Source organism: Amblyomma mixtum, chromosome 7 (assembly GCF_055824585.1).
Source record: "Amblyomma mixtum isolate Tamu chromosome 7, ASM5582458v1, whole genome shotgun sequence".
NCBI classification, from domain to species: domain Eukaryota; kingdom Metazoa; phylum Arthropoda; class Arachnida; order Ixodida; family Ixodidae; genus Amblyomma; species Amblyomma mixtum.
Genome location: NC_143018.1, coordinates 21474509 through 21618687, shown reverse-complemented (window position 1 = coordinate 21618687; position 144179 = coordinate 21474509). Strand labels below are relative to the sequence as shown.

The following is a 144179-nucleotide window of genomic DNA, read 5'->3' as shown; positions in this document are numbered from 1 at the left end:
GTGCTGGGCTGCAGCTACGTGAACTTCGAAGAGCTCTGCACGATTCTGGCGGATATCGAAGCCGTGATAAACTCTCGGCCCCTCACTGCGATCTCCTCTGACGCGGGAGAACCGGAGCCACTGACGCCGGCACACTTTCTTGTCGGAAAGCGCTTGACCGCTTTACCAACCTGCGGTGCACATCCCACGGCTGCCAGCTCCAGCGTACTCAATCGTCGTTGGAGGCACAGACAACGCCTGACTAAAAACCTGTGGAACCGGTGGCGAACCGAATACTTGTGTTTACTGAGGTCCCACTATCATTCTACTCCGACAGCCTCAAGTGACCTGCACGTTAACGATTTGGTGCTGCTGCATGACGATTTCCACCCTCGACAAACATGGAAAACTGGCCGCATCACGGAGCTGTTTCCTGGGCGAGACGGAAGAACGCGATCCTGTGCAATACGCTTGCCAGGTGGCACCACAGTAAGGCGCCCGATCCAACTCCTGCACCCGTTAGAGGCACAAAATGAATGAGTTAGAACTCATTCGGCGGGGAGGATGTTAAAGATTCTGCATCGATAAGGCGCTTCCAAGACATCTGCACGGCACGACGGTGGGGGGCCGCCCACTGCGTCCGAGGGAACGGACATCGGCTCGCTCCAAGGTCACTTGGGAAGCTCCCCCGATTCCCCCGAAGGAAAGCGGAGTGCGTGGGTGTGGCATGTGACAGTGATTTGTGCGTCAGGGCCGACGTGCAGAGGGGACGACTGCTTTGTCGGTGCCGGCGAAAGACAGACACTCAGCGACCCCGGAGAAGCGAGCCTCTCGTTTTTGACGCTCTCCGGCCAGTGTTCTTTCTGTGGTGTAGTTTGCAAAATAAATCCTCGTTCGTTGTTGTTAAAGCATTTCAGTCTCCCGAAAGTCATTGAAAAACGAACACAGGCTGATAACCGGCGTAGCTCCAGCGGGTCAGCAAGCTCTGCCCCCGAGAGGAGGGGCCGGTGGAGGAGCGGCGACCTTTCAATTTATGCGAAGCATACTACTTTAGCTACCACTTCAGCCCTTCACCGTGGTTATGCGCCTCCAAATCACGTGATACATGACGTCACACCACGTGACACGATGACGTCACGACAGTGGAGAAACGGGGGCCCACCTCGCGCCGTCGCTGTGGTTGTGCGCCTCCAAATCACGTGATACATGACGTCACACCACGTGACACGATGACGTCACGACAGTGGAGAAACGGGGGCCCACCTCGCGCCGTCGCTGTGGTTGTGCGCCTCCAAATTACGCGACACGATGATGCTTCGCATTCTCCAGGTTTAACCAAGTTAAGCCTCAGCCATTTTTCAATTTCAATTTCAGTTTATTTTCCATGTACACATGGCGAGGGCCGAGGGAAAAAAGCCAGAAATTGTGGCTTGACGTGCCCCTCGGCCCCTACATTGCAAGGCAGCAGGTAACATATAAATGTTTTACACAAGTAGCATCTCAAAATGCAAACAAAAGTAATCAAAAATGGCTTTGGGTATTATTAGAAAAATGACAAGGAATGAAGTGTACAACAAAAATGGTAACAAAAAAAGGAAACAAAAATACACGTCATCGAACAACAGGAAATCGGTTACTCAAATCAGGTCAACACTATACGGAAACGAAAGAGATAAAGAAGCAGTGAAGAGATAAGGAAGCAATAAATCTATAAAGTAGCACATACATCGTGTATAACTTGGCGGCATGCACGTGAAAGATCAACTTTTGCAGTTTGAAACGTATTTAAAAGACGGGGCAACGTGCAAAAAGAGACGAGAGGAGAGGGAAAGGCGCGAATACGCTGAAACTCAAATTTTGACTACAGATAACTCAGCCCCTACGAAGCGCACTAAAAAATTCTTGCTGGAGGATGTTCGCGAAGCGGCGCCCTTTAACATCACAGGCATACCACAACTTTAGTAGAACCCCCTTCAGGGCCCCTTTAAGGCTCATGTACAACGCGTGAATGCCAGAGCTGTAAGTGCTACGTTCTGCATTTAGCAAAAGGGTAAGCAAGACAAAGCGATTTCCGTGCTGTTCGCGCAAAAACAAAGCGAGAAAAACTTGACACACCCTTAACAGAACCGAGTAAAAAGAGAGTACTCCAACACACTCCTCTTTCATAAAAGGGAGTGTTCTAGAGGACATCCACCTTTTTACTCCCATATAAGCGTATTCGTTTTTGAAGGGCTGCCACTGTCGCTTGAGTTTTGACTGAGTAAAGTCCGTCCTTTTACGTTTCGAAAATTTTATTTACCACGTGATACTGTTAATATGAACACAGGTTCCTAACTGCGTGTACAGGCGGAAAGCGAGGACCATCAGGTCTGTTTTTCCCGCACTCTTTTATGGGGAAATTAACCCCGCCTTGTGCTCTCAGTTTGAAACAAATGGATAGAAGGCGTGTAATGAATGTAAGACCACTGGGGCGCAATTCTTCTCGTTCGATTCTATTCGATTATTATCCTTCGTCTGTCTGACTGACTGATTCTAATCACAGCGAGGACATGGGGCAGTAACGAAGGGCAAAAAGACCAATAATGAAATTGAATTGGGATGAAATCATTACGGTATACCCCACTTTCCTTGAATAACAAAGCATCCTATTACCCTACCCCACATTCCGTGAATAACTAAGGTCTGTCATTACAGAGACAGTCACGCAGAGAACTATTCGCTCTTGCAATGTGCGCTCAGTGGCGTTTGTTAGTAAATGGCGCATCTTATTTACATAGGGCGTTATACTCCATCCAAATTTTTTTCTGAAATATATTCTCAATACCTGACAAGAACTGCACTCTCATGGTTTTGTGAGCGCTCCAGTGCCGCGGGAGCGCTTCCTGTTCTCACGTCTTTGTAATGCAGGCACTGGAAAAAATCACGAAGTGACCCTTAGCGGCTCTTCTAATTCAGTAGCGTGGCGACTATTTGTGTAAGAGTGCTCCTGAGGTATATTTTTGTAGCAAAACTATGACAAAAACGTCTAAATACGTCAACGAAGCATTCACAACGAAGCAAACGAATGGTTCCGTCCACGCCGATCCTCCTTAAACTGGTTGGCGGCACCGCCGCGGAGTGGCGCCAAGTTCGTGAAAATCGCCAATAGTATGCTTGCAGACCCCGCTGCTTGAGCCATGCATAGACCGCGTTCTTCACCTGCCGTAAGAGTAAAAGGCAGCTGTACGGTTGGGTTCACGCTTGGAGCGAAACATTCGTGTTCACTAGTTCATTATCAAAAGCATTATTTGTTTTTTTTTTTTAAAACAGCTGAAGGCAAAGTTATGGTGCGACTGCTTTGTCATGCTCGTTGCTGCGCCATGGTGTACTGCCATGCATAAAGAGAAAACACTGTCAATAAAGAAACCCCTTTTCGCTCTTTTCGCTGAGCTCACCTCGTGGGAGCACAGGCGGCAATTTGAAAATGCTGGAAATTTTTTTGAGGAAAATATTTGAATGAATACTGGATGAATAAGTAAGCAGCAAACTAGTTCCTGGGAAATGTTTGACTGAATATAAGACGAGGCTTTACGTGCAGGAAATTGGAAGGTTTGAAAAAGCATGAATTTTTGTGCGTGAGCTGAAGGGAGCTGTTTAGATTCTAAACGAAAGTTATATTATAGCGATGCTCGCATTTCTCTTTGTCCAGTCATGGAAGCTTAAAGGGACACAGACAGACCGAGATACTAAAACGGGGCTTTTAGCAGTCGATTCTATAAAGAGGAGAAGCGTTGTCTGGACAGCAGAAAGTGATTCATCGTTTGGGGTTCAGCACAGAACGGGCACGAAGAGGAGACCACCAGAGCAGATATGCGGAGAAATTTAATTGAAGTATGCGATAACGCAGCCTGGTAAAACAAACCTCATGCCCGCGGGATCATCATTCTTTATAGCTCGAGGAGAACTGAATGTGCCGACAGTCGATAGAGAAAGTAAGCAATGCCGCAGCCGATTTTTGCATGAAAGGGACATTGAGGACAGCTCCATCCAGTTTTTGTTTTAGTGAAAATTCATTCTACGCCTATTTACGGATACACTGTTGTTTTTCCAGCAGCATAAGAGGCATTTATTGATGACAAAAATGCACTGAAAATTTTTCCTGCATTTCGATTCAAACTAATGACGTTTGCAATGAAAAGAACTTCGTCATTACAGTTTTGTATTCAATGGCTATGCAGCCACGCTTTGGGACCCGAAAAGAAAAAAGTTTTCTTGACGCACGCAGATTACTTGTGAAATTGGCCGGTGGTGGCGCCAGCTGATTTTTATTTTTTGTCTTTTCTAACTTTAAAGGCTCGTTTTCATTGAAATTAGTGTTAGAATCGTGCCTCCTTTAATGGCCCTTTGTGTTTGTGAGTGCGTGATGGTTGTGTATGCTTGAATTCACCTTTAACCTTTCCTTTTCTTCCTTTTCCCCCTCTCTTTTCATCCTCTTCCTTCGCCCTCATCTGGAGTAGCATGTCAGGTTAAAGCGCAGGCAGACGTCTCCCGTATTCATTAAAATCCCCATATCTCTCTGCATATGCAGCATCTCGGAAGGTGAGGCGATGATAACTATCTTGCGTTAGAGAACTCCGGATCAGTTTGTGTTTAGGCAGAAGTGGATTCATTTCGAGAAAACTTTGTGAATCATGCGTGGATGAATCGACAAACCTTTGCGATACGTCCGTGGAAGTTCAATTTCTAGGGCATTATATACTGTCCTGCCGACGGTTCGCCCATCAGAGGAGCAATTATCTGGAGGTACCCCTCACAAAGTTGAGGCATACTCTGTCAGTTCCGGTTCTTCTCTCCTTCGGTGTTATTTATTAATGTATTCACTTCATTGTTGCAACCGGCAAATTCCCTCGTTAACAGTACTCGAAATGGTTCCAGACACTGTCTCGCTTTACTAAGTTTTTTTTTTCTTCCAAAACCATTCTGCGGCCTTTTCTTCCTTCTTCACTTCTTGACTTTCATTTAAATCTCGTCCATATACGCTTAATACCTTTCTTACTTTGATGTAACTTCATTCATTTCTTTGGCACCCACCATCAAGCCCTACTAACCTGATGAGTATGCGCTATGTCCGAAGAGGCCAACAACCACCACAACACCGACAACGGCGATGACGCAGTTTGCTCTTGTAAATGATGATGATGAAGAAACTTTATTTCCGCCAGAAGAAGACCCGTGCCCCTCCGGGTCCGCATGCAGGCGTCCGGGGAGGGGAAGCGTCGCAGCTGGAAGACTAGCAACGATATAGTCGCGCAGCTTCTGCTGCCAGGCGGGTAGCGTAAAGGCATCAGTGATCTTCATTGTTTTCCGGGAGTTAAATTCCCATCCTCACGGTCGAGAGCTCTGCCGCGCACACTCAAAATTTGGTCACTGAAGAAACCGGTACGCAAACCCTGGAAAGAATATCAGCACCAATATAAGAGAAACAGGGAGAGGCTGAGTTTGTTGGTTGTAGCACCGCATTTCGGAGCCGTTGACGATGAGGAAGACGAACGGGGGCGCTCGTGCCTCGGCGGGCGCGGGGGCCGTGCAGAAGAAGGTGCAGTAGTGGACGAAGATACTACGTCGTAAGAGAGACATTTGAGAATGGCCACTCCAGCGGCGGAGGCGTCGACTCGAACCAGCACACTGGCCAACGCAGCCACCACAACCGCGTCTGCCCGAAAAGTGCGGGTTGACGACAGCGCCACCTTCAAGAACGGAGACGGCCACAGCATCTCCTGCAAGTCCTGGAGGCCCGATGGAGAACCGAGGTGTGCCGTAAGGGCTTTAGCTTGAGTTAGCTTGTTCGGACCGTTAAGAATGAGCACGAGAGCTGGAATTTACAGTACCTCAAAAACCACAGGGATGCGGGAATTTGCATGAGGGCTGGGTTAGACAAGGTTACCAAAAAATTTGTTCGATAATGGTCTTGAAGCCAAACAGTAGAGTGGGCAAGAAAAAAGAAATTGAAATGAAATTGCCCAGCCCGCACCACCAGAGTCACAATGGGCCCGTTTTTGAGGAGTGAAGGATGACGTCTGCGAGAAGATCTTTCAACTCGTTGACTGTCCTTTCAAAAAAGGAGTTGAGATGTGTCGCCGTTAAGGGATGTGGCGGATAAACGACCATGGTACGGCTGATGCGGCTAGAAGTCCGGTGAATTCGCGTGATGACTCGCCTGCTAGGTGACAGGGCTTGATAGAATTTATCAAATAAGTATACAATATATAGCGTGCGGCGCTCTTGTAGGCTTGGAGGACAGGCTTTAACTTATAGATTACTGATGTTTATGCTGCGAGAGAAGCCAGAGAGGATTAATCTAACTGCACGGTTTTGAGTCAACTGAGTGGCAACGATTAGGTTATGTTGGTGGGGGTCCAAGTATGCTAGTTGCTTCACGGGAAGAGGTGCATGACCTAGGTTACGTTGAACTGGTGTGGTTAGCCTCGTTAGTAACCTTTATAATGTGAGAAAAATATTTGATGTCGCTGGAAGTACACCTAAATATTTCAAAAGGAGACAGAAGAGATAGCTGTACCATTCATTAAGTAGCTGTGAGAAGAATCCTGACGTCTGTGAAAAGAAATTTGGGGCGTTTTATTAGTGCAGCGCTGGTGTTATGTCATCGTTGTCAAGTCGTATCCTTCAACAGTGTTTTCTGAGTGCAAAGCTCAAACTACATGCGTCTTCCACGAGCTGAGAGTTTTTAACGTTCAGCCCTCGCGTCAACGCGTGAAACCTATCACAATGAGCCCTCAAAGTGGTCCGACAAATGAATATTTCGTATGCACCGCTTACTGTTCCTCTTTTGTTACACATCCTACGTTGTCCAAGGACCGCTATTCGCTCTGAGATAGCAATCCGAGTTCATTTTTGGAATAGCGATGGTTAAACGCGTGACATTTTGCGTCAAGACTTGTTGTTTTCGATGCGATAAGCCACGGTAGACATTCGATGTTAAAATGCGAATAGGTAGAGCGGAGACAGGAGGGCGATAGAATCGACTCGACTTGCACCCTTGTAGCTTTGTACATTGATTGCGGATCGAGATCAATGGCGCAGCCGACCGAATCAGCTCGTGCATTAACCTTACAGGGCGCTGGTGTTTCTGGCTCACGGTTTCGGGGAGCACTGCCACGGCCCCACCTACGACTTGCTGGCGCGGGAACTGGTGGCCCTCGGGTGCTACGTCTTCGCCCACGACCACGGCAAGTCGGCGGCGTAGTATTCAACCTGATGAATATTTCGCGGTCGACCGAATGAACACCTAGCCGTATGGAAAACGCCCCGATAGGTTCTCCGTTCACGCGTCAGGCTTTTTTTTTTGTGATGCATTGCCCTTACAACTTGGTATACAGAGTTTTAGCATAGAGAATATAACGTATGAGTCAGAAAATATAGAGGGTTTCAGCACAGGGGGGGAGCGCAGGCATAGGCGTATACCGGATGCCTCCAGTGCACTTCCATTTAAGGGGTGGGGTCAGATAGCGGTCAGTTCGGAGCCAAAGTACAGTAATTCGGTACACGTCTGCGCTAGTATGTCGCAGCTATGCTAAAGCACTCATATGACTCCAAACGTACTGACGGGGTGGGGAAGAGGTTCCTTTCTATGCAAGTGCTATCGAAAGCCCCGTAACTGACCTCTAACTTTTAGCAAGAACACGGTGATGACTAGCTAAGCTACATCGCTATTGAGTTCCATACTGTGATCAGAAATCCCTTTCGATCTTGGCGTCAGGAGTTGGAATGTAGTGGCGGGAAAAATTTCAAATCCAATTTTGTCAGCAATAAATGGGTCTTTTGCTTCCGAAAAAAAATAACATGGCCACAATAAAGGATGATGCAATCGATTTTTTTATTATAGGAACAAAAATTAGGTGTGGGAGACCTCTTTGTCCCTTTAACACGAAGCGGGTCAGCTATGTGAAGCTTTGTCTTGTACACTGTCGCGTCTACAGTCAAAGGAACAGCGCTAATGTTATCGCACAGTCGGCCATGGCAAAAGCAAGGGACCCCGCGCGACTGTCAAGTCCGCTGACGTCTACGTGGACGATATCCTGACTCACGTGGACGCCGTCCGGGACAAGTTCGCGGGAAAGCCTGTCTACCTCGTGGGCCACTCCATGGTGAGTCGAGTCTGCACAGCTCAGAAGCTCCCAGACATCTTGCCTTTAGCCGGGCCGAATAAGTAACTGACCACAGTAACTCTGTGCTCAGACGATCTGTACTCAGAAGGTGTTTAAAGCAAGCTCTTTCCTGACGCCTGCTGCTTTCACTACTAGGGCGGTCTGCTCGTCGTCCTGGCGGTTCAACGTCGTCCGATGGATTTCGAGGGCCTGGTTCTAGTGGCGCCTTTCTTGGGACCTGACAAGAAGGACGGCACCTGGTTCAAGGTGGGTCATGCTGTTTAGAGGGAAAGAAGGATAGCAAGGAAGGGAAAGGCGCAGAGGGCACTCAGAATGAGGGTTTCGGCTAGCTACACTGTTATGGTGGAAATGGGAGGGAGAATAAAAAGAAGCGTAGAGAAGGGAAGGAGCTCAAATGCAACATAGTTGAGAGCGTGTGGCACTGTCGTAACTTGTTACATAGGTGAGACGTCCGTAGGATGCGGAGTAGGTCGCTATAAGCTTTTATGGCTGACGATCGCCGGAGCCACTGTTGCCTCACTGTCTTAGAAATTCAAGAGACCGACGTAAGTAAAAAAACACGACCCACTGCCACCCTCCCCTCCCCCAACCCCGCCCTCTATTCCCCCGCTGTTAGAGCCAATCACCAATTAACTGACGCATTTTTGACCTTTTCCATACATACATGCTGTAGATAGGCGTAACACACATATTATTAAATATTGGCGCACTTGCTTTTAATTCTTGGACGATGGAGTGCCGAAGATTGAAACGAGGCTCTTCTACTAACCGCTGTGAAGAAGTGGCTAGGGGTCCGATGCGGAGAAATAGTTTATTTCTGGCCACGCAGACGACATTTTGGTAAATGCAAAATGAGAGTAAATAACTTGAGCTCGGATGTCCTGAGAAGGTAAGAATTTCAGGTCGGATTTAACCCTGCTTGCTCCCATTACTACCCGCCGCGATGTGTTTTATAGATATGGCGTCCGGCTGCTGAGTCGAAGGACATGGGATCGAATCCCTGCCTTGGTGGCCGCGTTTCGATGGATGCGAAATTCAAAGACGCCCGCGTGCTGTGCGATGTGAGTTTAAATGAGCCCAGATGGTCTAGATGGTTGTTGAGCCCTACTCTATACGGCATCTCTGATAGCCGCTTGACGAGACATAACCGAACGTAACAGAACAGCGGGTTCGATCCGGGCCGCAGCGGTCGAATTTCGATGAAGGCGAAATTCTAGAGGCCCATGTATTGTGCGATGTTTTGGTTTGGTTTATAGGGGTTTAACGTCCCGAAGCGACTCAGGCTATGAGGGACGCCGTAGTGAATGGCTCGCGAAATTTCGGAGTTCTTTAACGTGCACTGACATCGTACAGTACGCGGGCCTCTAGAATTTCGCCCCCATCGAAATTCGGCCGCCGCGGCCAGGATCGAACCCGCGTCTTTTCGGGTCAGCAGCCGAGCGCCATAACCACTGAACCACCGCTGCGGGGCTGTGCGATGTCAGTGCGCGTTAAAGAACCCCAGGTGGTCGAAATTTCCGGAGCCCTTCACTACGGCGTCCCTCATAGCCTGAGTCGCTTTGGGACGTTAAACCTCCATAGACCATAAACCACAAACAGCACAGAACACAACAGAACGCAATAGAACAAAACAACTCAACATAACATAACGCAACATAACATGGAATAATACAACATAACGGAGCGTAACATTGCATAACATAACACGCCTCGCCTTTCACGTTTAGTGTGGCTCTAACAAGTCTAGATACACGTATAAATCGTTTTCTTCTATGCTGCCGTCGACTTTGTGGTTCCAGATTGCCCTGGTTCGCGTCATTGGACGCCTGCTGCCTTGCCTTCCCTTGGGCACTGTGGGCTCCTATAAGGCCTGCAGGGACCCCGCGGTCATAGAGCGGATGGACAACGACCCGCTAAACTACAGCGGCAGTCTGCGCGCCGGCTATGCGGCCGCCATGGTACAGGCACTTAAGGTAAGACCCTTGAATTTGTCGATCTCCGGCTTTCAGCAGAAAAAATAAGTACAACATTCATTGTTCGGACGTTTCAGAACTGGAGAAAACCAATAGATTCAGCTGAAGTGACCGTCCTATTAAATCTTATGCGCATACATGTACTGTCTGAGTGTATTTCCGCACACTTCTTGCGTTAACGACAGAAGACTAGTGCAGCTTTGTGGAAGATGAAAAATTACGCACACAGCCGATGCGATGACCTCACGTGATAAAAGTAGAAAGAGCGAAGTATATGAAATAGAAGTTAAAAATTTACAAATTGTCGACTGCATAATCGTAGAAGAGAGACTGTGCGCGTATCCGTGCCGTCGAACGCTCACTCTTTATATTTTTTTTTCGTCTTCCCTTGCTCCTGCATCAACTATCACCTCTCCGCTGCTGGTCAACAGAAGTAACATGTTGAGGCCGTCCCTGGAACGCTCAATTTTTCAGGCACAGCTGGTTGTGGGAACATAGGATGCGTTCGGGTTAAACGAGCACATCCTTGGGAGTTCCAAATATCTTCGGTGGGATATTATTCTTAAGTTTCTATCACTTATGATGCTCATTAGGGAAATTAACTATCAGCCTTCGGTCTCTGCAATGCTTCCAACAATACTGTAGTCATTAACTGACGGAGCATTTGCAGATTATAAAACGTGTACTTCGCGTTGCAACCAAATAGGTTGTGGTAGTAACTGCTTGGTGCCAACCAACAACGAGAGGGAAATAATGGGGCAATATTTGTCTTGCTGTCCGCAGAGCGCCCATGCCGGGGCGGATGCCGTGAAAATTCCTCTTCTGATTCTGCACGGCTCCGGTGACAAGAACTGCGACCCCGATGCGTCTCGAGACTTCTTCGAGAAGGTTTGCAGTGGCGACAAAACGATCAAGGTGTGTGAGCCCCTAACATTCCACGAAGCTGGTCTCCTTAATTGGTTCGTCATTAACCACCTCACTGCCTGCTGCTGCTGTGACGTTTCGGCTGCTCAACTCGAGGTCGCGGGATCGAAACCCGGCCTCTGGGGCCGCATTTAGGTTGGGGCGAAATACAACGATCGCGCACTGTGTGATTTTATTGAACGTTAAAGGAACCCAGGGGGCCCCAATTACTCCGAAGCTCCACTGCAGGTCCTGTCTTAGGCCTTGCGCTCCTTCATTTGAATTTAAATTGTGTTCATTCCTTTGAACGGGGTCAATGTCTAGAGGAAAGTACTCAGTAGGAGGTCTTTTGGACGTAAACCCCACATACCATACCATACCATACCATACCATACCATACCATACCATACCATACCATACCATACCATACCATACCATACCATACCATACCATACCATACCATACCATACCATACCATACCATAACTGGCGAGACTACGCCACGCCATACCATGCCATGCCATACTATATCACACACACACACGCACACACGCGCACACGCGCACACGCACACAAAGGCAGGGTACGGGACGAACACAAGACAGGGTACGGGACGAGCGCTCGTCCCGTACCCTGTCTTGTGTGTGTGTGCTTCGCGCAACTACCATATATGAAGCCTTGAGACAAGTTTTCTGAATTCATTCATTCATTCATTCATTCATTCATTCATTCATTCATTCATTCATTCATTCATTCATTCATTATAGACTTTAGCACAGACAATAGGTAGACTACGTGCTGCCCTGGGTATGTCTTACCTTCCAAAGTGAGATGCTGAAATTCTTCTAAACCGAAATGGCCGTTTTGAGAACTGTGTGAGGCGATCTGTAGGATGAACGGAACTGCGCTGACCTCACCGCGTTGTTAACCTTTAATTGCGTCTACTCCGTAAAACAGATGTACAGTGGGGCTTACCACTGCCTCTTGGACGAGCCGGATGGGGTCGGGCAGCGAGTCCTGGGCGACATCGTGAACTGGTGCTCGGAGAGGCTCCCTGCCCTTCCTTCTCCGTCGGCATCGTCTTCGCAGGAGGCGCCACCGTGCGGCCGCTCTTTCTACCAGCGGAGGAGCGGTGAAGTGCTGGGAGCGATGCCTTCGAGCGCATGACGTGCATTTCTCGTGGAAATTCAAGCGATTCCGTAGACCTTTCCTTCCTTAAAATCTGAGTGCTCGAGCGACCTCCTCTGGCGCTCTTACGCCCACCCGGCTGTTTTGGTGTTCGAGGTGTTAATCAAAAGCACGGTTCTTGGGCACTTGAAACTCTGGAGGCGCGTCGATGGAGGCAACGGCCCCGATCAGCTTGGCAAACTTGCAGTGAAGCTGATTACAAAGCATACACTCGTACGTATATGCAGAAAACAATAAAAAAAATTACCACCGGCAGGGCGTTCCTGCTATATACCTATGTTGATTGCATTTTTTTTTCTTTCTGGATCGTATGGTGACTATCGGGTGACCATGTATAGCCACTTTGCCCACGGCTCTGCCCCCGCGCCACTGCCAGCTTCGTCTTCTTCGTACGCACACCAAGGTCAGTTCCTGGTTACGAAGTTCTCCCTCCTAACATTCCTTGAGGGGCCTTTCGACCGTAATACAACCGCGTTGGATAAGCGTTGCGCAATCAAATTCGCCGTTGCTAGGCTGATCGTTTGTCAAGATTATCTTGCACGCATATGATGCAATATCTATCCTTATACGGCGTCCATGTCTCCGTTCATGCAATAATTGCCAGACATTTCTGCAAGAAAGGTGGGATCTTCTAAATGTTGTGGAGGACTTCTGCAAGGCGGAAGCCCATTTCTAAAGAGGAAAGAGTAGCGAAGCGTTCATGCATTTCCAGATTTTGCCTAGCAACGATGTTCAGAACACTGCAGCGTGCAATAGAGTCGTGTCCAGCGTGCAAATCCAAGCGTGCAATCTAGCATAAGACCGTGCAACTCGCCTCGTGAAAGGAAGTTGCGGGAAAGGCGGTAATCTTATTTAGAATATAATTTTGTTCCCATTTCACTTGGTACTCTTCCAATAGTCGCTACTCTCAGTGAAGCTGTACGGAGAGGATGTCGTCATGCTGGTCAAGGCAGAAACGTGCCCCTAACGTCACTTGATTTCGTTAACGCGCCCCACACCAATGCTGCACGTATAGGAGGGCGCTAGCGTCTATGAATGACGGAGTACGTCGAGTTTGACGCGCCTCACGATCTTTATCGGCGTTTTATCCCGTCTCCGAAAAATGGTTTGGTTTGGTTTATGGGGTTTAGCGTCCCAAAGCGATTAAGGCTATGAGAGACGCCGTAGTGAAGGGCTCCGGAAATTTCGACCACCTGGGGTTCTTTAACGTGCACTGACATCGCACAGTACACGGGCCTCTAGAATTTCTCCTCCAAAAAAATTCAACCGCCGCGGCCGGGATCGAACCCGCGTCTTTCGGGTGAGCAGCCGAGCCCCATAACCACTGAGCCACCGCGGCGGCCGTCTCCGAAAAAAATACCCGTGGCAGGATTGAGTTGTAGCATGGTCGCTGTTTCTCGAACAGACCGGTTTGCGGGGCCTGTGATTGGTCGTTTGCTTTCCCACATTCCGTTGGTTTTGTCACGACTTACGTCACGATCAGATGAAATGAAAACGATACGAAATGCTACAACATACGGCCCCTGAATGCGTTGAACACCATGCACCTAAGGCGATAACAGAACAAAGTGAAATTAACAAGGTGACATGAGCACCCCTACTCGTAAAGTTAACGCGGAATAAGCTAAAGCAGCAGACGGCCTGGTTCGTTTGACTGGACAATTTCCGTAATATCCTGAAGAATAGTCGATGTCTCAACTCAGTCGTCGTCGTTGCGTGCTACGGCGTACATTGGCGCCTGAAAGAAGTCCTGATCACCGTTAGTAGCCTAAGTTATTGCCGCCACATATAAAGAATGAACGAATGAACGGACCGATGGACGGACGGTTGGTCGGATGGATGTATGGACTGATTGATTGATTGTGATGGATGGATGGATGGATGGACGGATGGACGGACGGACGGACGGATGGACGGACGGACGGACGGACGGACGGGACGGGACGGGACGGGACGGACGGACGGACGGACGGACAGTGGGAGCACACCTTTGAGACTGTGTGATGGCGGGCGCCACCAGGGCACCAGAGAAAGAGAGAGAGAGAGAGCACATTTCAAAACCCTTGGCAAAGACGAAGAACATAAAGGGCCCCCGTCGCCCCGACGCCACTGCGCTCACGCCTTTGTGAGCGCGGGTGCATAAGGCCACGCCGACATCGGAGAATCGGCCACGGCCTTGTGGGTACAGTTCATTTACCCCTTGAGGACAACAACAACGGCGGCGGGCAGCGGCGGCGGGTGACGACGACCACAATAACAACGCGTGGTCGAAAAAGAAGAAGTAGCAGCAGACAAAGGTTCTGCACCGAGGCTGCCGCGGTGACTCAGTGGTTATGGCACTCGTCTGCATACCCGGCGAAAGACGCGGGTTCAATCCCGGCCGCGGCGGTCGAATTTCGATGGAGGCTAAATGCTAGAGGCCCGTGTACTGTGCGATGTCAGTGCAGGTTAAAGAACCCCAGGTGGTCGAAATGTCCGGAGCCCTTCATGAACTACGGCGTCCCTCATAGCCTGAGTCGCTTTGGGACGTTAAACCCCCATAAACCAGGAAGGTTCTACACCGTGCAAGCGACGCCCGGGAATGGCCACTCCAGCGATGGAGTCGTCGACCCAAACGCCCAAACTGTGCTCGTTGGCGACAGCGGCTCCTTCAAGCACCGCCTGCAAGGCCTGGAGGACCGATAGAGAACCGAGGTTAGCAGCAAGGGTTTGAAATGAGTTTGTTTTTGGCCGGTGTGTCAGGTGCGAATCACGTTACACAGACGGAGGTGTAAAACTACAGAACGAGAGTTGGCCCGACGCTATACGCGTCACTAGCAACTCAGAACAGCGCCGGTATTATGTTTGTAAAGGCGTGTACATCATTTCTGTTTTCTGAGTGCTGAGCCCATCTACCGTACACGACGCCTGCAGCTTAGCGCAGAGCTGGTGGTTTTCCTTGTTGTCTCCTTTAAAGCTGTGTTTTGTGAGTGTTTTTATCGGCGCCTTCTATGTGCTGGGCACCTCTTGAGCTCAGCCACCGAAACTATTTGCGGTATCCTTAACCGGCTTGGACTTTCAGCCCTGAAAGCATTTTGTCAAATGGATATTTTGGATGCTCCGGGCACCGTTTTTCTTTCGTTACACATATTGCGTCGGTCAATAGGCCTCTTAATGGCTATAAGATAGCGACCTTCGTTAATTCATTTTTGAAATAGCGATGGCTTAATACATTATATTTTGCGTCAAGGTTTGTTGTTTTCTACGCGGTACGCGACGGCAGAGATTCGGTGTGATAATATGAATAGATAAAGGGACAAAAGAAGGACGATGTAATCGGCTCTACTTGCACCCTTCTGTAGCTTTGTACGTTGCGTGCAGTTGGAGGTAAACACAGATTAATGTAAGCGGTAAGGCCGATCGGACCACCTCGTACCTTCACCTTGCAGAGCGGTGGTGTTTATAGCTCACGGTTTCACCGAGCACTGTCCCGGTCCCACCTACGATATGCTGGCAGGGGCGTTCGTTGCCCTCAGGTGTGACGTCTTTGTGCCCGACCTCGGCAAGTTGGTCGAGCTTTGGCGGCAGTATTCTTTGTACTGAATATTTTGTGGACGGGAAATGAACACCCACACGCATCGAAACGGGAGTCGGAAAATGCCCCGGTAGATGCTCCATTCATGAGCCAAGTTTCTTTTTTTCGAACGGCACTGTTTTCACATGTACAGTCGTGATACCCGAAATTTTGAACCACTAGGTGATATCAGCGCATGTTAAGGAATTCCAGGACATGTGAATTATTCCGCAGCCCTCCACTACGGTGTCTTCCAGAACCCATCTGTTGCTTCAGGACGTTAAACCCCGCAATTTATATGTATATTTTTATTTTACTCTTGACGGCAACGCTATGTATGTCGTCTGCACTTATATCCCAGAGCTTGTTTTTTAACGCATGAAAAGCCATTGCAAATCGGGCAAAGCACATTAATATCGTAAAAGGCGCCTTATGGGCTTATAAGTAAAGAGATAAACAAATTTGCAAAGCATCCAATCTATACGTTTTCGTTAAGGGTCTTTACCAGGAGCTCGTGAAAAAAAGAAACATGGCTGATAGTACACCCTCAAGATAGACGGATAATTTGAAGGCCGTCGCCGCTGATACAGTGAATTAATTTGGCACTTTCTTTCGTTATATGTTGTGATATCTCGAAGGTACCATTTGTCGCCAGCTTGGAAATACAAGCGGGAAAAGTTTTCACGAAACGAGACATGTTTACAACTGCCTTCCTCCAACCAGCTGCGGAACTGACCCGTCGACTCGGTACAGTAGGTTTGGGCGAACTGGCGGGAAGCTAAACCGTTGTTTGCGCTGCAGAAATACGATCGTAACAGGCGACGGATAATATCAGGCCGCGATCAACTCGATGAACTTGAGATGAGTGGATCAGAGCTAAAACAATTGTACGGTTCCGAAGCTACAGCTCCTGTCGCATAGATTTTTCAATATCTGGCAATAAGCACGGCTTTGGGTGTCTATAGATGCTCATAAAAGGCCATAGATGGACAGAGATTTTCTCATAGGCGCCCATAGGACTTTTTTTTAATGGGATTGTAGCTGTTTCTAGTCGCTTGTGCCGTTTCCTTCACCACAAGGGTCAATCACCTGTGGTAGGGAGTCCCAGCTCCACATCTATGTAGATTCCGTTGTCCACAACTTCTTGTGGGCGACTCTGGAGGAAGGATGTTCGACTTCAAAGCTGTGAAAGATTTCTATTTTGATGTGATTTCAGGAGTTATTATCATACTTTAACCGGCTACATAAGGAATGAATGAGAAAACAAAATTGAAGGGAACACTTGAGCTCCTTCTTAAGGGTATAGTGCGATAGCGTAGGGGAGTAACTGCCATGTATGCAGAAGGTTACTTTCTGTACTTAACATTCATAGATCCCTCGGAGTCCTCATGCCACTCTGCGCAGTGGTGCATCGGTTAAGCGATGCGCCATGCGATGGCAGGTACTATCAGCGGTGGGCCTTGTGCGGCCCAGGTTGCTCTTCTCGAGCGACCATTCATTAATTTATGCCGCCGCGGTGGCTCAGTGGTTATGGTGCTCGGCTGCTGACCAGAAATTCTGGAGGCCCGTGTACTGTGCGATGTCAGTGTACGCTTAAGAACCCCAGGTGGTCGAGATTTCCGGAGCCCTCCACTACGGCGTCCCTCATAGCCTGAGTGGCTTTGGGATGTTAAACCGCCATAAACCAAACCATAAACCAAACCAATCATTAATTTAACTGCCGCCTGCCACGTTGGGCAGTTTAATCACTATCTGGTGGGCAGGTTGCGATAATGCCGCAGGGTCACGTGACCCAGGGGACCCACCTGCCTCCTAGGCTGCTCTCTCGGCACCACCTGCCAAAGAACTTCCTGGAAAATAAGCACGAATTGCCAAGCACTGTGTCGAGCACGCAACATCACAGCGTAGTCGCAACCTTTCAAGTGCGATTCAACCGAACTTTACCGCACTTTTGCCCCTTTTTAAGCGAGGCTTGTTTGCACTCCTTTTTATATCTTTCTTTCCTTTTTCATTATGCCTGATGGCAAACAGCTCGAATAAAAAAAAAAAGTGCGATTCAGCCTCGAAAGGATAGCGGAAGAAGGATTGAAAAAGCAACGCAACCAAACCTTCATGCATCGTGAAATTTACGCTCGATGAACACAAGCACGAGACGCCCTGGTTTGTTTGTGCAAGAGGCAACTGATGAGTCTAAATCGAGGTCTTCGTTGCGTATAGCGTCAGCTTTCGCTGACGCCTGTAATAAGTCAGCGCTGCGTTTCTACGATGGTAATTGCTTTTCTTTCTTTTTTAGTGGAATTCAGTTGTTCACACAATCATTAGTTTGTTTTAACATAGAATCTGAACAAATTGTGAGCCATTTTTTCGAGAAGCCCTTCGCAGGTTGTTTCCATAAATAGAATGCAAAACCTTAAATTAACATGCCGCGGTGGCTCAGCGGCTCTCGAGTTCAGCTGTGACAGATATGTTTCAGATTCCCATGTCGTCGAAACTAAACCAGAGCGCACCACAATGAAGTCCCTCATATCCCACATGCAGCTTTATGCAGCTGTCTCCTTGGTCGTCATTTTTCATTGACTAATAGAGATGAATAAGAATACAAGTGAAGAGAAAAGAGGTGAAAAAACTGTAGTGCTCGAGACGAGGACACAACGAAGACGACAACACATGCGCTAACTTTCAACTGAATCTTTATTTAATGCACAAACAGTTTTTAAATACTGCGCAAGCATCAAAATATCTTCCCACGAGCCTATCACACCGCAAGTCACTTTTCACATTTTGTACAAGCCATCAAAAAAATCATCTCCTTCTTTGATAAATATACAGACACAGAATATACAGAAAAGAGGTGCTCGTCATGGCATACATGATGGATACCAACAGCCGCGAAAACCAAGGAGCATAGGGGTTGTCTTTTTTTTAATTTGTAGTTTTTCATCAGTGGGAGGGTAATAAAAGGAGCGGAAAGAAACAACCACATTCCGCCGGTGGTATTCGAACCCACGACCTCCGAATTTCGAGAAATTCAGTGAGCACACGACAAATGCGACTTATCAAGATTGCCCGGAGAGCTTTTCCATCCCTTAGACAAGTGCCCAGTACGGAGACCTTCGACAATGGCCTGGTGTGGGCAAGTCTTACGTATACGCATGCAAGGCGGGGCAGTGCGCAATCTTATGCAAGGCTTACGGGTGCCCCAAGAAGCCCAGCGATGTGAATGCACTCTTCTGAATGGACGGCGGTACCACCGCGCGAAAAGTATCGCGCGGCTTCGCAGTTTGCCGCGTGGAATACTAAAGTCCCATCGGTATGCATCCTCTAATCGAAGGCTGCCGTGGTCAACTGCTCGATAAACTCGTTGTATCGCGCTGCTTGTGAAACAGGACAGAAATGTAAAAGGATCGCCTGGTTGCAATGATTGCCACGTGGAATATTTAAGCCACATTTGTGTGCAGCCTTTAATGGCTGCCGTGGGGTATGCCTCGTAAGCTTGTCGTCGTGCTATTGCGCTGCATATGAAAGAGGAAAGAAAGCAGGCAGCGTCGGATCTCGATAAAGGCATGGCCGTTCGTAGTCCACTGCTGGGGTGCTCTCTCCTGTTTATAGCATCGTGTACCTTTGATTGTGATATCGACACCTTGAAATTTTCTGGTATTTCTAATTTATGCAGAATGCTAGATTTCATTTCATTTCATTTCTCTCTTTATTTCCTTTCCTTTCGGAAAGGTAGGAGCCGGGACTAAAAGCTGTAAAAACAGCTTGACAGGGGCCCCGGCCCCCTGCATGGTGGCACTGCAGCGTGTCGGAAACAACATCACCATAACAAAGGAAAAATAAATACAGATACATATTACAGAGGCAATATAGTTCAAGAGCAACAAATAAATACAAATTCAACATTGCAAGGCAAACAACAGTTTGTAACGCTTCAAACACAGAAAAAAAGAAAAAGAAAAAAAAATAGATGAAGTACAATGTGTTGGACATTCTGGACACAGTATGCAACGAATTGAAGATAATGTTAATAAATGTATGTTCACGAGTTCTCGCGTTCTCGCGTTCTTGTGAACGTGGAAGCGCAAATAGATAAGTGAGACAAAAAACAGAAGCTCGTGGTGTCTGTTCTGTCTTACCTGTTTGTGTGCGTTTCCACGTTCCCAAAAATGCAACACCAACTAAAAAACTAGCGCAATAGTCAGGGTTTGTTGTACTCAGCCATGTTGTTTAATGCGAAAGCACTACTTAACGCGGTCCCAGCCTAGAATCTTGAGTGAAGCCTCGGAGTAACTCGGGTAAGCTCGGGTAAGTTCGGAGGAGCGTCATGCAAGTTGCAGCCAATAGGAGGAAACTCGGGTAAGTTCGGAGGAGCGTCGCGAAAGCTGCAGCCAATGGGAGGGTGACCTTTGCCAAACCTAGCATAGCAACAGCCCATGCAGAAATAAAATAAATATTACCGAGACTGGACTTCGAACCCGGGATGACGCGAACAGGTCAGCTTCGCTGGCCGCTGCACGAGAACACTATTCTATTGCCGCAGCCGATTACGCCTCGTGTTCAGCCGCAACCCACTCTATGCATTGCACATTACCGTCGTCGCCAACTTCGATATGCGGCGCGACCATATCAGATCATCCTTACCTCGAACAGAGCTTAACGTGAGTCTAATATTGTCGCCAGACGTTCCGACGACCTAATAAAGAAAGCAAAACCATGAGCCAACCAGGCTAAACTCATTCATTCGTGCGTCTACTCGGTTTAAATACCTTAAAGCCTGTAGCTTGAATATACTGTAACCCGAAGAAACTTCTTTGCCTGCTTGGATTTTTGAAGAAAGGACAGTGAACGGCCGTAAGGCTGCAGGCCACCCACGCACGGTTGCTGGTTGAGCCTAACACGTAAAATGCAGAAAAATGTTACGACAACTGACGTGTTTGACGTTGACAATACACCACGTGGTCTGTGTTCTCGCTATGTCCTCTTCTTTTCCGAAGTGGGGCTTAAAGTTGGAGCTATGCGTCTTCCCAGATGCCGCTCTGTGGCCCTTTCAGAGTCTAAACACTACAAACACGGCGAAAATCTTCTCCTGGCGCCCCGCCACGGTGGCTCAGTGGTTAAGGCGTTCGGCTGCTGACAGGAAAGACTCAAAAGGTGCCCGTGTGCTGTGCGATGTCAGTGCATGTTAAAGATCCCCGGGTGGTCAAAAGTATTCTTGAGACCTCCACTACGGCACCCCTTTCTCTCTTTCTTCTTTCACTCCTACCTTCCTCCCTTCCCTTGCGGCGCGGTTCAGGTGTCCGCCGAGATATGTGAGACAGATACTGCGCCATTTCCTTTCTTCAAAACCAATTTATTTTTTTACCGAAAGACGCAGGTACGATCCCGGCCACGGCAGCTGAACTTCGATGGAGGCGAAATTCTAGAGGCCCGTGTACTGTGCGATATCAGTGCACGTTAAAGAACCCCAGGTGCTCGAAATTTCCGGAGCCCTTCACTACGGCATCCCTCATAGCCTGAGTTGATTCAGTACGTTAAACCCCAATAAACAATCCTCTTCTGGCGCTAGACCTCACGGGAGCACTCGACAATATCGGGGGCCTAACCATATTACAAGAATTATACAACTTCAACTGCGGGGAGAAAATATTTAACGGCGTGAAGGCCTTTTCTCGGATCGCACAGCCAGGGTACGCCGTAGAGAAGGGCTCCGGTAATTTAGACCACCTGGAGCTCTTTACGGTGCACTGAAATCGCACAGTACGCCACGGGCCTCTATCATTACGCCTCTATTGAAATGTAAGCGCGGCGGTAGGCATCGAACCCGCGTCTTTCGGGTCAGCAGCCGAGCACCCGAGCACCATAACCCATAACACCATAGCCGAGCGTCATAACCATAACCACTTAGCCACCGCGGCGGCTACCTTGGGAATTGAGGATTTATGGTGACCAATGGTACCCATGATCAACAATGGCACACCGCAGGGCTCCGTAGTCTCTCCAATGCTATTCAATACATGTAGCAATGCTGCACTTAACAAAATAGCTCTTAATCCTGGTAAATATCAGCGTCACCTTACACGGGGACGACATCACCATATGGGCTACGCAGGAATACTTGGGCACAGAAGGAAGAAGCTGTCCAAGCAACTATAGACCTGGTCGAGAAATCTGCCGAAGAATGCGATCTTCAGTGCTCTCCAGAGAATTCCGAACTCATCAGGCTGTACAAGAATTTCAAGTACTGGCAGAAATTGAACTCTACTGGGAAAACCAGAAAATTTATGAAAAAAAGATAAATCAGAGTTTTAAAGCTGTGGTTAAAAAGCAGTCTGAGTGCGGATTATGCGATCAAGACACCCAAAATCACAATCAACCAAATTTCGAGCATGATTAAAAGGGTAATCTGGCATCGGAAAGGGATGAGGGAGGAAGACACCTTCCACCTAGTGTAACGAGTTGCAATGTATTCTCCGCAATGCAACGTATTGTCAGCAGTAAATGAAGTGTGAGCAAAAGAGCTGGATGCCAACACAAAAAGAGAAGCATATTAGCTCTTGGAGAGAAAATACAAACGAGGTTGATTAACACTTCTAAAGAATAGTCTTCGCGCATTCGAAGCGAAAACCTGCTCTAGCATGGAGACTCGAATGTGTAATTTTAACACAAAATTGGACAGGACGTGAGAAAGAGACACACGCAGGGCAAACGCCTTCGTCCTGTGTAGTTTTTCCGCTGAAAAAAAAAATGCATTCGAATTACCAAGACCAACTAGTCCGTCTTTCTACTTGTATGAAGTGTCTTCCGGCTGAGATCAACTGATTTTGCTCTTCGTGTTTCAATTGTCTGTTTCGTGTCTCCTTTGTTGCTGGTAGTATACACAGCTGACTGTAAGCGTTACTTTAGTGTTGACTGCATCCTTTGTTGTGTAGAGTTCCCTCTATTTTTCTGTTCCTAGTCTTGTTACCGTTATGTCCTCGCAATGTGGAGGTCGCGAGATCCTGTTTATTTATTTATTTATTTATTTATTGTACCCTCAGGGTCCGAAGGCATTACAGAGGGGAGTGGGAATACATAAAATTTTCAGTCTAAACAGCAACAACAAGAGAAAACAAAAATAAACCAGGAATACATGACAAATTGAAAACACAGGAAGGCAATAAGATTAGAATGCAGTAGGGATATATTAAAACAGTGTGTAGACAGTGAAAGGCAATTTTTATACAGTAATAAACGACACATACTCAGAAAGAAACATTAAGGACTTGACGAAATGCATTGTTATCAGAAATACCTGCGATGTCGTGGGGAAGGTGATTCCAGCTGGCACAAGTTCGAGGTATGAATGAGTCATGAAAACATTTGGTGTGACAAGATGGGATTCCAACTTTATGACGGTGATCAACGCGTGCTGATATGTAACATGGTCTTGACAGTAACTTAGGGTTTTAGAAAGCTGTTGTGGTAAATTTTATGAAAAAGACACAATGAGGCTATTGATCTGCGGTGGGAAAGAAGTGGTAGGGACAAACTTGATTTCATGGCGGTTACACTGCTTGTTCGGTGATAATTAGAAAGAATGAAACGGCATGCGCGGTTCTGCACAGCTTCCAAATCTGAAACAAGTGAATCGATGCCAGGGCTCCAGACAGATGCAGCATATTCTAACTTGGACCGTACCAATGTTTTATAAAGTAATAGTTTTATTGAACTAGATGAACGTGAGAAATTTCTGCGAAGGTACCCAAGCATGCGATAAGCGTTATTTATTATGTATTCAACGTGAGTTTTCCAAGACACTGAGGTTAACTAGGCCCAGTTACGGTTCTTAATAGAATTCGATTGCTAGTCTTTTAGCGTTTGTGCTGGTTTCATTCATAAAGAAAACAAGCATTCATTGGGAAAAAATTCGGAGTAATATTTCTTCCTACCACTTTGAAACTCGTGACGTTGAAAATGGCCTTGAGACTTCTGTGGACTTAGTGATCACTGAGAAAAAGCGAATGGCGGTGTAGTCAATAGCCTCATACATCCTTAGACCAGAATAACTTTGGGTGTCATAGCAGTTTACTTCTGAACACGGCGGGCTGTTGTGGTACCTTTATTTCCTTTTCTGATCTTTCTTTTTTTTGCTTACGGAAGTGTTGTGATACCTTTACTTTATTTCGTCTCTGAAAGTTGCCTCATTATCATCAGAACATGGTATTTTTTTCGCAGTGCCCCTTCAAAGTAATCTCCAGTGTGTGCAGACGATGCAGGCATACTTGTGCTTGAAATAACGTATACGTGGCTCAAAAGGCAGAAACACCGTGTACGTCGCGCCCGGTCTGACCGGAGTGCATAACCCGTCTGCGAAGGAGCAGGCAAAGTTGTTACGGCCAGACGGCAAGGGTCAGCAACACGTGGAATGTTCTTCCTGTTTCCTGCAGAAGGATAGAAACGAGCAAAGCAGAAGAATGGCTGCTGTAAAGCGGTATTTTCGGAAGCGGTGCTGTTTCGGACTCGTTTATACGCTCTCACGCTTTCAGCTTGCTGTTACCCTCCTACCGCTACCCGTTAAGAAAAGAGTTGTACAAATAAATAACAAAGAGACAGACGTTGAGGTCAGTGCGCCAGCTTCATAAACACCTACTGCTTCCCTCTTAAACTCACTCTGCATTTATGCTTTGGTTTCGGTTACTTGGGGCGTCCGAAGCAGCCAGAATCTTCTTTCTTTTTACTCTTTGCTAGCTGACGAGAGCCCCAAATACCACGTGACTGCCTAAGAAAGCCCATAATTTCTGGTTAGTGCCTCTAGGCAGTTTGTTCCGCATATTGCTTCTCCTGGCTTTCCGCTTCCTCCAACGTAAAAAGAGAAACGGAAAAGAATCAAAGCGCGCGCTCCCTTTGGTAGAGGGAACCCGGAGCGTCGATTGGCAGAGAGCGAAAAAAGAGGCGGGAGAAAAAAAGACTACTTCCGGTACGTCATGCTGCAACGTCACTACCGGTTGGCGCTTCGCCACCGCCGCCGCTGCCGTCAGGAAACAAAGGAAAAACAAGAATCGAGAGCGGCGCGGCAACAACCTGCCTTCAAAACCGGAACGCGCAGCGACAGACGCGCACTTGGCATCGCTCTGCCGAGAGCGACGCCACAGTAACGACTGCGCGCCCGGCATTTAACTTTGTTTTTTAGTTCATCCGTCAAGTTTGATAGAAGCTTAGTGATTTGATTGTTTCAGTAGACATTTAATTTACCTTTGTGCATTGACTGTGCTACCTAAGTGGACGAAGACGTGTCGGTGACTCTGCGCGGACTTTAGCAGACGACGAAGTACGACTGTTGCAGACGACGCACGAAATAATCAGTGGATGTGTTCGGCTTCCGTGTTCTGGATATATTACCGGTATCTAATCAACGGCGTGCGCACGAAGTGGACGAGAGCGTCCGGCGTTTATTGCCAGAGCTGAGAGGAGACGAAGCAGCTGAAAAAGGGAAGAATCTTCATGTTTTCGCGCATCGGAGGACGCCGCAAGAGTTGGTCCACCATGTCGTCAAACATCGGCGTGCTAGCAGACGACAGTGGCTCGTTCCGGAATAGGGATGGCTACAAGATCGCCTGCACCACTTGGAGTCCTGAAGTACAACCCAGGTTTGTGAATGCTGGATTTCTTTTGCGCAACTAGGCGCATCTTGAGTTTTATTCCCGGTGTCTGCGGACGAGCGTAATGACTATGCAGCAGTATTACATGCCTCATGAAGCATGAAACATACCTTCTGATGCTTCTACTGCACTTCTAAGTTTAAACGCAGACTGTCTTAAATCATATTTAACTCCCGTTCCTGCACTGGTCATCATTCACTGCACACATACTTTGACAGATGTTAAAGATCGAATTCAAAGGGAAGAACTCAACGTAATAATCATAAATTCAGCATCGAAATGCTGCGCACGGCGGAAATTTTGATATGAGACTGTGATTTTGATATACCTGAGGCATCAGTCCCTAACTTATGATTGTTTACGAAGGACGATGGGTATCACAGAGAACCACAACGACAATGAATGGGTAGAAAGGGACCTTATAACATCACACATGGGGTCGTTCCGTGAAATGTATAGGGTTGGTCAATGGTTTCTGTACCACCGGGTCGGGCAGGTACGAAACCCCCGAAGCTCGAAATCTCTGTAGTGGGTAGGAGAAGTGCGACTCTCACCTCTGAGAATCTTGATAGTTATATTGGCGCCTTAAGCGCCAGGATATACAGCCGGAAAGCAGACGCTATTGCCTAGGGACTTCTGAACAACCCTCTATCCACACATCTTAGCGCTATAATTCTGGCAGGATGATTACATCATACCTCAAGTTATAAAGCAACAAATTGTGTTCTTGTGAGGTCAGAGGGACGCCGAACTCCCTGGCACGAACGCTCGAAGTCTGTGGAGGAACGCCAAGAATTCTATTTAGAACCTACAGTGCCTTTCCCTTGTTTCATACATTCGGGTGTTCGCGCCCTCTGAATGGGCCTCTTGCTGATGCCGTTCACCTCTTGTTTGGTTTATGGTTTGGTTTATGGGGTTTAACGTCCCAAAGCGACTAAGGCTATGAGAGACGCCGTAGTGGAGGGCTCCGGAAATTTCGACCACCTGGGGTTCTTTTACGTGCACTGACATCGCACAGTACACGGGCCTCTAGAATTTCTCCTCCAAAGAAATTCTAGCCGCCGCGGCCGGGATCGAACCCGCGTCTTTTGGGTCTGCAGCCGAACGCCATAACCGCTGAGCCACCGCGGCGGCGTTCACCTCTTGTAAAATGTAATTAGCGCGTTAGTGAGAATTGGCTTCTCTACTATTGCCTAAGCGATGACGTTAAAGCGATTTGCTAATAAGGAGCTCATGGGCCAAATTGATTAATAAGTGCGCGTTGCGAAGGATAATTAAGACGCTTGTTGCTAATGGAACATTTAGAATTGCTACAATCGTCTACACACAATTCTAATGCGAATGGGGTCGTGAAATTATTGTAATTATACAGAGTTGGAATTCGAAAGGGCCTTTTAATACCCACGCAGTGTTGAGGAGACCAGAGCGCCAGTTCGAACAAGCCGAAAGTTCGAATTATGCGAGATGGCATTCCACTGTTCACGCCTAGCGCTTTCGAATTTGGTTACTGTCTGCCATTCAGAATGCATGCAAGACCGCCTGCGTAGCTCCGTCTGCTTCGGCGCGTCTCGCCTTGCGTACACGAGGTCAACTGCTACTTAAACCGGAAGACCCGTCCTTGTAGCGCCAATAAGTGGAAGGACGCTCCTTAGATCCTTCTGCAACGGCGATTAAGCGACGCTCAAGGCAATTAAGGCCGTGTCTTTGATGGCCGTGAAACTCTTCCCGCTGTCTTTTGAGCTTTTGCGCGACGTACGCTGGGAGGGTAAAGGGGGAGGGGGGGGGGGGCGGTGGAGGGACCGGACGTTGGCGACGTCGCCACTCTCTGTTGCTTTCATCGTAGGATAAACTGTCACGCGACTGTCATATGCAGAGTTATTTAGACTAATCTAAAGTTGAAGGACGGTCGTGCAGCCTTTCTGCCGGAGCTCGAATAGTTAACTGCGCTTCAAAAGGGCTCCACACTGGCAAAACGCAGGCGTCTATTATTTCAAAATGCAGCGTAGTGACACCCCCATTTTGACCCGTAATGTCTGTATGAAGTAACAAAAGAAGCGAGGGCTGCGATGTTATTTTTTGTGTATCGTTTAAGTGCGCGAGTGTGACTCAAGCGAGGAGCCCTATAGACCTTTTCACTGTTTGCAGCTTTATCAAGCGCGCTTGCGTGTCGGATTGCGCTGCGCATGCTCAGTAAATGGCTGCACGAAATCCGCCAATCAGAACGCGGCTGGCACAGCCCCAGTGGAAATATGGCTGGGCCGAAAAAGGCAAATGTGAAGAGGTCAATTCGTGCTGCATTCGCGACACCGCAGTCTGCAGGGCATATCTTTGCAGTCGCTCCAAATGCTGCCTTATCTTTTGTACGCGCCGCTTTACAGTACGTTATTTAGACTGTCGCGACGAGCGATACAGGGGGGCCTGTGTTAACGTTTCGGTGTAATCCAGAGTTGGATGTAAATTAGCAGGGTCTGCCTTAGTCTCAGCAAGGGGCAAGGCGCTGACCTTGCTGAGGTCATTCCAAGCATCAACTAAGAAACACAATATTGAAGACACAAAACGTGATTAAAAAGAAGAGATTTTATGGTGATATGTACGTCCCAAAGCGACTCAGGCTGTAAAGGACGCCGAAGTGAAGGGCTCCGGAAATTTCGACCACCTGGGGCTCTTTAACGCGCACTGACATCGCACAGCAAACGGGCCTCTAGAATTTCACCTCCATCGAAATTCGATCACCGCGGACGGGATCGAACCCGTGTCTTTCGGATCAGCAGCCGAGCGCCATAACCACTGAGCCACCGCGGCGGCCTTATTAAAAAGAAGAGAAGCAGAAATTAAAGACAAAATACATTTTTGGTGCCTCTGGGAACAAAGCTTGTACAGATGAGCGATCCTAAGCGCCTATCTTTTTTTGAACGCGCTTTAAATTTCGTAGTGGCAGTATGTGATAAGCAGAAACAAGTCTATCTGAGCCGTATTTGTTGGCCTGCACAACGCACATGATCTACACTCATCGGCAAAAAGTTTGCGGTTTGTGTGTTCGTGGGAAATAATCTTTTTGTGCGTGGTAGAACAAGGGATTAGTGAAAAGCGTAAGAGCTTGAATCCGCATACCGTAAACTTTCGCCCATGACTGTACACGTTATCTGGCGCCTATTGCTGTGGAAGTAACAGCTTTTTGCCCGGTATGCAGCAACTTTTTATTTTTTCTTGCTTACTCATACGAGTGTTTGTGCGTTATGCTGACGTCTGAAATATGAGGTCAACTACTTCCAGCTGCTGCTGTTTTGTGCTAGCCAGGAAAATAAAAGAGGAAATGTCTTAAACGCAGACTGAGAGCTAATTGAAGTCGGCCTGCATCAATAGCTTACCGCAGTCTAACGAAAAAGATACTGCTTACACTGAAAGTTCCTTGTTTATAACCTATAAAAGAGCAACAAATTAAATACAGATGTAACCCTCCGCGGTGGCTCAGTGGTTACGGCGCTCAGCTTCTGACCCGAAAGACGCGGGTTCGATCCTGGCTGCGGCGGCCGAATTTCGATGGAGGCGAACTTTTAGAGGCCCGTCTACTGTGCGATGTCAGTGCACGTTAAAGAACCCCAGGTGGTAGAAATTTCCGGAGCCCTCCACTACGGCGTCCCTCGTAGCCTTAGTCGCTTTGGGACGTTGAATCCCCCTAAACCAAACTAAATACAGATGTCACCAACATCGGCAGTTCCAACAACCACGCTGTGGTTACGTCGATGCGGGTTTGTTCGCGAATCTCTGAGGCTAGGCTGCATCGCTATTCATTTCTCAACGGCAATGATAACGGAGTCTCTTTTGGTTTTGGCCTCACGAGTTTGAACTGATCGAATGTCGGGAAAATTTTGAAATCCATTTGTCTCAGCAACGAATGTTTCTTCTTCAGCCGCAGAATCGAATTTCAGTGAAAAAAAAAAAAATGGATGCTGTTGTCCACAGTGACCTTGTATCGTCCTACCTTACTCGATACTTCCACGGGAGGCAACGACCACTATTTTTGTGCACTCGGTAAAACTGTTTATTTTGAACTGGGTGCACTGAGATCACTGGCTTAGCAGCGACGAAAACAAGTCGCTTACGATCATCCCGATTGTCCGGAGGGACAGCGTAGCGGTTGGGAGTCGGGCAAAATAAAAAAAGAAGAAAATCACGAAATGCGGCAACTTTTCCTCCACACCGTCGAGATCACACAGAACCATTACGACCCTCTGTCTCCTCGCTGATGTGCGCCTATTGCGGCACAGCTGGTTTCGAAAAGCAGCTTGCGGCTGCTGCGAAGCTTACCCGTTGCAACGCCCGCCGAGTTCGACCGTAAAACAAGCAAGCGTATCGTACAGGAGCATTTCACGACCTGTGCTCATAGAAGCCTGATGCTTTCCCCACAAAAATGAATACAAATTCCAACAAAGAAATGGTAAATATTGGAATGTTTCTGTCTTTCTGAGTTTGCTGCGTTTGAAACAAAAATGTGTTTTTTTTTTTAACGCGTTCTCATCACTACCCGCATCTCCGCAAAACCTCTCCGTCTGATGTTGTGTGTTGTGTTGCCTGGTTGCACCAACCCTTAGCCTCCGCCCTTTTTTCACCGTTCACAAGCAGCCACCCAACAACAGCTAACGCAAATCCACCCTACTGCAGCTTCCCACACCTTTAACAACCCACCTCGTCCCTCTAAGAAGCCCTACCCACCACCCATACATTCATTTCCACCCGTAAGAAGTCCACGCAGCACTGGAAGGTAAAAGCGAAGGCGAAATATACAATTCAAATACGCAGCGGTCGCGTCACATCGTATGATCGCTGTGCATTGTTTTTCCCGCTTGCTCTGTGTTCGTATTTGTTGTAAACGTTTGCTTCTCTGCTCTTATGTGTACACGTCATGGGTTGGCCTAAAGTTTCCAGGACACGCGATCTTATATTGAGCGGTGTAGCCGAGCAATTACGGCGCCTATGAAGCTACCAAGATCTTCAGGGTTGAGGTTGTGGCTACTCCTCACTCTCCAAAGATTATAAGCTTCGGAATTTGCCGTAAATGCCCCTTGACAAGGCTCATAAGGGGTCTGGGGGTCTGGAGGCTTCTGGCAGTTCCTGCACATATACGCCGAGGGTGCACATAATAAAATAAAAAAATGGCAGTGGCTTAGCTCAGCTATGCCAGGATATACGTAGCAAGCTACCTTGGCGTCTCCGCTGAGCAAGACGTTCTTCTCGTTGCTCAGGCGTCTCCACCGCTCAGTCGGGCCGGCGCGGCTTCTTGCACGGCGGCGGCGGCTGCGAACTCTGACGTCACGCGCCGCGCACCTGCTGCTTCTCTCCGGTTTCGCGCATGCGCACTATCGGACTCCCAGGCTCACGTCGAAATGCTCGACTGGGTAGCGTAGTGTAGCTCTCGCTATAAAATAAAACTCTCACCAGGTGGTTCACTATATCATGCGAGCTTAGTGCTCACCTCGATGCGAGGTGATATTTCTTGCCTTCTCTGCGATCTTCTCAAATGCAGCGGCACCGTATAATCTGCCACTTGCAAATCGCTGGGTTATGTGTTTGCTGAGCGGACATCATACGTCCTCTATGCTGTCGTCTCGCTGCATGCAAGGTTTCCTTCAACAGCGAGGACACGACCGCAGACGAGCATCCCTTCTCGCTCCGACTTTCGACATCTTCTAGCGCGTTTACATTGAATTCCAACCGTTACGACTCTTTCGTCTCCACGCAATTTTCGCTCCTTTAAGCACAGCTCGCCTACAGCAGTAGACTGTGGCCAAGCGTCCCTTGCACGTGTTGGGCAACGACACGGTCATCAGCAGCGCACTTGATAAGGGTCCGAAACGCGAGCCTTTCGTTACCGCTACGCACGCAACTCCCGTGGCTGCGGCGGCGGACCGTGTTTCGTCCGTTGGGGGAACAAGGAAAGAGAAAGACGCGTGCAAGTTCCGCGTGAGAGACTATGAGCACGTGACCGAACGGCCAAGCTGAGATCTCCGAGAGAGATGGAGCGAGTGGGAAAGCAAGAAAGAAAAAGTAAGAGGGAAAGGGCGTTCAGCGGATCCACGCGTGCGGAAAGTGCAACGTTCGTAAAAGCATCGCCACTAACGCTTGCCTCATCGTGTTTCTGGCGGGAGCAAGCTGGCCGGGCCAGCGTATGGGAGGGTACGGCGAGTGGCTTCGGCCCTTGCAAAACTTTCGCAGATGGCTCGATTTTCGCACGAACGAGATCTTGGGGGCGTTCATTACCTTGCAGCAATTATCTATACTTATTTTTCTTGTTCCGTATCACCTTGTCTCTGCGTTGATAGGCACCGAACTGGACGCGAGAGTTGGGGCACACATTCCTCTCCAGCTATCAGTCGTGAGGGCAATGACGATAGCGATCAATAAAAGCTTGGTCGACGATTAAACTACACTTAAGAGCACATTGCGATAACCTTAGAGCCCCTTCCCCCCCGCTCCTCCTAGCAAGTACTCCTCTTTTATAGCTTCATAGATCGACAGGACCGGGGTTCGTTATCCCGGTGCCGCGCAATTCTTCACCAGGTTAAAAAAAAAAAAAAAAGCAGCCGAGTGCCATAACCACTGAGCCACCGCGGCGGTCGACTGGCTCAGTGGTTATGTCACTTGGCTGTTCACCCGAAAGACGTAGGTTCGATCCCGGCTGTGGCGGCCGAATTTCGATAGAGGGGACACTCTAGAGGCCCGTATTCTGTGCGACGTCAGTGCACGTTAAAGAACCCCAGGTGGTCGAAATTTCCGGAGAACTCCACTACGGCATCCCTCATAGCCTGAGTCGCTTTGGGACGTTAAGCACCCATAAACCATAAACTATTTACCAGCGCCGAAACAGTTTACATTCGGAGAGTCTTCGAAGAGGTTGATACACAGAAGGCAGTCTTTCGATGTCATTACTGCTCATCTCCCAAGGCGTTAAATAGAAAGCAGCAGTAAGGCGTGTCGGATTTGCTTCGCTGGTGGTGCGTGCCAGGTCCCAGAAGAGGCCAGGTACAACTCTCGAGGAAGGTAACAAAGGCTGTTGATAGGCTGGTATCATTTAACCGGTACTAAAGCAATTTGTGAACGGAGTGACTTCGTGGTGCATGCAACAAGGAATGAAATGAACAAAAAAAACATGAAAGAATAAGGGAAGAAGAAGAAAAAGTTATGGGCTGACAGGAAGAAAGAAACGAACGAAGAGGGAGAAAGCAAGACGGTCAGGAAGAAACCTAGCTAGGAAGAGAGAAAGAGACGGGAAGAAGGAACGAAAGAAACCTCTAGTTTTCCTGACGAGAGCACCCACGGCCATTCTGAAGGTCATGGGTGGTGCAACTTGCACATCTTGCACCGGCCACACGAAGTTTCGCGCGTGGCACGTTACCAAACTGACACCAAGACAGTGGCTTCGCATAGATGACTTGGGGAACGGCTCGATGCTATCAGGTTCGTGGAGGAACCGGTATCTTGCTGATCACAATAAGTGTTCGGTGTCTTTTCGTCAAGGCCGTATTGAGAAACACATCAATCCGTTACGACAGAAGTAGCGGCTTCCTGCGCTATTCCGGCTCTTGAGCTTCATTATTCCATGGGGTAACCCCGCTTGGTCGACGCTGGGGAGATCTAAGCCTTGTTCGCAAGCGCGAGATAAGATGAAAAATTAAAGCACCCGAGCTTTGCTCTAATCGCTGTGTCCGATCCGAGATAGCGTGAAAGCAACTAAAAATTACACAAGCGTATGGAATGTTTCCGACCACTTATACCGCGCTCTGACGGGACTGCGCTAGTGGCGAGAAATAGACGTGGATAACATAATGCGACCTTTGGAGATCGTTCTCAGATCTGGAGATATGAGAAATTTCTCAGTGCTGCAGTTCGAGTTAAAACAGCTGCTTGAGAATGCCGAGCATGAGCTTCTGGAGCGAAGGACACGAACCCGGTTCTAAAATTTTTTAAATGCACAATCCAAACCACAAGCTCCTTTGAGGCTGCCAGCTGCCCTTCATGCCTTCGGACGTATATTTTCTTGAGGGACTTGTGTTAATGCATCTTTCTAAAACGCTATCACAAATGAAGGAATACGAAGGACCGTCTCCGGGGAGCTGATGGCATAGTTGGTCGTTGCTGTTGTATGTTGCAATGAAAAACATTGATATTCGCGGGCTAATTAGAATAGTACGCCTGAGACGCGTTAAATCCTACTTACCATACCTTACGGTACCATACCGTATTATATCGTACCATACCATACCATACCATACCATACCATACCATACCATACCATACCATACCATACCATACCATACCATACCATACCACACCACACCACACCACACCACACCACACCACACCACACCACACCACACCACACCACACCACACCACACCATACCATACCATACCATACCATACCATACCATACCATACCATACCATACCATACCATACCATACCATACCATACCATACCATACCATACAATCGTGCACCGGATAGGAAAAATTAGCAGACAATTTGGCATGTGCCAAAGGCATCCTAAATCGTGAAGATTTAAGCGCTCCTTGGAGTTTCAGCTATGAACAAAACCTAGGAGGGTATGGAGAAATCAGTCTCTAGCTCCCTGCTTCAAAAAATAATCCCAGTGTTTGGAAATGGTTCAGCCTCCTTCTCAGGGACGACTGAATCGGCCAGCAGCAGCCATTTCTATGCGCGGTCGTCTATGTTGGCGGCTGGTCACGTGACTGAACATGACACTGCTCCGAAGAAGCATTTTTAAGGATTTAATTTCGCTTTCAGTTTTCCTCGTTGTCGAAATCTGTCCTGTGGTCGCGTTTTTCGCAGTGTTTGGTCAGAAACCTCTATTTAAAGTTCTCATTGTCGTTAAAACGGCGAGAAATGGGGCCACAGTTGTCGCTGCACATCCTGATACGTTTGCGACAAGCTTTATGAGCAGCAAAAACTGCGAAGAGGTTGGAACAACCGTGCAAGCAAAGCCTACAACAGTGATTCAAGGCAGAGAAAAGTTCACAACCGAACAGAGAATCACGTGGTCTCCTGCTTTGCCCATTGCGCTTCAAGACCCAAACAATTCTCATAGCAACTAATCTGTCACGCATATATCTTTATGGGAAGTAGCCCATGTCATCTTTACGAACGCCAGATATTATTGTGCTGGCATGATTGATGTAGTGGTTGCCCATGATCCATGACCTGTGTGGCGTGATGTAAAATGTCAGCGATATTTCCAGTACTGCTTTGTGAAACGCATTTCATATTGCGACACACGGCAAGGATTCATGCTTTAGCACAGATTCAGATTAGCAAAAAGACAACTGGCATTCATAAAAACGACTTTTTATGCAGAACACCACGTGGCAGATGAGATACCACGACTACCGCTTACGGCCGAAGCATGATGTGCGGAGTGGGAATTTGAACATTTCTTTCACCTCTTGTGGATCTCTTTTGTTCTTAAAATGCCAGCTGCTAGTTTGAGCTGGTTCCGTTCCCTCGCCTTTTTCGCTTTCGTTTTACTCTCCGTTAGTAAAGCTTAGTGCAACGGAATAGATGTTAGCGTTCCGACTAAAACTCTCCGATACAAACGGGCTTCAGAAGATTGGAAATTTGCAAGTGCTTCAAAAATTCTTGTAAGAATAGATTAATTGATGGAATGCAGGGGAGAGGATTTACATACTGACTCTATAGCTAATGCGGCAGTATGCCCAACCTCCCCACATTCCCGCGAACAGGACTGGCAGCGATTATGGCAACCCTTCCTGATGTCCTACCACTCTGTAGCGGTCGATGTTTGTGGAGTACTAATTTGGCAACATGGAGCTTTTCAGGTCATGTGTTTCTAACCGGTACCGTGGTCGCCGTTATTATCATGAAATCGAAATTTTCAGACATTCCTTCAACGTTTCAAACCCATTTAGCCACAGTGTGGACACTGGGAGACGCAAGATGATTCGTTTTGTTTTGCGCAATTAACACCGTGAAGCAAACTGCAAGAGCGTAGCGCGAATATTTATGGTTTTATACGGCTTTAGTAACGCGTTCTCATATTTTTTCTTGTTATTCAGTGGAAAGGTACGCGACAGCATCGTCTTAATTATAACTTACCTGGCATCAATAGTGAAAACTTATCTGACCGATCTGGCATTACATTCTTAGACATGACTGAAGGCATGACAATAAGGATGCTCAGAAGCAAATGGTTTATTCTTTTTAATCAGATCTCAGTACTTGTTGGAGCAGCTGTTATTTAATTTCGTATCTCTTCTAATAGTTTAAAAATATAAATTAACTGCGCGAGCGAAGGCAAGCGACAGCGGGTAGTATATTTGACGGCGCCGTAATTGCGTCGTCGCACGGGTTAGCACAATATACTCACCTAACCGCTCTGGCAACAGGCGGATCGCTGCATTGTTCTATTTTTCTGGAAACTTCATAAATGCGCCGGAAAGCAGCTTTATTCGAGGCCATTACTATAGGCAGCATTAACGGATGTTACAGGGACTGCCATTTTGTTCTCTATGAAGCACTGCGAAAAGCCGCCGGCGTGCGTAAGGGAATTATCGCCTCCTGCTCCAGCCTGCACTGCTCAAGCTACACGCTGGAATACAAAATGGCGCCTGTGACGTCACGTGCTTGCTCCGCTCATCCGGCGAGTCCGAATGAAGCCAAGCATTCCAGCTGGAAGAGTTTGTGAAATAAGAGGATGTATAAAGGCGGCGTTGCATTAATATAAAACGCGTTCTGTATGTACCCTGATCTCCAGGCAGTTCGGACATTGAGCTGTGTCACGCCATCCGACACTGCAATAAATTAGCGTGGTGACCAGAACTGTAGAACCTCTACCACACGCAAATTGGTGTGTTTTGCATTTTGGCATTTTCTCCACCCCCTAGCAAACGCTCTTTCTTTTGTGATTTGGGTGCACACGAATCTGCATGCTGTATAGTTAAGTCAAGGTTGTGGTCACACGTGTCTTCCTTCTCCATCTTTCGACCCTGCTTACGCAAGACGCCCAGAGTGCACAAGTACTCCATTGACGGATGGTGGATTGCTCCTATGTGCGAGCAGAGTCGGTAGCTTTGCGTGAGTTCATTAAGTGAGCGCCTACCTGCAGCCAGCGTCGGCGCCGTTACATACATCACGAGAGGCTTCTGTCCACTATAGTCGCGGAAGTCCACACGAAGTGCATTTGTGAGTCTAATATCCTAACTGCTGACGTCACGTCGACAGTTCGAAAGTACTATCGTATATCTTTCGAACGGTATACTGCTCGTAGCGATACTTAGCGCCGTGTTAGCTTCGAAGGAATTTGTAAGCATGGCTCTTGTGCTTAAGTGCTACTTTGCGTTTGTATATTGTTAGCGCATCGTAAATGATTAGCTCTGTTCTCTTCTTGCTCGCGACCTTAATTGTGCAAGGAGGTGGATCACATATTTACCGGGTAAGAAAATTGAGCTCTGTTGATGCTGTAATTTATTAGAGGGACGGGTACATGGGTGACAGCTCAAGGTTGTAACACGCGTCAGACGCATACGCTCGCCACTGGTGCCTTCCGCCTCTGGCGCTTAAACGCAGTGCGCTGTCGTTGGCGGCCATCTTGAATGTCTTGCACTTCCGCATGCAGGGTCTAAAAGCGGTCTGCTGTGCTCATCAATACTGGGACACGTGTGAAGCAGCGGCGACAAATGGGAGATGGTTTCGTGATAACAAACAAATGGAGTGGTGTATAGACTTCTCTGCGGTTCGTCATGACGTAGTAAGGAGCCTTGTATTCCAAAAAAAAAAGGAAAGAAAAAGAAACGAGGTGAAAAAGGTGTTTTCACAGGGCTTCTCGGTACATCACGTCACTCCATCAGGGACCTTTGAACTGCTTATCCCGAAGGATGTAGCTGATTAAATAAGCGCCCACGTTTTCGCGGACAATTAGTGCAGCTGGAACAATTGTTCTCGGCAAGGTAATGATACCACGGATGAGAGGAATAACATGCTTATGCTCTTTGGCTGGTGTGAGCCGTGATCGTCTCCCCATATGCGTCATAAAGCCATGTTTCATTCACCATTAAGTCGGTGTCGCCGAAGAGTTACTCGGCTGCCAGTACTTGAAAATATTGCTGTTGGGGGGATACTTAGAGTTTAAATATTTATTTATTTATTTATTTATTTATTTATTTATTTATTTATTTATTTATTTATTTATGTACTTACTGCATACCATGGTTAGGTTCAGGCAGGAAGGGCACATTCATAAAAATCACACGGCAACAAAAATATAACAATAGAGCAATAATAATAGTAATATATTAAAATAGTTGTAAAATATATAGCATAAAAATACATAATAGACCAACATCAAACATAGATGAGGAGCATAGATTAGATTTTTTCGGATAGATAAGGTTCAGTGAATGAATTCCAGTCGGTTATATAATGCGTGGAAAAAAGGAGAACTTGTACAAATAGGTCCGGGCAAATTACGGTGTTAATAAACCTTTGTGATATTGTCGTATACTCCTTGTTGGCATTGGGGAAAGATAGGAAGTGTCAAGTCGGAGTTTATTGTTAAGAAGTAATAAAAGAAAATCTAAACGAAAATTTCTCCTCAGGTGTAGTTCTTCAATACTGTTAGCATGCATCGATTCTGGAGGGGAGTCAGTGGGTAGAAATATTGAATCTCCTGTGTGGTTCAGTATTTGTGTCTAAGGGCTTCTCAGCACGAAGTTGCGGGGTCGAATACCGAGGCGCAGCTCAAATGCCCCAGGTGGTTGGAAAGAATCCAAAGCCGTCCACAATGGCTGAACGTGTCTCTCTTTCGTCTTCATCGTTTCCCCCAGTCCTGGCACGAGTTTGTTCATGAGTAAGAATGCTATTAATCTTTTTTCTTTGCTCACAAAATAGTTGCATGCATACGCCGGAAGATTTCTGAAGCGGTAATCGCAACTCGAACTGCACGTTTCTTGGACGGAAGCCAGAAAAATAGTTAGAAACAAGGAAAGGCGTATTGCTTCCAACTAGAGGTGTGATGAAAAGTCAGCCGTGGAAGTGGCCTTTTGCATTTTATTGGCGGTTTTTTCGTAACTCCATTGCTAAATGAATTGCGAAGGGAACGTGGTGTGGAGTGGTGAGGTTCGGTACCATCGCCAGCACCAGGCGCATACCTGTGAAATAGTCAACGTAACACAAAGTGGCGGCTACATTATGCATAAAGCTATAACTAGGTAGCTATAAATAACCGACTTTCCTAACACAGCACATTTCCCAAGCCTCGGTTCACCGGTCCAAGAGAGTTTTGAGTGCGTAGACGATTTGATTTTAATTTCCTGTTAACGCGGAGGTTTCTGCCGCGCCATATTCGGCGGAAATAAATGTTCTTCCTCCTCCTGCTAACAAATTTAAAATTAGTTTTTGAGGAAAGAAAATGACGTTGTAACTGTCTCACATATCTTGGTGGACACCAGAACCGCGCCGTAAGGGAAGGGATAAAGGTGGGGTTGAAAGAAGAAAGGAAGATGTGCCGTAGTGGAGGTCTACGGAATAATTTCGGCTACCTGGGGACCTTTAACGTGTATGCACTGACATCGCACAGCACATGGGAGCCTTTGCGTTTCAACTCGATCGAAACGCGACCGCCGCGGCCCGGGTTCGAACCCGGGAACTCTGGCTCAGTAGACGAGCGCTCTAACCACTGAGCCACCGCTTTGGGTTTCCTGCTACCAACAATTTGCTTCTGGGGATGGATGTCTGCAGCAGTTGTCGTTGCTGACGCCAGGTTGGGCGTATGATATCTCCTTTTCAAGGGCCAGCCATGTATGATTCTCCATGCCCCGCATAGCGCAGAACATTCCAACCGAGATATTTTAGTCTCCGCTATCAAGAACCGACGAGTTGATTAAGAGGTATTTTGGATAACGGCATGTTATCGTGCGTATGGTGTGTCCAAGGGTCCTTTGTGTAGTCTTTATCTTGGCGCCTTTGTTATGATCACGGACAGTGCGCAGTGAACAATCATTGTTTTAGATGGGCGATCTACTGGAGGACAAAGATGATCACACGTTATTTATTGTGCTGTAGATAGGGACGCGAGAGTTGGATCATGTCTCTGATAGGAATGCCCCCTAGCTTGCACAAGTAACTGTAGTGAGGAGACAGCCACCTGATGATGCAAATTTAATGATCCCCAGCCAATAAAGGCATTGTCTCTAGGGGTCGTATCACTGCCTGTTGACACGCGGCCTCCGAAGTTTCTGTCACTAGGCTCCTAATATTACTGGAGTAAACAGTCACCATTTCAGCATAACACATTTGGGCACGCGTCTTGCACGTACTGCGACGGATAACCTCCTCGTCAGTGAATACACTGATCCTTGCCTCGCGGAACCTTAGGAAATGCCCATTCACGTTGCCCACACAGGTCCGCATTATATTTAATTATATTTCATTATATATTTATTGGTTCCCTTCATGCGCGCAAACATGGCACCTAAAGGTGCATCCTCTTCTGGTGCTAAAAATGAAATAGTACAATGAGCGAACAGTGAAATAGCAACCTGACTCAAGAGGCAAAACATACATTCACTCTTCCTGTGCTGCCATTGACATCCAGCTTCAGTGTATGCAGATGTGAGCTGCGACCTCTATCAAAACATGCCATGCATAACGAGTGGCGTCATATAATCGTGACGTGTTCCACTTACGTATAACGACGTCACGAAGCTCGCAAAGCCTCCCAGCCACTTCAGACAAAATCTAAACGCTGCGCTATCCTGCCGACCTATGTTAATCATCAGCCATTATTATGTTTCCAGGAGTCGACTAACAATGGAAATGACCAGTCCCACTTGGTCACAAAGGTTGAAATAGCAGGGTAACCACGAGAAGGGAGAATTTAATCACAGTAACGTGGCCTGGAATGCAGACGCGTTAGTCACGCTTTGTTTCAAAGTTTGAACGAAGCGCAAAACAACACGGACGGCGTATACCTGACGAAACACGAGCCCACAGTACTGTTCTGTCTGCTCGCCATCCTGTCCCTGTTTTGAGCAACTAACTATAGCCCAAACAAGCGGCCCGTGTTATGTCCCCAGTTTTTTTTTTCTTCCTTCTATTCTGTCATGCACATGTCTACGTGTTGACTTCCTCTCCTCTGTCCGACCCCAGCGGCGGGCTATTCGTGACGGGGCTCTCGTATATAACACCGCCGTCCTCGTATAATAGCGGAGGCATGCAGCACCGTGTATAGCGGTCATTTTCCGCCCAGGAAGAACCGGTCCCGGTGGCGTGATCCAGCGTGAGAGAAAAACAGAATAGAGGAAACAGCACCAAATTAGGAGGAGAGGCCGAACCACCGCCGCCTCTCGTGGCGCGCTCTGGCCCCTTTGCCATTGTGCCAAGAACGGAAGTTTGTGCGGCACCGTCGACCTCGTTCCAGAGCCCGGTCCTAGTGCGCACGTAGTACAACTGCAGCTGCGCTGTCAATTCGCGCAGCTGCTTTTCAGCCGGTGTTTATCCATGGCTCTCTATGAACGCCGGCAGCGTGGTGCGCTCGGGCACGGTGCTGGGTGAGTGGTATCTGTAAATGAACGTCTGCCCCTGAATGAGAGACACCTGTGGGTCCCTGGTGTTTTTTAACTTCGCTTCAGTCTGTAGGTGCCTTTGCGTTGTTTCAACGAGTGTTTCACTTAGCGCCAAATCGTCGAACATACATGACAGACATACATACAATTAGAGGTCATGGGTTCGGATACCACAGGCGGCATATGGTTGTTTTTCTTTCTTCTGCTTTCTAGTCCATTTTCTTTAAGTGACCGAATAGTTACACTATTAATCTCCCATGGGTAAACATCCCTACAATTAAAAAAAGAAATCATGTCCTGTACTGAATAGTTGGCGTGGTCCTTAGATCCACTGTACCAATTTCGGGGTACTGAACACGGAATAAAGTCATCGAAGAATTGTCTGGACCGCAGTAGTGCAAACCTAATAAAATTTCACTCTTAATGTCTCACTTTTAACAGACAGAATATATTCTATTTTGTTCATAAACCTAACTCAACGACCGATTTTCTCGTCTTGAACAATCGCTTTTCCTGTAATATTGCGCGGTGCTTTCTGCTGTGGTTTTAAACGAAAGACAGCACCAATTGATTATTACCGAAAATGTTGCTACAAAAATTTACCGTTAAGCATGAAAAAAAAAACAAAAAGTTTGGCCACATTTCGCCGCGATCGCGTTTCTTATTTCCAACTGGGATGCCTAGAACGCAGCTCAAGAAACACTATTTCAGCAGAAAACACTAACAATTAAAAAGGGCGTGGCCTTTAACTGTGCAACAAGTAATAAAAACACTGGCGTCTGACTTCTCTCCGTCGTTCTTTCACTGTTAACGTATACAGGTTAAGTCGAGAACTAACTATTTCGCTTCTGTCGCTACCGACGCGTCGTCAGGCGGCAGTGAGCTATGAGACTTGAGGCCGATTCCGCGCATTCCTGCAAAACGTCAGACGGAAGCGAAGCGTGGAATACGAAAACACCTCGACGACACTTCATTCGCTTTCACACCGAGTCAACGTGGTTAGCTTGCACTATAGCGAGGAAAGCCAATGTAATGCTTCTAAATAGCCGAGTCTAGCCACTGTATTAACCCCCGGCAGTTCTACCCGAGCCACGAGCTATGTGGGTGAGAGGGTGTCATATCCGTGAGAAGCAGCACGTGTTGGTCTCGTCGCTTCTCGTCTAAACAGCGCTTGCGTGTGACAGCCCCTCAATTTGCTTTTGTTTCGAAACTTGCCCTACGCAGTGGCAACTCGCATCAGGATCCTCGACGAAAACTCTTGCTTGAGCCTCGCTCGCAGACGATGCGTCACGCAGACGATACGCCCCGGACCACTCCCCGGCAAAGGCGCTTCCGGTAGCTCGGATGAAGACACCGTCCTGTTCAGATTCCAAACTTCCGCCGCATGCGGCGGCTCGTGTGTCTCATCACGGCCTCGATTTTTTTTTTTGGCTGTAACTGTACACAGAAGTCCGTTTTTTCCACCGGCCTCTATTGATAGACAGCCCCGGGGAAACCTGGAATCGCTTTCTCTATCATGCAGCAAAAATGCAGGAGCACAAAGTTGCGGCTCTGAACACTTCGTCTTAGAAAATAAACAAAGCTAGGTAGCAGGTGTCAAACTGCCTAAAAACTGTTGATTTTCATTTAGTTCCCTCCTTTTTAGGGTGTGTGTGTAAGTGCTCACTCACTCACTCACTCACTCACTCACTCACTCACTCACTCACTCACTCACTCACTCACTCACTCACTCACTCACTCACTCACTCACTCACTCACTCACTCACTCACTCACTCACTCACTCACTCACTCACTCACTCACTCAATGCATCCACACACGCAGTCACTGACACGCACACTCACACGCACGCTCTCACTCACTCGCACTCACACGCGCACTCACTCACTCACTCACTCACTCAATGCATCCACACACGCAGTCACTGACACGCACACTCACTCACTCACTCACTCACTCACTCACTCACTCACTCACTCACTCACTCACTCACTCACTCACTCACTCACTCACTCACTCACTCACTCACTCACTCACTCACTCACTCACTCACTCACACTCACTCTCACACTCACTCTCACACTCACTCACTCACTCACTCACTCACTCACTCACTCACTCACTCACTCACTCTCACACTCACTCACTCACTCACTCACTCACTCACTCACTCACTCACTCACTCACTCACTCACTCACTCACTCACTCACTCACTCACTCACTCACTCAATAAATGAAGAAATAATTGAATAAGGTTAGGTAAACAATTTCTATTATCACCGAATAAATACAGAACACTAGGAATATAAGCTCCGATGGTCTTGACATGCTTCTATTCTCTATCGAAAAAAAAATTACGAAGCGAAAGCGTAGCGGTTAGACATTAGTGCAATGAATGCTTGGAGCAGTCCTAAATTTTTGTTTCAATCCGTGCACGTAGCCATCCGTGTTATCGCAGAATGTGACTGGATTCATTTCCCTAAAAGAACCGGTAACGCTGGTCTCTGCGCTCACCAACCGCATTTGCCTCGTTCGCAAAACTAGCAACATATGCAGCAGCGAAGCGTCTATTTCCTGAATTAGCGTTCGCTGGCCTCCCCTGTCAAGGTTTCCACAGCGCTATTATCGGCAAGCCACTGCAGAAACAAATCAGAACTGTATTATCGACAGGCCACTGAACATCGACGTTAAGTTACCTGCCTATTATGCAGTTGTGGTTTTTTTTTATTCATATATACATTATTCATGCGGACACACGCGATTAGAATAGAAGGAATGGATCTTTTTCCTTCTAGTTACATAGCGTGTGCATCTATGAATAATTCTACACAACACGGCGGCCACCACTCGCTCAGAGTCAGCAGTGCAGTCGTCCTTCCTAATGAGAACTAGTGCCTTTCTGTATCTATAAATGCCGTGCCCGAATTCAAAAGGTGAGTACCTCTGCACGCAAGGAAAAAAAGGTGAAAAAAAAAGAAACCGGATTGCCAAACTAGCGCATAGGCTATCGCACTGAACGTCCTTGTTTCGGACAGAACAAATGCTGGAATTTTTGCAGTGTTCGGCTAAATCTGTCCCTGCAGCTAACGAAACAGCCAGCAGACTGACTCACGAGGGCGGCTTTGTCTTTGTGCTCTGCTCAAGTAGCCGAGACATGTGGAGAGCACTCATAGACAGAGACGGTAAAAGGGGCTTTGTTAAGCGCTGCCCAGCTCTTCCGCTGTGCCCTCAAATTATGCGAAAAAAAAAAGAGCACGAGTGGCAGCGTCTAATGGTACGCGAGATAAAGCAGAGCGAGTTAGAGAAAATTTAAATATCGACTGTCTGCTTAATGAAAGTTGAAAAAGCCCTCTTTTTTATCCTCCATTGTTACCTGCTGCTAAAGTTAGTAGCGTGTTTGCGATTGCCCCAGGAGATGTTTTCGAGACGAACAATTCTTGAATGTCAAATTCGGTTTTTAGATGGGCCGAAAAGAATCACAGCTAAAGGCGCATTGTTTCCAATGTTGCGCAGCCAGAGAAGTCAGCTGCTCAAGTAAAATCAATGACTTGCAGTGTCATGAAAGACTGTTTGAAAGCTCAGAACAATGAAATTATGGAGCGAATTGGACGCAGAAGAAAGCTCTTTTAATGGAACTATTGTGCGAACTTCTGAATTAAGTTTTGCCATCTGTGCGGTCTCTTGAAATTTACCATCGACTTTTAATTCTACTGGTAGTTAAGCCAATGTTAGGCCTATCGCGTGTGTACTGGACCAAACTAGGTATTGGACTATTGCCTTACGATAGTCGGTTTCTAGTCTTGTTTTTTTTTTTTTGCCGTCACCACAGTCACATGCCTTTCTAAGCATTTGGCTATTACACATACGCAAAACCTGACATAGCTTTATTAAGTACAGAAATAACATAGCGAGAAATAACTCAGTAAGGAGGTGGGTATATATAAACATAACTGGCGCTGTAACTGGACGAGTTACCGCCGTCTTTCCTAATGGTCCCATAGTGCTAGTACACTTCACAAAACACAACCGAGAGAGACATTCACAAGCTGAATCAGTGGTAGGTGTCCTATCTGTCTATCTGTCTAGGAGTAGTAATTTGCTTGATAATTTCAACCTTTTTTTTGGGGGGGGGGGGGGGGGGGGCAAGACATTACCACAATTTGCTGGGCTATGTTTTACTCTGGTCGGCTCAATAGGAAGAAATTTTTTCCGTGCAGTGCTGCAACATAATTTTCTACATACGCTGCATTGCCGTTACAAATGTTTCTTTTGTGGCCACTTCCCGGTTTACCACTACGAACCGGTTGCTGCACAAAGAATATTATCCAGTACGGGACTATTGGCTATGTGAGGTGCAGGAACTTTACGCAGCGCCTCTTATTTCAACATTGCAGATATGAGTCGATGGCAATATGAGGCGCGGCAACTGTATGCGATACCCTTTGAAATTGTACGCGATGCTTGTCACAGCATACATTCCAGCGATGACTCAATGGCATTTCGGGGTGCAAGAATAACACTCGATTCTTCTCACCGCAACACTGCGCCGGTGACTACTGTAGATGGCAATGTTAAAGGCGAAAGAATTGGAAGCGATGCTTCTTACTGCAATATTGCGCGAATGACTCGAGAGAAATGTGGCGCGCAGTAAATTGCAGGCGATCTTTCCTGCACATCAACACTGCAGTGATGCCTCCTTGGCTAATGCACTGTAACGACGACTTTAACATGTTCGCACATGTATTCGAGTGGGTGAAAAACAAGCCAAGGGCAGAGCAGCCAGCACCTGTATAATATTGTCGCCTATTCTGTGCTGCACTGTTTTCAACTTTAGGATTGCGAATAAGCTGGTGCAAATTTGCATATTTATGCAACATTATTGCTTAGCTTTAATTTTTCGAAAGTTTCCTTTTCAATCGTTGGTAATGTTTCTCAGAGGCGGCTACACAGCACTAACGGATCTTCATGCAGATGTGTTCATGCCTTCCAGCTTACTACGACATAGGGAAAATGGTGCGAGTACTGAGAACCGTGATAGAATATGCCGAGTGCATCCGAGCTGGTTGCTTATCTCAGGCCGCTTGTGTAACACCTTGGAATGTTTCCAAGAACTCTGTTTATTAATGCAAAAGTATTTCTAGGCTATGTCGGCGGGGTCGTGTCCGCAGAACGTGTCCGCATCAGTTGTGACGTTCTCAGAAGAGATGGCATCGAACGAGTGCTTGTAATCGAAAGAGGATGATGTGAGGATGCTGTGCAAAAAAATTTCAATAGGATGATTAGTTAATTAATTCGAGCAAAAAATGTCGAAAAACGACGAAATAGTGCGGACGTCGATGTAGTGAGTGGACGGGAAAACAGCCGTCGATGGCAAAATAGCGCAAAAAATTGGCAAAGGAGTAAAAATAAAGTTTGAAATTAATTGAAATGTATTAAATGAGTGATGATTAATAGAATAAAAAATTTCGCTAACATTAATTAATTAATTAATAACCAGCAAAAGCATTGGACGGTTGAGTAGGCTGGATGGGGATATAGCAAGTGAACGGGAAAGCAACCCCGACGCCAAATTTGAAAAACCAAAATGGTTGACTGATATAAAGGAAGGTATAATCGCAGTAAATAAATCGATCTTTAATTAAAGCATAAAATAATTACGCTAATTCGGTAGTTAAATTAATTACAAAAAAATGATAAAGAGAGGCAAAGAGAGGCGACGAGTGCCGAGGAGGCGTCAGTGCTTTGACATTCTCCCAACGCGGGTCACCGCTGCGATCTCTAATTTTTGTTTACCTTCATTACATCCCCGAGTTGCATTGTTAGCTGATCCTAAATGGTCTATAGATAGTCTATTGACTTCTTATTGACTCTATTGACTTCCTATATATATTGCTTTTTGTCTATTCCTAGTCTATAGACAAAAGTCTACTAAAACTGTATGGCCATAAATATATAGATTGTCGATAGACTGTCTATGGCATTTGTATTGCCTACAGACTGTTGTCTAAGACTTTAGTAGTAGTAGACGACGTTTGTTCAGACTTTATAGACGGAAATCTATAGACACTCTTCAGTCGTTCTGAAACTTTTTTTTGCAGGGGTTGAACCACAATTCCCCTGTATTGCTGAGGGATTGGGAAATCCCTCAAGCGTCTGCGGTGCGGGGTGTCAGTGGGCGCATTTGTTTTTCAGTCCCGGACTGTCCGGGACTACTTGCGGACTCGAGTCCGGTATTTTTTTTTCTCGGGCAGCCCGAAAGCTCCGCCCACCTGCTTGCATCGCCATAGCAACGCGTTCGTTTTTAGCCTATGGCAGTCCGCGGGCTGCTTGGGGCTGCTGAGAAGGCAGCAGACGATAGCTGCGCGCCGCGCTGGCAGCCATATTGAGTTAGACTCCGTGTGCATTTTGAGTATTTTTCGTGTTCCTGGAGGTCGATATCATGCGTTAAACCTTCACATGAGCTCCGTAGCTGCTCTCTGAGCCATCGCAATACTTTTTGTTCTTGCATCTTCGTTTATTTTCTTGAAATCCACCGCACAGGGACGCGCGTTCGAAGCTGCGAGCGCGTATTGTTTGCTCGTGTCGTCAAGAGGTTCTCGTTCGCTTGTTTTGCGACATGCTGTCTGTACGCTTACCTGAAAGCATCGCAGGTGAACCACTCGTATACTGGAGCAGCTATAGAGCTTGTTGTCAACATTTTTGCGAAGGCTTTCGTCTATCTGCCGATCCGCAACGAGTTGGGCTACTTTGTGCGAACTTCGCCGCAAGCAGTAGCGGCGAGCATACCTCCGAAGCTGAGTTCTGTAATGCACCTACGCTAAGCTGACAGTACAGTCTTTAAATCGACTCAGTATCATGATCGAGCGCACGGCGTTGCTTCGGCGTCGTGGTGGCCGTGGCTCGCGTCGTCTGCTAGCAGATGACAGCGTCCTTGTACGGTAACCGAGGGGGAGCCCGGCTCTGGCGCCGAGTTCGAAAGCAGCCGATGGCAAGTAGGTCATGTGACCATGACGTTGTTTCCTGTCAGAGCGGAAGCCGAGACCTGTCAGCAAGTAGTCCGGGACTGGAAAAACAAATGCGGCCAGTGTGATCCGTATTCCAGCGCAAGTTTCACCCCTTTGGCGTTCGCGAGTCGCAAAGGAAGCAGTCAGTCGGCCATTTAACGTTCGACACAGCACGCGAGTTTAAACACGAAGGAAACTTCAGCCCGAGAAGTGTCAAGAAGCACACTGTCTCCGGAGCTCGGCGCAGCAGAGTAGCACGTTCAGCGGCAGCCTTATCTCTTCCACATTAACCGGCACGGCCGGACGAGGAACACAAAAGAAACGGTCGGTAGCGAAGTTCCTGGAGGACAGAGATAACGCCGCCATGTTGGCTCGGATTTGGTCTTTTCATTCGTCCGCTCCCTGGCTGGACAACGTGACGCAATTAAGCGGAGAACAAAGGGCACGGGTATAGCGTCAACAGCAACACTCTGTCGGCGAGAAGTGAAACAATCAAGCTGTGCGCACCCGTCTGCAGTGTACCGCGTTTTCTCTGGTATAACTGAGGGCGATTTCAGCAGTATGCCGCTGAGCTCTTCTTCGTCCGGCTCTGAAGGATTTTTGCAATTTGCTTTACGGCGTTACGCAAAAGGTACAAACCGCACTGCTGTACTGATTGTCTTCATGTTACCAGGAATTAGGCGCAAGCACTTCTGGTTCCCTCCCTTAGAAAAATTTCATAGACGGTTTATATACTCTCCATATACTTTTATCCGTTAAGCCTACAGACTTTCTATAGACAAGTCTTATACTGTAGCCTACAGACAACATAAATCCTATTCACAGTCTACAGACAGTCGGTAGCTTTATAGCCATGCACGTTTTGTACACTTTTGTCCATAGACTACGAAGAGACAGAAGGAAATATCTACAGGGAGGCAATAGAATCTACAAAAGTCTATAGAAAGCCTACAGGCCATGTTTGTAAGGCCCTGGTTGTACGCACGGTGCGCATGGACTTTGAGGATTCAAAAATCACGTGAGGACTTCATCCGTGACGTAAGGAAAAAAGAGAACGGGTGAGGGCTGTAGAATACAATGGGCCACTAAGATTAGAGGCACTGGCTTGGTCGTGTCCGAAATTCCTGGTAGTGGGTCAATTTTTGTATCCGTGTCTATAATATAATGAAAATTCGCTCCTATAGTAGGATACAACATAAGAAAAAAATATATAGCAGTTGCTAACACGTGGCCACGGTCCGCGGCGTACTGTATTACTCCGCTGACCAATCACAGTAGCAAACGAAATCAAGTTTTTAATTTTTGACTATATTAAACAAGCTAGGTATTTCTAGAGCTTATAATTTTTTTTTCTTGCGATTAGCTTCTTGTTTGCACGACAAAAAAAGTTTAGCACCCGGCTACTTTTGGTCGTGTAGGGATCCTGTGCGGCGGTCTTCAACGTGGGCGGTGCTTCGCTGCAGACTTAAGTTGTATGCGACTACGTAAGTAAAGAAAACAAACAAGTCTTTTTGTGTCACAAATATAACAAATTACAGCGCAAAACTTTGACAAGGTATTGATTTGTTACCATGGGAATATACGTCAATAAATCGCAGCAACTATCTGTAAAATTTTTAAGACCAGCGTGACAGTAAAAAATGCAACTTTAGTTGACGCACATCAATCAAGCAGCCGTACTGGACAAGTCTGAACGTTGAAGAGAAAAAGAGCTTATGCTTTCTTGTGAAAAGGTGAACAGTTGTTTCTGGAATTACAACTGCGCACGTTTTAAACTTTGATGACGATCACCTGCATGCAAACTTGATTCGCAAATTTGCCCTTCGTAATTATGAAGAGATGCAAATAAGCAGCTACTATGAACGCGTAATTTTCGTGCGTGTAATGTGCATAAAAAGCATCGCTCGCATTTAATTATTTTTATTTTTTTTTCCGCGAAAGCCTTACCACATCCCATTTGACGGGGAACTAAGCCATGACGGAAGTATGCTTAGCGCTCTGCTATTTAGTTTAATCGGCTACCTAAGCGATTTAAGACGAAATGAACGAATTAACATGAATCCGTCAACCTATGTCTCTGTGTTCTCTCTGGGAGGGTTCGGCATATGATAAACAACCAGTTACTTTAGCCTCGTTAACATTTTGATCGCGCGCCCAGGATCAACTTGATTGCTGCAAATAAAATTATTGTTCAATCTATTGATTGCCTGATTGATTGACTTGGCAGCGAAATTTGTCATTGTGCTTATTTGTGGTGCTCTTTAACACAAACTTTAAGGGAGACCTGAGGGAACGCGAAAGGCTGCTTTAATGGGGATGAGGTCGACACGAAGAGATGCGGTACACCTTGATGGATACAGTGGCGCGCATCTCGAAACAATGAGTGCTCCTGGCGCCCAGTTTGACTTTGTCCTCGGCCCGCTTAGCGCTGCGACTGTATAGTTGACGCTGTGAGAAACAATGGCTACACATGGTCGCACACGTGGAGTGAGGAAGTAGGAGACGGAAAGTGTTTAAGCAGAGATTTCCAGGCTAAAGGATCTAGCATGCAAAGAATGGAACGCAGCTAACTTAAATGGTGCACACGTGAAACGCATTGGATAATAGTTGGCGTGTACGCACGTAAGAGGAATGACGTCCGAACCTCCCCAACAGCCACTTCGCGATCCCTATCATCACTTCGCTTGCGATTTATCGGTAATTTGTATTTGAGGTCGTTTTCTTTGGCTTCGTGAGGAGAAACTGAATGTGTGAGCTCTAAAAGCTTCTTTAGCGGGAAGCTCCTGAAGAAAATTGTTCGTTGCCTTGTGCGAAAGGAGTGTTTTCCTATTCTCGTTTTCATAATTTACATTACCCTACTAAAACTGGACACTTCCTGTTAGGGCGGCCATGCCTTTAGCATAAGTGGTATAACAATAAAAGAAAACAACAAAAGACGGCCGAGGGCGATTTTTAATGTTCTCATGCGTGGAAGCACGGAACCTCTACAAAGCAATTCATCTGCCGTAGGGATGGTGATGATATACAAGACCGTGGGCGAGTTGAAGTCGCCTTACTTGTTCCTCTCTGTGCTGAGCTGTCTTCCGGATAAGAACAGTCATCCGGCTGACATTTTCTCACGCGCTGATATTTCCGAACCTCTTCCTGTGAGTAAGAGAGGCAGTTTAATCAGGGTTTCTGCTTTGGTTTCCAACACCACAAACCTCAATCGCGTACCTTACAGGCCTAATTGATGGGTTTTCAATGATCACTGCACTTTCATAACGTTTTTAGTTAGCTATTATCTCTTGTTCGGGGGCGCTGCCTTCGACAAATCTTTAGACTTATCTTTCAACATCGCTTTTGTTCACTTGGTCCTGATGACAACACTTCAGTTGGTATTTCAGTCCAAATCTTGACTCCAACAAATGACTTATTCCGCATTTTTCTGGTGAGAACGCTCGGAACGAGTCCCTGTTAGCTTCCCTTATCTCTCATCCATATTCTTGCCTCTGTGTGATTGAACAGAGCAACAAGAATAAATAATTTTGATACTGTTTCTGTTTGTTAGCCCATTAAAGAACACCCATTGGCCAATCGGTGATGGTAAAACCAATGGAGGATAGGGCCATTGCTAGGAAGTCGAGAACACTTTTCCATCCGCACCACCAGTGCGTGCCAATGTTGTAGACTGGGTAAGCAGCACGTTTCCTCCTCCAGGCCGTATGACGGGCACGAGACGAAGGAAAAGTTTTCGCGTGCCGAATCAATTTCTCGTACACAGGAAAGTCACCGGGGCGTTGCGTAAACCACTGTACTTTCTCCTCATTCTATTCTTTTTTTTTTGCGTGCGTATCACCGCCCGGCTGGCTGTAGAAACTAGCCTACACTAAGGCAGCTAGAGCGGTGAATCGCGTGCTGTGACGTGAGGCGTTGAATTCTGCGCAGTAGAAAAAAAGAAAACAACAGAAAAAAAAGAGGAGGTCGTGCGCGAGGCGCGCACGACAGCCTTCGCTCTGGCTGTGCTCGGAGTCGCGGCTTGATGAATGCGTCGTCCCAGGCGGCTATGCACAGGAGGAAGGGTGGGCGGAACAGGCAGTGGGAAAGCAGTTTCTAGCACGTGGACAGCTCGTGGCTCTGAGACTCTGGTTAGCTTTGCACCGCTGCGAGAATGCGTGCCTCGAAAGGCTGCCTCTTTTTCTTGGAAGCGCCTGGAACGTGTCGCCGCTCAGAACTAGGTGAAAAGGAAATGAGAAGAGAAACATGAAGCAAAAAAGTAACGTCCTTGCCTCTGATATCTGGGCCTCTGTTTGGAGCTGCTGGAATAATTTTCGAACTTCCCGTTCTTCAGTCAAACTTGCGTACTGCGAACCGGTTGGTTGGGTCCCTGTGGTGGAATCTCATTAATTCGAACTCGCTTGATTCAAATTTTTGGCTTATCTGGACTGACGATTCGGTGCCGTCAACGTGGTGTGCATTAAAGCTGCTCCCTTCATTTCAATAACCGCGTAATGTGAACAAATTTTCGATACGATTCGATTTACAAGTATAGAAAGTGGATTTACGATCGTGCGTTTAGGCACAGGGTTATGGCTATATAGGTGCTATTTTAAAATTAGTTTTTTTCCTAAGATGAATTTGAGAGTGAAGCCGCTTAATTGAAATTGTTGTTGAACGTACATCTGTCACTTGTTTAAAAAACAAAATATATTGTGGTTGCATCAGTTGCGCGACTTGTCTTGCTTGTCACCACTGTTTCTATAGTGATAGCTACAGACAAATGAATCAGCGCCGCGGCCAAGGACTAATTGCGCATGCGTGCGACATCGTAAGCGGCGACGACCCTGTTGTGGCTCTTGCTGATGAAACTGACGGTAATTTTAGCCCTATGATGATATTTGAAAGCGTTCTGTAGACGAACACGATTACAGTTCGAGTGTGGATGGGTACATTCGCTCCAGGACAGAGGCTTTTGCGATTCTTTCACTTCGCGACCTGTCCGTAGGTTGCCATTAGATTGCTCAGAGATACAAAAAAAAAAAAGGAAGGCAATGCGGTTCTTTGATGTTATATTACAGTACGGTGCAGTAGCTTACGGTTTGTTTTTATGCTTAACGCATTAGCTTGCTTTATATTAGCAGGGTTAATATTGTAGATGAAATGAACGGCGGCGCAACACGGACACTAACAAGAGAGGGGACACCACATGCGCACGAATATTGTAGCATTCTTTGCTTTCTGATTTTGAAACGTAAGAAAAGAATACGAACTGCGCGTTTTCTGCCAGCCACGAAACTTATTTCTGATTCGAAATGAAACATGCCACGTCATCATCTGACTGTTTCGAGATCAATAACGCACTCAAGAGAGTTTCGCCTCTGAATACGCGATGGCGTGAGAAAGCCACGGGCTAGGCTCAGTTTCGTTCGGGCATGGATTTACGTCCCTCCGGCCGGGCTTGAGAGCATTAGAAAGCCGTGACAGCTGAGGTTGTGTGCTTATAATAGCAGTCATATGTGTTGCGTTAAAGTAGACTTTAAACACTAAATGAGTTATTAGACGATAAACTTTTATTTTCGAAAAGCCTTCTGTCGGTTTGATGGGCGAAGCTGCGGCCCTTTTGTGCGAAAAGCGGCATTTTATGAACAACGTAACAATTGCAAACGCTGCTTGGAGAGAATTGTGACTTGGGAAATTATGAGAATCGAGGGTCATGTACGCAGCTGTAGCACGATAATAAGTGTTCTTACCGTAACAGAGAGAATAGTTGTGCGGGCGCTGAAGCTATTGTGACCAAGGATAAGACTGATCACATTCTTTCGTTGTTATATCAAGGAACGTCTCTAATGAAGAAACTAGTGTGAATAAACACAATGAGTGGATGTACTGCAAGATAATGAGCAATTACGGCGGCATTTAAGTCATTCACACACAGTGTAGAAGTTCCACCTTGTGTGTCAGTGACAAAGAACGCACACTTCGGCTTGTTCACAACCACGTCTTTCTTGATGATGGCGGTGATCCTGAGGCTCCGTCTGTAAGTCGTTTAGCGCACGCTGAGGCATATAATTGCATAATTATATGCATTCGTGGCGCTGGGCTGCAACTACTGCTAGGCTATAGACGCGTCTGCTCATCAACGTTGGTGTTCTCTCTGCTATTTCCCGCAATTTTTTCTGCTGATTAACATCTTCATTCATGCAAAATAATAGCCCGAACAGACGAAAGACGGAGCGAAGAATGAATACCGCAAGCGCTGACTCGCAATTTATTGTTTAACAGAAAAACGCTGAATATGCACATCATACCGCTAAAAATGAACAAAAAAGAATAAAAAAAAAACAGACGGGATCAGTCGGCATAGTCCAGATATGCCAACCGTTCTTCACGCAGAGCAATCGATGGGTCGCTAACACATGCACGCTTTTGTGTGTACTGAGTGATTCTTTTGAATATGTATATCTTTGACGCTGATGGTCACGAAGATGCTGCTTTCAATGAGGGCGGGTTTGGCTCGGCAGACACAAGATAACGATATAGCATCACGGTTATCTGACCGGTAAGCCGAAATTCGTTACTTAACTTTCCTTATGTTTCATGTTGCAATCGAAATATTGAAGACATTCATTCGAGGCTAATCTAGTTAACAGAACTTGACAAAACGCAATATGTTTCGAAATATTCATAAATAAATTGAGTGCAGCTTCATAAATATTCATAAATAAGTGAGTGCAGCTTCAACATAATCCGGTATGGAACTTCAGTCTCGGATTGCTTGCGGGGAAAAGAAAAGATCCTAAATATATCTTTGTGTGTTTGAAAAGAGATTAAACGTAATTCGCGTTTTTACCGCTGGACCTCGTCTCACTGTCTGTCTTCGCTTTCTCTCGCTGCCGCTGCAGGGCGCTGGTGTTCCTGGCGCACGGCTACGCCGAGCACTGCCACGTCCCCTGCTACGATTCCCTGGCCAGGACGCTCGTCGAACTGGGCTGCTACGTGTTTGCCCACGACCATGGTAGGTGAAGGGTGCAGGGGAAACCATAGCATGCCGATGACGCCTTTAACATGGCATGCTAAATGCCTCGAAGATGCGCACGTTGTAGGCTCTGCCGAACAGCATAGTCTGTTCGGCTAGTAAGTGTTGCACGTCCTTTAGATTTCGCACAAGCGCAGACAGATGGCAAGGGAGACTGGAAAGAAAAAAAAAACACCATGAGCTCTTTTTCCCAATGCTATTTCAGTAGTCCTCAGGCATGGATGTTTGGACCTTCCTTCATAAAGCTATCGGGTGAAATATTGGGTTATCTACTGAACATAAGGTGGCTACACTTACGTGTTTCTTGCAACTGACATGCAATGATCAACATCGCGTACTAAGCAGGACCGCCCTTCGTCAGCATTTTCGTATGCATTTCGACAAATACAAATTTTTTTTTTACTGCTGCGTCATAAAGTGAGATTAGCCCGCTTCGCTTATCAGAGCGCGATAAACTGGAAGTAGGCAGTGGTCGTCTTGAACTGCACTTGCCCTTCGGACGTCCACGATACCGCAAAAAAGCAAACATGCGTATGTCACCGCCTGAGAATTTTCATGTCCTCTTTTTCCAAACGTGAATATTGACTGTGTCAGGCAGTATCTTACTGACTTTCTTTACAACTTTAGAACGAATTCCTTCTTTTTGAGATTTGAAAGAACGCGTAAGAACGCATGTTTAGGCGGAGTTAATCGTGACGAAGTGAAATGTCTGCTACGAGAGTCGCCGTAGGGGACAGCTGCGGATTGATTTCGACCACCTTCTTTGTCGTGCAATGACATCGCGATGCACTCGGGCGTCCTTTGGATTTTACCTTCATTGAAACGCGGCCTCCACTGGCGGGCTTCGAACCCGTAACCTTGGGCTCAGGCAGCCGAACGCCTGAAGCTTGAGCAACCGCGGCTGATTAAAAGTGTTGCTTCTCAAGCTGTTATTTACTACGATGTAGATTAAAACAGGTACGGCTGACATTTGATGCTGTGCGCGTTTAAGCCTAATGGGGAGTGCCGCGGTTCGCGTCGCAGAGCGATTCGTGCTGTCCTTGGCACGTATCTTGGGGACGTACTATATCTCGACAAAATCTCGCTGTTGTGTAAGAGCGCGTTATTGCGCGTCTCAGTTACGTGACGTTCATTTCAACGAAAGAAAAGGGAAGTTCTGCCGCGCCGTAAGTGGCTAACTCAAGGTCAGGTTACAGATCAAATAGCTTGATTCAAGGCAGTGTGAGAGGTGTACGCTTGTCAAGAGTATTCGTAGCTTTATGAGGATTAAAAATGGCGATTAGTTTAGATAATATCAACGTGTTTTCCTAGGAAGGATGAGCGAGTTTACTGGAATGTGGATTTAAAAAAAAAATGTCGGCATCAATTGCCGTGCCGGCGTATCCATAGAACTGAATTTGGATATCGGAGATGAAGTGTGTGATTAGCAGAAATGAAGTTCCTTAATTTCGAGCAGGCGCGCGAATGGTGCGCGATTTACATCGCATCACTTAGCCAAACGTAACCGTTATAACTTACACCGTCATCACCTTAACTTAACATCACTTGACATAAAAATGTGACCGCAACTTAAGATAAGATAACAGAAGCTAACATAAGCTAAGCTAATATAACACACCACATAACATAACAACCTATCACATCTCCAGGTACACAGGAACGAAAGATTTCTTTTATTCATACAGTACCGCTAGCTTTGTGAAAAACCGCAAGCAGGAGTAGGACATGCACAATGCTTACAAAACAGGCAAAACAAAATATAAACGAATGCACTGAAACGCACTGCTTCAGATTTGGAAAACGATAGTGTGAACCTTATCGAAAAAAATGGAGTATCAAACAATAAGCGCATAGTTATTGTACAAAATTTTTGACTAACAAATTTAAGCAGCATGTTTAAAGCACGTTTTTTTTTGCAACATATAAAAAAAAAGAACAATGACAACACGATAAAGTATTGCCCGGACAGTGGAGGACACGACTTGAAAGAAAAGCACATGAACACTTAACGCACTGAACGGCGGGTTCGAACCCTGGTACTCAGGCTCAGTAGCCTAGCTGGCCTAGCGCGCTAATCACTGAGTGATCGCTGTCTTTTTTTTCGTTATTGCATGGAAATAGTGCCGAAAAGGAAAATCTAAGCATGCTTACGCCATAAAACACCAGACCACCAAAGCCCAGCATGACCCCATTTTCCAGATCATCAAAAGTCTGGCAGGCCCACACATGCAACCAGCTAGGCGGCTCTTGCAGGGCAGCATGTACTCCCCGTACCAAAGCGCATTGTTCACGAAACACAGATTTCTACTACCATGATGATTCGGCGTGGCGGTCCATCATGCGGCTCTTCCAGATACTAAATAGTCCCAGCAACAGAAATAGATCATATGGCACAGCACACTTTTTCTCCACAGGCAAAAAACAGATGCTGTAGGGTGTGATGTCAAGAGGGTGAGCCAAAGCTGTCGGTGAGCCACTCCTCTGCAAGGGCCACGCTTTGTAGCAGAGGTTCATTCTCCAAGAATCTGAATACCGGAACGGGCATTGGGCCTCAGCTAAATGTTTGCTAGTTATATCTGACACTGACGGAGGTCTATAGTGTCCGCGGTTAATAGTGGCAAGAATAGTACAGGAAATTCATTTCCAGCCGCTCTCCGGCAAGGGTAAATGAAGCGGCTGACCTTGTGTAGCACAAACTTCGTGGCACAGAGCCAACGGCGCACGGCGGTGCAAGTGCGTATGCTAAGCACTCAGCATAGCAGTTATGCCTGAAAGCCGCACACTCCTTCACGTGGCTGAAGTTGCCTTGTTGAAGATGAACTAAAGAGGTTTCCGACATGCTTAGAGGATCGTAAGGATCGTATTCTGTATAAATTTGTCCACCTTATATTTTGTATTTTATTGCGAAAAACTGATTTTGATTCTGAGTCCGTGAAACTTTCTCGAGTGACACGGTAAGTATTTTTGTGCTAACATTTCAAATGGTGACGTGTTCGCCGGTTGAAGCCGCAGCGGCGTCCAGGCTTCTCCGCATTGCGGAGCCCTGGGTAGGAGGCGCGTGATTTGTTTATTTATTTACTATTTATTTATGAATACTGCGACTTTGAGAAAGATCATAGCAGGTAGGGGCATAGCTCTGCCCGAAGCAAAATACAGGCTCGTACAAAAAACAAACAAACAAACAAACAAACAATTCCATACATACAGGCTGAGCAACGAGAATACCACGGCAAGCTAATTAACAACAAGTTTAAATGCTCTTCATATAAATGCAGTGCCTTTTGCCTCACAGCATCACCAGTTAGACTGTTTCGGACAGTGATGGTGATTACACCAAGAGTTTAATGTGCCATTCATCATCATATTTTGTCATCATATTTATTTCCATTGTGCGATACAAGAATGCGCATAGACATTGGTATTACAGGAAGAGGTTCCGAAGTAAACATTATCCGACTCTGATCATTGGGAGGCTCTATTGCTCAGCCCCGACCCGGGGACACAGATCAAGCTCCTCTAGCTGGCTGAAGACGCCGCCGCTGCCCAAGGGATAGCGGCCGCCGTTTAAGCGGGGGGCGATTTCGGGTCGCTCCTCTATATCCGCTGGTAATAAAGTTTCACCATCACCACCACTACTATCCGGGGGCCCTCCTATGAGAAAATGCATAATTTTAGTGGTTAACTTACACGGCAGTTAAATAACAGAGGGTCGTTTAGGAGCGAAAACCGGAAACTTATAATACAACAGTAACGAGAAGTAAGAGAACAGGTTAAAAAATTCAAAATACGCAAACAACGTCAGAACGGACAAAAAAATGGGAAAGGCCAGAGAAAATAAACTAGTGTGTGGAGCAAAACATACCAGAAAATAAGCAAGTCTTTAAGGAGTGGTGGAATGAGTGCAGAGTATGGAGTGATTTTATTTCTGACGGCAATGAATTCGAAGAGAATGACGACTTGTAGTATAATACCCTGAGAAATACGTAAATATAACGGCGGTGTTCACGTTATAGTGATTATATTAGCTGGAAGAAAAATCTCGACTAACACTTCCACTGATCAAGCATGCGTGGTAAAACTATGCAATAAGTATTGACGAGGTTAGAAAAGCTTACGCGATCGTTTGTGCAGTGGTTTCTTCCTTCGCCATTGTTTACTGCGCTGTTTTGCCAAATTATTTTGTGCCAGCTTGCCCAACGCCGTACCTCGTAGAAAAAAGTCATGTATGATTGGTGGAGAATGGGAAAAGCATACATGTCCTACAATGGACTCACTGGGTTGATGCTGCAGATTACTATTATGATTATTTTTATAGTAGTAGTTAATTTTGATGAGGTGTTGTTGATGGAATCGATCGATGTTGGTGATCGACCAGATCGATGGTGTTGATCTTGAAGTCTTCTAATGGTTCGGTGATCCGGCGATACGTTGCGGAACAGTCTGGACAACTTCTTCGGGACACTATCTACTTTATTGCGCGGGCGCTCACCGGCGACTTCCCTCCGATCTCTCCCAGACCTCGCCCGGTCTCCACTCCGGTGCCGGCCGGTCTCTCCGGACTCTCTCAGGCTCCGATCTCCAAGTCCCCCCCGGTCCGATCTCCGATCTCTCCCCCTTTTTCGCGCCTAAAAACTCCCCTTAAATACCTTAGCCCAGCATTCTGGGGGCCATTTTTGTAACCAATCGGAAATGCGCTTGTCAAAGCCAATCGGGAGAATTTTGTTGAAACCGAAGGAGCCAATAGCACGCCAGTGCTCACAGGGTTGTTGTTTACGCGAGCACCGTGCGAATTCCACGAAGACGTTACACATTTCCGCTCGGTTACAGCACCGACACACACAGACATACAAAAACACCAGCGGCGGCACAGAGAAGGCAAACACTCAGCCCGAACCGTCAGTCACGCGGTCTGCCGTTAAAAGCAATAAATTTGCACGCGACCCCCTCTGGAAGCCCCAGGGGTCCGCGCATCGGCCGCGTCTTGCGGCCCGAACGCGGCTTTGCAGGGCCGGGCCTCATCTTCTCGAAGCCGGCTACGGTGCAGTCCGCTAACGGCCGTTTTTGGATGCACTTTACCGCATCTGTTTAAACAAACCCATTCGAACGGCGCCGGAGTGGCGGCCGCTCGAGGAGCCCCGACAAACAGCTAACACACACAAAACGAAGGGGGCCAAGCTACCGGCTTTGGGGTGCGTGTGCGATGGGTCCCTGAGCCGCAACCCGGCAGCTCAACTGTAGTCTTTGTGGTTATCATGACGCAATGCGTAGCGTACACGGAGCTGCAGTGCGCACGAAACTCTCAGTGCCGGCAGCGGGATAAAAAATGAGGGAAAAAAATTCTGCCTCTGGCCATCCAACTCTCGGCCTCGAGCCCAACTGTACGGCAGGCAGCCATAGCGTTTCAAGGCCAAGGATGGTGGAGTGCCTGCCCGTTCCGCGATTCACGGAGGCGTGTGCCGGGGGCAGGAGATGTCCTTGATGCAGGGCTTGTTGGTTCACGCTACAAAATATTTTCACGGCGCAAAGAGGCACACCACAGGAAAATGGCGCTCTTTCTGTCCATTGCTTTCTGTCTTTTTCTGTGGTATGCCATGTTGCGCCGTGAAAATATTTTCACGGCAACTTCCTGCTGGAGGGCCTTGGAGCCCCGCCAGGGGGCCGGCCACCCCCTTTGTTGCAATCCCCTGCAGCTGCACTCGGATTGGCCGACGCAGAAAGCTGCGGCTACTGCGGCTACTGCCTGTGGTTCGGCACTGTTTGCCGGGGCAGTGTAATTGACGCTGTTTTTCTTCCTTTCTTCCTTTCTTTCTTTCTTTCTTTCTTTTTTTCTTTCTTTCTGTCTTTCTTCCTTTCTTTCTCTCCTTCTTTCTTTTCTTCTTTCTCTATTTCTTTCTTTCCTTCTTTCTATTCTTCTTTCTCTCTTTCTTTCCTTCCTTCTTCTCTTCTTTCTCTATTTCTTTCTTTACCTCTTTCTTCCTTTCTTTATTTCTTTCTCTCTTTCTTTTGTTCTTTCTTTCCTTCCTTCTGTCTTCCTTTCTTTCTCTCCTTCTTCCTTCCTTCCTTTCTTTCATTATTTCTTCCTTCCTTCCTTACGTTCCTTTTTTCTTTCTTTCTTTCATTCTTTCTTTCTTTCTTTCTTTCTTTCTTTCTTTCTTTCTTTCTTTCTTTCTTTCTTTCTTTCTTTCTTTCTTTCTTTCTTTCTTCCTTTCTGTCTTACTTTCTTTCTTTCTCTCTTCCCTTCTTTCTTTCTTTCTTTCTTTCTTTCTTTCTTTCTTTCTTTCTTTCTTTCTTTCTTTCTTTATGCCTGTTTCTTTCCTTCTCTGGATTTTGTTTCATAGTTTCCCCCTTTCCTTTTTTCCTTATCTTAGCGCCGAGGGTATCTGCGTTTACGAAAATCAAAAGCCGTATAAGGATTTTACGGTTGGCTACAGCCAGTGAATAAATGAGGAGACAAGCATTAATGGTTAAAAAGTTAACTGTTCGATATATGTTAACCAATCTAAGCACGTCTCAGCTGTATTGTGATGCGCTACACCGCTCACAATGCTATGCCGCAAAAAAAGCTCTCTTCTAATTCAAGAAGCGTATTTTCCGAACATGCCTTAGGTGAAACAGCCGGGTAAAAGCTTCGACGGGGAGAACTGAAGCACTTTGATAAACAGGAGAAAGTAGTGGCCTGTGGTATACAACGTCCCTGTGGTACGCGGTATGCATATAAGATGGCAACAGACGGAACGTTTACACGTCTTTGTCATCCGGCTGACAGTGATTGCAGCACATCGTTGAGATGATAGCAGTGCGTTCTCGCACCTCAATCTGGTACGTGTGTGTACTGTGGACTGCAAACATCTGGGAGCGTAGCAAACATTTAGAAGATAAAATTACTGGTTTATCAGAACTCTGATGCGAAAAATATGGGATATAAGTTGGATTTACCTTCGATGATTTCTTTAATGAATGCTTTTGCTGCAAGGCGAGGCGCCACACACGCTGCAGAATTTTCCAGGAGGGTGAGCGTGGGCGGAGGCGGGTCGGCGGTGCTGGTGGGGGGGGAAGGACAGCCTTTAGCTAGGGGTGTGTTTGGGGTGGAGGGGTGGCTTTGTAAGGTGGACCGGCTCCTCTCTTGTGCTAGAGGCTTCATCAAGGGAGTGACACTCTCATAGAGCCAATGGGGACGTTTTTTTTCTAAGGCGATGGTGGCGGCACCTGGGAGAGGGCGGTAAACGCATCAAAAATCCAATATGGCGGCGAGCGTTTAGGCGGCTGGTTGTGGCCGGTTGCTCGCGCTACAGTGCACTGTACTCGCGCGTTCCTAGTGCTGGCGGCCGCTAGCTCGATCCAAGCTTTGCAAATACTAGTGATTAACTGATCCCGCGCTGCATTCACGCTTGATTTGCTAAGTACTTACGGAATCTGCTCACTCGCTTTTGTATTTCGATGTGTCTGTTGATGTAGCATGGTGCATGGTGGCGAGCGGCGCGACTGCTTTTAAGCAGCTGCGCTCGCTCGAGAACGAAAAGCGTAAATGGTTTTGTACAAAGAACAATTTATTAAAAGAACATCAGCAGTGACAGTCGATGTTCAAAAAGTGATTTTAGACATCAGTGACATTGCAGTATCAGTAACAGGCATCCTAAAAATCAAAATAAAAAAAAACGCCATTATGTAAACCTAGAAGACATGAGCGCACAGAGAATGTATAGGGGATAAAAAAAAGGTATCGAGGCAGGTACAGTACACATAATAAAATGCTACATGACTGAATATAGGTTTGTACGCGATTTTGTAAGAGATTTAGGTAAATAGCAGGGAAGTAAAACATCTGATATGTATTGAAACGCATCAGTCTGCGGCTATGAATGAACACACGCAGTGAAAGGCAGCGAAAATTTTCAACCTTTGACTCGTGTAAAAGAAATCACAGTGCGTTGGGCTAGGGACAACATAATATGTTGCAGTGTTAGTTCTTCGTATAAAGACTCCAAGAAAAGCTCACTGTGTGACTCGACATGACGCTGCTGCAGTGCGAATGTCGCCGACGTCGCCGTTTTCGCTTGCGCGGCTGACCGGGCGTCGTCTGCTGGTCGTGTGCTTCCGCGTTATCAGCGTCGTCATCTTCGGAACTAATTTCTTTGATATCTTATTTTTAATACCTATGGCTGGTTATAATTTAGTTCATAAGTATGTTTTTATTATTGATAGTGATCGAAAAATTTCACTTTTATTAGGCTTAACTGCAGCCGCGTTTACCGCCGATACCAGCATCGCTGCAATCGTTTCGACCGTGGCGCACACCCTCGGCGCGGACACGCAACTTCCAACATGCCACAGACCTGGCTTCATTTCAGTAGACCTCAGATATCCATGCCCGACGGGTGGAGGATGAGAGTAGGACATCTTTCGGTGTAAAACGAGAAAGTCGGAGGAAACATATATTGTACGCCTTTACCCTCCCCCTCATCCATCGCTCACGGTGCCGGAGGCTCGCCTTCTTCGGCACATCCAAATGAATGCAGTTATCACCCCGTCTCGCCTCTTTCTCTATCGCTATCGATCAGACCCTTCCTGTGCCAACTGCCCCTGTATCTATGCGGACCTGGCCCATTGCCTCTTCTATTGCCCGGCTGCTCAGCAGTCGGGTTCCTACCCCCAACCTTCTTTATCCATCACCACCTGGCTCGACTGGTTTGGCGATGAAGGGGAGGAAGAACAGCGACTTCTGGTCGCCCAGGCGGTCGACATGCTCGGCCTGTAAATTATGGCCGAATAAAGGTCTTACACTACTACTACTACGTCACGGATTGTTACAAAGATGTAACAATCTATGTAATGCTCGAAAGGGCCCTTAGGGTAAATAAATGAAATAAATGAAATGGGCTGTTCGCCACGAAAGTGATATTAATCCGTTTTCATTGTTTTCGCCGTCCTCCTTTCCTAATTCATATCTCTTAATTTCTTCGCAGTGGGTCACGGCAAGAGCGAGGGTCCTCGGGGCACCGTCAAGTCGGCTGACATCTACGTGGATGACATCTTAACGCACGTCGACTTGGTCAGGCAGAAGTTCCCGGGAAGACCGGTTTACCTCTTCGGGCATTCCATGGTCAGTATATCCCACCCATTGTTCTTACCGGCGCACTCTGTACCTGTGCCCCGCGGCGCCTCGGCTTCGCTAATTGCAGATGCACTCTTTAATGCTCGATGCGGAAGCTTCAGAAATGTGGTGCTACGGCCTACTCATGGATACCTTTTTTCCCATAGCGACGATCTTCGTTTTCGTCTACTATTGCTACTTCCTTTCTCCTCTACGTTGTTCTTGCAGATTTACCTGGGTAAGGCAGATGAACAATGCAGCGTACATTTGAAGGTTGCATTGTAACCTTTGTATAGTAGACTTTTTAGGTGACAGGGTAACCTTAATATGCAGAGTAGATTTCCAAAGCGACACTGAGGACAATTTAAACCTGTCCTAGCTGTATCGATAGACTACCGCATTTTAACGAAAACGCTGTTACTTGGACCAAAAACAGAACTATTGGAAACTAGAAAATGCCAAAGTATGAAATACAGATGTTGCATCACCGAAAGATTTCCTAAGTAAACTGGTGCTGTTGATAGTTGCCGCGGATCTAAGAAACTAGGCTACTTCCATATTCATGTTACGACGATGATCATTAAGTCCTTGATTCCTTAAAACAGCGGAAAAGACAAGGACACAGATAGAAAAGACACACACAGCGCAGTCTTTTCTATTTGTGTCCTTGTCTTTGGGCTGTTTTAAGGAATCATTGTTCACCGGCTAGCCTGCACGTCTACCCTTATTAAGTCCTTTTTTGATGTAGTCGTCACGAGTTTTGAATCGAAAGGCGGGAAGCGTATTGATTGCAATTTTTTCAGCAATATATGCATCCATTGCTGCCGGACGACACAGCCAGAAGGAGGCATAGAATGAATTTTTACTCCGAACAAAAATTACATGAACTTGCCCTCTCTTTTCAAGGAGATTGCTAACGTTACTAACAAATACGTTACTAACAGTCTCTAAATAGCAGGCATTTAACCCAAGAACGTATTTAACGTAACGGGAACGGCTGACATGGAATTTTAGAGAGCGAGTTGGCGGGCTAATTGGTTCTTCGTCGCCGCGCTGTACTCTCACCATGAGATGCAATGTTTATATACCTTGGCATCGCAACGTCTGCAGTTCATGACCTTCCTCGAAGCGCCTCACGAAGGGAACGAAGCTTATCACAGGTGGCCGTGACGCCGGGGTATTATGTGACCAGTGCTGCCTGCTCACCACTTGACATGCCTATATGCCGCAAGATATGTAGCTATATTATGTTAAGCGAAAAATGGCTCTGCAGGAAAAGACGAGATGGTAACAAAGACACAAGCACCAACTATCAACTTTTTTGCATGGCTGTCTTTCGTATGAAACTAACTCTGAAATTAAAGTTGGAACATTCATTTCGGCCAACGGACGTGCTCGGAGCACTCAAACAGTGACGTGGTTTCTGCGGTCGCCTAAAAACTAGGTTTCCTAGTACATCGACATGTCCCAATAGTACTTCGACATGTCCCAGTTTTCAGTTACCGCGGACACCCCGTACAGTGGCTCAGAGGCTTCGTTCGCCCAAAGCGCTATAGTTCGAGGATTCTATCCTAACAGCAGCGGAATCGAATTCTTTGATGAATTCGATCTCCGCGTTCCGTGCCGTGTCTGTGCGCGTTAAAGAACTTGTTTGGGCCGAAATGATTTCGGCTCTCCACTGAGGCGCTCTTCGTTGCTCGAAATATTGCATCGACAACCGAAAACGAAAGTCGGTCGGTCGGTCGGTCGGTCGGTCGGTCGGTCGGTCGGTCGGTCGGTCGGTCGGTCGGTCGGTCGGTCGGTCGGTCGGTCGGTCGGTCGGTCGGTCGGTCGGTCGGTCGGTCGGTCGGTCGGTCGCTCGGTTGCTCGGTCGCTCGGTCGCTCGGTCGGTCGGTCGGTCGGTCGGTCGGTCGGTCGGTCGGTCGGTCGGTCGGTCGGTCGGTCGGTCTATTATCGATCAATCTACTTGTCAATCAATCGATGAATCAACGGAAAAGTAAATCATTGAATCAATGTATCAGTTACCACTGACAGCACCTGATTATTTATCAGCAACATGGCCGAGTGGTAAATCGCCAGGGCGCTTCATGTCGATATGAATGTATGTCATTTGCCGATTTCAAATGTTAAAAGTGCCGAAATAAAAAACGATTTCGATGTCATGGGACAGTGAGATACCTGTGTCCGAACCCCGATTTGGTCCAAGAAAACTCCGGCGAAAACGGGGTAACGCGTTTCGGCGGGGCTATTTATAACGTCGAATTGCGAAGAGATGACAGCTCTCCTAGCCGCGATTTCGTCGTCCGCAAACAAAGAGCGGAGAAAACCAGCGCAGATTCCCTGGGAGAGGGTTCGCTCAGGAAAGTGCTGAATAAGGAAGCCGGCGAAGAAAAAAAAGGAATGTAATCATTAGAACAGAGGAAAGGAAAGAGGCAGATTGAAATGCCGGGTCGACCTAGACGATCCGCGGTTTGGTGTCTGTGCGGTCATTACGCGAAGACTCACTCATCTCAGCAAGGGTTTGGAGCTGGTAAAGCGACAAAAGAAAACGAATCGAACAGGTATGACGAACGGAGGCGGCAATCGAGAGGCACATCAGAAGGACACGCTGATTTCAGAAAGTGAAAAACGAACGAAAAAGAAAAAAAAAATATCAGTAAGGACAGCTAACAAGAAATAAAGTTGTGTCGATCATCGCAGTTTTTGTAGGAAACCGGGCATGGAGCGGCGAACGAAAAATGGGGACGAGGATCCGATAGCGTAGGAAGCGTCGTCAGCAAAACGAGATTTTTTTGTTCTCGTCATGTAGCGTTCGTCGTGCTCGGTTGTCGCGCCGGTTGCAAAAACAATAAAAGAAAAACAGCATAAAAATACGCCGGCTTATTACAGATCAATAGCGGGGAAGTTCTTTGGGGTTTCATAATGCAGCGTGTGCGGTTTCGCGAGCTGGGAATAGTCTTGCCACAGCAACGACGTAATGGAAATTATTTCTTGCGCGTTCATTCTTTGCCAACAATCTCGGATGGCGCTTGCTTAGTTGCATCCTTCAAACAAATGAAAGCTCGCCGGGCTGAAGGAAAGCGGGTAAAAGGGGCGTTGTTCTTTGAGCTCAGGAGAGATCTTTAGTCAAGAGACACAAACAAAAGCAGTAAAAGATTAGCATTTGCAAATAACCAGGATGCCTGGTTAGTTCTTAGTAAATTGATAAAATAATTGGTCATATTTTAGCTGTTATTACCGCTTTCTACCTCCCCTCCTATTTGTCACGACGACACAGAGAAGTGGGGATTGTAGTTGATTTACATGCAGTTCTAGAAGCTTATTAAAGGACATTAAGCATTAACCTCAGTGAGAATTTGCTTCAGGTGTTTGCCCTCTCTCTACTCAAAGCGATGGAGAGCGCAAAAGAAGGACCAACCTAAACACACAGGTTTAGAAGACCCACAACTGCACTATCATCTTCCTGATTGCTCTAACTGTAGCTCCTCACTAAGGGTGTTTAGATTATACTCTTCAATCACCTAAGCCTTGTAAAGCCTTGTAAAGCCTGGTAAAACCTCTTAAAGCCTTTATGTGAGATAAAGATGTGAACACCAAGAATTTCGTCGTTAGTGGCCTCTGTACATCGGACATTAAATAAGCTGATAGGTACGTACGGAGAAAGATATGTTAATGCATTTTAAATTACGTAATTAGGCTCGTTTATCAGTGTCCACAAAACAACAAAACTGTGCACAGATAGTCAGGCAGATACAAATGTTCAGTAACGAAATTCAAGAATATTGCGTAACGCTCTGATGCAATAACACACTCATTCCGCCGTAGTCGACCACTTGTGCGTGAGCAACATTCGCAGCACATTCAGGCGTAAGCACTGCAAGCAAGAATCACAAAGGCCGAACAAGGGTGTGGTTCGGGAGCGGCAGGTCTGTCGCTTAGTTTACAGTCCGCAGCAGGTTGGCGAAAGCAGCATTCCCCCTCCGGGACCTACGCCTCTGGCTTATTCTCTTTTCTTTACTGAGATACTCTTCTAAAGGTGTTTTGTTGTTGTCATCTTTCCTACGGCACGCGTCATATATTTTACGGCTTTTGCGAGGGCCGTCAGCTGCGTTCTGGCACCCACCTCACTTTTGCTGCTCTTCTTCTTTGTGACGCCATCGCCTGTCGAGACGCGTCAACTGTCGTGTGCCTCGCGACGCGGCGAGAGGGCGCACTGGCAACAGCCAGGGCACACCGTGTCCTGTGTACAAACAGCGAGCAACGCCAAAAGAGAGAAAAGTTGTTTACCCACCGAAACGGTTCGACAGCTTCGCCCCCTCCTCCTCTCTTGTCCTTTGCCCCCTCGCCGAAGGTGTTATTAAACTGCGTGACAGATCGAAGCTGCCGTCGCCGTTCCAGACCGTTTCTCCAAATTTCGTCAGTTGAATTTCTTCTTATTCGTTTACCCCCGCCACGCCACCGCATCTTGCGTTGAAGTGTGGGGCTCGACCTCCCTGTCGCCCGCGCTGCGTGAGGATAGACATTTTTTTTTCTACCTCCCGCCGTCATCGCCGGGGAAAAGTCACGCGGTTCAATGGTTTAGCCTTTCCTGTTGGCGTTCTGTGTACTCCTGGTTCGCGTCGAGGTCGAAGGTGCTCCCCGGGGCTGTAGCAACTCCATATTGGTTTTGGCGGGTTAGGTCCGCGGGGATATGAAGCGCGGTTGAGTTTACTTGCACGCTTGTTTTTTTGAAGGCGACGCAGATGATGTGTGCGCCCCTTGTGGAGGCGCGCAGTGCCAAAATTTGGAGTTCCTTTGTATTGGTAAAGGTCGTAAGGCATTCATATTTCCCTTCATATGCACCGTGTACAGAGCGACATAGTGAAAAGCAAGCTGACTGATTTGAACGCCTTCTGCTGAGAGGGAACACTGCTGTAGGGTTTGGCCGCATAAACAAAACAAAAAGAAACAAACGCAGTATTCTTGTTAGGCAGCTGTGTTTTCTCGATGCCATTGACCTCGCTATTTACAACCTTCGTCAAAAGTAAAAAGCTCCAAGAGGTTTCCATGTCGGCTATAGTGTATTGTTCGCTATGCATCATCAGAGTCGAACATTTATTGTAGATGACGACCTCTCCGAAAGTCAGGGCTTACTCGGAGACTACAAGAGCCCCACTACACGTCCTAGAGGCAACTGCTTGGGCTCCATACTTTGGATAAAGTACACTGTTCATCTAGCTGCTCTTCCGGGTTTAGTGGCAAGCAACGTTTTGTTTCCCAAGCTGCCTATGTACTTTTCCTTCTCTTCAGCTTTCTGCTTACAGCCTTCATAATTTTGAGCGAATACAACACCTTAAGATTTGACTACCAATTTGCCGCTACATTTCGACGCCCCTTCCAGAGAAACAAAGATAAAAATGTTGACAAAGAGGATATATTAAACTGACGACAAAACTAAGATAAAATGCCATTGTCGAAATGCTCGACAATGGGTTCTATTTTTGTTGAGCTGCCCATGAAACCAGACGGCATGCTTCAATGGGATCGACGGTGCTCTATAGAACTTGATCCTCTGGGCAGCAATATGTGTCATTTCCACATATATAACCCACAAAGTCTAGAACATGCTTTAACGAAATACATCAATGCGGCTATGTAGGCTGCTAACATTGCTGCTTAGGCTACGTGTCTTTGCGAGCATGCCCTCATGAACACGCGGGAATAAAATGTGTCTCCCTCTGGTCAATGTCTAGAGATAAGTGCGTATTTATGTGCTTGTTAACAGTGCGAAATTGGAGAAATGAAAGGGCAGGATGTCAAGGAGGCAGAACGGGATGCTGTGAAAAATTTTGACTACTATAAGTTAAAATATACAGAACAGAGGTCTTCATAAGTGCATCAGAGCTCACTATAGAATCATGGAATCGGGTTGTTCCGATTGAAAGTGTCAAAAGACGTTAATGAGACACTCGCATTAAAATTAAAATCAAAACTGGAGAGAAGAAAAGCATTTTATAAGAAAGTTCGATTATAAAAGCTGGTATACCCTTCATTTGCTTGTGCACTGCCGCCACCTCAATGAGCTTTCTGAGCTTAATTCAAACACGTAAGCTATTGCTCTTGAGCTTCAGTGAAGGCGCTGCTTCTTGATATACAATGTGTGCGTGCAATGTGTATGTGTGTGGGTCAAATAACAAAGCTGCTTGATATAAACGCTATGTCCTTGTAATTCACCCGTGTGTGCATCACATTTCACGCATTTAGGTACTGTAGATCACCAACTTGCGTAAACCGGCACCTTTCCAAGTTGCACTTCTTCTTGGCTTACTTAGTTTGGTAGGTACGTTGTTCAGCGCTGCCTGTAACTTTTGCTATTTTGCTGGTTATTCACTGCAACTGGCCTAACTTGCTACGTGAGTCTCTTCCCCGTTTATTGCATGCAATAAAAATAACGTTGGAGCAATATAACCTCTCAAAATCATTAATCTACCAGAGATGTCAGTCCTTGTTAACAACTGTACCCTTGTCTGTACAGCATGCCGATGTCTATCTCGTCTCTTAAAAATATATTTGCCACTTCTTTGAACGTTCTGTTCTTTTGGTTCAACTTATGCGCTCTAACTTCATTATGGTAACCTTACATGAAGTTGTTCACGAACCAGATAATCTGACATGTTTCTCCCCTGCTTAACAACCTCGGCTAACCCTAACCCCCTTCCTTCCTGCATTACTAACAACCCTACCTGGTGGTGGCGCCCTTCCAAACGACTCCACGACAAACAACCCAAGGGAGGCACAATGTGCGTGAGGAGTGCCCTGGAGCGACCCGGCGAATTTGCCGGCATGGTGCTGAACGGCCCAGCTGTACGGATCGACCCCGTACAGGGCACCTGGACCAAGGTAACGAAACCAGCTCGCTGAATTTTTCGCTTTCCCATCTCTCTCCACAGGGGGGCTTGCTAGTCGCCATGGCGGCCGAACGGAGGCCCAAAGACATCGCGGGGCTCATTATGATGGCCCCGCTCTTAGCCGTGGACAAGGAACAGGGCACCTGGCTTAAGGTGCGTCAGCATGCCCCTGCTGGTCAGAGCTCTTATCACACCAGTTATGAAATTCCTATTCAAAATCCCAACTAGTCCCACAGCTAGTTTTTTGGAGATTGGTAGGTGTAACTGTAGAGGTTAGCAGATTGTAGCTCCACATATGAGCGACTTTGTTAACTGATGGTGGCGCAGTGCAGGTTCTCTATTTCATGCTTTGAACAGCGCTGGGCAGTTCACCTGAGTGACGAACGTGGCGCGACAGTCTGCTAATGTACTTCTGAATCGATCAAAGTTCAGAAGTTTGCTGCGTAGAGGCTATGGGGAGTTTCACAACAGGTGTGATCAAAGAGCTCTGTTTGCTGATGGTGGTGGTTGGTTGGTTGTGGTGGAGGCCGAAAACTGCTGCAGTGAACACTGTTCAGTCATTTGCAGTGGCTTACTGCAGGTCGACCGAGCATCGCATGAGTTTTTTATTACTATTATTATTTTGATTTGTTTATTTTTTATTCAGTTTCTTGATTTTTGCCAGCGCGCAGCATCTTCGTTGAGTCGCCTCACGTTACCGCTAATTAGCCAGACGATGCAGTTTTAACTCCTACGTTAACGCAGTTGTTTTGAAGGCAAACAGTTCCGGAGGCGGTAAAAAGTATGACGCAGGTTTACCCGAGCATGACATAGGTAAAGATGGTGCCTTTGTAGGTGGCTTTGTAGTAAAGCGTGCAGTTTTTGCCTGAATCTTTGCGCTGTCCGGCTGGAGAGAACGACAGCAGTTGAGGCTAACACGCCTGGTCGAAACACCTTTGGAAGATGACAGAACAAATACCGGAGCATTAGCGCATTTGCCCCAGAAGACATAGTCCATGTATGCCTACTGCTGATGTTATTTGAAGTATAGTTATCACTATAGGACTAGGGACCCCTGTTTCACATTTGTAGAGTCCTTTATCTCTCATGACAGCATAAAATTCTAGTCTTTCCAATGGAACCTAATTGCTTTGATGATGAATATAGAAATGTGTTCATCCGTGGCAGATCGCTGCAGCGCAGCCCTCAGTATCTCTAGGCGCTATGTATAAGGAAAATGACGGCGGCCGCAGGAGGAAGCGTCGTGCATATATGCACCGATGTCGATGGGCTGCGTTCATTTTCCGAGAAATGAAGAGCCAAATACAGCGTGTCCGTGAGTGTGTCCACAGAGACATCCATCACAAGCATTACCCCTCACTGTAATGGTTCCAGCGTGGCCTCAAAGCCGTAAATTGCGCATAAATACATGCAAACGTGTGTAATTGACGATAAGGGAAGCATTCGTGAAGAGGCCACTTGATAGTCGGACGCGGTGGCCGCTCTGGGGAGTCATGAATAATGCAATGAACCGAGCGCTTTTTCCAGGAACCCAAGTCTTGTTTTTGAAGCGCATGATACGACAGGTGTAATTAGCAAGCGCACAGTGAGCATGTGGACTAACGCGGTATCAGTGCTAACCAGTGCGAGCCTTTATTCCTTGTGACTCTGACGCAAGATGGAAAGCTTCAATGTTTCATGTTTGTTATCGCGCTAACCCTGATTAGCCAGTATGTCGAATGTCAGAAGCCACAGTAAGTATAGCTGTTAGTGAGACATAAAAGTGCGCTTTCTACTGGTGAATGAACAGGATTTTGCAACATTCTTCCTGACTACTTGACTTTAGGTCACTGTTGGGCTGTATGCAGAAGATCAGAAACCTGAGAAGCATTTTCACCTTTCGTGCGTATCACTACGTCGTCCACTCATCTGTCTATAGATCGCTCGGACGACGCGCTCTGTCGTGCATTTACGACCAGCGGTGCTTTGTGCCAGGCTCGACAGAGCTGTCAAAGACATGAAGAGTTAAACACTATCTATCGGAATGCTCAAGCATGACAAAGGCAGGCTTCGAGCCCTAGGCCATTCGTAAATGACGCAGATGTTATTCCCGGACACAGTTATAGTTAATCACAACTCTGCTAATTACAACTCTTTCTTGTTTATGAGCCAACTATTCTTGTATTCTTGCATGACGTGCATGTCGCATGATACTGCATTTGACCCACGAGCAACTTTTCAGTGGAACCTCTCTCTACGGTCGTCTGCTGTGTGTACACTGTCGGCTTTTGCTTACACGTCTGCTTCTCGCCCCGCCCCGCCGAATGCAGATGACCCTGGCTCGCATCTTGGGTCGGGTAGTGCCCAACCTTCCCATCGGCGACCTGGACCTGTCGCTGGTCTCCAGGGACCCAGACACGGTGGCCTGGATGGCCAACGACCCGCTCCGGTACCACGGCAGCGTACGCATGGGATGGGCTGCCGCCATGCTCAACGCTCTCGAGGTGGGAATTCGCTCCCCCTGTTTTAGCCGTTACTCGTAGCGCGCTGGACCGTTGCTTCTCGTAGAAAGCCTCCTTGTGTTTGTTTATTGTTTACTATTGGTTGTCGTTGTTGAATGGGTATTATTTTGTGCAGAACGTATTTGAACGAAAACTTTAAGCAACCTGGACGAGAGAAAAGAAGGCAACCAACACCATCGGGGGTGGGGTAACGTTAGCGCCAGTGTTCTTTTTGTTACAGAAGTTTCTCTTTAAAACTGCATTAGGACACAGTTTCTTTAGGAGGATTACAAAAGCACGGAGGCACTCTTTGGTCTCCACGCTGGCGGCAGGCGTGTGTTTCTCGACCACGGGAGCGAGTTTAAAGCATCTGTTAGCTCGTTTGTTCGTTATAACGGACTGGTTAGGCGGTAGTTTCTCGTTTTAAAAATTTAAGCGATATTTTGATGGCAGTTGCATCCTTGTTCGTAATAAGCGAGCGTTCGTTAGAACTGAGGCCGTTATAAGTGGACTGGACTCTAGATTCGCGGCTGGATGAATATAACAACCAGTGGCTATAGTTACCAGTTTGTGTCATCTTCTTCTCTCGTTTGTACTGCTGATTGTGCTCGTTATTCACTGCCTCTCAGTGCGCCATGATCACATGCGCAGCGTGTATCGCTTGAGATCGCCGGCCTGTTTTGCTGCTGCAATGTGCTGAAATGCACCGAACAATTAAACAACCAGAGACCTTGTGCTTTAATCGTTTAGTTTGCCGGGCCAGAACTATGGCGGAGTGAACAACAGCAGAGGGTTCGGAAGCAAGCCAGCGATGAAATGCTTTTTCCAAGAATCGCGCAACAAAACACGACAAAGACGTGACCCAAACAGACTGGGCAAGGCGCCATTCCGTCTGTTTTGTTCACGCCTATGTATGCGCGTTTTCTTTCCGAGGTTCCTAAAATTCATTCGTGAAGCAGCTAGTTTTTCTGCCCTGACGATGAAGGTGTTCGCATACTCAGGGCCCCGGTTGGGTGCTGTACACCCTTTCGATGCAGCGATGCGACCAGGGAGAATTTCTAGACGTTCAGTTTAGTGCTGCAAATCCTGTGAAGAGTAGCAAGACAGTGCGAGGTAGTTACTATTACAGCGTGACCGATGAGACTTGTGTTGTACAAGCTAGAAGCATTGAACAAATGATCGAGGACAGCAAATCAAGGGGTCCCACCTATTAACCCATGTTTCATTTCGTACGATATAGCGTCTGTTTGTGTGCCAACCTCTCTGTTACCAAGTCGTGTGCCCACATATGTTGAGCCATCAGTTTTGCAAAGAACTGTATGCTGACGCTCAGCACAAGCGTGCGAACCCCATCAGCAAATGTCTCGCCGCGCCTAGCGTATGCAAAAACCTAAGATCCCTGCAAAGATACCAAGGAATACAGCTAAACGGCAAATGGAAAGCAAGAAGACTTTCTAGAAAGAGTTGTTTCCCTTTGGATGAAGTCTGAACGGATTTCAGCGCATCAGAGAAGTAATAATGACAGCATTGCTATTATTCAGTTTTCACTGCCGTTACAAAAGTTTTAGACAGTCTGTAGAGTATCTATAGACTTCTGTCTATGAGGTCTATAAACTGTCTATAGACAAATCCTAGAGAACAGTCTATAGGCAATACAAAATGCCATAGACAGTCTATAGACAATCTATAGATTTATGGCAATACACTTTTAGTAGATTTTTGTCTATAGACTCATCATCAGCCTTACAACGCCCCCTGCAGGGCGTAGTCAATAAGAAGTCGATAAGAGTCAATAAGAAGTCTATAGACCATTTTTATATGAGCGGAATGCTACGTGTCTGAAAAGGGCATGAAAGGTGGTGCAGGCTTCGAAACGAAATAAAAAGGCTCGCTGAATTACTCCACCACATGGCCGGCAGTTCATCGCCATAATCGACAGGAAGTTTTTGTTTACGTCGAATTGCGAGCTTTAGTGAAAGCATGACGTCAGACTATTACGATCCTCCGAATGTTGCTTTCTCCCGGCGGTTCAAGGAAAACGAGCATTAAGCGAGCGAATTTTGAGAAGCAATCCCCCCTTTCTCCTCTCGCTAATGGTGGTTCGCCACGGCCCAATACACCGTTATTGAGCGGCTCCAGCATCGCCATTATTTTAGGCGAAAAGAAGAAGTGAGTGAACTTACAGGGTTAACTTGATGCGTAGGCATGCCCGGGTAACCTTGAAAGTGTCGCCGTAAGCCCTCGCTGGAGATTTTTTGTTCTTTGCTTCATGTAACAAACACACCCAGTCGTGCGCACAATGATTTCAGTCCCAAAGCTTTTTCTCATGTTGACCATCTGTTATATCTGTTTTCTCATGTTGACCCTCTGTTATATCTGTTGTATGTACTGTTCAGATTTTGGCACCCGTAGCTATCCCCCCCCCCCCCCCCCCCCCCACGCACACACTGACGCGCACGCATCCATCATTAGTGGCAATCACATGAGAATGAACCGTTGGCTCCGAGCCACAATGCCCTTAGGGCTGCCTAGCAAGCAGAAAATACGCCAAAGGAGGTGCGGGGGAGGAAGGGGGGGGGGGGGGGGGGGGGGCGTATACGAGCCTGGAATACAAGCCGGTTGCACAGGTTTCTGCTGATTAATGGTTCGACGAAAAATTAAGTGTATTCTTAGTTATTCATCGCTAATACAAAGATTTAATTTTTGGTAGTTTATGGCGTTGCTAGCAGGTTCGCAGTAAACTGCTGCTGCTTTGTGGTGCATTGATACTGCTATGTGTGTGCTTCCGTTCATAGATCAATCTGTGCTGAGTTAAACGTCACTCAGTCCGTCCTCATAATGAATGGGTGTGGTGTGAGACTCTCGGACATGTGGTACAAAATTAGCGCTCAACAGTAATGCCATAGCTATCATAGTGTGCAGGACGAAGAAAAAAATTATACCAAGCATACCCGCGTCCTCGGATACGTTGCCCAATACCTAATTGTACCTTTCCTCTGACGTAAGACGCGTGGCTTGTACTGAGGAGAGAAGTGAGTGAATCGGCCAATTAGGAGGTGTGGTCTAGAACGCGGACCCCAGCTATAGTTGTGCTCTCAATGTCTTGCCGAAGGATGCTATTTTGGGAAGGGTCAAGGCTGTATGGTCATGAAGGGTGAACACACAACCGTCATTGTTATCTTCAAAACCTCGCGGTTGGGTAATTGCAAATGCTAGGATACCTGTTTTGCCCACTTGAGTGTTACATGCACGTAGTTATTTTTAGATTCCTTTCCGACTACTTTTTCACTCCACTGCAGGACAGATGTTGCGATAGGAAGGGAATGCTTTCAGCTATCATCTTCCTTTCGCAGTATTACCCACCAATCAGTTTTACGTACTTTGGCCCGACTCTGACCGAGAGATTTTCAACGTCAGAGGTTCCATTAGTAAGCAGTTGAGGGTGATAAGAAGTTTCTTTTCCTTCATATTTTGCAGGACCTTCAGGCCAAGATCGAGCTAGTCGACATTCCGTTCCTCATACAACACGGCTCTGCAGACAAGCTCTGCGACCTTGCTGGTTCCGAAGAGTTCTACAAGAAGGCACCCAGCAAAGACAAAAGCATGAAGGTACACTCTCGAATGAAGGAGTTTATTCGCTTCTATTCGGTGATGGTGCCACTTGATGTCGCTGCTCTCGGCTTAGTATTTAATGATTAAGTCATGGGTGAAATGGAGCCTAGTAGCATGTGCGTGAAGCCAGCAAAGACGAGACATATATATCTGAAGGGTGGTTCAGTGGTTCTGATCGGTCGTACGTTTTCCAGCTTAATGCAACCACTTATTAATGCTAGGTCTTAACGTTGCGCGATGGCCTTACTTTGAAGGTTTTATACTGTGCTTCAGTGGACTTGAATATCTCAAAGTTTTTAAAACACGTCAGAATTGAGGCACACCACAAGCAGTCTAGCCGGATACGAAGAAACGCAACTGTATAAACTACAGGCCCCAAGGCAGTCTGTGCTAAAAGCCAGAAAGGTTGTTAGTGGCAGCATTACTCTGGAGAAAGTCTTGTAAAGATTTTTCAACACTGTGAAGCCAGTCGTGATAACGGTGCAAAAGTCTCTAACTGCTGCCGTGTACGTTTAAGTAAAGCTTAAGCTATTTTGAGAGAAAGTAAATTGAGGGCTACAAGCTGACCATTACTCATCCGTTTCCCAAAGGTAAGAACAGCTTGCTGTTGTTCGAAAAATTAAAGATGGAAATTCCGGCTGTTAATAAGAAACGCTGAACATTCCATGCACGGCAAGTACCAAAGGCAGAAAATGTATCATGAAAGCAGAAAGGAAAGACTGAACACACTACGACTACCAAGCAAAATTTTCGTTACGAAAATTCGCTATAAATCCACCCAGCAACATTTGTACGTGTAAACAATCTGATATAGCTGTAAATGTTGACGCCCAAACTAAAGAATAATCAGGATAAGCCATTTTTGAACTAAACAAGCAAACTGACACGTGCCTGACGCATATACTCATTTTCTATACGATTCCGCCACAAGCCTGGCCTCACCGATTTTTTCACCGAAGCCCACTCTTTGTGTCTTAAGAGAGAGTCTGTGCTAGAGTTTCGATAGTTAGTCAAGGAAAACTTGCTGTTGGGGTAGTTAGCGCTGACGACACGGACGGGTAGGGGGCGCCTGTCTCCTCGAGTATTTTCTGCGTGTCTTTTGTTTTATGTTATTGTGTCTCTTCGTCACTAATCTTCATTCAATCGTCTGCACTGCCATTCTAATGACCCTGCTGTCTGTTGCAGGTATACAAGGAGTGCTATCACAGCCTGCTGACGGAGCCTGGGGAGATGGGACAACAGGTGCTGAAGGATATCGCCGACTGGTACACGGCTAGGTTTCCGTCGTGAAGCTATAATCGACGAAAATGGGTGATAACTACTATTTACAGAAGGGGGAAGAGGAAATGTTCATAGGCGTGCGATGTTACAATAGTGCTTTTCAAAGTAGGAGTCACATCTTCGACAGGTATTTTTCCCTGAGCTCGTATGGCACACCTGTAACGCCCGGTTGAAGAAAACGAAATATTTTGACCACGACACGTGCAACAGCTTGTGGTTGCTGGAAAGCCTGTTAGAGAAGAGCCTAATTTTCGTTGATAAGATGGCAGCTAGAAAAGCCCGTTGCCACGGGCTGAGCGCAGTATGCAAGAACCGTCCCTTCATCATAGCAATATAATGTTTCGATGCCTTTAAAGTTATCTGGCTTGACCTGTCAGGTGTGGTGTATTGTGACAACCCATGCTTCAGTGAATGCAATTTGTATGCATAGTTACCCCACGGTTGATAGGATGTGCGCGATTAATGTTTGAAAACCTTACGGTCGACTAATCTATTGCTTCGACAGATGCGAAGTTCTCACGACTCGAGCAAAAAGCAATCAAACAAGGATAAACACAATGCAACTAGGGCTGTTTATTGAATCATGCTGGCGTCAGCTTAAAAGCCTTAGTTCAAAAAGCTCAGTTGTAATGGCCACATGTTAGTAACTACATGTATGAGAGAGTTCTGTTCGACAGCACAGTGGGCGGCACCTAGGAGACGGTGGCAAGGAATTTTTTGAATTATTTTGTTTTGGTGCATATCTTGATCGGTAATGAGTCTTTGCATGTTTCCACGTTCGATTCTCTGCCTAGAATAATAAATAGGCATGCAATTTTTGCACTCTGTGCAGAAAGCAACGGATGCAAATAAAGTGTACATAATTCTTGAACTTGTGGACGTTCCTTCAGCGAATGACATTATATGCGATTGGCATGTGGTACAGTTCTTCGTGGCTTACCCATACAGCACAGGTAATCAGCCCAGTTTTGGAAATAGACAGGTTCACTTTGGTCTTGTGTAGAGCCAGCCTTTGCCAATACATTTCCAATATTGGGCCAATTAGCTGTGCTACTTGGGTAGTTGCATCATGGCAAAAGGTAAGGCGACAAGAACTCGGGAAGACCACTGCTAAAATTGCTGCATTGATGATTCCCAATTTAAATACTCTGAAGTCTGCGGTTAAGTATTTTAAAGCGAGTGATTTGTTTCGGATAATAGGCAAGAAAGGACTAGTCGTCACTGCCTAATAGCATGCAAGAAATTCCGGCTAACATTGACAGCAATATAGCATTTTTTTGGTGCTTGATTTGTATTTGCACAGAGAAGCCGAGCTGGAAGGCACCGTACTGCGCCTGCCATATTCAGCATTGGGTGGGTAGTGTTAAAAAATTGGCAGTGGCTTAGCTCGGCTATGCCAGAATATAAGAAGCGAAAGCATGCGATACAGCTGGCGAAGCGAGCGGAGGAGAGCGCAACGACGAGACAAGTGGTGTGACGTCATACCAAACGGCGGCGGCGGCTCCGCGGCGAGGCGCGCGGTGTGACGTCATGCCAGATGGCGCGGCGAGCGCATGGCGTCGCCCAGCTGCGGCGGTTGCTAGGCAACGGCTCAAGGTCGGTCTGTGTGCCTCCTCGGAGCACCGCCGCGGCGAAATGGCAAGTTCGTGGCCAATGCAGCTTCCGCTACAAAAACATGCCGGTGCTGGCAAAGCGTCGAAGTACGAAGAGATTTCTACAAAACGGATGCCACGTGCTCGGACTCAAGGATGGGTGCCTAAATCTCTGAGAAAGCCCTTGGAGTAAGGACGATCATGTTTTAAAACAGGCAGCGACGAAGAGAACTCACCGACAACACCACCACCACACGCGAATCACTGAATCTTACGGGCTACACTGACACAGCTGTTACTGCTTGAATGGGATTTTCGATTGCGTAGCGAACACCCCCTCAATCTCGGTGAGAAGTAAGACAATTCCTCTTTTGGGAACCAGTATTCAAGGAACACTCACACCTTTCCTCATTTATTGCCAACTCGCGCTGTTTCCGTCTCTTCCATGACTTCTTCAGTCATTTGACTAATGCTCTTGAAAGCAATTTACGTCTTGGGAACTCGTAGCAGGTATTGGTGCACCTGTGGCAGTGGCAGTTAGTATGCCCCGCTTCCCTACTTTGCAGGTCTTAATCACGCCCACTTAAGAGGGCAGACTACCGCCGGAGACAAGCATAAAAGTACTGGCATGTTATTGTAAATCGTTCCCTATGACGAGGTTAGGAAGGGCAGAACTCAATGTTTTGGCAGAAATTTGTGTTTTAAATCGGCAATGAAATTAAGGTCGAAGCCGATGGTTGCGCTGTGCTGTGTCAAAATTTCGCATCGCATCTGAATGGAGTTGGTTTCGCCGAACTATACTATGTGAATATGACTAGTGCAATACATAGCGTTACTTTTTCCAGAAGAAGCTTCAGGCTTCTTTATTACTTCCTTTCATGAAACTTGTGCTCGCTTTTTGCATGGTTTAACCCTGCTTCTTCATCATCTCTTCAGAGCTTTTGAAAAGGAGATTGCCACTGTGCTGCTTTGGCACTGCCATCGGCAGCGCTGCCACCGGCAAAAGCAACTGCTGACATCTGCTGATATCGCCAGTGTTATTTTACTGAAAGCATTTTTGAAGCCATGTTAGTGCTGTCACCTATCGTTTTAAGAAAACGTATGCATTTCGTATAATCCGCGTTAGTCGAATTTCGATGGAGGCGAAATTCTAGAGGCCCGTGTGCTCTGCGATGTCAGTGCACGTTAAAGAACCCCAGGTGGTCGCAATTTCCGGAACCCTTCACTACGGCGTCTCTCATAGCCTCAGTCGCTTTGGGACGTTACACCCCTTATAAACTATAAGCATTTCGGTTAATGTAGCACCGATTAGTGCCACTGCACGACCCATAGGCGGCGCCTATGTCGTGTTGTGCCCGATACCAGGGTTTGCAGACGCCTGCAGGCGCCTACTACCGAGAGAAAGCGAGAGCCTCTTATGAGAAAGTTTAAAATTGTTCAGCCGCATTTCTCACTCGTTTATTTGACAAACGAGCTTGCGATTTCCGCAAAAAATAAAGTATAGGCAATTTAAGTCAAGATAGTCTTTTTAAAATTTTGTTTAAATTTCTTCCTGTTTAACCAATATAGTGCTTTTCTCAGTTCTATAGTGCCTTCGCCTTCTCGAGCGCTTTTATGCGAAGCATACTACTTTAGCTACGCCTTCAGCCCTTCACCGTGGTTATGCGCCTCCAAATCACGTGATACATGACGTCACACCACGTGACACGATGACGTCACGACAGTAGAGAAAAGGGGGCCCACCTCGCGCCGTTGCTGTGGTTGTGCGCCTCCAAATCACGTGATACATGACGTCACACCACGTGACACGATGACGTCACGACAGTGGAGAAACGGGGGCTTACCTCGCGCCGTCGCTGTGGTTGTGCGCCTCCAAATTACGCGACACGATGATGCCACACCACGTGACACGATGACGTCACGACAGATCGCCGTCACGCGCTGGGAGAGGGAGAACCATGCCATCGCACAGACGCCGGAATGTCCTCGAGCGGCATTCCCGCGCATTTCCTACGCGCGTTCACACTCGGTGTAGGTGAAACGCTCGCTCCACCGGGCAGGCGGACACGGCTTCCGTGGCAATCCAGGCGCTCACCCAACGCGCGTCTCGGGGTTAGTCGGCGTTCCGCTGTAGCCATGCCGTTGTCTTCCCCCACGACGAAGGCTTCTAGTGGTTGTATTAAAATGACCAAGTGTTCAACCAAGGAAAGCCATGTATTACCAAGCCTAGCCATCAATATGCTTCGCATCTGACTAGGCTTAACCTTAGCTAAGCCTCAGTCATTTTTTAATCCCGATAACATCAAGATGTCTAAACCAAATCCTGGCGCTATGGCGTTATTACATGGCGCCTGCATTCTGCAATCTCCGAGCAGCCACGTGATTAACATACAGACATGACTTGAACTCCAAGTCTCCTTGCCAATACCACGCCTCCGACATGAGACACTTGAACGAAGCATTTCAGTGTTCCTGAAAGGTGAGCCACACTTCAGCAGCTCACCGGAGTTCGGAATATACGTACTGGTCAATATTGTTCATATTTCTGCTGTCAAGTAGCGGTAGTTCTAGCTTCTTACTTCAAGAAATAATCGTCGTTTTGTTGCGGGTAATGGCGTTTGTCGTACTGGTCATCGCTTCTCCAACAAGTATCTATTTCGTTTCTATCTAGAAATAGCCACTTTTCTCCATGACAGTGCAGCGAGGATGGTTTCAACAATGCCACTGCAAGAGAAGCTTGCTGGTGAAATATTTTACTGACAAGCGCTGGAGTGCATCTGTATTTAATATTAACGAACTCTGTGCTCTAGAGTGTTGTAAAGAAAATACAGGGTGCAACAGATGTAGAAATTGATTACCTCCGGTTGCTCATAGGAACCTCTGCATTTTATTCAGGCGAGTTCCAGGTGAGTCTGCGGTTTGCACGCGAATGTGTTCATACTATGTTCCCTAGCGTTGGTCAGCAAAAAAAAAAACTGGCACTTAAGGCCTAAAACCATTTTTAACAAATTTAGGAAGGGCAGGCGGCTAAGATACGGTGTCTAGAAACACTGTTTTATGAGGTGCGGATGTGAACTTGGTGCTGTTTAGTTGTTTCACCTGCCGTACATCGGCAATATGTGAAGACAAATAAGCATGCCACAGCCTCACGAGCATGCGATGTAACACGTTCATTGTTTATCGAAGCCGGCTTGAAATTTACATTAAAACTTATGGTACAGAAAAAATATACTGCTGCTATAATAGGCCATACTTTAGCGACAGTAATTGTGTCCACTGAGGAGAAAATTTGCTTTCTAGGTTTTGTACTTCCAAAGTAGCCAAAACAGATGTTGGTATGGCGGCAAATAAAAAGGTGTTGACTAAAAGACAAATAAAGTGACGCTTCGGCTCCGCCGCAGGAGCTCCCGTAAGGGCCGAAACGTCATTGGTCGGTGCTTTTCTATTTTCGTCACGTATCAACCCGTCGACATGGGTATCTGTCAAACTCGTATTCGAAGATGGTGGCAGCTGGTGAAAACATATAGTACAACTATGTAAGCAGACAAGGGAAGGGTAGAAAGGGGCTCGTTGTATATTTATATTTTATGTAAAGTTACATGGCTTCTCACATGCATTTGTTTATACTGTCTTGGTACGTCTGTTTATTGCATGAGAAATACTGTTGTTCTGTTGGATTTGTTGCTGTATCTTCAAGTAAGTCCTTAGTCCCTGCGGCCATCACAGTGCACAGAGCTTAAGTTGGGAATTGAAATCAACGCCCAATGCCGACGTCTGTGCAGGCGAAACATTTTTTTACAATGTTGCAAGAGCGCATCGATTGATGCCAAATTGGAGTAGGAATATATTTTTCAGCCGTAAAACAGACGTATATCTGACTTCAAAAAATAGTCAAGCCTAATCAACGCCGGGAACAAGTGTCATTTTCTTTATATGTCCTAAAGGATTCGCTGCTGATTTCCATCGAGGGCGTCGAAATTGAAAGGAGGACCGCCAACAGCGCTTGCGATAGGTGGCATAGCAACCTGCGACTGTTCTTCCAAGAGGGCATCGGGTGGTGGTGGTGCTGACCGCGAAGTTCTCTGCAAGGGTTGCCCGTTCTTTTCGACATCGTCCAGTGGTGGAGGTGGTGGTAGCTGGGGCACATCTCCTTCCCCCGGTAGTCCTTGTTGTTCCTCGCCGACTGAAGGTTCTTGAGGACCCGCCACAGGGGGTGGCGGCAGCCTAGGTACACCAGCTGTCCCCGGAAGTCCCCCCACGTCCTCATCCTGAAGGGGAATTAGTGTAAAACCATTTGGCAGTTGAGGTATAGGTGTGCCACCAGGAATCTCCTGCTCTCCGCCTTGGACTGGCGCTGTAGGTATTGACGGTGTTTGGCCCACCACTTCAGTTGGCACAGACAAAGGTGTTTCCGGAAGAGGAACTGGGGCAACCGTGGGCTTCAAATGGTGCGTGAGGAAATCAGGAATATTCGGGAAATGATTACCGGTGAGGTTAAAAGCTGGTTTCCTCGACGGGATCTTTGGCTTCTGGACCTCCTCGCTCTCCTGGCTTTCTTGCATTTCTTGCTGAGTTGCGTTGGTTTCCGGGGGAACTGTCGGCAGAGGCACCGGCTTCTGTGGCCGCTGCTTCTTCTTGACGCACATCTGGGTACCGTTGACGTACTTGCAAACGGCTGCAAGATAGAAAAAAAATGGCAGCTTTAATAACGCATAATGATGCGAAAGGAAATAGCGAAAAGTTCGACGGCCACCAGAAGCAAGAAAGTGCAAGGCCTCAGTCGTGTCCTAGTTTTTCCTTCCACTTCAGCAAACGGACTAACGGACTCGTACTCTTCAAAACCAACCGTAAAAATATGGAAGTCTCAGCAAGAGAGGAAGGACCGTAAGAACGAGGAACATGTTAACGGGCAACATTTAAGACGTGAAAATAGGAGGCATTGATAAGCCAATCCCCAAATGGTAAGTACATGGTTTTGGCGATGAAATGTGCATGGAAAAGTTAAGGAAGAGCGAAAAAACAAACGATAACACCGCTTATTTCTACCCTTCTCTTCGTTTCACACTAAATGTTATAATATTATTGCACTAAATCGTTAAATTTTGGCGGAAGAATAGCTGCAAACCTTTAGCTGCTGTTTTGCATTTTATTGAAAGGTCAACTAAAAGGCAGAGAAATATCCGCCCACAAGTTATTAGGCGGGCAACCGCTGGAGCGTTTTGATTAGCTTAGCTTCTACGCGCATCAGGACGCATAAGCTGCTGTGCACTAGGATTCGACCATTACAGTTCTTGTGTTTACATAGCAACAAGGCATAACAAAAACGAATGTCCCAGATCAGCGTATGGTTGGGACCAGGTGGTGACCTTGGCAACCCTCGGATCAGGTGATCTTGCTGACTCTGCCACGGTATATCCTCACCGCTTACTGCCGCGCTACAATGAAGTTCTTTCTTACGTTTGCATAATCTACCGATCTAGTTGCAGCGTATAACAGCACATTTACCAATAGCCTTCATGTCCAGTTTTCCTGCACATTAAACACTAACTTCATCTGTACGCTGCGGACAAAAGTGTTACGTAACTCACTGGGAACATATTCAAATTTTTTTCTTGCAGAGAAATCATTAATTGGCGGTAGGCCAAATATAGTTATTAATGTTATTGTTTAGTTTTTTTTATTGTAGGTTTCTAAGTTTAGTTTTTAGAGAAAAACGTGTGGTGTGATGTCGCGCGTATTCTTTCTGTGTATGTTGCAAAATCTAAAGAAAAATAGTCTATGCGCTTGCATCGACTAGTTCCCTAGAGAATCAACTCAAGAAAATTAAAATTGCTGTGGTAATTTTGAAAGTCCGAATGCTTTCGGCACGTGGTGGCAGCTGCGCAAAAGAGTTTGTTCATATTTTCTGGTTTTCCAAAAGGTACACTTAAAGTTTCTTTGCAACTGACTATATTACAAGTTTTTACAATTGCAGTACAAAAATTCTGTACACTAGTATATTGGCAATACAAATCCTTTACACAGTATAAAGACAGTCTATAGATATATAGTCATACACTTTTAAACTTCTTTCTATAGACAGTGTATAAACTATGAATAGACATGAGGAAGTATCTATAGGAAGGCAAGAGCGTATATAAATAGTCTATAAGCAGTCACAGGTCATTTTTATAAGGGTAGAATGAAGCGAGAACGAGTAAATTTCGTGCATCCCTACAACACCGCAGTAATCTTATTACTATCCCCTTGTAGACGAAGGCAAGCCAAACAAGCTCATTTTAGTAGAAAGCAAAGCCCTTAAAGGGGCCCAGAAACACAATCTTAGTTGACTGTTTTGCCTGTTGATCGCATACAGTGAATTACAATGGTGCTATTAGCGGCGGTAATACCGCGTATATTCAATTTTTTAATATTTTAATGTCCTCCCAAAAACAAATTCATGGCTCTGATGGTGTCCCCACACAGTGGCGGGTTTTAGCAGCGGATATGACATCACCTGGCGCGAGCTTGATGATTGACAAACAGTAAATATACTGCAAATTGTGTGAATAAATAGAGACACATTTTGTCACCTATCGGTGCTTTATATTATATCAACAAAAACAACTTGTTTGTCTTAGATAAAAGCCCTGCAAAGCAAGTAAAATAAAAATACACCACCAGGGGCTCTGGCATGTAAGCGACGCTGCCAGTCTCAGCAAGAACGAGTTACAGAGAGCAGGTAGCCATGGAATGCAAACTTCCGCGACGTGCTCTGGCAGGCTGTTTTGATTGGTTGCGCCAGGTGCCGTCATTGGGAGAGCGAAATAGGAGTGGGAAGCCCCGCCAAAATCGAGTTGAGGGCAGCGTTTTGTTTGCTTGTATTTTGAAATTTCTTCATTGAATAACTCCCGTTCCTGTGCATCGATTCCTGTGATTCTTTTTGAGTCAGCATCTGTGTGACAAAGAATCCACCTTAAGTATAGCCGGTATCCCCCCAAGCAGTGTTTCGCAGCCCCTTTAAGTGCCTTGATGATCGTAGCCGGGCACATTCATTTCGCGCATGCGTACGACTGTGTCATCAGGGAGGTTCAAGCGTTCATCTCATTTGCTGTGTGGAGGCATTTTATGCGTGGAAAGTTTGCCGGAGTCCAGGAACATGCCAAAAGGAGGAGGAAGAAGACTCCATGGCGAGCAAGGAAGTTCAGAGATACCTACATACGCCAGCCAAACTTTACCTATACCGGTACACTCCCACACCTCAGTGCCCAAACTGTCCACACACATATGCAGACATAGAACACTGCCTTACACAGCGCCACGCAGCCTTCCAGTCCCCCGCCTATCCTTTCCCGCCACCCCCACCGTGGCCCATCTGGCTCGCCTCCCTGGATCTGAGGCTGCAACGTGCCCTCGTCGCCTTGGCCCAGGATGTACTGAACGCCTAATAAAAAGGGTGTTCGAATAAAAATGTCACACCACCACCACCTCCAAATATAGATAAAGGATTGTAGGCCTGAATGGCAGGGTTGTTTTGACAAACAAAGCTGGTGTAGATCTTGAATTCAATACGCCTAGCGCTTTAGAAAAAAAATCACAAAGGGCAAAACAGAAACATAGAGGCTGTATGAACAGTCGACTACAGAAGTATGTGGCCCAGGAATTCTCGAAAACCCTTCATTCTTCTCGAGATCTTGGCGCGACCCGTAAAAGGGAAGGATGCGCTGAAGTATTCCTACAAACTGGTTGTTTTACGAATGCATTTCGGCCTCCATACTTTGGCTGTCCTTGAAGTGAGGTTTTGTCTCACTTCTGTGGCTCGAATATTATCGACGCTGAGTTTGCGTGCGTTGGTTTACTGCACGACATCCTCTGGTAGTCAACGCAGTCAACGAACACTTGAATAGCCTAAAGGAATGCTTCTATTTTCCTTCTTACGTTAAGGGAAACCCCCCGTGATATGCGGTGAGATAAAGGCAGTGCCCTTTCTCTCGCGCACGAATGCAGCCGCACGTTTAGCGTTGCTCAATTTCTCTTTGTGAGCCACGAATTCGTTCCGAAAAAAAAAAAAGCACTGCTGTTCGAGCTCAGCGGTGCCTTAGGACTACAGCAGGCGATGCTCGGAAGAGCAAGCAAATTTCTCGCTTCAGTGCACAACAGCTGGATGAAACGAGGGGAACAAAAGACTGCAGCGCCGGCACACTGCACTGCCACTGCGATGCCTGTGTCCAGTAGGATGCTCTGTCCTGCACAATAATAACATTGGTTCCACTTGTGCACTGCTGATGCGCTGTGCTGAACAAAGATATCAGTTGTTCTTGTCGCGTACATCACGATGCGTTGTTCTGCACAGTTTTAGAACCCCAGGTGGTCGAAATTTCCGGAGCCCTCCACTACGGCGTCTCTCATAGCCTTAGTCGCTTTGGGACGTTAAACCCCATAAAACCAAACCAAACCAGCAGTTGTTACACGGGCGCACAGCTGGTTGCGCTGTCCTGCGCAATAATACAAGTTTTTGCACCGGTGCACAGCAGAATGCACTGTCTTGCACAATAATAAAAGTTATGGCACTTGTACAGAGCACGATTCTCTGTCCTGCACTATTATATAAGTTCTTTTTAAACTTGTACAGAGCAGGATGTGCTGTCATCCACAGTAATATCGGTTTTCCCAGTGTTGCGCAGCTGGATGCAGTGTCCTGCACAATGATGTCAGTTTTCCCAGTTGTGCACATCAGGATGCGCTATCCTACACAATAATATCAGTTGTTCCTCTTGTGCACAGTGTGATGCTCTGTTCTACGCAATACTAACATTAGTTTCTCTTGTGCAGAACTTGATGGGCTGTCCTGTACAATAATATAAGATCCTGTTGTGCACAGAAGGATGCGATGTCCTGAACAATAACACCACAGGTGGCAGTTGTTGTATAGAAGTGCCATTCTAGCTACGGCCACGCAAGTCTTAATTAGGCGAAATGAGGTGAAGGTGTATCCCAACTCAGAACGGCAAGAAAAATTGATATTGCTGTGGGTCCGAGCTCAGCTTTAGAATGTAAAGAGAAAATAATGAAGCGACTAAGCGCAGCCTTTGTGAAAGTTCAAAGGCCACTATTTCCGCTTGTGATTCATGTAGTGCGGCTTTCTTTTCACTAACAGCGCAGCTTTTGTATTTTTTTTGGAATCCTCAGTATTCCCTCCCCCTCTCTGCCAGCCGCGCCTTGAATCTTTTTAGACGTTTACAGAAACTCATATTGCTTTTAGGACTAGCTCTAGAATGTGCTAATACCTGACCGCTCGAGAAACCTTTCTTTTATTCGAAGGTTTGCCATGCGCAAATGTTGTTGCCGACTTGTTACACTAGGGAAGTCATCGAGCCTATTGTTGTGTAACAGCCTAAGCAGGTTCCAGCGGTTATTGTTCTCAGTCATCCACCTCAAGAGGTCTTCCTCCCTGGAGACCATGAGTCAAACTTCTTTTAGTAGCCTGCTACTGGAGGTTATTGTCCCTGCACAATGGCGTCCATCCTCATGTTCGCCACCTCCCGTGGATGTGCGCCAAGGCAGGTGGCGAACGTCGACCCCAGCGGCTGTCCCTGAACATTTCAGGTGTGTTTTGGGTCCCGCGTCTTGTTGAGAGACTCATCGGCACGTGGTCGAAGCGGTCAAATCAGCCACATTTCCAATCGCGTTAAAGGGAAGCTGAAACGATTTTTTGAGAATTTGAGGTTATTCAAGAATTCGAATATATCAAGCTTTTAGATAAAGCACGAAAAGTATTTTTGCACTAGCATTTAAAATGGTGACATAATCGTCGATTAAAACCGCGTCGATTTTTAGGCTTCTCCTCACTACTTGGAGGAGTGCGGGGAAACTCGGCAGGGACGTCATTGTTGGCGAAATTTCAGATGTCCGCTGCTTACGCCTGAATGCTGCTGTGTGTCGTCAGATGGCGCGAAACAACGCATCGTGAGCTTCACCTTCGATGGCATCGGTCTTCTTCCATGGAATAACCGTTTCTTCGCTGTAAACACTGGAAATGACGTCATACAAGTCGTCATTATCGGGGCCTCTGCCCGTCGCTGTGCACTTCAGAGAAGCCTGAACGCCGACGACGACTTTATTCGGCGATCACGCCACCATTTCAAATGCTAGAGCAAAACGATTTCGCAGGCTTTACCTGCACATTTTGCACATTCGGCCACCTTCCACTCATCGAATTCTAAAACCGTTTCAGTTGCCCTTTAAGGGTCAAGAGAGCGGGAAAATATACGGGAGAATCAGGGATCTCCTTAATTAAGAAAGGTAGAACATCTTGTTTGTGTGCTTTTGGAAAGTTGGACCATTCGTATTTTAGATGATCGTAAAAGGACCATCGTGGTGAGGTCGATAGCTATACCATGCACGGAGTCATATTATCAGAGCTCACTATGGCACTGTCACAGAGCCCCGTATTTTCGCAACCATCTATCACGGCAAGCGAGCCGTTTTGAAAGGAAGCTGAACGGAACTCCTCTGTACAATAGCCACAAAGAATTCCAGGCGTAGCAGCGGAAGCCATTCAGGAAAGTTAAGCCGTGGCAGCGGCTTAAATGGCGGGTTGGAACGTGCGGCTTCGCTAAAGTCAGAAAGGGCACAGAGGAAGGCCGCTTACAGCGCCTGTTGCAGGGGCAGAAGCCGTAGTAGTATCCGCCCATCATCTGCTCTTCGGTACAGCGCTCGCCAGCCCGCTGCAGCCGTCGGCACCGACGTCGGGGACTCTTCGATCGACGCAGGCAGCACTTGCCGCGGCCACACTCGTCCGTGTTGAGGCAGATGGTGCCGCCTTTCACCTGGTGGAGGAAAGACGCAGCGTTACTTGCCTATTTCACGTTCTAATCTACTAAGTTTCACTCGGTCTCGGCAAAGATCGCCAGCTGGTACACTAAAAAATTCAGCGGCACTTCGACTGTCTAAAGTGCGTAGAGGCGAAAGCGTTTTCGGCACCACTTTGCCTATGTGACACACAGGTGACGTTACCACTGGATGACGTCACACATAATTGATGACGAAGTAATGACAAATTACTAATTACTCACTCAGCACTAATTGTATTTGAGGAAAGGAAATTAAGCAGTAATTCACATATCTCGGTGGACACCCGTCAAAACGCGGACACATCTGTCGAAATGCCGACACGGCTGTCAACACGGCTGCCGACACGGGCGCAGACACGGCTGCCGACACGGATTGCTAACGACAGCATGAGGCATTAAAGGCTTTCGCCTTAATAAACGCAGCGAAAGCCTAACTGTCTCCTAGATGTTTCCTACTAAACCCTACTGTGTTGTCTGCGAGCACCAAGGACGTATGTATGCAAAATTCTGTTTATAGGAACCGGTTTCCTCCCGTTCTTCGACGGTGGAAGATCAAGGAATACATTGCGGAAATGGAATCTTTCTCTCTAATCAGCTCCTTCCAAAATGGGTCTTATGTTCTTCCTAGCCACGCAGCGTTACCTGCCCACTCTGGAGTTCTTGTTTATCGTTGTGCAATTATGAACTGTTAATTAGCAAATAATAATAATACTAATAAATTAATCTGTAGCAACACAGCATAGCGGGCGAGTTGGCATCGCATCTTGACAGAACGAAAGAGCGAAACTGGTCTCTCTTTTAGTTTCGCTGTTTCATTCTTTAAAGAGGCATATCTGTGTTCGGTGTGATGGGGCCCTTTTCATCCTTCTTTATGCTTTAGCGCCTCGTTTTTGGAAGCAGAGCTAGCATTTCGCTTAATTGTACTGTTGAGTATATATATAATACGCCGCTCGTTCTTTGGCTATAGCTGAGATCTTCCGAAAGAAAAAAAACACAGGCATAATTACCAGTAAACTCATAGTTGCGAGCCTGTGCGCAAAGCCTTCTGCAGGAGTGGGTGTCACGCAGTAAGGCGCTATTCGGCAGTACAACTTACACTAACTCGAAGGAACGCTGGCGTAGAAATAATGTTTAGAGCACGTAGAAAACAAAAGACCAATAAATAGTCCGTTTGGACATTCTGAAGCACATTTCTGCATGTTTATACACAATTTAATGTACTTCAGAAAGAGGTGACCACCAAGCACTAAACCACATTTGTAGGGAACTTATTGCAAGTATGCGCTTTAGGTATGTGCTGTAAGTATTTGCACGTGCTTATAGTGCGTCGAACTTGATTGAGTCTCTAGATACAGTATTTCTGAGCATTTAGCACGCTATATATTCCTAGATGTAGCTGATGGCGCACAATGGCATAGTAACCTCTTTCTGACGCACAATCTCCTATTCTGAAATGGAACTCGGAGCGTCTTACTCCATATTTCATCGCGCCTCCCCGCTACCCAATGACGACAGGGAAGCTTTAGTTGTTGGGGGAAAAAAATGAGCACCTCTGGTTTCCTTGATTCCATGAGAAGGCGAGCGTAGCAGGGGGTGGCAGAAAGTTAGGTGGGCGGATGGGATTAAGAAGTTTGCGGGGATACGGTGGCCACAGCTCGCAAAATAGGGGGTTAATCGGAGAGACATGGTAGAGGCCTTTGCCCTGCAGTGGGCGTAGTCAGGCTGATGACGATGATGATGGGTTCCGTTTACAGCAAAATGCAGTCCAGAATGTGTCGCTCACCTGCTGGTAGAAGGGCTTATTCAGGGTGCGGTGTTTTCTAAATGTTTCCAACCTATATAGTCCCTTGGACAGCAGTCGCCCATGAAAGCAGAACAACCCTGTTGCGCTTGAGGAGGGCTGCACACTTGACTTCATTAAGCTTAAGCGGCAACAGCCCACTGAGAGGTGAAGGGCGTTCGGGAACTTGTGCAAAACTTGTATGACATACGGGCTGCATTGTTTATTGCCCCAGTAGTGAAAGAAATTTACGTGCGATCAACTGCATTGATGCGGAGGAAATGAGACGGCAACCTTCTTTCACTCGCCGATCTATTCCAATTCTGATTCTATTGCGATTCTGACCAGGCAACTACGCAAAATGTGGCACATTGTTAGATCGCGGCTTGTTCTCCCACCGCTACAGACGAAATAGCTCTGCGGTCAAGCGATTCGCCACTGTAGAGGTAGGTGGCGCTTCAGACGCAGCCACCGGTAGGGTTTGTGAGACCTAGGTTGCTCTTACCGAGCAATGCGGGTAGGAATAGCTCTCGCAAGCATCATTTCTGTACCGATAGTTGATCGGGAGGCTGTATATTTTTCGCACGTATGCCTGCTGTTGTCTGCGCCATTTGCTTCTTAGGCAGTACCACGGGCATTCTTCGTCTGCCCTCTCCCTTCTCTCCCCTAGAAGTGGAGAGGAGCGAGAGAGAGGGAGTCAGGGGCAGAGAGGGACAGTTGACAGGGGGCAGATGAAGAGAGGCAGATCCCTCTAAACACCACCGGGGTGGAGGAGGTTTCAAATAGACGCCGACGCCGCCAACACCGGACAGTGTTTGCCTTCGTGGCCGTCCTAATGCTATAGCACTAAATAGCCTTTTAGCGCGATCGCCGATTTCAAGCTGAGTCAAAAATACGTGCGCATCCCTGACGGCTCACGACGTAACACAACAGTGCCCCACCCCACGTCACTCGTTTTCAAAGCACGTCCTACCAAGTTTCAGGAGGAGTGAAACATTGGGAGGCGCATTTTCTCAGGTTGCTTCTCTAACCATCGAAGCCACAGTGGCTGTCGCACACACCTCGGTATACCTTGGCAGAAAAGAATGGTCGTAAAGCATGGAATATTTTCTCGGCCAGCGCTGTAATTTTTTTCTCCGCGGCAGCTTTTGTGTTCGCTTACGCAGCTGACGGGCTGCAGTTTCTATTCATTCCCGGAATTGGACGGTGCGCAGTGCCATCGGGACGACAGGGTCTTTTCTCTCGCCATTCGGTCTCGGTGCTGCATAAATATACACTGGGGCTATCTGCCTTGCCTCAACGTTTCTCATCATAAAATTTCTAACAATTTTTTGATAACGCAACACAAAATGAACAAGGATCGAGGGGAGCCTCAGCCGCGAGACTAGCGGACGAAGGATCCCCCTCGACAATTGTTCAGTTTGGTTTTGTTTAGTTAAGAACCCCCTTCTTCCTGTCTTCTCTATTTCAGTCATTTAAGGTTTAACACACGATCGCTACTGTCGACGCGGCACCGTCCGTCGTGTGAGTCCTACTTAATCTGAGATATCAACCACACACGTGTGGAAGCTTTATCTTTCTTTCCTAAAACCTGTTTAAGCTAAATGAGGACCTGGCAATCCCTGGCCAAACTGACAATCAGCCGCCGCTTTGGACCTTACCGATGCGCATTTATTTGCCTTTTTCATCGAGGCGCACGTTATAGTCCTTTGTAAGCCCTGAATGTATTTCAGTCAGAAGTAATTGTTTTCATCTTATACTCACATAGAGGTTCGTAAATGGCGTTTACTTCTGTTTGTAATAATCTTTGGTCATTTACTATCAACTGGACACCGGCGAAGGCTGAGGACGCTGGTTGATATCTGACCCGGCTCAGTGACCACCACTTCGTCAAATAATAGTATGCCACCCAGGAAACCGAGTGCTGATCAAAATATTATCACATTTTCACATGAGCGAAACTTCATTACCGATTAAAACGTGGGTGACACTGCACAAGCACTTTGGTTAATCAGCAGAGACCTGCTGAAGAAGCAGTATCATGGCTCAAGGGTTGTAGAAATCTTCCTATGCAGGTTGATATTGAATAAATAAATTTGCGTATAAATATATGACGCGAACAGGTCAAACGGCAGGACATCCCTTTAGGCTTGCCGAAAGATATGATCCTGAAAAGCGGTTGTCAGTCTTATTTTGAAGAGTAATTACAGGAGTTTCGCTTTCATTTCAGTCAACACTTTTGAAGCAAACATGGGCGATGCCAGATTATCTGCCCATGTCCACAGACCACACTCGTAGCCCAGTTAAAGTGCTTACGACGGCTGGCGAGAGTGCAGTGACGTACTTAGTGCTTCCTTGGTAAAGAAATACCGTAACAGTAAAGAACAGTAAAGAAATACCCACGTGTATTAAAAAAATAGCAGAAACAAACGCATCCATTCCATGGTGATTTCTAAAGGTGTTAAACAAAAAAAGAATGATTTATTCTAACAGAACAGCAACACCCGTACTGAATCGGATATGCTCACCAAATAAGAATGCGTTATGATATCTTTTAGAACCAGGTCGACAAAATACAAAGACTAGCAGGTGAGATCAAGAGGAACACTTGCAATATTTTGTGAACGAGAAAATTTATTGACCTTAAGGCAAATATTAAATGATTAATTTACTTGTATTAGGTGAGTCAATCTACTGTAATTTCAGTTTATCGAAAACGATGCTAGACGCAAACACATAATTGCTTCAAAGTTAAAGATTTATTTAAGCTGTGCACTTCTTAATCATGCGATATTTTTGAATTTATTGATATGCTTGCATGTTGGGCTAAAATTTTTGCAATGAGAATATGTGCTCCAAGGCAGATAACTGAGAAAGCTGGTAAACACTCGTTATGAATAACACAAGCGTGTTCCCCCTTTGTGTCTGTGTTTGCAGCGCTTGTATTATTCACAATGAATACGGGCTCTCATAGTTACTTATTCAATGCTCTTTTTTTTTTGTTTTTCACCTTGTAAATATACGTCCACCCCTGTCTTGTTTAATGACTCCTGAACCTTAGCCAAGCCGCCTTCACAACTTCTAGCCAAGGAGAACATCAAAAATCGTGTTATGTCAACGTATGAAACATATTTAATTGATTTGGCTAAAAAACCACCGGGAAAGCAAGACACATATGTGAGCGGGAACTTGTGACACGACGCATTTGCGCAGCCCGCAGCCGCCGCGGCCGATACAAGACAAGCACACCTGTGCGTACTCACTTTGCCGGTGATGCGTGGCTTTCGGGAGCTTATGATACTGGTGTCAATTTCATGGGGTTCCTTGGTTGACTCAATCAACCACGCGGGAAAATAATTATAATCCTTCTCCGTCTCCGTCTCCGCCTCTGTCTCTGTCTCCGTCGCCCACACAGCGGAAGCAACTATCACTAACAACAGTCGAAGCAACATGGCTTCTTGATAATCGCACGTTCATAAATTGGATGCACGTGAAGAGGAGGCCTCGATGCGGAGACGTCCGAGCGAGTATACCGTTCGTGACTCAAGCTATGGTGGCAAGATGGTGACGTCAGACAAATGTCTTCGCGACACCTTGACACCTAGCTGGTGGTTGTGTCGTGCCTGAAGTTCAGTAGAGTTACACAGGCTGACGTTGTTACCGACACATTACACAGGCGACACCGTCAAGGCATCGGCCGCTGTTTAGTGGACGACTGCATCCCGTCGTTCAGCCGGATGAAGACCCTGATCCTGACGTAGCCGCCTTTGCGTCCGGCACCGCTCTCCCAACTGGCGTCACCCTTGAAGCAACGGACGCAGAGTTTTCGAAGACAAAGGAAGTCCGAGTGGGCGCCTCCGATGCGTATTGTCATCGTCCAGCTGTGGTCGTCATTCCGTCAGCTCGAGCAGCTCCACGCTCGATTTACTGGGAGACCGTCCGACGGAAGGCTATCAAAACTGCAAGCCTTTCCACATGCCATTCGCCTTGCTGCGCGCACGAAGCCCAGCACATAAAGAAAGAAAAATTCGAAATTTTTAATTTGTTTCTTTCGCTGCAGCTGTTCGAAACGCTTCCCGAGCACAGGGCCCCGAAGGGCTTCCTTGTGCAGAGACCGCTACGACATGAGCATCAATTTCAGAGGATGCCATTGTGTTCGGGCAGAAAACATGCACGCTGAGAAAGCTGGGAGAAAGTATTGTTCCAGGCATTGTACCCAGTGCTGTACGAACGTTTATTTTTTTCTTTGCATAGGCCCGGGGCATCGATCACCGCAGACTGCGTAACACGGGGCTATAGATATGTTTTGCAGGTATAGCAACGCCCACTCCTTGGTTCCTATTTCGTGGACTGGCAGCTTCCATTGTTATGTGACGAAAGCAAGGTGATCCGGATTGCTGTATGACCAACGTGTGGTGACCCTAATGGCAGTAACCAATCTTAGCAAAGGAAGTCAGTGAACGGCGGACAGACACGCAGCTGCTCGCACTGAGGGTTCGCGACTGGATTTCACTAGCACTTTCTTTTAGTCAAAAGTTTTCTCACACTGGACGCCCCCGCAACGTCTCCAAACTTTCGGTTCTGCAATGTCTCGATCTTAATTGACACTGTCATCATCACCTGAACGGAGTTCAGGGCAACGGCATCTCTCAATGACCTCGAATGACCTCCCATTACTCTCGTTATTTGCCATCTCTGGATCCTTTGGGCTCTGACCGCCTCAGATTTGCTTTTCGTTTACTAGCGTTCTACCGCTCAAATAAGCCATTATTTGTATGTTGTGAGCATTCTATTCTGCAGATGTGTATTTGTTCCTTTAAATCACAGCTAATGCACTTAACTAACGCTTGCTATGACCGGCGCTGCTATCTCTCCGTCTCTTAAGGTTACACCGACAGCGTGCAAATCAAAACATAATGTAACGTACCTCTGAGTCGCTCGCGGGGAAAACAACGAACAAAGTGCGACTTTTAATGTAATGCAAGAAAAACAAATTTCTTGCGTTGGTTCGTCGAATGGGACTAAGTACGTGCATCTACAACACCCGAAATGTTGCTGGAGTCTGCAGTGAGTGATGTCGGTGTCAATGCAGTGGTGTTGTGGGGTGTGCTTTGGAAATTCCCAAGTATTTTATGGCTGATATGACGCCTCCAGTGCGCAAAATGCCACGTGAGTGACCGAGGATGGCCAGGATACTTGGTTGTTGTGCTTGAGAAGAGACGCGGATTTTTTTATTTTGCTTGCAGATTTTTTTGCTCTGAGTTTTTAGAATGTATCAGGCCTCATAACCACGTATTAAAAAATTAAGCCTCGTAGTGCAGGTATTAACTGATTTACAGGCATGGTGTCGAAGTAGGGCATCAGTGCTCAGAGGGTGCAAAATGCGAATGGGACCGTTTTGGTTCTCGCAATTCGCAACAAAGAAGTGAACAAAAACAACCGCTGTTTTGCAGTGTGGAGAACTCTAAAGAAGCTTTATTCTTTACTTTTTAATGGTTAGTTGGATCTTGCTGTTGCAACAAAAGACGCCGCTCTCTAATAGTTAGTTTTGTACCATTTCTTCTCGTTCTTGTCGGTGACAGGCGTGTGTTCTAGGTGATAGCGCGTCACGTAAACGACACACATGCTCAAAACTTGCATAACCTTCCTAAAAGGCTACTGCGGAGAAGATGAAGGTGTTCCCCAAATCTGCAGAACCCTCTTTTACCGAGCTTCATGAAGTGCTTCAGTAAAGCTCAGCGTGGAGACCAGCACGTCTTAGTTCTCAGCTTGCGCGTGGCACAATGCATCTGGCTTATGCCTGTTTTCAAACCAGGTGTTTACTATACAAGAATTCACAAACTGGGAGATAATCTTTTGTGTCTGCTTCTTGACCAAACGATGCTCTGTACAGGCGACAAGAAATTCCCTCTTATCGATAGCTTATGCGGCGTAGCTATCTATCGGCCGTGGACAAAAGCAGAAACTGTTTATGAGCACATTGGATACACGTTCCCGAGAAAAAGCAGCCACACACGCTGTGTTGCTCTCAGCGTCGAGGGTGCGCTACGCTTGCTGCAAGGGCGGCGGTGAGCGAGCTGCAGAGTGAATGCCCTGGTCGCTTCTTGCAGCTCACTGCCGATGCTGACAGTTGGGGGAGAGCAGTAGAAAACAAGAAATAAAAGCACAAGGTCAAGTATCCATTCATTCGCACTGTTCCTTTGCTCCGGTTGCTGTTCGCCGACACCCGCATTATTTCCAGATTCGATCCTTCATTCACATTCACCTTCTACGATAGCGAAAATTTCTATTTTCCGGTTCATCAAAGAGTTAATCTATTGACCGCGACGTATATTCAGTGCAACGAGCCGATCAGTATAGACGCATCCACAACAATACTAACAGATCTTCCGCTATGGAGATCACCTTTCAGCGCTTAATATCCACCGTTACCAGCCGTTGAGACTTCAAAGTCACCCATGTCGAAAACCTACTGCACTGCAGCCCTTACGCATTCAATAGAATTATAGACGCGGATGTGAGCTAGAATAGGTGTTTCACAAAACATTTAAAATCTGAGCGGAAAAGAAGGAATGGTTAGATATAAATCTAGAAATTTGATGTACCACAATTTTCTGTACCGCATGCCTACCATGCTGCTGCTGCTTCTTCATTAGACCGCACAGCTCAATGGATCGCTTAGTAAAACTCGTTGCGGGGCTAGTTGGTTATGCATTTTCTTTTCTTCAAATTTAAGCAGCGCTAACTTTTAGGACGAACACACAGAGGACATGACAGGACGGACAGGACAACGCCCGTCCTGTCATGTCCTCTGTGTGTTCGTCCTAAAAGTTAGCGCTGCTTAAATTTGAACAGCTCAATGGAAATGCGTGACAAGCGATGCTGATAGCAACTGGGGTCCCGGAGGAACTATGCTATTAAAAATGAATATTATTTTCGTCTCATACTGTGGCGCGAGCAGAATATTTGTGCTATGGTGTCAATTGACACCACCAGGGCCGAAAGGGTTAAGTGGAAATGCGATGACTAGATCATCTTCGGAGCCCGTCTATTAGGCGCGCTCTGTCGTCGGTAGGCGTAGCATACTTCGATGGGCTGCTTCCAAGTCTGTTTGTTTCCGAAGTGAGGGAACTTGTCCCCTGCCTAGGAGTGCAAATAAGCAATGCTCATGTGGTTGATGGGGGTTTAAAGTCCCAGAGCAATTCAGGCTATGAGGAACGCCGTAGTGAAGGGCTCCGGGAATTTCGACCCCCTGGGGTTCTTTTATGCGCTCTGACATCGCACAGAACACTGGCCTCTAGAATTCGACCATCACGGTCTTAATGCTCATGTCAGCGTGAGCATAGTGAGCCTTACGATAGCCACATGTTGTTGTCCAAGACTATGCTCATTAATTTAAATGACGCATGTGAGGCCAGACTTGGGTAGACAGTTTATTGAACTGTTATAACCCCTCAAGAAGCGCCTAATCCACAAAAGGAAAATCGCTGGTCGGACAGGTTTCCAGTAGGGGGAATTACTTATCAACAACAACCTCAACTATGACGTTGATGTTAATGAGTATAATTACTTTCGAATTCAGTGCTGGAACAAAGCACTTGTAAAAAGGGAAAGGGAGAAAACTCACCTCATAATCATTATTAGCGTAGACCGCACATCGTGGAAAATGTCAACATTGAGCATTTGGCCCATTACTATTAATAAAGTAAACTAGAGGGGACTTACACTGCATATACAGATATTAGGTAATACGTAGAAGGCTGAAGGACACTCCGTAATTAGTTGAACAAGCGTTGCAGCACCGCTGATAAAGATTAACTCTACCTGGGAATTGATATATCTCCTAGCTAGCGCCATTAAGCTTTGCGACTTGTGATGCTTTGTTGCTGTTAGGTAGCGCTCTTTTACTGGACGCTGAGAGACTAGGTGTAAGTTTGAAAGAGCAGAACCCTGCCTGTGCGTCGCTAACTATGGTCATAGAAATCTTTAAAAGTCTATAAAAGAAGCAGTTTCAATCCTCCTGGTGTTTGCTGAGGGGCAGAGTGCAATTAGGAATGTTCGGCCAACTTTTGGCAGTGTGTTTCCAAAGCCCTTCGTGGTTAACGAAACTTATTCTGAAAGGCAGACAAGGGACGTCTTTAATTAGGAGTGTCGCGCTGAAGACCAATGCAGGACGTGTTAAAATAAAATATTGTATTGCATTGTGTTCAATTTCGTAGAATTAACGAGAAACGATAAAGAAGGGTTTGGTATGAAGGTGTACATACAATGGCTGAGCAGGAGAAGAGCTTGTCCTTTAAATTTTTTATTTATATCACACATCAGAAAACTATGGGGCGGCATCGGTTTGTGTACTAGTTCCTCACACTTGCGAATGCGTAAAGGCAAGTGCAAGCTGAAAATACGCGGTTCAGTGAAGCTCGAAACGCGTTGAAATGCGTCACATCGCACGGGCAGCATGGAGTGTTTCACACCATTCTCTCTAGAAGTACGCACTTTGCTGAGCTACGAATACGCTGCTAGCGGAGCATAAGAGCGACCTTCAACAAAAATACGCTCGCGCGCGCATTCGCTAAAGAAAAGCGCTCTGACGCCATTTCCAAGAAGAGGCTCTCCGTGAATTGCGTCCTGCGAAACAGTGTTGTTGCGCACGGGATTTGGAAACCACACGTTCCCCTGCCTCGCATTGTGGTCACTCTGTAACTCTCGGATCTCATTGGATGGCTGAATGAAAGCCGAAAGTTTTATTGGTTTCTATTCCTTGCTACTATTCTGCCCTCAGGCGCAGATTTGAACCGAAATAGATAAGCCAAGTCGTGTTTTTTTTTTTTCATCTTAAACCTTAAACTCCCATAAACCATAAAACCATCGAGATACCTTATTAACAAGGAAACGCGAAGTTAATTAAATAAGGTTTTGGAATAACTTGCGCCATCGAACAGCACCAAGGCTATACCCACCGCTGTTCTTTTCCAGGTGATGTAGACTCTTTCTTGATTAGAGTGGATACGGTTGAAACGCGTCACACATGAATAGCTCGCCTTGGTTACTCTACATCAGTGAGGCCTGCCTCCTAAATGATTAAAACTTTGTGAGGTTTAACGGAGCATAGTTTAAGGCCTTTAATGAGGTGTTTATTGGTCTTTCTTCACACGTGTATAATGCTTATCAAAGACGTATCCGTGATCGAATCTGCTGTAGTACCATGTGGGCAGAATACTGCCCACCTTCTCTACTGTAGCATATTACAAAAACGAGCAATGCATTGCGAAAGGGTTTTAATTAACTGCCTTACCCTATTAATTAAGTGCCTACCCTACCACTTCACTGATCTCCGATCTATCCAATTGACCAATGTGCTACCAAAGTGGCCCTCGATGGTGAAGAAAAAAAACATAGCAGCATGTCCAAGTTAGTGAGAACAACGTTTAATGCACCGAATAAGTCGAGGTTGGATTGGGTGGGCCCTCGTTCCAGCAAGACCCGGCGCCTAGCCGAGTGTCCTTCAGGACCCCTACTATGGGAAATAAAGTTTTACCACCACCACCTCCAGCAAGTCCAAGCAATTAAATTTCATAGAACAAAAAAAAAAATCGGATGACGAAGAAGCAGACCAAGAAGGTAAAAACAATGGTAAAACAAGGTAAAATTCCCTCAATGGTAATCTTCTTTAGAAAATCACCAAGTCCATGTTCTTTGACAGATAATTTATTGCCATGTTTTCGAAGCAAAAATACGTGTGACAAATTTTAGTTATTCAAAATTTTATTTAGTGACAACTTTGCTGCAGATATGGTTTTCAATATTCGTTGAAATATTGCTGCCAGTGCTTCATGGATTAACCATGCAAAAAGCAATAAATTGGGAAGTTAGTCTTATGATGCGTCTGCTTGGCGACCGCATACTGCATCTCAAGGAGAAAAGTCGCAACATGCCGAAAACAGTGTAAGAAATGCCCTCCGGCGAAAATTGAGGGATGTTTTGCACCACGCTGCTTTGCATTTTCTTGCCGCGAAGCACCCTTTTCTCGTCGATTTCTCTCTTTTTGTTTTTAACTCCGATCCCCTTGCGGCTATTTTGGTGCGCAGGACTTTGCTGCCACCTCTCGTTGATCGATCAAGGCTTGAAATAGCATCACCGTCAACGGTTTGAAGATGTCGCCACTTGTGCACAGACAAGTAGACTTGTCCACAAGGCGAAACACAGAAGGCGCCCGTGCGCTGCGCGATGTCGGTGCACGTTATAGATCCCCTGGTGGTCGAAATTATTCCGAAGACCTCCATGACGGCACCTCTTTCTTCCTTCTTTCGAGGCAGTCACCATTTCCTCTTCCCACCGCCGCGGTGGCTCAGTGGTTATGGTGCTCGGCTGTTGACACGAAATACGCGGGTTAAATCCCGGCCGCGGCGGTAGAATTTCTGTGGAGGCGAAATTCTAGAGCCCCGTGTACTGTGCGATGTCAGCGCACGTTAAAGAACCCAAGGCGGTCGAGATTTCTGGAGCCCTTCACTACGGCGTCTCTCATAGCCTGAGTCAGTTTGGGACTTAAACCCCCAAAACCAAATCATTTCCTCTCCTCAAAACCAATTTTACTCGGGAGCTCCGGCTCAGTGCACGTGCAAAAAAGCGTGCTTACGCGCATTATTTCGTGCTGAGCAAAGCTAAACCACCAACCATTTCTATTTTTTTTCATTGCGAAAGCAATACTACGCCAGGTCTAACCGCTCGTCGCGTGATCCATGGATTCCCCCCCCTGCTCCTCGAGGTCTTCATCATCTTCCTTCTGTGCGCGTGGAAGCGCCATCAGACGAGCATGCAGCAAGCTGCATGAAAGTTCGAGAGATTAGAAGCAGTGAAATTCAATTATAAGACCCCAGTACTGTCGCAATGTCATCGGGTAATAGTTATTAAGCGATACACAAACTTTCGCTGTTCTGAGTATATTCTATGTTTAGCACTTACTGTAACTGCCGTGGTAAATGCTACTGCATTGCTTCCTAAACAATCTGGACGTATTTTATATTTTGTGCACTGGCGCAATGACACTGTGACCCGCTTTAACAGTGCATATAGATAACAATAAAATGTTAGTAGTGCAGAGCACACGGATGCATGCAGTGTTTGCCGCAAGTAAAGACAGAGCGATATTTCTGGGGCTCAACTCGTAACTGCCATGGTTTTGTCCCCACCCCCTTCTTACTGCAGCTGGTGTATTGCTAAGATATGTCATCGAAATCCTGTGCAGCTTCCTTTTTGAAAGGCGGTTCACGACCTCGGTGTATCCACCATCATACTCCATGTTTTCTGAGCCGGAGAAGGTATAGATATCTCCGCGAGCTCAGAGGTGAGACATTCTTTTTCAAATTGCTGGCTTGAAGCTCGGGGACCCTCTGCAGACAGCCGAGGCAAAGAGCCACCCACCGTCGTTTAGGACGGTGAACCGGTCACATAGATGTTAGTAGAAGCAATCAAGCAAGAAAATGAGAGGAATGCACGGAGAGTTAACAGCACTGCCAGTCTATACTGCCGCTGAAGAAGAAATCAGAAAAAATCGAGCATATATATAGTATCACCGTATTGATGCATTACGCACAACCGTCTCCTATGGCCATTGTAGGCGCTTTCACTCTGCGGAAGTTAGAGCCCATTAGGATTTCGAATTAAAATGAAGGGATGCGAAAATTATTGCTCTCCTTTCGGGCCGCTTGTCTGAAGTGCAGGAGATCTGAGGATCACGGAAAACGTGGCCCAAGCTCTGGCATGCGCGCGTATGGCGAAACTTACGCGTCTAAAGCAGTCGATATCACTTCATCAAGACGGACCAGAGGCAGACAACGAAAATAAAAAGAAAAATGCTTGGCCGCAGCAAACGTTACGAAGCGCCGTCTGCGTGACGAACGCACCGTCACTGTTGTTAGTCTCGGCACCCATGGGATTCTTTCTATCGCTGATAAGTGCGACAGCGCAGACCACCCGCGAAAAGCCATGTAGCTGAAAGTAACGCGCATGCGCAAGCAGTTGACTCGCTGGTGAAAAATGCGACCGTGCATGCGACCGTCAGACCAACGTTCTTTCTTCATTGCTGTTTGCGCGGAACTTATTTTCGCCGTACAAGCGGCAGTGCTTCCAGACATCGCTTTGTGCCTGTTGCCAGTGGATTGCTGTCGTCTTCACCGTCCAGCGCGGACTAGTAGGAGCCGTTACACTCGCGACCGGCTGACGACTGCCGAGGGAAACACCTCCGAGCCAGGCCACCGGCATCGACGGTGAGTGCGAGGCAAAGCCTCGCGGCGACGGTGACATGTCCGTGAAACCGGCTATGGGCTGTTCAAGAGAATTTAAGGATCACTCGCGCTGCATTCGCGAGCACTGAATAATAATAAGCAAGCAACTCGGAGCGTATAGAGGAGAGGTTTCTCGGGCCATCGCCATCGGGTTTCTGCTCCGTGAAGGAAGCGCGGCGAGCTAGGATACGCGATGTAGTACACAGCTTCAGGCTTAGCTCACTGTAGGCAGGTCAGCTGTAGGTACTGAGCCAGCGAGGACGCTGCATATATACCCCGCTTTACTCGCTGCCTACAATGCGTCATGAGTGCCATTTTGTAAAGCCTTGTGCAGTAAAGTTTTTTTTTTTTTTTTTTGTCACAGCCCTGTGGCAGCTGTGCGCTGTAGAGGTTCGCCCTTGTCATCGACTTTTCTGTCGTTACCTCCTTCCGAACACCTGCCCCCGTTTCAAGTTGTAACCTACCTTTTTTTTTAATCCTCTTCCCTCACCACTGTTTGCATTTGTGTTTTTACACATTTTTTTTCTGTACCTCGCGGATGCTATAAAAGCTGCTTGTTTCAAATACTGTAATACACTCGAAAAAGGCTGGTCCTCCAGCCGAAACGTCGTTAATTAAATCTTGTTATGTTTTTCAAGTTCTGATGACCTTATCTTATATTAATCAATCAGCTGCCAAGAAATAATTTTTGATATATATATATATATATATATATATATATATATATATATATATATTGGAATCGTAGGGAGGTTGAAGGGAGAGGATGAAGTGATTATAGCGCTCAAGTGATACCAATGACATATTGGAGATAGTCATCATAGACGGCGACAGGATGCACAGAAGGAGGAGTAGTGGGAAGTGCTTCAGCACGGTAAGAACACCGTGTGTGCCAAATATTTCCACTCTTTACCCGAAATAGACACTGTGCGGGCCAAAGAGGAAATGAGATGCTGGATACAGAGAACAAACTGCTTAAATGGAGGAAAAATGCCAGTTTTCTTCTCAGCGCTGCTTTAGGAAAGTAGCGTGCTGACCTAGAAATATATTTTTTTGCGTGTTATCTTAAATAGCTGTGTGCGCGTTGTTATATGCAACGTTAGTTTATAGCACTTGTCGTGTCGTTCAAGATGGTGATCGAAGCACAAATACTCGTAATAGATTCTTGTACTTTGGGAGACCGCGTTTTTCATATACACCTTTTAATCCACCTAAGAGCTGGGCCACCAATTCTTCGGCAGGCAAATCTTCAGAGCACGATTTCCACGGCAACGCACTGAAACCAACAAAAAAAAAAGGGGGGAGGGGGAGGAAACAATAATTTTTTAACAAAATTCTGGAACTCTACACTATAGCTCGATCCTTGACAGCTTAGATAATGTTGACAAACCTACCGTTATGTCCGGGTTTTTTATCTCAAATTTCCACCACAGGGGCAATTCAGCAACTTTAGTGACCGTGAAGACGTTATCATATGTAGCCTGCTTCTCTTGCCAACAAGAAATAATTGCGGAGACAACACTTCATCGAACGCGTGATGAAGCATGGCGCCATATTGTTTCTTTCACAGATTCATTGTTGTTTATATACAGTGGTTCAAATATAGCATTTAAATTATATAGTATTAGCGACAGAACACCTAATACATATGGAAACACATCTGAATTTTTTTTCATTAAATACACACAGCGCACAGTGAGGCATTAATGTACAGCTGAATGCGAAACTTAAGAGGCGAAGCACCACTTTGTTTCAACACTGCAGTGGTGGGACATTTTTTTTTTACGAGTGCTAAAAAGCTGATCGCAATTCATTGCATGTTCACTGGTGTGTATTATTTATCTGAAGGGAGCGATAACTGACCAATCATGAGGTTATAGTGGAAATGTAAAAATCTTGCCTGATATAGTTAAAATCAAGCACTATAATATAAAGAAACGAGGATTTTTATTTTGAATTTGGCATTGAAAATAGCGTAAAACAAACTGAACCGACATCATGGGGTGAAGCCTTACAATTATCGGTGTATTTCCCGACATACTACATTTCGCTATATTACTTATACGTTGTTAAGTGAGTCGTGCTATGTTTAGAAGTACACGTAACATTATATTAGAGTTTGCGATCTCTCCAATGCGCTATTCGATGAAATTCAACGCTCCCTTCAGATCAACGATGAAGAGGTTTGAGCTTTTGTTAGTAGATGGCGCCACTGCGTTTTGCTTTCTTGGTTGGAGTGGTAACCGCGGTTCACTAGAACTGCCGTCGACGACAGGTACGTCACTGTTTCGTAAGAGTTTTCTGTGTGAAATTGAAATTGATGCTTCGTTGTACTAAAACTTTCTAATTTCTCTATCGCGGTTAGGACTGTACTAGTTTTTAGTTCATCTTTTTTACTGGCGCACACTGTGTCGCGTTCACTGATCATGCTTTCCAGCGTTAGGCCACATAAAAACGGCGGAATGAATTGATCGGAAAATACTCGATAAAAATCTTCTGCAGCGTTTTTGACAGAACCGTTCCGGAATAGAGCCCTTTGGACATTATGTTTTTGGTTGTGTTAAAAAAAGTTACCTCTTTAAAATTAAGTTGAAGATGAAATGGTCTCTGACACGCACAAACACTTGTTTGAACACCTCGCAGAACCGAGAGCGTCGTACAATAGATTGTAGTTTTAACAAATAAGTTATGCATACAAACATCTCGGAGGACACTTAAACTCCGCGCACCGTGGCTCCACCTTAAGGGCATGATGCGATAGCTTTAATGACAGCCTTCAGCGGCCTGGTCTCCTTTCTGCATATGTTTTCGCAAACACGGACACTGCTCTTTAATTTATTTTCAAAATTGTATTTTACTTTTATTTATTTATTTTTGTTCACCACAAGACACACAAGGGCTCCCTCTAAACAAGTCAGACGACTGTTCCTCAGTGGTCGAGGGGTAGCGCGCCCGGCTCACGACTTCAAATGTTTCCCGGCTAGACCACTTTTCAGCGCAATTGCTTTTATTCCTTCAGAGACACTATGTAATGGTGATGGAATGACGTCACGACCGCGTAGGCCAATGAGGAATTGAGCAGTGACGTCATCACTTTTACGCTGTGTAATCGTTGTGGGGTGTTCGAATAACCCGCACGAGGTCATGTGGTTGTGACGTCAGGACCCTCTAGACCAATCCCGGTTTTCTCGACAGGCCGACGCCCATGCCGGGTTCCCCGGGGAACGGGACCCTTGATCTTAGCCTATTATTCTATTACAGTGACCACCTGACGGCTTCACAGACGCTTAAACTGACGGCTCCACGTTCAAGTCTAGTATCCGACAGTGGTAGTACGCATGCGTAGTAGCTGACAAAAACAAAAATGCATTAATTTAACAGGGTGAAAAACTTGGGGGAGTTGATATAGTGTCATGAATAATAGACAGTGGCTGTTTTCTCCCCCCCCCCCCCCCTCCTCCCCGCTAATCTGAAGAATGGAGTATGGAAGCTTGGGCGAGTTGGCGACGGTTAACTTGCCATATAGCGCTAAACAGACACGGCCACAGGGAGACAAACCAGTCCTGTTTGTCTCCCTGTGTCCGCGTCTGTTTAGCTCTATGTGGCAAGTGAAGAGTGGAGTCTAGAGGTCATATATACTTACAGTGGTTAGCACAGGGGCATTGCTTGTGGTACACTCCACCTTTGATTTCGGAATTATGGAAGCACCTCCGTCCTGTCCAAAGCTTTCGTTGGCATGTGTAGCTACCATGCTTGAAGTGTCTCAGGCAGCACCAACCCGGCGGGCACTGCACCGAACTTCGGCAGTGGCCTCCGGCGGCCACTGATCCCTGTTTTAGGAGAGTAGGAGCAGGAAGATTTTAAAAAAGTCAGAAATTTATTTTGGTCTTATAAGAAGGTGATAGCCATTTCTAATAAAAAAAAACTCCGCATGACAACGAACTGACCCCTCACAGCATGTTCGGCTTTAGAGCAAAATTATCAGCTCAAGACGTACTCCTCCAATTATATGAAGGTGTACTTCGGAACGTTCCTCGGGACGGAGAAAACGTGATAATGGCCCTAGACATCAAAGGGGCTTTTGACAATGTGAGCCACGAAGCAATCCTTAAGGGCCTGGACAACCTGAACTGCGGGCGCAGGATTCACAGCTTCGTCAAAGCATTTCTATCCAACAGAACTGCAACCATCGGTATAGGAGAACTTCGGTCCGAGAAGTTTCGAACGCCTAACAAGGGAACACCTCAAGGGTCGGTCATTTCACCCACGCTATTCAACGTGGCCATGATCGGACTGGCGAAGCAACTAAAAGAAATTGACGACATCCATCATGCCATTTATGCCGACGACATCACAATATGGACTAACACTGGCTCACTCGGCGAGAAAGAGGATAGGCTACAAGAAGCGGCCACCTGCGTTGAAAACTATGTCAAAGCAAGAGGGCTAGCATGCTCGACCGAAAAATCTGAGCTCTTACGGGTTTGGAGAGGAAAACGGAACCGAACAGTCCCTACCAGTAAAGAACTTCGACTACAAGTTTACCTCGAAGGAGAACCAATACCAGAGAAGACACTCATACGGGTACTAGGGATGTGGATACAGTCAAATCAACGCTGTACTCACACCCTTGCGCTATTAAAGGCATCTACACTTCAAGTGGCCCGCATGATTACGCGCATCTCACACAGACGTCATGGCATGCGCGAAGAAGACACACTCAAGCTGGTCAGGAGCCTAGTGGTCAGCCGGGCGACATACAGTCTCCCGTACTACAATCATATCAAAAGTGAAATACAACAGGCGGACGCGATTTTACGCAAAGCGTATAAAACCGCGCTTCGGCTACCCCATAACACCTCAACTGAAAAGCTCTTAGCCTTGGGACTGCAAAACACGTTCGAGGAATAACGGGAAGCGCAGCAAGTTGCCCAAATGCGCAGACTACAGCAGACCTCCACAGGCAGAGTTCTTTTAAAGAAACTGGGCTACACCGAACAAATTCGAGAAATATTGAGAACTAAAACGATCCCCGATGAGTACCGCAGCACGCTCAGGGTGGCACCAATACCAAGAAACATGGACCCGAACCTCCACAAAGACCGAAGAGAGGCAAGGGCCGACCGCTTACAGAAAACACACGCATCCCAGGATACAACAGTGTATGTCGACGCTGCCACATATGCCATGACTAGGGGACGAGGCACCAACAACGCAGTGGCAACTGTAGTCAACTCGGAATTACACGAGATTACCAGCGCCTCCCTGCAAGACTGCACGATAGCTGAGGCTGAAGAAGCGGCCGTCGCTCTAGCGGCAGCGGAGGGCTATCGGACTGGGCGGTCACTGACAATTCTTACTGATTCACAAGCAGCCTGCCGCAACTATCTTTGCGGCAGAGTAGGTCACAGAGCGCTCCGCATACTCCGCTCTGTAGACTGCAAGACGCTACAAACACATGCAAAACCACACAAGCCGATCAAACATAAGATCATCTGGGTACCGGGGCACACGGGGGTGGCAGGAAACCAAGAGGCAGACAGGATAGCTCGAGGATATACTAACTACCGAGCATCCAACGTCAACGACCTTGAGGAATCCCTGCCAGTACCTCAGGAATACTCGGCCATACTCAACAACTACAAAGGCAGCAGGATGCGGTACCCACCACCGCACAAATCTTTAAACAAAGAAGAGGCTGTCACATGGAGACAACTGCAAACGGGGTCATATCCAAATCTAAACACACTAAGTAAAATTCACCCCACACTTTACGCACACAATTGTCCGTGGTGCCATGAAAAACCTACACTGTATCACATCACATGGGCATGTCAGAAAGTCGACATCGTCCCAGTTATACAAAACCCCAGTGTGGAGCAATGGGAGGGTCTGCTCTCCAGCGACTGCCGCGATGACCAGATCGGTTTGATACGGCGAGCTCAGCTGACGGCAGCATCCAGCGGAGCCCTGGAATAGGGGCAACCGACCGTTGCGGATGGACTCATCTGACCACATAAAAAAAAAGCACTTGTGCTAGAGCCAAATAAAGTTATCCTATCCTATCCTATCCGCATGAAAATAAATGCCGACCGCAAGCAAGGGAAATAGTTTTGGAACACAAAACACCCACTTGTAAGCGATGCTCTCAGTACGACTGCTGCGCAGTCTTCTGTACGTGTCTCTGGACTACAGCAATCAGAAGCTCTAAAAGATATCGCAAAATATTTTGCCGACTTCTTAATGTCATCTGAGTGATTGCCCGCTTCACTTCTTGTCTTTCATTTTAATTCGCAAAATAAAACAGATCATGCCAAACGTATCACACAAACTGGCATTGCGGTTGCAGGGAGTCGCATGGTTATTTAGTCCACATTACGCTAATTTTCCGATTAACAGCAAAAAATAAAAGCATATTCACTTAATAAAGTGAAAAATATGTTGACTATATGTTTTCGCGTGTTTTAAGAAAGGAAACGAAAAAAAATTATTCCGTTTGAATTCCTGGTGTCTTCCTTCCTGAGTGGGACGGTCCTCAGTCCAGGACACCTATTGCCGCTGCTTTCTTGCATGTCTGTAAGGTCAGCAGTCACTGTTCTTGCGGGTTAGGGCTCGTTGGGAGGTTGGTTCGAGGGACGGAGGCACTCCCAAGCGGAGTGGTACGCATTTGCTCTGACCCAGTAGATGTATCAGTAGGATGGGTATAGGCTTAGGTTGAACATATATTTCTGTAAGCGGTATGGGAAAGGAACTTTCTGACAGTCACTGCCACCTAACTGCTTCATCCCTGCACAGGTGCCAGTGTGGTGGCGGTGTCGGTAGTAGTTCGCAATGGCTGTGTAAGTTTGTGCTTTGTGTTGTGTGGCGGTACTTCTTCCGGGTTTTGCAGCTCTTTCTCTGGCGCCCGGTTAGCGAGAGCTCAATGTAACGCATTAGCGCGCTCACGTTCAGGTAGAGTGGCGTGTCCAGGAATTCAGTCATTCCGCGCGTTCGGCTAGTCGGTTTCCTTAATGTGTTGTGCTAACTGGTGAGTAGGTGGTGTAATTATGCCACATGGGAAGGAACGACATGCTGCTCGAGAGTCCGAAATAACGATGTGCGTTTTGTCTTGTCGGTTGAGTAGTGCTGCATGGCCTTTGCTACAGCGTTCTCCACGTCTCTGCGCTGATCGTCGTTCGGATGGTGCCCACCACTGTCGGATGTCCTTCTCCGTTCGCTACAGTTAGGACATCGTTGGAAGCAGAGAGCATTTGTCCTCGAAAGTGTACAGTATATTCGAATTCCCGTCGTACGTTCGAGCTGGGGCTTTCGTTCGTGCTCCTCTGCGCCCGTTGTGATTACACGGATGTACAGTGCCCTGGAGCAAGGATACCTATTTATTTACTGTGTTCGAGGGTGCCAGAGGTAGTGGTTGGGGTATATGTAGCCTTGGCGTCGGGTGTTTGTGGCGTTGCAGTGGCGCTCCTTTGATCGGGTTAGACTGAGGGTCTGTCCAACCCGGTGCTCCACCATCAACCTCCACAGGGTTGTGGATGCTCAGATCTAGCAAGCCCTATGTGGACGAATACAGCGGAAGCACTGCGGTATAGTTCTGACTTAAGTGCGTAGTAGCGCGGCAAGATGTCTGGTCTCTGCGAGATTTTGGTACATCTGTCACGTGATTCGACTGATGGTGAGGGCTTGTTTGATTTGGAATATGGGATTTTCTCAGCCCACGTCGGTGGTTGAAGGCCCTTCGGATCACGTGGGTAATCTGCGTGATTTCCTTGCATTGTCCTAAGAGTTGTAGCTGTCTTGAATGGTCACCTTGCGGAACGTAGCTGGCCTTCGGCGGCATACTTAAGTGACCAACTCATTCCAGATATTCGCTGCACTGGCGACATTCTTCAGGTTGAAACCTCTGAGATAGTACAAAAATGCACAAGGAAGTACCGCAGCATATACTGTTGCGGCACTTGGCATCAAAGATGGCACAGACACCATGCGCGATGTTCCCTACAGGTACTGGTAGAAAACTGGAGCCTAGAAAGAAGACAGTAAAATTGCAAACTTACCGGACCGAACGTGACGGGCTTTTCGCTTTCGGGGTCGATTGGGTGCTGCTCCATGTCTTCATAGTTAACGTCGGGCAGTGCCCTGGCAACCTCTGACAGGAGCACAAAGCCAATTACTGCTGCTGCTACGTTCATGGCTGAACCGAAGCGTTCCTTCCGTCACCGCTGCTACTCGCCGTATTCCGGTCGCGCGGCCTCCTCATATCGTCTCTTAACTTTTGCGCCATGATGCACCTAACCTACGGGGCATCTGGACTGTGTTCCCGAAGAGAGAGAGACAGGCTAATGGTCGGGGCACTCAGACCTCTTGAAAGTCCTGGAAAGGGCTCCACCTGGTGGACCATTTGCGTGTTCTTTGGCGTGATTCATTGATTATTGTCATTGTCACATACACAAACACACATATACATACGGGCACTGCGAAGCCTGTAGGCGGCAGGTATGCCTGGGCGTATAAATTTATGCCGCGACCGAGCGCACCTGCTCCGCCAAGGAACGTGAGTGTCAATTGAATGGAGCGAGCGTTGGTTGGTTGATACGGCGCTTTTTTGAAGTTCAAAAGCATCACGCCCGGCTCTATGGGAGAGGACAAGCAGTAGCAGCGACGATGCTTCAGACTTCACTCGGTGCTTTGACGGGCTGTGAAACCTTTACTGTCGTTGCCGTTTTTCCCTTGAACCCTTCATCAAAGCGCAGCCGACTAGGTGGGGATTGAACGGGCCACTCTGAGTGAGGCCACTCGTTGAACAGCAAAAAGCGCACTGGCACGTGACGATTAATTATACTTTGGTTTTGGCGTTTTTTTCTCTCTGGTGTTGTCATTTCACGTCACCTGCGGACAACTTGACTCTACACCATCTGGCGACTGTTAACTTTGTAGCTTATATGTCCTGTAAATGTTGTTTTGAGCGCATGGAGTTCGTATTTGTTGTGGTTTTCATTATTTGCGTCATTACGTGCTTCGTTTTAACCATATGAGTTTTCATTTGGTTTCTGTTAGAGCCTTCTTATTAGTTTTTCAATTTTTCAAACGTGATTAGAGAATAGTATTGATTACGGGCACTCTTTAGTTGCGTCTTGCACGTCATCAAAACGCAATAACAGGAGGATTCGGAGCCATTGTATTAACATGGGACTTCCTACCTAATTACACGTTAAGTAAGCTCTTTTGTATGTGTGATTAACGCTCAATAAACTATAGCATGACGAGGTGAGACAGTCTATTTTTGTTTTCAAGAATGAGTTCTGAGTCCTTTGCCTATGCCAGGATATACGCATCGAAAGCGTGCGCAACGACGAGGCACGCGGTGTGACGTCATGCCAGATGGCGCGGCGAGCGCGCAGCGTCCGCCAGCTGCGACGGTTGCTAGGCAACGGCTCAAGGTCGGTCTCTGTGCCTCCTCGGAGCACCGCCACAGCGAAACCGCGAGTTCATGGCCAGTGTAGCTTTCTCTCCAAAATATTTCGGAAATGCTTAACCGGAGAGGAAGGATTATATGCTGAATAGATATCTAACTCTTGCCGACTACCTCAACCCCAGTTGTCTGTAACCTCCGTAACCTCCACTTGTAACGTAACCTCCACTTGTATGTCATAGGTTTGCGCCCTGTAGATGCAATGTCGCGGAATGCAGTGGTACTTGGGAACCGGGACAGTCAGGAAAGACATGCCACAAGCCAACTATCTGGTACAGAAGGCAATGCATAAGCCCCCTTGTTCCGTTCGAGTTACCCATGTTGACGTGAACGACGACACTGGACGCTTGTTTTAGCAGCGTATTGATTTCAACAGAGGTGAAATGACGCGCTCCAAATAACTTCGGCATGTGAGTAATGTACGAGAGCGCTGACCGCATCCCCAAAGGTTTCTGTATTTCTGCGTTCTCTGAACAAATGGAAGGTCCCGAGATCGTCTGAATAAATAAAATATCGTCTTTCATAGCTCGTTCTACAACACACTCCGTAACCGAAATACACGTGTCATATTCATTGGAATGATGCAGACTGAAGCGATGATGTCTGAAATCACCCTTACCCCGTGGTGAGAGAAAGTAATCATTTGGAGTCTTCGACAGAACGGTTCTTAAGAATCAGTTTTCAAGTTCTCGTTTAAAGTGGTGAATGTGCAAGAAGGAAACCCTGCGTCATACAGCGCGGAGATCAGAAAGCTGCGACTAAAGGAGTAGATGGTTTTTCGAAGATGTTTCCGCACGTTGTGCCTAGTATTCGAACTGGGCTGGTTGATGCGCCATTTCAGTAACATCCCAAGGTGATATAGCCTGCATTGACGCCGCGTCTGTGCGGCATTTGCAGCTGGTGTCCTTCACGTTACCGAAACAAACGACCGTGCGCAGTTCTTGGGAAGGCGTTTAAATAACGCTCTGAGATAACTCAAGCGTTGTTGATGTCGTCTCCTTCTGGCGCGCGAGCTGAATGGCATTTGTTTGAAGTGAGTTTTTTTGACGCTTGCAGGCAAGCCACTGCGTGCCGAGGTCTTTACATTGAGACGGCAGAGGCGAACATGAAGTGAAAGAGAGTTTAGTTTTATTGCGGAGGCAGGCCAGGTACAGCTTGCGGAGCTAGATTTATATATTCGCCGCTAGATCGACCTCCAGGTGGCGCCTCCGTCGCTCCGCTAGGGTGGATCGGCAGCCGGCGGCGCTCACGGAAACGTACGCTGCGGTGGTTCTCTTTCAAGTTTGCGGGGCTTTCTGCCAATTAAAACGTGCCCTGTGCAATGCACGAATGATACACTGATTAAAATGTTCTGATTTTGCCCAAAAAAACGTAGAATTGGCAAACTGTAAGCGAGAGAAGCGCGAATCGTAGGAAAACGGGTCTGGCACGCAACCACATATTCCCTGTTTTGTAGTTTAGTATGGCACCGCAAGCGTTTGCCTTGTACCGCACTCAGGGGCCTGATTTTTATGTTGCGTCACGCAAGCTTAATGGAATTTTTGTTTTTTGTCCACCTTTTCACCGGTGCGCGCGCCACTGCCTGTCTCCGCAGAAGTGATATAGTTGTTCGGGTGGCAGACAGGCAAATTTAGAGTCACTTCCGGCCAGTGCATTTCGCCTCTTGAAGTGTCACTGTAACGACACAGTGCTAGACGAGGAAGAAAAGTGTCATTCGGAATGTACTTTCTTCCAGAAACGCTCTACGTATGCGTTCTCCCTCTTATATCTTTGTCCCCTATGACAGGCGTTTCTTTGGGCAAAGACACGATGTACTATATATGGGACGATATATCAGATGCTGTACAATCAAGGCCCACCCAGATGTCGTTAGCGCTGACCTGCCTCTATAATAGGACACATGGTGTGGTTCGCTGGAACCCTTTAGTCGAGGATTAAGCGGATTAAATGGAGTGCTAACAGCCTAATGCTTGACAGGTGTTTTACACACGATAACCGCACATCTATACTCTGTATACACGACTTAGACACTGTTCCGAACTGGTCCCACACAGGAAGAACACACAGGCATTGTGCAGGAATTTTCGACTTCCAGGAAAACTGACTATTCACGAGTACAGTACGCAGAGTGCTTCTTCCGAGCGTAGTGAGTGCGTCGAAATCGCTACGGGGCGAGTGCTTTTGTAGCCAATGACAGGGAAGTTATTCCTGTGACACTTGGCGAATGATTAAACGCGATTCTCACTCGTTGAAAATTACGTTAGATTTAGCCGTGCGACCTTTGTATCACACACTAAGAAAAAATTAGTAGCTTCAATTAATTTTTATTCTCTTGAAGTGTAGTTTAAGAGTAAGCCGCTTCAAAGATACTGCAAAAGACTTCGCATGAGTGTGGTTAGGCTTGCACAAATAGCTCAAGGGAAACATAATTTTGCGCTATTTGTAAAACAGGTACCGGAGACAAAGCCTTCCATATTATTTCACTTTTACAAAAGAATTGGATTAGTTTCGTATTCGTGTTACTATTAAGATCTAAATTACTACTCGCCAAGTGAACACCGCCACGCAAGGAGGGAAAGACAGTTAAGCGCGTGTGATATCAATGCCATTATATTATAATGACGCAGTACCTATATGTTTCTAGTATTCTTCGCGTAATTTTTACTTGTCAGAAAACAAAGGGCTTGGACCGAGAGCACTACTACAGGCCAGTAGCAAGTTTATTAGGCTCACAGTGGCTTACATGTATATAGATTGACAATGTAATAAATATGATGACATTTAGTGTTGGGCATTATGTGAATCGTCAAACGTTTTCGCAGTTTCTTAAGGCAAAATTTGTTCACTGCTGTGGTGCGACGGGTGCGCAGTAGCCTTCAAACCGGAGCAAATATAAACAGCAAAAAATTTAATTGTCTTATATGTACTGTCAGCAACAAATGAAACAGGAAGAAGACAACTGAATACGCCAACATATATGGACAAACCTGGAGATGAAATACAAGCGAGGTTGATTAACAGTTCTAAACGGCAGTCTTCGCGCCTTAGAACTGAAATTAACCCGATAATATAGTACTGAGCCTTCTCCAGTTAAGGTCGTTATCTTCTCATACTGCTGTTCGCACTGTTTCATTTGTCTTGTTAGCGGTTGCTGAAGGTACTTTTCAGAACCGGTTAACGTAGCAAAAGAAAATATTTAAACAACAGATCATGCGTATACGTAGAGGCCGCAAAATGGCCTGTTAAAACTGAATTCTATTTGGCAGCATTCTTCGAGCCGACTTGTATGTCAGTATTCGTATCAGATCCCACGCATAACTGACAAGAATATCATTTAGCTGTAACAATGGCAGCGGGCTGTTATTTTTACTTTGACACTGCCCCTAACGCCATCGTTGCTGTGTTTGAGACGTCGCGCGGAAAATAAGTTGAATTACCAAAGACCGACTGAGGATGTCAATCCAGAATGGCATTCTTGATGTGGACAATTATTGCCTTCACTGAGCCTGGAGATTTAGTGCTCACATTTTTTCGTAAGAGGTCGTCAGGTAAACAGGAGTCTACCGAAAGCACAAAACAAACAACAGCTGCCGTGAATGTGTGCAGCACACCCGTAAACTCTCCTGGCTAGGAGACGACGAGTGCAAGCATCCACACTAACGACGGTTCGCCGCTGCGCCGCGAGATGGCGACTCTGCAATCACTTGAACTACTGCCATATGGTAGGAGCGACAACTTCAAGAACTAACCTTAACAAATTATTAGTTATGCAAAAGAAGCATTTCGACTTGTTGCTCGAGCCGGGTAGAGTGAGAACACACGAAGATTTTTTTCAATATGAAATTAAACCTGTTCATACCTGTATGGATAATAAGGGAGTAATTACTCATTGGCATCCACCCGAGCGCAGCCATACGGCTACAAAGGAAAGCTATACAGCTTTCTCAGAAACTTCGTAGTTAAAGAAAAATTCGTCCTGGTCCGGGGATCGAACCCAGGACCACCGCTACACCGGAGCAGTCGCTCTACCAATTGAGCTAACCAGAACGGCAAGCTTATGGTAGGGCGAGAGCGAAATGATCAATAACTCGAAGTGGGAACTGTGTTGGTCAAATGTTTTTCAGGGGAATCCCCCAAGGTGGAGTAGATTTGTAATAAGGGAGTAATTACTCATTGGCATCCACCCGAGCGCAGCCATACGGCTACAAAGGAAAGCTATACAGCTTTCTCAGAAACTTCGTAGTTAAAGAAAAATTCGTCCTGGTCCGGGGATCGAACCCAGGACCACCGCCACACCGGAGCAGTAGCTCTACCAATTGAGCTAACCAGGACGGCAAGCTTATGGTAGGGCGAGAGCGAAATGATCAATAACTCGAAGTGGGAACTGTGTTGGTCAAATGTTTTTCAGGGGAATCCCCCAAGGTGGAGTAGATTTGTAATAAGGGAGTAATTACTCATTGGCATCCACCCGAGCGCAGCCATACGGCTTCAAAGGAAAGCTATACAGCTTTCTCAGAAACTTCGTAGTTAAAGAAAAATTCGTCCTGGTCCGGGGATCGAACCCAGGACCACCGCTACACCGGAGCAGTCGCTCTACCAATTGAGCTAACCAGGACGGCAAGCCTATGGTAGGGCGAGAGCGAAATGATCAATAACTCGAAGTGGGAACTGTGTTGGTCAAATGTTTTTTAGGGGAATCCCCCAAGGTGGAGCCGTATGGCCGTATGGCTGCGTAATGCCGTATGGCTGCGCTCGGGTGGATGCCAATGAGTAATTACTCCCTTATTACAAATCTACTCCACCTTGGGGGATTCCCCTGAAAAACATTTGACCTGTATGGATAATGTTTGCTGCATTGTTTTAAGTTTTTTTCCGCCTATGATTTCTGAATATCTCCGTTTTTTTTCCTAGCAAGCGCCTAAACCGGGAAGCACAAATACGATGCTCTGATAAATAGGCTCTTGTGAGTACTTGAACTACTTTGGCAAACAAGCATTGCAGTTCGTAATGCCGCAGATACTTAATCAATACAAAAAAAATTAAAGTAACTTTATTTCTCTTTTTTTAAGGTGTTCAAACTTTGTTAATAGAGATGAGCAGCTTTTACTCCGTGTTGACCTGCACGCTTTAGTTTCATTTCATATATTTTTTTGAAAATTTACACCAGTGCTGCTGACGGTAAAGAAAAACTCATTTTTATGAAGATTGACTGTGAGACTTGTTATTCTGGGCGGGGTCCTCAATCCAAGATTCTGAGAGATACTTCTATCCTGCTTCTAACACACACGATCAGCCGTCCCTGATCAGTCAGGCTTGATCTGTACAGAGCAATTTTCGCACCATGAAGAGCTGAAGAGAGAGAGAGGGGGGGGGGGGGGGGGGGTTGTATACGTAGCTCCCGGGGGGAGCGTATTTGAGCACTCCTATGGGGAGTGATGCAGAGTGGGTTACGCGCTGTGTTATAGTGGGCAGCGCTAGGTCAGTGTTAGGGCAGTGCTGGGTGAGTGCTGGGGCAGAGCTAGGGCAATGCTAGGGCAATGCTAGGGCAATGCTAGCTCTGCCCCAGCACTCACCCAGCACTGCCCTAACACTGCCCTAGGGAAGTGCTGACGCTACGCCATGGCGTCCGCTCTGGAGGGAGAGGTGGAGTGATGGAAGTCAGATAAACCGGTGGTCAAATGTTTAGGGGAAACCCCCAAGGTGGAGCAAATTTGTAATAAGGGAGTAATTACTCATTGGCATCCACCCAAGCGCATCCATAAGCTTGACGTCCCGGTTAGCTCAGTTGGTAGAGCGACTGCTCCGGTGTAGCGGTGGTCCCGGGTTCGAGCCCCGGACCAGGACGAATTTTTCTTTAACTACGAAGTTTCTGAGAAAGCTGTATAGCTATCCTTTGTAGCCGTATGGCTGCGCTTGGGTGGATGCCAATGAGTAATTACTCCCTTATTTCAGATAAACCGGTGTTCGAAGGTCTCTGCGGAGCATGCTGCTAAAATGTGCCAGTCTTGTTCGCTTAGCGTTTAAGGCAGCTGTCAGGTTGACTCGTAAACAGATAATTTATCTCTGTCAGTAATGGCAGCCATATAGCATATTGGAGCAGATGCTGCACTGCTCGCAGGAGCTCATTTTATCTTGTAGGAAAATTTAGAAGTTGGTCACAAGTTTACAGGTAATGTGCTATTAAGGACAATAGTTGCAGGACAAGAGAATAGCACGCGATGCCGCTGACTATGTTATGACGTGAGACCACACGCTTTTGGCGTGAGACCACACGCTTTCGGAGATGAAAGTTTGGAATCACATGCTTTATTGTGAGTTCGTAAAATGTGGTGAAAGTTGGCAGAAACGGCACCAATAAGCCTAGATAGATTTTCGCGTGACGCGGAGGCTATCGTCCCCAAATAGTACATGACTGACTACAGCGTACGACTAGGCCTACAGCGAATTGCGCAGCATAGTCGTCAATCATCGTGTTGCGTATTTTCGTCACTCAGGTTCGGAAATCACCAAGCGTTGTGCATTGCGTCTTCTCGAACAGAATTGCTGCTCAATCCTTCCTGTCGAGCAACGATCCCCTCAAAAGATGCCAACTGCGACTTAGTCAGAAGGGCGAATTCTTCGAATTTGCTCTTTGCAGGGCTCGTTCGCGACTGCGCCATATGACAGATTCTAGCCGTAAATAACCTTCGAAAATAATTCATCTGCAAGCTTTTCAGCTTTGGACTTCATCGCATCTAAAGGAACTGTCGCCTTAACATGTGCTCGCAAGAGTTATGTTGCTACGGCAGTTGAAGCTTTGGCTGCGTGTGGCTGCGCTTGCTACCTGAAGTGTGGTTCGTGGGACCGCTTTGCCGATATTTTATCAATGAAAAAGCGAAACAAACACCAAGGAGGTGATAGTTTTTTTATTTATTTACATGAACAAGAAAGGAGAGGTTGATGCCGCAGAGCGGCTCCGGTCACTCCTTTTCACCAATTCATAGAAACCGGTTGGTCTGACGATACATAGTTCAACATAACATAACACTGTTTTTAGAACAACCTCAGCTTCATTAAATCTTAATAAGGCCCAAGCTTTTTGCATCTGTCATATGCATACAAATGGTGAAATTGCTCCCAGAATGTCTCTAGGAAATAAATGACATTACTTTCAAGCCGATGTCCGTAGCAATTAAATGACACTACTTTCAAGCCGTTGCGACCTCTGGCTTTGTAGAGAAAAAATGTACACAAATGTACCCATGACTTCGTAAAAAGACCCCAGATGTGGTATATATCTATACTTCAGTCTTTCTAGCCCAATCCGAGAACTCGATGCTGCAAAACTTCTTGAGGAGCGTCGTTATTTTACGTAAAGAAGGTTCTTGTAAGTCTTGGACAAAATTTTGAGGAATGCGAGCTCGCGGAAAACAATCAATTTTTTTCGCGGTCAGGCAGAACAAGTCAATGACAAGTGTACACGCATGATGGGACGTAAGATCTTCATCTGTAATCGGATACCAGGTGAGGCTGCGGAGGCAACGCAGACAAAATTTTTTCCTGCATCCAGAAAGTTGTCGTCCATGGCTGTACTTTCTAATAATTAACCGTTGTCTACCAGCATTTAAGAATAATGGAGAATAACCTTCTGCGAAGAATGGAGGGAGAGGTAAATTAGGTCGGCGGGGAAAATAGACATCTGGCCTGCTACTCTGCACTGGGGAAGGGGAAGAGTAGAAGAGAGAGGGTTGTGATGGGTAACAATATGGTGAGAGGAGAGATGAGAATATGTGCAGGCACATATAGCTACCTCATTATTAAGAAGTGGAGTGGCTCCAACACGCTGTTGCATGGACAGTAAGCAGAAGGGAAGCGATACCTCTATGATTCATTCCCTTCCCTTGCGTAGTGATCGAGCTGATCACTCAGGAGGAGATCGATACTGAGACCTCCTATAGTTTTCGAAAGCTCCCTCTCTACGTCCTCCTCGCAGCTACAACGGGAACCTGTGCATTTGATAATCAATCATTCTCACAGGGACAATTTTTATTTTAATATTTACCTCTCTATAAACAAGTTTTCCACAAAAGCTGCTTATTCGACGCAGCCAGAAGCGGCCCACAGGCGATCAGGAAGAACAGAAGTGCCAAGCACGAATTCCAAGAGGACGATCGCTCGAGTACCTAACCTGCAATGCCGCTGCTTTTGGTTTTATATCCCCCCCCCCCCTACGTTCCTCTGCACGCCATTCACCGTTTAAACCACGAATCTTCACATCTCGGTACTATGTGTGCTTGCTTCTTCCCATGTTAAATTGCAGGTCTTTCCCATACTAAACGCGTTCACCACGTTCCACACATATTAAACGCTGCCAGCGGCTTCGTAAAGCTGCACATTTGCGCCCTGTCACGACGTGCGCAGCGCATCCTGGCAACGCTGTAATTAATTTCGCAAGCTTTTACCCAGAGTCTTTCGTTATAGAAAAGTCTCGTCACGCAGCAACGTCTCGCGGAGAAGGCTATTCAAAACAGCAACAGAAATGAACTCACGTGAAAATGTGAAGACATTTTATTCAAGCTTAGCTGCACCTTTTGATTAAAGATCAGAAAAAAAAATATGCTCAATGCATTCTGCAACTTACTGTATCACCGTGCAAGCGCGTAAGTTAGTTTTCTTCCGCGTTTTTTTTTTTTTTAAGCAGATCGTAGCGCGTTGAAATGTCATTCGTTCTTGAATAGAGTCTTAAAAAAACAAGCGCACTTCACAGGCGGTAATATCAGATGTAGAGAACGACACCTCAAAAAGCCGCTCGCACTGTGGCATTAGTAATGAGCCCCGCCGTAGTGGCTCCGTACTTACGGCGCTCAGCTGCTGACTCGGTAGACGCGGGTTCGATCCCGGCCGCGGTGACCGAATTTCGATGGAGGCGAAATCCTAGAGGCCCGTGTACTGTGCGATGTCAGTGTACGTTAAAGAACCACAGGTGGTCGAAATTTCCAGAGCCCTTCACTACGGCGTCCCTCATAGCCTGAGTTGCTTTGGGACGTTAAACCACAATAAACCAAACCAAACTTAACCTGCAGGATAAGAGCCTCTACTAATTCTAATTATCCCGTCATTGCGCTACCCGCGGTCGCCCTGTCCAACAAAACGTTTTTAACATATTCACTGCGCCGTGTGTCACCGGTGGGTCACGCCGGGTATGAAAGCTGTGCGGCCAGAAATACTGAGTCACGTGATAAAGCAGTGGGCTAGCTCAGTAAGTTTCAAAGAGCCCGCAAAAAGCTCAGATAGAAGGTTGCTATTGCTGTGGACTGGTGGCCCAAAAAAAAGCTTGTTTCGCCAGTGACTTACCGTTGGGTATGTCTGAGCCCCAGAGAACTTAAGGGTGGTCCACCGGCAACCCGCGACGCACAGGGATTTGGGCTCCAAACATTTCTGCCTCCATGAATGTGTTAAGCGAACGTCTCCGCCTGACAGACGCCACTAGGCGCTGCTTTCTTCCAGCTCAGCCCTTGTTAGACGCTGAAGAATTTTAGTGTTGAATTTCGGAGTGCCTTAAGTGTGCAGAAACTGAATGTCTGAAAATCGTTAACGGTCCTTCTGTCTTACTTTACCGCTCGATATGAAGGCAGCCAACTGCCACTGAAGTCAGAAAATCATTGAGTAATTGTTTTTTTTTTCGTGTAGTTGATCGATGCGAAATTAGTAGTGTGATTGTTTTTTTTCCCACTAACAATAATTGATTACAAAGTAAAATAAAAGGTAACAACATTCCGCCGATGGAATTCGAACTGACGATTTCCTTCTGTCACGCACGGTGCTGTACCAACTTAGTTACGATGGCGCTGTCCAACCTTATATTTTGTAGTATATTTATTTTGAGTGTAGGCTAACCTCGAGGGTGTTCATCGACTCTAATCTCAACCGTCGCGGTGGACATCGAACACTCTGTAGTATTGTGACCACCTGAAATACGATCGCACGTCAGCTGGTGGAGAACGTTACCCTCATATCCATCAACTATACGTCGTAGCTGTTGTTGGTCCGAATGATCACTATTAACAGCTTACTAGTTGCATGCGTTTGCTGGACCTAAGGATCAATATTTACAGCTAATACTAGTTGAATGCGTTTTCTAGAATTCACTAGGATGGAAAGAAATTTGCGCACCTTTCTTTCCATCTAGGGAAATTAAATATTTTTTTCTTTTCTAGTTCTGTGGCTGGGCTGAGATGCTGTATTCATTCTAATCGTTCCTTTATTCACAACTCATCCAAACACCCCTGTCGCGTATGTAACGGTGGCCCAAACTATCTAATGCAAAAGGCTATGCAGCATTCAGAAGTGGGCGGCACAAATATTCCACATCAGCCTGGACTTAAAGTGCTCTAAGCTGCAGACTTCAGGCAGAGAGTCGTCGGAACTAATGGCGCAGACGATTCTAACTTCGGCAGAAACAAAACAATTTATACGTTTTTTACTTTGCGACCGTATAATAAATACCTCCCGCGAGCTTTAACCGCCATCTTCTAGGCGAAACCGTGGGTCATATTTCTTTGGGGCATATATTTTTCTTTAAACAGAGAAAAAGTACACCAGTATTTGCGACCGAGAAGTCCAATATATATTATTTTCATTGAAATGCCTCTTCCGGGGCATGCGTTCTGTCGTTGGTGTTTTATGAGCTCGACGCTGTCGTCGCCTGCCAGAGAATGCGACAATTTCTAGAGATTTGTGACTCCTTCCTCCCACTCCCCCAATTTTTTTATGAATTTTTTATGATTTCCCGTATGCGCGAAGACAGGCCAACATATTTCCTGAGTCGATGAGTGCTTAAAAAATATTTTATTTTATAATTTTGAACGCAGTTATGCAGTTGACAGGGTAGTCATACAAACCACTCGTGCTCGTGTCCTCATGAATTTCTCTGAAGTACTTACAATGCGGCGGAAAAAGCGAAATATCGTACGCGATGAAGACAAGACGACAGGTAACCTTTTGCTGCTGTCATTCAATCAAGGGGATCATCGGTGCCGGCTGCCCTTCTGGTAACAAATATCACGTGTCAAAAGCAAGAACACATGTCTAGCCGTCATTGGACGTTGAGAAAATATACCGTCGTCGATGCCCTTTTGGAAGAGTTATTTATTTATTGATTGACTTCCAGGTCCCTAGGCAATTGCAGACGGGACTGGGGATACACCAAAAATGCAATATAAACAGCAACAACAAAAAAGAGAAAACTACATAAACATGGTAACAGGAGGGCGATGACTTTTAAAAATGCAGTGGGGATACATTAAAAAATAATTTTCAAACAGTGAAAGGCGATATTTATTCAGTAACAAGCACACACTAAGAGAAAATGATTTCAGACTTTTCGGAATGCAATATCATTTAGAATGTCAGCGATTTCAGGGAAAAAAAAGTCCCAGCTGATGAAAGTTCTGTGTACTGGCATAAAAGGAAGTGCGCATCTCTAATGACCACTTTGTGCGCGTTTTCTTTGTTTTTTTTATTTACTGCAGCACTTCTTTACTTAAACATCATTACTTTATTCTCTTTGACCTGCCCACGATCGGCCCTTTCAAAAAACACAATTATACATCTATTTTTACGGTTTCGGCTGTGTGAACCGTAAGATACTAATAAGTCCATGGGAATGCACTCCAGCTGCTAAGTCATAATGAGTGATATATATAAGCAGATATAAAACACCCAGGAGATAGGCTGCAAAGCATGATCTATGAGTTACACAGAGCTGGACGGTAGGTCATAAAATTAACATGCAGAAAACCAAAGTAATGTTCAACACTCTCGTAAGCGAACAGCAGTTCACAGTTGGTAGCGAGGTGCTGGAAGTGGTAAGAGAATACTTCTACTTAGGGCAGGTAGTGGCCGCTGATCCGGATCATCAGAGAGAAGTAATCAGAAAAACAAGAATGGGGTGGAGCGCATATATGGCAGGTTCTCTGGGATCATGAATTGCAGTTTACCAATATCCCTCAAGAGAAAAGTATAAAACAGCTGCATCTTACCGGTACTCACCTATGGGGCAGAAACGTGGGGGCTAACAAAGCGCAAGCTAAGGACAACGCAGCGAGCTATGGAAAGACAAATGATAGGTGTAACGTTAAGAGATTGGAAGCGGGCGGAGTGGGTGAGAGAAAAAACGGACGTTAATGATATCCTAGTTGCAATGAAGAGGAAGAAGTGGGCTTGGGAGGGCATGTAATGCGAAGGCAAGATAACCGCTGGTCCTTAAGGGTAACGGAGTGGATTCCAAGAGAAGGCAAGCGTAGCAGGGGGCGGCAGGAAGTTAGGTGGGCGGATGAGATGAAGTTTGCGGGGTTACGGTGGCCGCAGCTGAAAAATTGAATTTAGTCCGCCGTAAATTTAACTTTAATTAATCAAGAAAGTGTTAGAAAAAAGAAGGCTCTAGTATAACATGCATGCGCAGCACCTGGCCGCCGTTTTTCGCGCACATTAATACATCACGTGCATTCTTGGTTGCTAATGGACGCCAGAAGTCAGCGTCGAGGTGCAGTGGCACCGACGTTGTTATTATTAGATCGCAGAAGCTTGCTGCGCCGATCAAATCAGTACGAAGAGGTATTGCTCATGGCAGGTTAATTACCGTATATCGATGACGGACGCATAAATCTACACTTTCTTTGCAGATCAGAATGATACTCGAAACATTATTCTTCTTTTTCCCCATAAGATTGTACAAAATTTGATTAATAAAGTATGCGAGACAAAAAGAAAGGAGAAAAATCAGTAAGCTGTTAAGGGGACAATGGGACTCATATATGTGTAATAGATGAGTAGAATGAGCCGTTCATAATTTTTTCACACGACCAGTGACTGATTTTTCATGCCACCAAGCTGCGTCGCGCCGCCTTTTTTATGGCGATGACGACCAGAAGATACCTGGGTACAGTCTAGTGCCAGGCATAATAACATCTAATGTTATGAAAAACTTATTGAGTGCTTTCTTTTCTTCTCGAAACCGGCGACTCAAGCTGGGTCTCGTTTGTTTGAGTCATTTATAACAATGATGTTTATACCAATGAACACGACCGTAGCGGTGGCCTAGTCGTTTGAGCATCCACCTCGCATTCGGGAGGTCCTGGGTTCGATCCCCAGTGCCGCTGGGTATCTACCGGTGGTACAATACGTACAAGCTTTCCCCTGCCTTGTGCCAGGCTTCTTTATCATATCCCCATCATATTCCAATGAACACGACAGATATCAAGCAGTAATTCTCATGCACAATATCAGCTGGTGTACACTTCGCAACCTCGGCTGGCAGATTTTGGTCATCAGATCAGATAATTAATTGCTTCCCATTACACAGAGAGCTGCCGTGATGGCTCAGCGGTTATGATGCTCGGCTGCTGACCCAAAAGACGCGGGTTCGATCCCGGCCGCGGCGGCTAGAATTTCTTTGGAGGAGAAATTCTAGAGGCCCGTGTACTGTGCGATGTCAGTGCACGTTAAAGAACCCCAGGTGGTCGAAATTTCCGGAGCCCTCCACTACGGCGTCTCTCATAGCCTTAGTCGCTTTGGGGCGTTAAACCCCATAAACCATAAACCAAATCCCATTACACAGACACCTGATATCTTCAACGTTGGATCAAATTGTCGGATTTTGCACAGACTGACCCATATCACACCTTCGAAGGCTCCTTGGTTCTTTGTCTTGTGCTCCGCTTAGGCAGCCGGACGTTCAGATTGGCTGCTCGCTAATTACCCGAATACTCCACTTTGCTATCATCCGCTTGTACCTTGGAGCTGAGCAGCGAGCGTCTGGTGACGCATTTCTATGGCACGTAGAAATTAACGGAAGTTTGGAGTCGAGTCATTTGCTGCGAGGTCATTCTGAGAAAAGGGCGCCGAGATAGGCGGGCGCTCGTGTCGTGTCGGTCACTTCTTGCGTCTAGCCTCAGCTCAACTTTCTGTCAAGCTCGATTGAAATCAGAGACACATGCATCCATCGCACCAAGGCTGAAAAAAACGCATCCTCTCTCGACATAGCAACAGAGCCAGCCTGGGAGATGTAAAGGCGCAACTGTTTTCTGTATTAAAATGTCATACTGGACGAAACTGGTAGTGACAACCTGCAGCACTTCCTTGGACGAGCATCTTGAAATAATATTAATCGCGAAAAGAAAGAAGATTGAAACTCCAAGCCGTCCATGTGCAAGCAAAGACAAAGCGCAAGGCGGCCTTTACTGGTGCCGTAGAGAAATAATAATAAATCAGCCCAAGCTGAGACAAGCGACAGCGTTATTTCGAGAGTGCTAAAAGAGAAAAGAAAAGAGAGACCCAGATCAATCAGGCCCATGTTCACGTTGGGCTGTGTGTCAAGTCGGGAAGACTTATCCTATAGACAATGGATTTTTTTTTTATCAAGAACTCCAGCTTTTCCAGCCTGCGTATTTCGCATTTTCCCCTTCTTGATAAAAGGTCGAACATTCGGGGATACGCGAATGCGTAGAGCCATATACCGTCAAGGTAAAAGAAAAACGAAATCCCAAACTTTTTGATGCGAGCTAAGGTTTACAGAACCTCTTACATAGTTTACTTCCTTGATGAGCACGTTTCACTGATTAAAAAAGTGCGCAGCAAGGCACGTAAAAAAGAAAGCAGTAGGCAACAAAACAAAAACTTGGGGGTAATCAAGCGGACTAAGACAGTGAGTGCCATGCGGTCTGAATTTCTGAGATGCCAGGAAATTTACAGATTTTCGGAAATAAAACAACGAACATCTGGACTGCGCTCCGCTATTTTGCGTTTACTTAGGCTGCTACCACAGCAGATGACGTCAGATTATGTGTTGTGGCTAATACATTTCATCTCTTTACTTCAAGTTACGCTCTTAGGTTCTCTTTTATGCTATTCCTGGCCTTTATTAATCTGGCTGATTCTCAGTCATATTAACGAAATTGTTTTCAACACACACGCACACGCACACACACACACACGCGCACGCGCACGCGCACGCACACGCACACACGCGCACGCACGCGCGCACGCGCACACACGCGCACACGCACGCACACACGCACGCACACGCACATGCACACGCACGCACACGCACGCACACGCACGCACACGCACACGCACACGCACGCACACACACACGCACACGCACGCACACACACACGCACACGCACGCACGCACACACGCGCACACACGCGCACACACGCGCACACACGCGCACACACGCGCACACACGCACACACGCACACAGAAATACTTATCAACTGTGGTTTTAAAAAATGGCAGCTTTCAATTGGAGTTGCCGAGTAGCGATGATTGGCGTTTTAAGTGCAGTCAGTTAAAAAGAGACTCAGGCCATGAGGGATGCCATAGTGGAGGGCTACAGACAATGTCGACCTCATGGGGTTCTTTCTCGTAGCCTAAATATGGGTTGCGCAAAAGAAACAATCACATAAAGAAGACGGGACACGCGCAAACTAACAACTTATTTATTCAAAGAACAGACATTTAAATATATGCTTGTCAGCGCACGCACAAAAGGGTATCACAACCACACCGAGTGTTTTTACATTCTGTGAGCTTGTGATACCCTTTTGTGCCTGCACTGACATGCATATATTGAAATGCCTCTTCTTTGAATAAATCAGCTGTTAGTTTGCGCTTGTCCCGCCTTCTTTTATGTGATTGTCCTCCTTGCGCAACCCACATTTACGCTGCAATGAAACAACTTGTCCAACAACTCATTTTGCTGGGGTTCTTTATAACGCACTCTGATAACGCAGAGTACAGATCCGATCATGCACTGCCTAGAGCGCTCATGCGGTGGGCTAAGGCGCAGTTGAAGTGAAGTATTATCGCAACTGCATTGATAGTAGTAAGGCGCTGGTACCTGTGTGGTTCACATCTTTATTCGATCTCTCCTATGTATCATCAGTGGGAGTTAATACTTACTTTAGAATCTCGCTTTTTTTGCCCATGCCGGCACCGCTCGAGCGTGCTAGACAAGTGTGATCGGCTGTGTACACGGACCTCTATCATCTCGCCTCCATAGAAATGTGGCCGCCACGGCCTGGATCGAACGCGCACCTTTCAGAAACCGAGTACTCTAACCACTGAGCAACCGCGGTGGCTTAATGACGGAATGGTGTACACCCATGTAGTAACCATGCGGTCGTCTAGAATCACTTCAAGTTTGGTTGTTCTTTCCCGCGCTTTGCCCGTTCGTCTTCGAGGCGGGTCGCGACTTCATCTTTTATAAGAATCAGGGATCGAAGCGGTTGCAACTGATGATGAAGGGCTTTAAAATAGACGTTGTCCGAGGTGGGAGGTTTCCGAGGTCCGAGATTTCCGAGGTGGGAGACTGGTCTGACAATGAAGTCATTGCGAGACAGTTCTTCGATAATTATCGTGCGACATATATTCCGCGGGATAGCAAAGTTAGAATCTGTATCGTCTACATGAATCGCTGAGACGAACTGCAGCTGATGCTTAATTCCATGGCGGACGCCTGGGTGAAGAACTGAAAATTTCGTGGCCGAGCTTCGTACCAGCTCTACGAACAGGAGTTCCTTGACGCTGCGCATTAAAAAGTTGACCTTCTTGCCCATTAAAGGCTAAAATGACTAACTTGTCGGGATGTTCGGCATGTGATTGCTGTTGGAGTTCAGCTCTTTTCTTAAGTACGAGGCCTGCAAACGTGTTCAGATGTTACTTTTCAGAGTTTTTTGAGGTTGCTAGCGGAAGTTCATCGTTGTGAAAGTATATTTAGGCCGGGCCATCGAATGCGAAGATGTTCCTGAGTCTGGTGTCCCTATCACATGTGTTTAACGCCGTTGCGCAGTGTACCATAATTAGCCATTTGGTGTTCATGCTTTTCTGAACAGAAACGAATAAACAGCCAGTTATCTGTCCTATTGCGCACTCCCTTTTTTTATAAAAGGGAGTTTTACTGCTCTTTTACTCCCATATAGGCGTATTCGTGTCTAGAGTGTAGGTAGGACTGGTGGCGTACGGGAATCGGCGAAAGATAACAGGCCTGGGCTGCGCATCGGGTTTCATCTTCGGAGACTTACAAAAGTGGCAGTGCAGCCGCTTCACCAAATGTAGTACGTGGCTGTGAGGACAGGTAGGAGCGGAATTATGGACGACAGCCAAGCCCGCTGCTCTGAAACGAACTCTGCACAAATCAATGACAGCAACTCTGCGGCTGTCAGTTTGATAATGGACATCCCTATCCTCCACGCGTCAGCTAAAGACGACTAGTAAATTTCTAGATAGAGAACTCAAAGCACTGCGAACAATCGCGAGCATTGCAGAAGCTGCCATACGTGATCCTAATCGTCCCCGAACGATCTGATCGGGTCTCACATACCAAAGAAAGGGAGCAGATGGTATGACGCCGGCGGTAAACAAAGAACATGCAAGACAAACTTCATAAAGCGTCGGGGCAGTATGAGTATGCGTCCACAAAAGCGCGACAGGTGTGACATCTGTGACAGCTATATGTCGCATCCTGCCTTTCTATGGCCCTCAGATTCGGACGCAGAGGTTCACAGCACCCATTGCCGACAGGAATTCGTCATTCACGATGCGAAATTTCCACACGAGACGCCGAGTGGTGCCCTCTGTGGACAGAAGCAACCAGTGACAATGAACTAGAAATCTTAGCCTGCCAAACAACCGTAGGCTTAACGCCTTTCATGCTTTTAATGTGTTGAAGGACGAGCAAAGGAAGTAAATTGCGCATAATTTGCACAAGGGTGGTGAAGAATATATCCTATAAATTGGAACTGCCAGTCCCTCCACCTTTAAAGGCAAAGGTGACTGGCCTAAAGCGGACCGCTATCACAAGAAAAGTTGAATCTGGGGACATTGCCACCGGACAACACTTCTAATCGTTCTAAAGTCCACCTTTGCATTTTAAAACTTAACCAACAGTCCACAGAGTTGGTATCGGTTGTATAATTTTTTTGGAAGAGTGCCTGCTTGCAAAAGATCTGCAAAAGATCTTTTATCTTAGCGCATAACATAAAGAATTCATTTCTCCTTCCATGGCCAAGTGCAAGTTCGGGTATAATCGGTTGAAAATTTACAAGCCTACGTTTCTACAGCACTGCGATGGGCCGCAATCAAAACTTTGGTATCAGGAAGTTCCTGGTTCTTACTGAATATTCTGGAAGAGCAGCTAAAATCTGTTCACCCGACACAACAGCAAAGACAAACAGTAGCTGAAATCAACTCAACCCCTGTTTTTCGTCCGTTTTATTTTGTCTCTTTCAGTGAAGTTTTCTCCGGAATACCCGTGCGAGATCAGTCTCGCGCTTCTCCCCACCACCGAACGCAGAGTCGACAGCCCGGAGGCATGGAAAAATACTTTGAGAGTTACGCCGCGCCCCAAAAATATGAATTGGGAGTATAATCAGGGGAGGCGTGAAGCCAGGGCAGAATTTATTCAAAATTACTACGGGAATAAGACAGGCGTATACTACGTGAATGCAGCGGGTACAGCCGAGGAAAGCATCTCCACCATTGCAGTGTTACACGAGGGAAAGCAGGTGAACGGGATCTCAGTAATAACTAGCGACGCGCTAACGTTGGAGGAAGTGGTGATTTCACCGGCCGTCACCCACTCCGACGCAGCGTACATAATGTCGGACTCGCAGCAGGCCTGCCGAAATTACGTTCGGGGTAGGATAGCGCCACTTGCCCGCAGTATACTATTGACATTTGAGAGTCACTCGAATTCGGCTATGAGTAAAAAACAGATAGTATGGGTGCCCGGTCATCAGGGGGTTGATGGAAACGAGGCCGCTCGCGCGGCTGCCCGAACGTTCCTTCCCCCGGATTCCGCTCAATCCCCCGGTTCTTCCGCGGCTATCATACCGATTCCGCTAATCTCTTACGCGGATATTACAAACCATTTACGCTTCTGCAGGAGGGTACTCCGCGGACCCGCCAAGGGCCTCGACAAAACCGAGGAGTGCCACCATAGACGGCTCCAAACCGGGTCTTTCTTAAATTCCGCCGTACTAAAACACGTGGACCCGACGTTCACGGGCAGGTGCAAATTCTGCGGACAGTATACTGACCTGTATACCACATGGTGTGGGCGAACCAATGATAATTCCCGGCTGCTGACGTCACTTACACGACGTGACATCGTATGCAAAGTTTCACGCGAAAGCCCGGTACCTCTGGTCGCCGCTAAGTGCGAAAGCGGGAGTTTTTAAAAATGCATTACATATTATCCGCACGCTTTTGAGGTTTCGTACGCGGCATGAACACTCGGTGACCTGTACTCTACATAATGCAAGCGTTTTATCGCCACCCTCTAACACCCTTGAATAAGGCTGAAACAGCGAATCTCCACAAGGACTATAGGGAAAGTGCGCACACCAACTTTTCACGCCGCCGCGGTGGCTCAGTGGTTAAGGTGCTCGGCTGCTGTCCCGAAAGACGCGGGTTCGATCCCGGCCGTGGCGGTTGAATTTCTTTGGAGGAGAAATTCGAGGCCCGTGTACTGTGCGATGTCAGTGCACGTTAAAGAACCCCAGGTGGTCGAAATTTCCGGAGCCCTCCAGTACGGCGTCTCTCATAGCCTTAGTCGCTTTGGGACGTTCCCATAAACCAAACCAAACCAAACCAACTTTTTACACCAACTTGACTGTGAGATAACATTGTTGACTTTGCTTGTTTAGCTATTAGTTATGGCGTCACAAATCACTGATGCCAATAAGGAAAATATTGAATCAGTTATAATCACTAGAAAATACTTTCCTTTCTAGTTATTTTCGCTCGTTATATGTAAAGCATGCAACACCAATGCCATATTTTTCCCATTGAAAAAATACGCTCTGTAAAACGTCCTGAAGAGCATTGAGCCAACCAGTCAGTAAAGGAAGAAAGTTCACTGCCGCTTACGAAGATACTAACTATCTTTCATAGCTTTGCTGGCATTAGCTTGTTTTCCCGGAATAAAGTAGCCAGTTATTGTTTGCGGTAAACAGAGAGGAGACATTGTTGCACGATATGTAGCGAAAACTTCCTTGTTCCTGTCATCAAGAGCTAAATAACGCGGTAAATATCACAGCAGCACACGTCGACTTTCTCTGCTCGCTCAGGCGAGGCGATCGCTTCTATTTCTCATTACTTTCCAGTGGCTATAGCATCATGGTGCTGGCCTATTCGTGCCATAAACAACGCGTGTCTGTCCGCAAAACAAAAACAGAGGGAATGACAGGCCAAGGGCTTCTTCTGACGCATTGAAAGACCATACGCCCAAGGAAAGGTCGAGTTTAAACCTGCCTGCACCCGTTGGCACACCCTTGGAGAGGCATAAAATGTTCGCACTCGAGTCCCGTCGTTATCCTTCATAGCGTCCCCTTGGTAGCTGGCAGCCTAAGGAAGGATGCGGTGCTTTGTGGTCTGCTGCGCTGCCCTACTTTTCATCCTCTTTACGCAAGAGGTCGCAGCGTACTACGAACAGAGGAACGTTTTGCAACAATCAGCCTACGGCTATGGTGGGCGAGGTCCTAAGCGTGTAAGTTGATTTTATTAGGCTGAAGTCGATGTCAGGCGCGCGCTGTGAATATGTCCAGATTAGCGATTTGTCTTATTGTAACACGTAAGCCTAAACCAGTTACTTTTTTCCTTCTGGTTTTGTAGGAAGCGCGGGGAAATCGGCTTACGCGGTGAAAAGTATTTGCAAGGTGATTAGACTAGTCTTAAGGAAAAAACAAAAATTAAATAATCTAGTGAAGTATGCTGAAAAAGCCGAAACGGGCTTCCGCTCAAGCCCAGTCGGGCTTCGGCCGGCTTGAAGCTTGTACTGCTATTTTAATGCTCGAAATAAAGTATTATAGTTACCAGTTTTACTAGGAGTAGTGAATGAAGTAGCCCACCCCATGGGAAGTTTACGGGCAGCGTCTGCTTAGAGTTCACCACATTTCGTGCAGCCCTAATTGTACAACGTACATTTTATTTCTTGACGAAACGTATTCCATTATTTTTGTCGGGCCACCTTTTATATACTTCGTCCTTGTTGTTTTTTTTATCAGAGTTATAAAAAAGCATTCTACCACCGGCTACCAGATAGCGACATACAGTTTATGCAGATCAATGACTGCAGCATATTATGTGTGCCCATGAATTTCTGCGCAAGCTTCTGTCATGCCAGCGCTTTCAGCAGAAAAAGTCACATGGCGGTTCACTGACTGTGAGCGAGAACCGAATATTTATGCTTTATGGAAACAGCACGATTAAAACAGAGAAAGGGTAAACACGATGTCTTAAACAAAAATCATTCAGAACAGCAGAAACTGACAAAAAGATCCCGGGCTTTTATTTTTTGTTTCCAGGGCTGTTGGCGTGACCCGACAAGAATTTGTGGGCGTCGTGAAGGCGATGATGACAGCCATCATTCGTTTATTATTAGTTATTAAGGCGAAAGCCTTTAATGCCTCATTGTTGTCGACAGAAGGTTGTTGACAGAAGATTGTCAGCAGAGCTAGGTGTCACGCTTTTCGGTTGGTCGGAATGGTTATGACGTCAGAGTGCGCGGATTCGCTTTAATGAGGGCACTCACGGATGCCTGACGCCCCCTTTTAGAGCAGACGACAGCTAATGAAATAGTTGTCGTCCGCTCCGAAAGGTGGCGTAAGGCGTCCGTGGCTGACCACATTACATACCTCATTACTGCGATTAGAGCCATGGATACAACCGAACTCATCGAATCAGAGAGATAGTCGTGCTAAAGAAGCAGTCAAAGTCGGCAGTCTAAGTTTGTAGTTGTAATGTGTAGTCAAAGTGTGTAGTCAAATAAAGCACTAGTACAGCAAAAACAGTCTCGGAGTCAATGCCGAAGAGTGGGCCAGGAAAGGCTTTCGCCTTGCAGCACTTTAGAGAGCCAAAGTGCCCCCTGAATTTTTTCCACACATCTACATGACAAAAACTAAGGTTGTGCTTATCTGATGACTGAGAAGGAAGAGATGCTAATCATGAAAAAAATTACTTTCATTTCCCCCGGGAAAAGGGAGTTGGAAAACACTGCAGAAATACCAACCAGTGCAAGAGCAACCTGTGCTGTTTGTCCAATGGTCGCGGGAAGACATGCCAGCGGCGGGCTCAAATCTATCAAGAATGTACTGACGCTCAGGTGAAGGGAGGGGCGTACGACAGGCGTTGCCCTTGTTTATCAAAAAGAGGTAAGGCTGCTTATTTTTTTAAATCTTACATGGTACTAAGCTGGACCTTAAAGTTTTGATAGTGGCAGGAGGCATGTGTGCATCATTTAGTAAAACGTTTCCAAAAGGGCGCGCACTGTGGTAGTTTCATAGTAATTTAGTATTTTAGAGAGCTGCTTGAGTAAATTGGAGTGACGTTATGCTATATTGTGCGTTCATAAGAAGGAACAAATTTTAAATAGTTGTAAGTATGTGAGAAGTTAATGTTACAAATTATTTACAGGCTACGAGAGTTAATGGCGATCCGTATTGAGCAAGGTTTAAGCAGTGTCACTTGGCGTGTGCACATGTACGCAGTCTTTGGAATGTGAGCAGATTTTGTACTGGAACCAGTGTATAAAATGACGGTTTCATCTGACAATAAATTTAGTTGAGAGTATCGCTCCTTTGTGTCTGTGTTCTGTCCCCGTCTTTTCTTAGTCGTTTTGCGCTAAAGCTTTTACTTTACTTTTTCTTTTAAGTACGTCCATGTTTTTGGCACGAGCATTAGATACTAATGTGCAACCTGAGGAGAGTGCATTAGTGGCATATAGGTCCTTTTCTGTGCTTCAAGTGTTCAACATCCAAGAAAACAACATCGATTTCGTCAGAAGTATTCAAACTCCTTTGATGTTGCTAGCCGCGCCCACCGCAAAAACTCACCAAGTCTAGAAAGAATTCCATTAATGCCGCCTTCCAAAACGGAGAATTGGACGAGGGCATTGGGCACATAAACATCACCTCCAGCTATTATAAGGCCGTTGTCATTGCGCGAATAAAAACACCTCCATCCAAGCCCCGCTCTCTGAAATTCCTCCCTTCCACCACGCCAGCTAATATTTGCTTGAAGGGCTCAAACCGGCCTGTAAATTTGTTCACTCTCTTCCCTCTTTCTTGGTGCAGTTGTCATTGACTCGCAAATCATTGCAATACAAGGAGCGTCGGGCGCCTCTCCGCGAACCTTCAGAGCGTGAAAAGAAGAACTTATCATATACGACTATCCTCGTAGTAGTCATGCCAATCAATTCTGTTTTTAATCCTCGCGTTTTTTTATCTAAAGCGTCCGACCAACATTCTGAGGTGAAAATGGTCACTGCAGCCGAATTGCGCAAACGTGATAAGGATGGCGGAACACTGATGACAAAGTCATTTTTTATTTTATCCCAACCTCATGCTTAGCAGTCAACATGGACACAATTTGAGGTTTACATCTGGGCAATCATGTTTTGATCATTTACGTAGTATCTCTAGTGACGTGACGCATAGTGCACGCAAAAATATAATGATGCACATTTCGAGTGTCCAGTGCTCGAGTGTTGTGTGTAACAGAGGTGCGATGTTGGCAATACACCCACAAAGACCCTCCAGCAACGAGAAAAAGCTGCTGCTGCAGATGGAATTCTTTTTGTATTAAAAAAACTGCGCTTTAAAATAAGAACTTCCGAGTGTGGTTCCTTAATTATGAAAGGAACAATTCTTGAAAACGTTTTCTTCTCTTTCAGTATCCTGCCGAACGTTCAAGGGTAGATCTTTTGGCACGTGCATGTACTAAGACAACGATAAGGGAAAAGCAAAACTTCAACTAGGATTTTATGTGATTGTACTATGTTCTCTTATTTTTTTTTGCGAAACAAAATATAGTACCTAATAAATATGGCGAAATTTTTGTGGAATGCTTCCTCTCTCTAAACGACCCATTAGTGTCATGCTACACGCCGACATCTGAAGGCACCGAATAGTAAAACGAAGAGAATTCACGAGTGATGCTCGAAACCTGGTTTGAGTCGATACGCTGTAAATGTGTTTGAGTTTTCCTCTAGTATGTGGTTTTCTAAATAGCACTTTTGTTAAATCGACTACCAACCACCTCTAGAAGTGTAATGAGAATTTGTTCCAATTCTCCTGGCATTTAACCCTACGCAGACTTAGTCCTTGCCTACGCACTGAAGTTGAGCGGCAAGCTGGGTTAGTTGGTGCATCTGCATCTTGAACTACCGGACCACGCTACGAGATGCTGACAACAGAGGAAAAAGCAGAATCTGAATGTGTGCGTGTGTATGAACAGTTGGACCACTGGGGCGTGGGAGTGTACTGGCGCAAATAAAGTTTAGCTGGTGTATGAAGAAGATTGAATTGTGCTAGGCCAAAAGATGCGAGCTTCACGAATCGAAAAAACACGCCATCCCAGGCTCCATTAGAGACCATCGTACAGCAGCAAAACTCACCCATGGTATTACCATATCCACTGCAGCACTGTCGTTCAATCTGTCACAGTTGTGAACTTACTGTTAACCCAAAATAAGCACTGCTGCGCTGCACTGATTTAGTAAACATGTTCAGCAAGGGACAGCGTTTGCCGAAATCAGCAGGCATACTGGTAAACAGCGACGATTGCCTTTGCATGGCTAATAAACAAACAGCAGCGCAGCAGGAGACGAAGGACACAGAAAGGGAGACTCGTCCATTTCGTCTCCGTTTCTGTCTTTCGTCTGCTGTTGTTCTACAGTTTGTTTATCCATTCATAACGCATTCGTAACGTCGTCTTCTGGTGGCTACTGCCTCAACCTCGTAAGTCTCTGCGACTAACCTTATGGCCCCCACAAGCAGGCCGAACGTCATTCCTTTGCTTTAACCACAGCTATGGCCTGGTTGGCCCATTGACACAAATGCATTAAGCGGTCTGTGTTCTCAACCTGTATGAAACCCCGAAAGAGCAATAAAAGTAGTAAGTGACACAACTCAAACTTCTTTCGATTCGCTCTTGCCTAAAATCTCGGTATGCTGTGATGAGGTACGCCGTAGTGGAGTTCTTTACGTGCACTGACAACGCACAGTACACGGGCGTCTATCATGCTACCGCCACCGCCGCGACCGAACCCGCGTATTTCGGGCTAGCAGCCGAGCGCCATAACCACTGAGCCACCGCAACGGCTCAAAACCTTACGGTTTTCCAATATTCCAAACGTTGGACATGAGCACGACGCGAGAACATAGAAGCAAGGCACGCACAAGAAATTCAGTAGTGAGAACAGATTCGACATGCAATTCATAGGATCATGACGCGCAACATAAACAGGCTGTTTTTGTTTACATATGCAAAGCGCATAAAACTGGCTTAGAAACAAACACACTAACTTGTAGGATCGGATTATGTGTCCATGTGTAAACGAAATAGCTCTAAGCTTACTATGGTCATCTGTTGCACAAAGCAGCAGGCGACCAGATTATTAGCGGCGTAAAATACCGGAAACAATAAGTTAAATATAACCAAAATCAAGAGGACTACACCCAGAGACTTTGAGAGAGAAGATTAAGACTATAACCAGAAACTTTGAGAGAAAGAACGTTAAGAGAAAAAAAACATGCAGGACGACGTTAGTGTTTCCGCCCATGCCCTATAACAAAGTGAATTCAAGAAAGCAAGAGGACTACAACCACAGACTTTAAGAGAAAGAATATTAAGACTACAGCCAGAGACTTTAGAGAAAGAACGTTTAGAAAAGAAAAACATTAACAAGACAACGTTAGTGCATCCACGCACGCCCTATAACAAAGTGGATTCTGTGCATCTGTCTGTCCGTGTTATTGAGCACCACATTATTGAGCGGTTTCATCTGCCTATGATATACTGACTTCTGCAGTAAAATTGTTTTTTAGCCCCTGCAATTTTCTTGGTTAGATATCGAAACGCCAGAAGTGATTCGATGGTCCTCACAAAGACAATACAAATAATTCCTCGCCCTGGCTCTTCCTCGCGCAGCCGGCACACAGTTTTAAACTGCCAGCTCATCGAAGCGCGTGGAGCGACAGCAAAGCACAAGGAACAATACTACCTTGTTCAGCGCGCTCTTCTGTCATTTGGTCCCATCAATTGATCTCTGTTCCAGCGTTTTTTTACCTTGCAGACTAGTTCGATACCTACAGTTTTTGCAAGAACACTGCTGGCGAGCAGCTTGCTGTAATGCGCATTGTTTCCGGCATTTGTTTTCATGGATTTTTTTGCGCCGTAAATTTTCATCTCATTTTTGATGAAATGTTTTTAGCAGTTCTGACTGTCTGATGCAGTTTCTATACAAAAAATTGAGAGAGAGAGATAGAGATAGATTGAGAGGCCTGCATGAGGAAAAAGAGGGTCGAATTGTAAGCATAAAAACACGTTATCAGGTCAAAAACAAAATTATTCAGCTACTGTATAAAATGGCCGCCATTTATCGTCTTACCACGGCTACTGAGGTGTAGCAGGCATCATGGCGAACTCACTGAAGCCCCTGATGGTCATTGCTGCTGCCGCTTTCATCATTGTTATTCTACACTGCACGGGGAATCATGCAGCGGAGGTAAGTGCAGGGTTTATATCGTAATAATTGTGCAGGTTAAAACGTAGCACTTGATATGCTAAAAAGTTGGCTCTGACTGAGTTAATACTGGCTTCACTTTTGTTTGCAATGTTTTCCAGTTACTACGCGCATTAAAATTGTCCTACTTGAATACAGATGACATACCAACGTCAGTAGGGGTCTGTGTTTTGTGGCTCGACCTGCTGTATAAGTTGTAATGTGGCTGAATTGAAAAATTATATGTCGGGCAGTGTACTATCGCTTTGGAAAGAAACGCGAACAGCCCGGCGTCTCTAAGCTCTCCACTGTTCGAATTTCTTTTTATGGCGCTTTTACCTGGGTGACAAAGAAAAAAGACCTTACAGTCGTCCTAGAATGCATCACGAACGACTCTAGTATCTTTATGCTGCCACCGAAGTAAAAGTGCGATTAAAAATGCGAACAGCGGAGCACCCCTCTGTTTGCGTTTCTTTCCATCGGACCTGTACATACACTCGGCCGCTCTGTCATTAACAGCTGCATACCTAACAGTGAATCCGGCAAAGACAAAAATGTGGCCTGATCTATGGGCGCTATGTATTCGCTACATGTTAGACCAAAAATGTCAACGCAGTTTTTTTCCCGCTGTTTGCCCCATATGCCCATCCCGTTATTGCATGCAACTTGTGGAGAGCCGACATCCAAAAAAAACAACAAATAAATGGGCCTAAGTTTCAATTAGTACTTGCAACACTGCACTTCATTGCTTCTACGCAGCCAAAATAAAACTCTTTTTCTCGCGGCGAAGGCAGAGACAACAGGTGTCCGTAAGGCGGGAAACGCAAACGTTATTACCGTATTTTCCGGTGTATAAGACGCGACTTTTTTTCAAAAATCTTGCTGGTGCGTCCTATACAAGAATGCGTCTTATACGCGAATTTCTCGTTTTTTTTTTTGAAAGTACAGAAATTACTCAGGTTCATGTTCAAGCTTTTTTCACCGAAAAATATCTCTACCAATGACGCGGTTGTAGCACGGTTAATACTTCAATTCGGGGACCGCCGTGAAAGTGAACTTTCTCATGTAACGGCGGGGATGACGACTTCCGGGATCACAAACTTCTGACCGTTTCGGCAACCCCAAGAAAAAGTAATGTGAAATGCCAAAAGATGGCGACAATCGCACTTCTCGCCATTGTCAAGACAAGCCGGCGTTTTTTTTTTAGCCACCCTTTGCAGCATTGCTGCGTGTACGTACGTAGTGCGAAGAGAATGTTTCAGCAACGTTGCCTTCAGAAATGGACGAACTTTTTGGTAGCGCGTCCGAAGGTGAAGACTTGGAAGGTTTTAAGTAAAAATAAAATGTTATGGACATATGGGAGAGTTCACTCGTTTTTTCTTTATCCTAAAACGTGGGCGGGTATAGCGTGTGTGTTTGCTTTTTCGATCACTTAGCATTGCTGAAGAATTTCTCACCGGTACGGTGAATTTCGCGATGGTCGCGCAAGCGTGTTTAAGTCTCACTAGCCTAACTGGGTAAATTGGGGTGCGTCTTATACACGGGTGCGTCTTATATACCAACTTTTTCAATGACAGCATGCATACATGGCGGGTGCGTCTTATACATGGCGGGTGCGTCTTATACGATATATTGCTGAATAGGGCCGGTTCGAACACACGACGATGGTTAGCCGTTATTGTTCAGGGGCGCCGTAACGGCTAATCTAGAGAGCGATGAGCCCATGTGGGGCCAATTCAGCTGTGATCTCCGAAATAAATATCCCTTCCGGCCACCATATGAGTCTGTCGATGCAGATCGACGGGTGCCGATGGTTCTTAGGAGGAAATAATAAAGCGGTAAGGTAGGCGTGTGGATGTCTGAAGCTGGCATCCGGAGTCAACGGCGATCATTGATGTTCATTAGAGACCACAGAGGCCGTTGCTGAGTGACGAAAATCGAGGGTGGGTCAAAGAAGGGAGGCCTTCAAAGACTGTTCGGTCCTTTCACCTGGCAAGCATTCTGGGGTGCAACGATAGATGTATCGCAAATGTGGACAATGTCTCAGCCAATAAAAGAGGCGTCCTTAAGCTGCAGGGAGTTTTCATGCCTCGGAAGTTGTCTGATCTGATCATCGGCACTCTGGGAAGAAACCTTACCGGCGAAGTCGGCGATTTGCCTCTGATGTCAGTCGTTTTCCCCACGAGAGAGGGCGCTGGCAGGTGCAGCGAACTAAAGCCCCTCGAACTTGCGCCTAGCAGTGCGACGGTCACTGGTGAATTACGAACTGGAGGCCAGGTTCCCGATTTCGCTGGAAGCATCTATAGCGCTGCTTGAGATGATGTACTTCAGGGAGCTTCATTTGTCTCTTAATTGAAAAATAGTGCATGTGTAACATGAGAGCGCAGTACAACGTATATGCATGCAATTAAAGAAAAGGAACACATCACAAAACATTTGAAATAATAATTAAAATGCAAGGCACAGTACAAGATATCACACTTCAATTACTGCGTGGCGAAAATGGGGAATTACAGCAGGGTGTTTCATTAAAAAGTCGTTTGAGGAAAAAAGGAGTTATACACGACAAATGATGAAAATGCAATTGATATAATATTTATTGTTTATGGCGGGAGGGTCTGAGGGGTCTTTGAGAGGTAGTCTCCGGGTCAATGAGAAGTTAAGAATATCGCACGTACTGGAGGAAGACTAGACGGGCTTTTTTTTTTCTTTTTTCAGGGAGCAAGTCAAGATCTGGATTACCCCTCCTGGTTGACGGTGAGTCGAGGGGTCTATAAATTATGATTTAATTAGAATAACTTCTATGTTCTAATTTTTTTAGTGTCACTTGGTGCATGCGGATCTCATGCCGCGCACGCATATTCGAAAGTATGTCTTACATAAGTCGTGTACGCTTTAATCTTGTCCATATGGTGCATGCAAAAAAAAAAACACCTTTTGCCGCATTGAGAACCAAGTATGTCAATGAGCTTCATGCCTTTGATCAGGATGTTATTTTCGTATCGAGGTATTTATAACAATGTCTGCATATATATATGCCATTGTTTATATGGTACCAAATTCCAATTCGTTGGAGTTGTTACTGATCCCAACACAACAGCTATTCGAAAAGTATGGTTACTACCTGTCTACCATAAAAACATGCGAATAACTGCAAGCAGTTATTGAGAATCAGTTTGTCGGAAACTGGTTTAATACGAATGAAAATTATGCCGACGACATCAAATAATGCGAATGAAACTGTAGATTTCCATGTTTGAACAAGCTCGCCAATGTAGATAATTAAATATTGTTATGACCAAAAATCGACCCCAG

The 144179-nt window shown here is 46.4% G+C and overlaps 5 protein-coding genes across 7 annotated transcripts in view; 3 read left to right on the top strand and 2 right to left on the bottom strand.

Moving 5' to 3' along the window:
• The first annotated feature begins 5498 nt into the window (after positions 1–5498).
• On the top strand, positions 5499–12186 carry LOC149335214 (monoglyceride lipase-like). The gene is made up of 7 exons (XM_089553767.1): positions 5499–5768; positions 7093–7205; positions 7987–8123; positions 8280–8390; positions 9944–10117; positions 10901–11032; positions 11977–12186. Exons 1-7 carry the CDS (start codon positions 5602–5604, stop codon positions 12184–12186), a joined length of 1044 nt encoding a protein of 347 aa, XP_089409893.1. The 5' UTR covers positions 5499–5601.
• Positions 12187–24815: 12629 nt separating this feature from the next.
• Positions 24816–79232, top strand: LOC149335213 (monoglyceride lipase-like). 3 transcript variants are annotated; one of them, XM_089551889.1, is made up of 7 exons: positions 24816–25386; positions 54877–54989; positions 63974–64110; positions 71031–71141; positions 73298–73471; positions 76946–77077; positions 78266–79232. In XM_089551889.1, the coding sequence occupies exons 1-7, from the start codon at positions 25241–25243 to the stop codon at positions 78368–78370; spliced, it is 918 nt and encodes a 305-aa protein (XP_089408015.1). In that variant the 5' UTR covers positions 24816–25240; the 3' UTR covers positions 78371–79232. The 3 variants fall into 3 exon arrangements, with proteins under 3 accessions (XP_089408015.1, XP_089408016.1, XP_089408017.1); XM_089551890.1 differs by lacking the exon at positions 71031–71141 and adding an exon at positions 70870–70980; XM_089551891.1 differs by lacking the exon at positions 71031–71141.
• Positions 79233–83865: 4633 nt separating this feature from the next.
• LOC149335212 (uncharacterized) lies at positions 83866–96557 on the bottom strand. Its single transcript, XM_089553766.1, has 3 exons — positions 95829–96557; positions 90584–90761; positions 83866–84628 (listed from the first exon to the last, which is right to left on the bottom strand). Exons 1-3 carry the CDS (start codon positions 96015–96017, stop codon positions 83892–83894), a joined length of 1104 nt encoding a protein of 367 aa, XP_089409892.1. The 5' UTR covers positions 96018–96557; the 3' UTR covers positions 83866–83891.
• Positions 96558–106060: 9503 nt separating this feature from the next.
• Positions 106061–113074, bottom strand: LOC149335211 (uncharacterized). The gene is made up of 3 exons (XM_089553897.1): positions 112904–113074; positions 108493–108679; positions 106061–106125 (listed from the first exon to the last, which is right to left on the bottom strand). The coding sequence occupies exons 1-3, from the start codon at positions 113036–113038 to the stop codon at positions 106061–106063; spliced, it is 387 nt and encodes a 128-aa protein (XP_089410023.1). The 5' UTR covers positions 113039–113074.
• A 27703-nt stretch (positions 113075–140777) lies between these two features.
• Positions 140778–144179, top strand: part of LOC149335210 (uncharacterized) — a 4581-nt gene continuing 1179 nt past the window's right edge. Inside the window, exons 1-2 of the mRNA XM_089553895.1 lie at positions 140778–140867; positions 143583–143621. Coding sequence (XP_089410021.1) covers positions 140778–140867; positions 143583–143621 — 129 coding nt within the window. The remainder of the gene's footprint in view (positions 140868–143582; positions 143622–144179) is intronic.

What these genes read in the sequence shown, in the direction of transcription:
- LOC149335214 (XM_089553767.1), top strand. Translation starts at nt 5,602, where the DNA reads ATGGCCACTCCAGCGGCGGAGGCGTCGACTCGAACCAGCACACTGGCC. An exon ending in CGTCTTCGCCCACGACCACG is followed by an intron (nt 7,206 to 7,986) that starts GCAAGTCGGCGG and finishes GTTATCGCACAG; the next exon opens with TCGGCCATGGCAAAAGCAAG. An exon ending in ACCTCGTGGGCCACTCCATG is followed by an intron (nt 8,124 to 8,279) that starts GTGAGTCGAGTC and finishes TTTCACTACTAG; the next exon opens with GGCGGTCTGCTCGTCGTCCT.
- LOC149335213 (XM_089551889.1), top strand. Translation starts at nt 25,241, where the DNA reads ATGTTTTCGCGCATCGGAGGACGCCGCAAGAGTTGGTCCACCATGTCG. An exon ending in ACCTCTTCGGGCATTCCATG is followed by an intron (nt 64,111 to 71,030) that starts GTCAGTATATCC and finishes CTCTCTCCACAG; the next exon opens with GGGGGCTTGCTAGTCGCCAT. An exon ending in GCAAAGACAAAAGCATGAAG is followed by an intron (nt 77,078 to 78,265) that starts GTACACTCTCGA and finishes TGTCTGTTGCAG; the next exon opens with GTATACAAGGAGTGCTATCA.
- LOC149335212 (XM_089553766.1), bottom strand. Translation starts at nt 96,017, where the DNA reads ATGTTGCTTCGACTGTTGTTAGTGATAGTTGCTTCCGCTGTGTGGGCG. An exon ending in AGCCACGCATCACCGGCAAA is followed by an intron (nt 90,762 to 95,828) that starts GTGAGTACGCAC and finishes TTCCTCCACCAG; the next exon opens with GTGAAAGGCGGCACCATCTG. An exon ending in CTGCCCCTGCAACAGGCGCT is followed by an intron (nt 84,629 to 90,583) that starts GTAAGCGGCCTT and finishes TCTATCTTGCAG; the next exon opens with CCGTTTGCAAGTACGTCAAC.
- LOC149335211 (XM_089553897.1), bottom strand. Translation starts at nt 113,038, where the DNA reads ATGAACGTAGCAGCAGCAGTAATTGGCTTTGTGCTCCTGTCAGAGGTT. An exon ending in AGCCCGTCACGTTCGGTCCG is followed by an intron (nt 108,680 to 112,903) that starts GTAAGTTTGCAA and finishes CTCCTAAAACAG; the next exon opens with GGATCAGTGGCCGCCGGAGG. An exon ending in ATGCCCCTGTGCTAACCACT is followed by an intron (nt 106,126 to 108,492) that starts GTAAGTATATAT and finishes TGTTGGTTTCAG; the next exon opens with TGCGTTGCCGTGGAAATCGT.